The sequence below is a fragment of the Melanaphis sacchari genome, unplaced genomic scaffold (genome assembly GCF_002803265.2).
Source record: "Melanaphis sacchari strain LSU unplaced genomic scaffold, SCAv2.0 Contig20_pilon_pilon, whole genome shotgun sequence".
Lineage (NCBI taxonomy): Eukaryota > Metazoa > Arthropoda > Insecta > Hemiptera > Aphididae > Melanaphis > Melanaphis sacchari.
Window position 1 is genome coordinate 843,787 of NW_020271042.1, and position 144,179 is coordinate 987,965.

A 144,179-nucleotide genomic window follows, 5' to 3' on the forward strand; every position below is an offset into this window, starting at 1 on the left:
TATAATTGTGTTATACAAAGGTCATAGGTAATCAACCACAGAAGTATGTTAGACAGAGGAATATAAAATTGGATTAGGGTAGTAGTTTAATTAGCTGTTTTGAAATGGGAAGATTTTATATATTTTTGATTGTTTACAAATCACCTGATAATAAAAAAGTTATATTGTAACCTGCTAGTTAATAATAATTATTATAACTTTAATTTTTAAAATTATTTAATACAATTTTAGAATTGAATTGTCAATTATTTTTATTTTTGAGTTTATAATTACTTTTTGGAACAGTAAAAATGTTTCAATCTTTGACTTAAATATCCTTTCTAGTATCCAAATGAGATACTTTGGAAGGAGTAAGTGGTTAAAAATATTTTATCTTAAATGGTATTTTAATTTTAATTTTGAAATTTATTAATATTGGTATACTATTAATTATTTATTCTATTTTAGTTTTTAAATTGATTTTTCCCATTTATATTGATGCAATAATTTGGTACATGTGATACTTGGAAATAATTAAAAGCAGGATTTTGTACATGATATACGTATATCTTTTTTTATATAGCCTGGTGAAATTTCAAAATGGCCTGTTTGAAACTTCGCATACCCCAAAAAAACCTAAAATGACGCCCCTGTTTCAAGCAATTAAACCTATAAAATTAAAACCGTATTGAAGTTAAGACAGGTATAGTATTTATGTTTAGGTTTCTAGTTAATATTCATACTTGTATTTGCCTTTATTGCTAATATTTTATTTAATATGTTATATATAACGTTGCAAAATGTATAATATTTTATGGTTTGAATTTTTAAACCTCCCTCCCTAAATGTTTGACTGAAATTTGATTTATAAGAAAATATTTTTCAATGAAACTGAACACATCCGTATTTTATTATTTGGATCAAATTAAAAATCTTTAGCTGCATACAATTGCGTTTCTGTTATAAAAATTGCGATTTGTGACATACTAATGCGTCCCGGATTTTTTTTTTACTATATACTAATTGCGTCCCGATAATATTTAAAAACTAATAGGTTCAATTAATCACACAACAAATAGCTGTGGAGCTTTTCATTCAACATTTAACTGTATATTTTATTTTGCTCATTAAAATATTAATAATTTTATTGATATACTTAAAAACGTACTAAAATATACTTGTATAAAAATTCGCAATATCATTTTAATAAAGAAAATAAGACGTGAAATATGTTAAAAACAATAATTATTAAGAAAAGAAATTATTAAATACGACATGAACGAAATAACACGTTTTGTCCATTTTGATTTTGTCAAAACTGTATCGTTCAAATTTTTTCAGAGCCATAAATAATATTATAACATATATATATATATATATATATATAACTTGCACATTATAACTTATATTTTTATATTTAACGACGAAAACAATATTTTTGATGTACATAATTACGAAACGATAAAAAAAAACAATATTTTTAACCTACCTTAAACAATATAATATTTATTTAAAGTTGTTATTGAGTCTTCTTAAGTCTGTAATAAATGGGAAAGAAAATAATGTATTTATATGGACGCAATTAGTATAGTTGTTAAATATTATCGGAACGCAATTCGTTTGCACCGAAATCTTTAGGTACCTAAATGCTATTAATTATCTTACTAACTGCCAGTAACTGTCAGACACGTTTAAATTAATTATAAAAATAAACAATCGCCGTAAATTATAGTTATTATTATTATTTTAAAAACCAATAAATTCCTATAAAATATGGATATGAAATAAATTTGATTATATATGTTATTTATTCACGAAAAAAATATAATTTATAAAAAGTTGTATTAATTTACGTATTTTTTCAGTTACTATTACCTCTTTATTAGTATTGTGTATAATTTTTCATCCAGTAGCAATTTAAGTGTTTAACACTTTCATCTAAAAATAAATTGGCTTATTTTCTACAGTGGGAGACGTTAATACGTGTATTAATATATATTAATAACAAAAATAATAAACACATCCAACTTTCTGAAGATGACGACGCCAATTTCTTTTTATTTTTCTCGTAAATATATACTAGTATACTTATAGTAAAATTATACCGTGCACGGTCGCATGTTTTATTTACCCGAAAAATGTGGTTCAAACTTTTAGTTTCTTAAATCATATTTTTATTTAAAAAAAAATAACTAAAGTTATTATTTATTAATTTGTATAAATCAATCAAATAATCGTCTACAGATATACAAAGTACAATGAGTGCAAAAAATAGCGATAATGACCGTTATAAAAATGAATATTCGAGAATAAGAAAACTGACGAGTAGATATGACATACGGACTCAATCAGTACTACCTAACACTATTTATTATTTTAAATAACTTAAGTGAGAAGTAAGAATACTTACAACAAAATTTTATTTCAGAATGAATATGGTTTGTCTGAAGATCAAGTTGCAGGTAAATTTTTTTGTATATTTATTTATTCAATTAGTTACCTACTGTTGTATTATTTAACGTATAAAGCAACTTAATTACAATACAATACAATATATTAATATTATTTTATATACTACATTGTCTATATTATAGCCTAGCGTATTAATTCCTTCAATATCTTATTGTCTAAAATAATAAAGAAATGGCATTACTTATAAAATAAAATGTAACAAGTAGGTATCTACTTAACAATTGCGGAGGCAAGGATTATAATATAAATAAAAATAACTATCTAACAATTGGCTATTAAATTATTAATTTATAATAGTAATACAATTTGTTTATTCTCATTATGATTGTTGGTACATATAAAATAAATTATAAAAATGCATAAATAAAGATTTTATATTATTAATTTATATTAAAAAACTATAGTGTTTTTCGCAGTCTCTTTGATGAAAACTTGTTTTATTAAATCGAATCAACCGATAAGTTTAAGAATAGCATTCTCAATGTATAATAATGGCAATGAATATGTGTTTTGTCGACTAAATGTAAATTGCACGTAATTTTGTATTCTGCTATAGTCTATAATGACAGAGAATAACCACTAGATACGCAAGTTTTTTCATCCAATGATTCCAATGCAAATGGGATACCTACTGGAATATAGCCATATAAAACCTTTAATCTACATTACAATATAATCTTAATGTAATGAATAAATTAGGAAAAGTGTTTGTCAAAGATAAATTTAATACAATTAATAAACCGTTTATTATTGTTAAAATAAATGTTCAGGCGATTTTTGAATTGTGGTTAAAACATATTATATAAGACATGTGGTCATTGGCCTTTATTATAGGTAGGTACTAAATACCTATGTAATATGACTTATAAAATAATAATAATTTTATCTAAATTGTAATAACAGTCGACGCTAAAAATATATATCCATAATATTCGTATGTATAGAATACTAGAATAGGTATTCGCACGGTAGAATGAACATAATATTTTATTGTACGTATTGGCTAGTATAATATATACTATTACTTAGTGCTACGTATAATGATATAAAGTTTCCAAAGACTGACAATTGACGTAAGTACTTAGTGTATGCTGTATTGTTAGTGATAATTAATAAATTGCTACTTGTGCGCTACTCAACTTAATTTTTCCTTAGAATAATATTGTACACAACAAACTATAATTTTAGCTATACACAATCGTATTATTTCATCATTTATATTTCCTACGTCGATTTTTCAAATTTTTCGCAATTCCTTACAATTTGTAGATTCATATAATATTTTAGTTGTCATTCTGATTATAATACTTTTTCACTTATATACTTCCTATTAGATACTGATTAGAAGAAAAGGTTGGGAGATGCGGTGTACCTACCATATAAACGAAAATTACTTCACAGTAAAAACTCTCAAATCTCATTGCATTGTTAGATTTTAATAACTATTTTTTTTACTAAAATAAGAAGACTTTACACAGCTTGTGTTAAACATCGAATTTTATTTTCTATCAAATATATGTAAAAATAGCTTAAAATTATATATATATATATAAATATTTTTTTTTAATGGCATATTTAACTTTTAGATTAAAATATTGACAAACAGAATTTAATGCGAGTTGTAGAATATTTCCTTCTACCTATTGTTAAAATAAATAACTAAATTTAGCTAGTTCTCCAAAATAGGTCGATAGGATCATTATTCTCGTAAAATGTATTTTTGAGAACAAAATTACATTTTTAACTCCAAATGCCTAATATTAAATTTACATAAAACAATGTATTGTGTATACTGTATGGATAATGCAATAATATAGTCAGTATAGATAACATAAATAACTGACAGATATTACGAGCTAACTTCCAAACTATGTACCTAGAATAAGTTATATTTCAACAATTATTTTATTATGATCATAAAGATTGTGAATAAGGTTTGATAGATACAAAATATTTTAACATTAACAAAATAAAGTTATTACCTATATGATATAATTATTAATTATTATTAAATATTAGGTACATATTATTTATTATATTTGTTATTTATATTTTTTGAACTTTTAGCTTTGTACATAATTTTCACAAATATATATAATTAGTTAATGTGCCCAAGTTTGTAACTTTCAATGCTTTTTAGTTTATACCATACTTAAATAAAAAAATAATATTCATGAATTAGTTTTTTTGTTTAGAATTCAAAGAAGCATTTATGTTGTTTGATAAAGACCATGATGGACGGATCACTGAGGCAGAACTAGGAGTGGTTATGAGATCTCTGGGACAGAAGCCTACTGGTAGGTAAATCTTTATGATTTAAATTATAATATTTTAATAATTTTAAATTACTATAAAGACAATTTAGGAGCTTTTTAATACATTTCTAAACGTTTTGATCGAATTGGCGAGTAATAAGTACTTGTATTATCATAGAAATTAGAATATTGAAAAAATGTTAAATGCTCATAAATATCTTACAGAGAGCAAACACTTATCACTTATGGTGTATGGAAAATGTAAAATAAATATTTAATAGTGTTCTTCTTATGATCAGAACAAAAGAAAAAACAAAATAGTTTTATATTGTAAATTTATGTTATGTAAATATTACTGTTTCCCATGTTGATTTGTCAATTTTTTAACAATTTTAATAAGAGTAATAAGATTATAAGAATAATTCACCTTATACTTCCCTCTCTAAAAGTATCAACTAAATTAAATTTGCTACCTCAAACTCATTTTAAAGAAAACACGATACACAAAAAAAATTATTATAGCATTAATACATCTAGGTATCTCCTCAGAATCTAAAAGAATACTTAACAAATAACTATTGAATCTGAAATTTTTATAAACCTATGTTTAGAAACTGATTTGAGAGGTATGGTTAAAGAAGTAGATAAAGATGGCAATGGTAGTATTGAGTTTGATGAATTCCTACTAATGATGGCTAGAAAACTGAGAGCGGTAGATGGCGAAGAAGAAATGCACCAAGCATTTAGAGTATTTGACAAAAATGGTGATGGATTCATAACATTCGATGAACTCAAACGTGTTATGTGCAGTATTGGAGAACGACTCACTGATGAAGAAATTGAAGATATGATAAAAGAAGCTGATTTAAATGGTGATAAAAAAATTGATTATAAAGGTAAGGATAAATGTTAATATTTTTAATTGAATAAAAACAATAAAAATATTTTCTGTTTTAGAATTTATCACAATAATAAGTCCTAAGAAATAAAACAAATAACGGTAAGCAAAATAGATAGTTTTAATTCTTGTTTTATAAACTTAATACTATTAGAGTACAAGCATTTGATTTGATTAAAAATTTAACATTTATTTTATTAGATAAAAAACATGATATTATTTTAAACATCACTTTCTGAATTTTTTGAACAATGGATGTTTTACACCAGAATTTCTTCTGAATTCTGCATAAACTGCATCATCAGCACCAGACATAGAACTCATTTTACCAGACATTTTCTTATAGGACTTGGATGTACCCTCATACGGCATTCTTTCTTCATCAGCATCTGCGTCATTGGCTGCTAAGACTTTACTTAATAATAAACCTTGGTCTTCTCTACTAGAATAAAAAAGCTCTGGATCCTAAAGTAAAATAAACAATATAATTACAAAATGGTTGTATACCAATTTTTATTCAAGTATAAATTACCTCATCCATTCCAGCCAGTTTTGTAACCACTTTGTAACTGTATCCTTGATCGATAAGAAATCTTTGCCGTTTTCTTGAATAGCTCATTTCCATTGTGTCTTGTGACACTAAGGTATAGAAGAATGCATTATATTCTTCGGCAATTGCAGTTTTCTTAGCTCGTAAGATACGACCTAGACGTTGTGCTTCTTGACGTCGACTTCCACCATGGGAGGAAATTTGTATAAGAACATTAGCATCTGGTAAATCAAATGATGTATCTGCAACTTTACTGACAAATATGGTATTCACTTTTGGATTTAATTTAAAATTTTGTAATATTTGGATTCTTTCTGCCTTCACATATAAAAATAATATATACATATTAATTATGAAGAACTTTAAAATATTAATTATGATTTATTACCTGAGATGTTGGTCCGTAAATAAAAGGCTTACTTAATTTTAAGGCATATTCCTTAAGGGCAAATACATTATCAGAAAATACAATAGTTTTATCTCCTCGTTGTTCATGATAACGTATTAAAAATTGACAAGCACGAAATTTATTTGGATTCATCACAAAAAAAAGCTGTACAAAGGACACGTTAATAGTAACATTTATTATATTGTTTTGGAAACAAAATTGTATTACAATACCATTTTTTTACACGTTCTAGTAGCTAAATATTCACGATAAAATTCTGGAGCCATTGGACACCATACTTCTGAACACTGAACTTTGGCTATATAACCTTTTTGTTGCAATTCCAACCAGTTAGCTTCATAAAGTTTAGGACCAATTAAAAAGTTTAAATCGGCAATTTTATCATCTTCTCGTAATAATGTGGCTGTTAAGCCTAATTTGCAATGTGATTGAACTAGTGTCAATACACGCCGGAACATTTTAGCTGGTATAGTATGTACTTCTAAGAAATTGAAATAAACATAATACATATTAATTTCTGCTGAAAAAACTGTGATAGTTATGTTTCTTACCATCCAATACCATTATACCCCATTCCTGTTCTTGAATCCATTTCATTGTTTGTTCAGCTTCCCAAGATCTCTTTTGTGTGTGTGTTATCATTGAATAAGTTGTAATGAACACACCACAACCCATTAATTTGTCTTTAACATCAGATGTAAATCTGCACACCAAACTATCATCAGCTATGGAACAAATCATATAATTTTAAATATGTATTCCTTTAAATTTCCAAATGATAATACATACCTGTTGACCACATTTTAAACTGATATTTCCACTGTTCAACTGATACCGCTGAATTGCATAGGACTAATGCACGTTTACGTACAGTACAACAAGCTGTTACACCTACTAAACTTTTTCCAGCACCTAAAAACAACATTTAATATGTAAACATTATATTTAAAATATTTTAGCTCACTAAAAAAAGTACAAATTTTTAAAATTTAAAAAATCTTATACAAAGTTTATCCTAAAACTTGGTAGACTATTCAATTAGCACCACTTCAGTTCAATAATTTTCCTGGTAATTTACCATACCCAGTAGCTGACAATTAATACAAACAAAATTATCAAAAGTATTTATTAAATAAATATTGCTATTCAAGTATTATTTAAACTTAAGTCTATAGCAGTAAATTGACCATGTCGGATACCAATTGTTTTATTAATAATAGATTTAGTAAATACTGAAAAATATTGGTTTAGAACTATATTAAGTTATCAGATGACAACTTTAAGTTATATATTAAATTTTATTAGTAAATTATATGGTTTATATTTACCACATGGTAACACAATAATTCCTGATCTTGCACGACTATTACCAAACATTTTTCTCAAACTCTTTTCTTGATAAGGTCTTAATGTTGCTTGAGGTTTTAAATCTATACTACATATTTAAATTAAAAGTTATTACTTGTAAAATTAAATAGTTTAATATTAAATGAATCTTTATATTTACTTAATGTCTTTATTGATTTTGTCATTTTTAAAATCATATTCAACTAAAAGAGGTGTATCTATCTCGATACAACGCTTTTGTATAATTTCAATTTTTTCTTGTTGAACTTCAAATGATACAAGATTTTGTGTTTTTTCTTCTTCTTCTTCTTCAACTTTATCAATTTTTTCATATAAATCTGTTATATCTTTTGGAACTACATCGTTCAAATGATCTTCTTTATCTTTTGAAGAATCTCCAGGAAACTAGAAAAAAAGCAATATTTATTTTATTATGCAATAATGACTTCATTAATTATTTATAAATAACTGCAAAATAGTATTACATTTTATGTTATATTTTTTGATAAAAAATTAATAAGTATATTCTAATATATTAAAACTAATTTTTTTTTTTAGTAACTAAAAAGTAATTTGCTAACTCTAAAAGTATATTGTAAAAGAAAATAGAAATAAATAAAAATATATTACATGTGATTTTTCTACTTTTTGTTCTTCAGTGATTAATGCATCAGTATCCTCCAGCCTTTTAAGACGACAAGAACCAATAACAGGATCTTTAAGAAGCTTTTGTAAAATATCTGGATGTTGTGATTCAATGAAGTATCGATTATGTTTAAGTACAAGTTTAACTTTTCCATAAGAAAGTGTACACACAGTTATAAACTCTATTATACCATCAGGTATACTTGTTTTACTCAAACGTTTTAAGTATTCAATTATGTCATTAGTTTCTAATCCAACACTTACAGCTGCATATAATGAATAAGCAGTTAATTTATACTGAAATAAACAATAAAATAAATTTTATTTAAGTTATAAAATCTAACAAATTTTAAAAATACACAATAAACAAAAATATTTACTTCGTGTAAATGAGTTGGTCTACAAACTGGTTCAGCAATAGCAATCATAAAGTCATGAGCATGGCGATACACAGGAGAATATGATTCAAGAAATATATGTCCATCAGGAGCAACCCATAATGGTCGAGATGCGTGATCTATTTTAAGGTTCATCTGTGATCTATAGTCTTTAGCTCCAAACTCATCTTCAACACTGTTTATTGCAGTTTCGGCAGATTTTTTAGCGGCACTTGGTAAACCCTCTGAATTATAAATTAAAGAAAATATTATTTAAAAATGTAAATTCATTAGTGTAATTAAATTATTTAAAATACATTTAAACTAATTACCTTCTTCATTAACAGCTAATAGAACAGGATCATCCAATCCCATAGAATTTTCATCAAAATCATCCTTCTTTCGTTTTCTGCCTCTTTTCTCTAAAAAGAGAAATATTTATTAAATAATTTAGAAAAATTACCAATACATTATAAAATATATATTATATAGCTAAATAAATTTAATTTAAAATATAATCATTTATAAATAGTGTATACAATTACTAATTTTAAAAATACAAGTTTTGAATAAAAATAATAATACCCAATTCATTCACCTCTTTTTAAAATTGTATTATTATTTACTAACTATAGAAATGGATAAAAAAATTAATAGTGAATTATATATAGTTAATAATGATACTTTTTTTAGATAATTAAAATGTTAAAATTTTATGATCATTAAACATATATTTTAATAAGTTGTCTTATAATTCTTTAATATAAAAAAATATAATACTAATATTTTAATATTCATTAAAAGAATATAAACAATAATTATAAAAGTAAATAGTATATTATACTATTGATAGATTTGTTAAATATTTTAATTTCATTAGTAGCAGATTGGTCTAGCGAGTTAATGATATAATATTTTTAACCCCATAAAAAATAAAAATTAACAATTGTTTTGATTCAAGATGTACAATTCAACTTAAGTATTATATCTGTATAATTTGGGGATATCATATTGTATTGAAAGTACTAAAGTCTATAAATTATTCTTGAACTATAGTAAACAACTATAAAAATTACCTGGATGTTCTTTTTTCGTTTTGCCCATTTTTTAATTAATCTAATACAAACACGTGTGTAGTGGAAAATTAAGGAACATGTAGGTATAATGTATAATACAGATTATTGTAATTGTAAGTAGTTTACAATAACCGTCGACCACACAACAAAGTTTAACGTAGCCGGTAGGTAATGAAATAATAATTATGAACTATGTCACAACTCACAACATAAACAACCTTATCTTAGTTTATGATAAAAATATTACTATCAAATTATCAAATACAATCATGAACCATGAACATAGCTCAATCTTCATGGTATCACAGAACAATAATGGTATCAACCATATTACCACAGAACAATTAAAAAAATATTAAATATGTTATCAAAATATATTCTGTTATATTACTATCTTAATATGTTCTGCAAAACAATTATTCTTCAAAACTAGAAATTCGATATACTAAACTGGTTTAAAATGATCCAGGTTTATAATAAGTGTGTAAGCGGTTTTCAGAAATTCGATCGTTTAGATCGGTTTGTCTTCTGTCGCTTTATTTTACTATTGCATAGTTAACATGAATTGTTTACCGCGCTTTTCGTAAAAATAAATAATTATTAATTATTATAATAATGTTATCAAGTTAAATCGCACTTAATTTTAACGAGTATACAAATAAGTTTATCATTACTTTTCATTTGAGTTTTAAAAATTCTTCTAAGTTATAAAAAAAATTATGTCATTAAAAATTGATAGAAATAATCTTAGATTTAAGTTATTGAAAGATTTCATTATGAGTAAAAACCACATTATTAATTTCGTTTTTGTAGAAAAAGAGCCAAGAATGTCATATTCGCGAAAATAAGTGTTGATGTTATTGTTTAAATAACTTCATAACTAATCTACATATTATACAACTATACTGTATAACATGTTTGCTAATGATATTTTTTTTGTAATTACCTACTTATTATAGATGTATAATTATTTATTTTAATGATACATTTTTTGAAGGAGATATTGTAAAATATAACAAAGTTAATAGACAGGAAAGTCTTATTACAACAATAAAAATAAAACAACGCATATAGCATAAACAAGAAAATAACAATTTTAGCAAGGGTAAGGGTATGTAGCAGTTCGTCCACTGACACTTGTTCCAACCCAGCGGTAACAGAAACAGAATATCCAAATTATTTGAGTTTTGGCTGCCGGGTCGTACACTCGTATACTGGAGTACGCGTAAGCAGTGCTACCAATAATAGCTAACAATGTGGTACTTTTTATTAATGCAGATAATGAGAACAATTACAAAGTTAAAATTAAAATTGAAGGCGTTGTAAAATTATCGTCTTGTTGATACTTTAATTTACAGATGATTAATTTAAAATGATAATTCATTATTAAGGCTGTGAAATATATTTTATATATTTACAGATTAATTATAATTTTAGATTTGAGTGGAGCAGTGAAAATATTGTTTTTACAATGATGTGGTTTTTAATCTGCTATTACGTATATTATTACTATTTATCCATTTATTAACTTGCAGTGGTCTTCTTATAAAGATAGTTGTGTTTCAATAATTTTGTTTGAATATTTACTCGTTCAAAATTATTAAAATATTGTGTTCGATTTTTGGTTGCAAATGACTACCTACAGTTCAAAAATAACTGGTCCAGAAAAAAATTCATTTTTATAGATTTCCCAGTTGGAAAAAGTCAAATCAAATGTAAGAGAATTACATTTTGTAAACAAAAATAAATTTAATCCTGATAAGTCTTCAATGATTTATTCAAAACATTTTTCTAACAGAGATTTGAATGAATCTATATATGCCCGACACTAAAGTAGTAATTTAGATTAAAACTTTACATTTTTCCTAAAATTTTTAATTTTGAAAACAATTTATCTTTAACTACGAATTCTAAAGTTTTAAGTAGAAGTAAAAGAGTTTCAAGGTAAAGAAAAAAAGAAACCGTTATTTATTTTGATAGTTCTAATTATGTTAGTTGTTAATGAATATTTTAAAATGCCCGTGATGCATAACACACATTTGTCATATAATGTCATACGCAAAATTTTTTATCATAACCTGCGTCTCTTATAATTCTATATTTAGTACATTTTAATAATTTTCCAACAAATTTGATTTTAGATGCTTTAGGAGATTCGAGTTGCAGAAAAATTATTTTTGCCTAGATTTGGGATTTTTCTGTCGGATTTCAATTTTGATCAATATTTACCAGAGACTAGGTTTGATCCAGAAAGGGTTGGATTTGTGGAAATCTTATTTGAATTAGATATCCCACTTATATATTATTCATATATTATATAATATTATATACGATACACCAATATCCAATAATCTAACTACACATAATACTATTCCTATATACGCTGGACTTTTATGCTGATGTACCTATATTTATAAATTGTAGTGCGTTACGTGTTGTGTAAGTATTACAAGTATAACCTAAGTATTATCATACGAAATAATAAGTTCTCACGTGACAGCGAGTCGCCGAAAATTCTCGCATAAAAATAATTAGCATAATAGGAATATAAAAAAGTTAAGTATATCGATTCTCATTATTCTTTATATAACGTCTTGAATATGGTAAATCCACCATTATATAAAATTAAATAAAAAAAATAATTTTTATTTTAATTCAATTTACATACTTAATTAATTTTCTAAAATCTGTAAGCCAAATTTACACCTTATGAAAGAATTTGTGAATTCATGGGAAATCTGAATATATGTTGTAATTTATATAAAATATTTTTACTTTATAGTTATTATTATTTTATTTATTATTTTTTTTTATTTAGACAGGTACATAAAAAAATATAGTCGTCCGTTATAATAATTTTAAAGAAAACTTTAAGTAAATATATTTAAATATATAATATACTATGTAGAAAAAAAACTAATGTGTGAAAATAAATACGATGATTTATTAAATAAAAATAAATTTAATTTAAATGCAAACTTTCTTTACTTAATGATGCTTGAGAATTTATAGAAATATACTTGTCAAAGAAAACCTGAAGAATAATATTATTGATTGAATTTATATATTATTATATAATATTATGTTCATTGTATTTGCAGTTTAGTGTAGGCAATAAAAATATAATATATATATAAGTAATATTACCTGTACATTTTTAATAATTTTAAACTTAAGATCGACGGCGAGTAGTCGTGAGTACCTATTTACGTACAAAATTGTAAGTATTTAAGATTTTTATTAAGCTATTAACTATAATCTTTATACTAACTATAAATGTATAAACGACTAGATATATATATTAATAAATTTTAATGTATTATATATTTTAAAATTATAATTAACTCTGAGAACCTTTCCAAGTATGAATTCACGTATAGGATAGGTTATTTAAAATTAAGCATAAAGTCATTTGGGTGTAATCGACCGTATCTGGCAAGTATATATTTAATATAAGTGGCCACTGGTCACTAGGTGCAATAAAGAATGTATTTTTCAAAAATTAAGAAATTTAATTAATTTATATCTACCATCTACTTTATATTGTTACTGAATGACTTTCTTTACAATTCCATTAAAAATGTCAATATAACGGAAAAGAATTAAAACATATTATAAATATAGATACCTTTTTTATATTTATTTTTTTGATTTTATAATGTTGGTACCTAACTAAAATAAATTACCGTGATAATTCATAAACCGTGAAAAACGCCATAACCGTATAACATGTGTAACTAATTTTTCATATTATACTCTCAAGTTTTTTTACCCTGAAAAAATTTAATAATATTTCATGTAAATTAATTTTTATCAATTACAAACCTAAACTAAAATTTTAAGAGGGAAAGTAGATAATCGCTCTGTTGTACAATGGATATCGACTCTACCTAGTTATATTAAGAACTGAAAACTAAGTTACTATAGTGTATGTGTTAAATTTTAATTACTTTTTTTAACTATACTTATTCTTGACAATTTTTATTGGTAAATGAACAATTTTTAGTAATTTTGTATTATATTTTAAAGCTTTTTCACTCGGTGAAATTATTGGGTAGAACACGATTGTATGTGTTTGTCCTTTTTGGCAACACAATTGCATGCTTAAGTTTGTAGATGGGTTAACAAATACCTTTAAGTAAAGAAAATAAACACGATTGCGTATGAAATTGTATGCAACGTTGTCAAATTTATTAATTTTACCATAATACCTAATAAACATCTAGTAAAATATGACGTAGGTACACTTCTATAACAATCAATATAAAATAATAAAATATACCTAATAAGAGTAACTTATTAATAGTAAAATAATTAAATAAATAAATAAAATCGTCAGTAATTTATTAATAATATTATTAACAGCACTTAATATTTCGTACAAAATCGCGGTGTAGTTAAAAATTTGGTAAAATCGTACGCAATTGTGTTTTACCCAAATTATTTTTATTTATGGAGTAAAAACTAGAATACTTAGAAAATTATATCATCTTCAGGAAATAATAATTTAAACATTCGTTGAAAATTTCAAGTATCTATGGTAATTTAAGTTACATAAAAAATTGTTTAATTATATTTTTTTTATGGCAAGAATTAACTAATATTAGAAAAATGTATTAGCATAATTTTATTATTGTAAAATATCAAGGCTAACAGTCTCAACTGAGTATTGTTTTAGTTGAAAAACTTGGTAGTTCAATGCAAAGGTTGCTAATAAACTTTTGTTTTACATCAGTTATTCAGTTATTTGTATAATTACAAAAAAAAAAAAAAAAAAAAATGAAGATACATAGTCACAAATTTTCACATGTCATAATTAAATTTTCAATAGTGTTTTGGAATTATTCATAAATAATAATAAAAATAATAATTTATCATATAAAAATCAATTTAATTTCTTAACTAAAACATTTATTAGTGATAATTAACACAATTACATTATCTATTTTAGATATAATATATTTATTTTTTTTAATTAGAGAATATACAATCTATACCCAAAGGTATAATAAGAATATGTGCTACATTATATTAAAAAACATTAATAGGGTGAAAGAAGAAACCATCCAGTGATTGAATTTATTTTTGCTTAAATATATGTGTAAGTGTGTAACTATATATTTTTTTTAATTATTATTATTAATTTTTTTTTCGTTATTCATTAAGAAGATCTCTGCACTAGTTTCTTTTTAAACGCCGTTAGATATAATATAAAAATTATTAAATGTAGAGAATACATATAAAAATTAATATTATATTTCTTATATATAACGTTCTATCTTCAATAATAATTTTAAATCTTTATCTTATCATATATATGTGATAAAATATCAATCAAGTCATTGGAGTGAATTGAAACCAGGCCCTATTATTTTCAGTAAACAGGTGGTCCATACATACAATATAAAAAAATACTTTTTTTTGCTCATTTATTGTTTAAAAAAAATAAAGTATGTATTTTACTACAAAATTGAAGGCGTACGGTATACTGTGCTGTAGAATAATAGCACAGTGGCCCAGTCCGGGTCTGATCAGACTATAAGTTATTTTAAAATGTCAGGATCATTTTAGTACTTAGAATCGTGAAGGCATTCACGCGAATTCTAAAATGTTTATTACTTATGTATACAACATGTACATATAAGTATATGTAACGCAACTGTGGCAAATAAATAATATTGGTCGAATAAAGTAAAGCACGTCTCACGATTTTGTGTATAATTTTCATTACAATTCAGATGTAGATGTATATTATAGTACCTATATTTATATACAAGCTATTAATAATATTTTTCTTTTCGATTTAAGTATACGCTGTCAAAACTTAATGTTCAAATATATAGGTATACGGTTATAGGTCAGTGGTAATGGTTAATAGTTAAATACAATCGAATAAGTCGTATTGGGTTTTGAACGTTTTACAATATTATAATTTATATTATTATGCTTTATACATTTATGTTGATATCTATTGAGCAATAATAATTTGTTGACGTTCAACCAGTCTTATTTTTATAATAAATTTAATTGTTTAAATTAATTATGTTAAATATGTCTTTCGGACAAAATCTCCCAAAATTGAAGGATCAAGAAAAATTTGTCATTGTTAAATAATGTAAGCAAAATGGTGTATTTATATTTTTTTAACGGGAGAGCGAAACAAAACTTGAAATAGATTATTATTAAATAGTAACATTAATAATTCGTATAAAGTACGAGTATCTATTGATATTATTGATTATGGATATAGAACATTTTCAAAACTCACTAATATCCACGACTTTCGTGATCATTTAACTTGAAATATCGATTCTCTTTTCTTACTTACTATATAATTTAATGGGAATGAATCCATTACCAGGGGAAACCACTTATTTACGTATAAAATTGTATGTAATAACCAGATTGAACATTTAAGGATGTATGGCTTTTATATTAAGGAGTAAATACCTTAAAATCAAAAATAAATTATTCAGGGTTGGGTAGAGAAATGTATACGTAGTGGTGTAGACTGTACAAAGTGTGTTCAACGCCTTGCTTCTTAATCAATATACAAAAACAAAAAAATGTTTTTATGAAACATCCATATATATATATTATATACATAACTCTTTCCCTTAGAAGTATCTGTTTATTCCAATACTACTTTGTGTATATAGTTACATAAACTAAATTTAGAATATAGTACAAGTACCTAATAAATGGGTATACAAACTATAAATTCTAAATATATAAGTTGGCTCAAATGAGATGAAGTGAAATTAATGACAAAAACAAAATAAATGCATGTATAAAAATTGTTCAAGTTTTTTGTTTTTAGTTACATAAAATATAATAAATTGTAACTTTTTGGTTATTGGACTTTATTGATATTAATCTCTATATTAGTATACTCTCAATGATTCAGCGTCACTAACTTCATATATATGTATAATCATATATATCAATTATATTTTAGTTAAGTTATCCATATTAAAATGTTGATCAGTCATATTTTAATTATAATTGTTTATAGAGATAGCGGTGTGTACCAATGCGACTACATATTTTGTTCCCACGAGTAATGCGTTTTATACAGGTGTAGTATTTGTGAGTCTCGTCATCATCAGTACTCATGACTTCGATTAGACATTTTCGTTTTTTGAGCATTACACATACAATGAGTACGTCAATAAGGCAATAGGAAGGTAAAGCACTAAGACGTAAATCAAATTTCTTATGTACCTAATGTGTAATACTATATAGGTACCTGAGGATTGGCTGGGATGGCTAAATTGCGGTTCACGAGTCTCATGTGGCTCTCGTCATTGTCAGATACGGCTCGTGTCTTATTTATAAAATCAATTTTTTTTTATATTATTATTATGAATTTTAATTTTTTAGGTATATATTTATAAAAAAATATTAAATTTTATGAAATGTATCAATATACTTTTAGGCTCTTAGTATCATTGTATTTATCCATGTGGCTCGCGAACCTATTCATGGCCACCATTACTATGTACACTTTATTAATATATAATATATATATATATATATATATAATTTGTTATTCACAGCAAGTTCCTGGTAGAGATTAAAGAACATAATATACCTATAACCTATTAGCAAGAAATTTATGCTTTATGCCTCACGTTTATTATATTTAGTACACTTATTAGTTATTTCAGATATATAAGTATACGTATAATAACTAAATAACACATAATGTGTGCTGGTCTGTAAATCAGTAAAATCAAAGTAAAACCTTAGCAATAAAATTTAGTTGAGGTATTCACCAATCATCGCATTATGATTTTTATTACAAGTTATAATACTAACCACATAGGTAATATCTAACTTCTAACACATCGTTTAGGCATATTATGCGAGAAGTACAAAAGTACGACCCATGCTGGGAGGAAATCTTAAGTTATATCATACACATTCCAGTATTGATTGTGGCAAAACTATATTATTTAACTACTATTAGCGCAAGGTCGGATAACAGTCATGCATGGCGTACACGCTACAGTCGTGGTAATAATTGTAAGGGTTCTATATGTTTTCATTCAAACACCGGACATTTGTTACCTAATCATTGATCTATTGCGAATTAGACTGTAGATCAACAGAGATAGTAATCGCTAACCATATCCATGGATTAATTAAATTAACTATCAAGCTATATACTTTGTTACAAATACTGAGTTGTCCGAACAGTGTATCCATAAAAATAAAACGTTTTTACAACCTAACTATAGTACTACGGAATACGGATATAACATCGTAATCATGTAATATAGATGCATGTTATTTTACGAGAATACATGATATTGTTATATTACAGATTGTTTTTTTGCGTGTACCTATACATATTTTTGAGATTAAGTTTTACTTGACAGTTCGCAGTTATTGCACGGTTGATTTAAATTAAATAGGTGAAGTAATTTAAGTATACCTATTATTTTAAATGGCCCAAATTTGTTTCAAATTTAAACAAATAAATATTTATACTTAAAATGTATAATATATAAACATAACTATAAAAATATATAGGTATATTAGACAAGAAAATATGATAAAAACCTATAATTTGTGCACAATTTTCCAACATTTCAATTTCATTTAAATAATGAATCGATTTACTCCAATGTGTGATGATTGTCTTTGTAAATTAAAAAAAGGACCTAACTACGCACCACACCATAATTTTATTGTTTTTTTTTGACGATTTGAAATTTTTTCGACAAATAAATTCTCATATTTATGTATTTTGAAATGGATTTGAATGTTTTTTCAAAATGATGAAGAATTAATAAACTAAACTAACTTACTCTTACTTAAATTAAATATCTATAAATGTAAAGTTATAGGTATCATTCTCTAGATTTCAAGTTCCAAGTTTAACTTATAGTCTTATCATATAAATTAGTCTTCTTTGATACGTGTTAATGATATTATTAGTAATTTAGGCGTGCTATGTAATTAAACTCTTACATATAATAAACGTTTATTATAATATGCAGTTAAGAAATCTTCGACAATTTTAGGCTTTATTATTAGAAATTGTAAAGATTTCATTAATCCTACAGTTCTTAAAACATTATTTTATACTTCTTTAATCCGAATAAAATTAGAATATAACAATGTGGTTTGGTCGCCATACTTAATATATCAAATTCAATGTTTACATGATATTTAAAACCGTTTTCTACGATTAATGGCCTTCAAATGTAACTTAACTCAAGTGTAACATTTTTCTTATCAACCACTATTAAATATTTTTAAAATTTCCAGTTTGTCTGAATGAAGGAAAATATCAGGTATGAAATTTTTATTTTAGTTTGTCAATAGTTGTATCATTTACCCTGAAATTTTAAGTTATTTTAATGTAAAACTAAGTCTATCGCTATGTTTTAAGTTTTCATATTAATACAAATTGTGCTTTAGTTTCTTCTATAAATAGGATAATGTCAATAACTAATAAAATAAAAATTAATTAATTTAACTTTAATTCCATTGAATCATTTAATAATTATGTAAAAAGATTTTTTTTTTGTGTTTAAATATCTATATTATTGTATAGTTATTGATTATTGATGTTAATTGTTGAACTAAAAATGATAAATAATTGTAATTTGATTATAACATGATCTATTGAAATAAATAAATAAAATAAAATATTCATTTTCTATGTTGAAATCTTGAGGTCATCATTATCAACAAGTCAAAAACAAACGAAAAAAATAAAAACATCATCATAATATATGCCAAGTTTTGCGTAAAACAAGTGCCACCTCACCACATATTATAATGAACTCAACTCTGCATACTTTTATTACTATTTTAAAATAGATCGTGTTATTTGAATACGTGGCTTAATAATGGTTTATACTCTATACAGTCGTCTATAGATATTCCTCCCCACGTTCGAAACTTTGCACGTACTTCAATTCGCGATGGTTCCATTTACAACGGATTAGTTGTTCATAATATTATCACAGAATATTATTTCGGATTTTAAAAAATTTTCCACATGTAAATTGTATGATTACTTTTAAACCGTTATGGGGCGCGAAACACTACAACTATCATGTGACGGTCGTCGTTTGTCCGCACGGGCCTCCGTCGAAGACCGGTCACGAGCCAGTGGCGGCGGCGGCGACGGTGCCGGTTCCGAGGCCGAGCGGTTCGCACCGCGACTACGGTCTACGACCACGGTTCTGTCCGTCGTCAGTTGTGGTTTGCACGCCGTCGCGCGCAGTGTACGGATCGAAACTTCGTGATACGAACGCCATGTGATCGCGTACGGGCGATCGTGCAAACAATAAGGCCCCGCGTACACGTACGCTAAAGTGTCCGAAATAAATTAAAAAAAAAAAAAAATCGTCGTAATAGATCGCGTGGTACAAAATATTATAATATTCTTATCTTTTCGTCATTTCGGTAATAGTAAATTACAAACTCGCTCGTCTCGTGTACTGTTTTCAACAATTATATAATAATAATACTCTTTGCCGGACGCGGTGGTGCCGGCAGCAGCAGAAGTCAACGGATATCCCTCGAAAGTGCGACGAAATCGAAAATGTCCCGCGAGCCGGACGGGCGGCGGCGGTGGTGTCCCGGGCTAGCGGTGTCCGCGGTCTTGGCGACCGTCGTCTTGGCGCTCGCTGCGGACGGTCAAAATACAGGTAAGTCGTTGGTCAAAGTTAATAAGGGATGTCGCGAGCTCACCTCATCGCTAATATTCTCATCACTATTAAAGCTAACACCTTTATTAGATTAAACATGACGTATGATTGTATTGAGTGTACATTTATTAACGCAATAGTGATACGTTATTCTTGTTCAAATATTTATCACTGTATCATCGAGCTTTGGGTTCATACAATAACAATTATGTAAAAATATTTATCTGAACATTTTATCATGTCTACATAGTTACCTATTTTAAGTTGATTATTATTAACCTAATATAAGTAATCAGCGAATGTCTTAAGAAACGCCATAGAAATAATTTCATAGGTATATAGTAATTACTAATTATTAATTGATGAGTGATTATCATACAGATATTACAGAGGATATTACCAAAACTTTTTATTTGAAATAAAGAAAATTAAAACGGATTTTTTAACCATGACTTTTCAATAGTTTGTAAGTACTTTTTGTACTTACCAACAAAGCTTACTAATTTGAAATAGTTCCAAAAATTACTTATTTAAATTTTAAAATTTCAACCTTGTCTGATTTTTATAAACATCCCATGTGATTAAACTTTATTATGAATTTATTTTGGAACACAATTTCTGTACAGATTTAAACCTGAAAATGTGTATGCATAGATGCATAGTAAACATATTACACAGGTATTTAGGAAAAGAAAACATGTATAATCTTTACCTAAAATAAAATAAAATTCATTCAACATTGGTTTAAGGTTTTATTATTTTTTAATCACCATATTATGTATGATGAACTTGATTTTTTCTCAATGTTATGAATGATTTTAAAATTAAATACAACATAATATTATGTTTCAATAAAATTGTACTATATAATGTATTGTAATGTATAGTGTAAGTTGTAATTAAGACAGTCTTTAAAATTAACATGCAATATTTTATATATTGTGATAAAATAGTGTTATTAATAATATTGTACGTCATCTATCAGCATGATATAATAAGATTAAATCATTTTGCAAAACGCATTCTTCTATTACGATTATGTTGACCTTGAATACATATAAATAATAATCCTGCCCACATAATTCGATTTATTTTAAGTTATTATAGATTTAACTAGTTTAATCACAGAATTTAAGGTATATGGTATGGTATGTAAGGTAAACTATTGGCAGAGTAATAAATTATATTAAATATTTATTATATTAATAAAGTGTAAATAAATTGATTAAAACAAAATTACTTAAGACTTACCTTGTAAGCTCGTAATAATAATATGGCCGATAGTGTGAAAAACGATAATTGTTGAGTTTATTTTAAAAAATCTGTAAAATTTAAAATAAATTTTTATCATATTATAGCAAAAATAAAATTAATGGATTATAAATCTTGTCAAGCCTCACTACTCACTAGTTGTTCGCTGATATTGACATCAATGTTAATCCATTCGTGATTGATAACTGAATATTTAAAAAAAATGTCAATAATTGTTAGTAGGTTAACATCTGCATCAATTGCTTTCATTGAAATCATGATTTAAACAGGAAACCGATTTTCTGAATTGTTTACAATCCGTACTATTTTGGTCCAATTTCTCGAAATTTAAAACATTGTTACTATCGTAGTCTGTAGGTTATATATTTCATGAGCCCAAAACAATAGGTATTATACCACATCCTTTTTTTATATTTAAAAATTGGTTCCACTTGTTGCGTCAAGCTGTAGAGATTTTAATCTTTCGAGTTCAGTTATGGTTTAAAGATATAATATGTATGTCAATAATATATGGGAGTATACGTTAATTAGTATTATTGACGAGTAACATTAATCATTTTTTATAAGATATTAAGAGAAATTAAGATTTTTGTTCCAATGGTTTATATTGTATAATATATGTTTATTTATTCATAGGTATACTTAATATTATAAATGTTAAAAGTACTGAACATATTGTATAGATTTATTTATTTTGTGTTAAAGTATTAATTCTAGGTAATTTATAGATAATAAAGGTATCTATATAATTCAGCTTAAAATTTTATCGAACTAAATTAAAAAAAAAAATTATTATTGTCTGATTATATTTAAATAACTTATAAGAATAATAAATAAAAAATAAAAGATTATTATTAGATGAAATGGTCAAGTACGTGTGATTATGCAAATGGAATATTATAAATAGATAATGATGTGACAAATGGACGTCTAGTATTAACGTAATTGTGGACGACGACCTTCGTCCTTCATTATTATACAATTTATATAACTTATCGTATTAACAGGTATTTATTAATACAACTATCTATGTATAATAATTTTACGACTCTGTGTTAAACACAAGACTATATTATGACTAGGGATATTTTTGCTATAAGCTATATGTATAGTAAATACTACTTACTAATAATTACAATAATTGTATACAAATATGTAATTGTATCGAAAACTAACAATAATCAGTAGTTATTTTTTTGTACATATATTATATATATTTATAATTTATTTGCGATTATATCACTATTAATTGTACATGATATACTGCTTTCATTATATTAGTTTTTTACTTAAATAAATATCTATAAAAATATATAATATTGATTTTAAATTCCTCTTGTAAATAAGTTATTATGTAACTATATAGGTACTTTATGGCTTGATATCTTTATTATTTATTTATTTGAGCTCTTATATTTGATTTTAAATTTATCTACATAGTCCGGTAAATTCGTACTTTGTATTCCATGTGAACTTGTTTTATGTTTTTATGCATAAATAAGACAATGGAAAAAAAACCGTTTGACGACAAAACTGGTAAAAACTACTATAATATCGTATGTGTGATTCATTACAGCAAAATGAAACTTTCACATTCGCCAGACCGTTATAATAGTTTGTTGGATTGAATTTCATTTGTTTTGGAAAATGATTAAAAGTAAAATATACACTATATACGTATCTATTTAATAGTTGTTAGGGAATTATAATATATTAATATGTTATGACAAATATCTAAATTCGTATATTTGAAATTTTGAATAATCTTCAGTTTCTATAAATAATAATAGATTTTAGTCTTAAGTATGTAGTACGTATATCAGTATTAAGTTAGTATACTATGTAAGTGCATTAAAGTCTTTGGGAAATGAGTACAAATCTATTTTGTTATCTTTTTTGTGGTTTTGTCTATTTATTTTGCTGTATAAGTCACAACATTAACATTTGTCCAATCGAAGGGCAATTCAAACTATAGTATAATCATTTGTGATTTCTATAACTTCAAACAAAATAATTTTGCCAATAAATATAAGTATATAATATGAGAGGGATAAACCACAATGAAAATCTCATTTTCTATGACTATAGCTGCAGTCCGAAGGAAAAGTATTAGTACTGAAATTGTTAATGTACAATTGTTAAATGCGATATATTTACGAAAGTATTTTTTAATCGAATAGGCATGCGTAAAAGCGTATGGTATACAATGTGCATTTATATATATATCGATATAAATAATCTGAGGATTTCAAATTGTGTCCTGCGTGTGTCATTATTTGTATATAAGGTCAAGAAACCGTTCAATCTTCTGAAAATGTACAAAAGGATTTTTGACAACTATAATTTGAAATTCGGCTCGTTAAACAAGTTTTATACTAGTACCTATTATAAGAATACTCACTGCACATGGTATAGTCAATGCTCTACATGTACTGTTGGATTGTGATAAAGAGTTAAATGAAAGTGTACTATAATCGATTGAGTACTTTATTAATTTATAATAATTACATATCATATTATTTTTATAAAAAACAAATCTAATTTTTTTTTGTGTTTTTGGAATAGATAAATGAATTTGGATACTGTGTATATATGTATTACATACATTATTCAATTATTATACTTAAATTGAGTTAATAATTTTTTTGTCGAGTTTCAATTGATCTTTCTGTATTTCTGCTCGTCATTATTTATAATTCCTCCTGTAAATAATAAATTAACAATGCATCAGAAAAATAGTGTTCACGGATGTCTAGGAAAATTACACAATCGGAGAAATTTTGTAGTTGAAAATCGTGGTTATTGATTTAGTTTTATAATAATATACAATAGTGGTTCGCTTTAGTAGTAAATCTCTCAAAAAAAAAATTTCATATAAATAAATAATATAAATAGTGTCTTTATTTTTAAACAGAAAATAATAATATGCCATTAGAATTTTATTAATAGATTTTTAAAATAAATAACAATACAACAATTTATTTAGTGATATTGAATGTGTTCAGTATATTAAACAACAAAGTATAAGACCATTAAAAACGTTTGGTATATCTTGATGATTATATTTTATATACATTCGTAACTATGTATATTTGTGTATATTTTTTATATTGTACATAAGTGAAATATATAGTTACACAAATTCATTTAATAATGTATGTAAATTATTCACAATCAGTTTGTAATTTTTATAGATGATTAAAAATATAACATTTTTAATATTTAATTCCACAGTAAAATTAATGTTAAATATTACTATGTTTTTGCTGAACAATATTTTGTAATCAAGAAGGAAAAATACAAAATTTAATAATGTAACTATTATTTTTGGTGAGATGATGAGTTATACTTATCATATATACATAATTTACAATCGTTATACAAAATAAACCTTTTTTTATAACAACTAATAAATTATTATTTGGATAAAATAATATAAAATGTAGCATTGGCTATTGTACTTATGTCCTATCAAGCACGTATCCAGGATAAATTTCGGGGAGGGGAGGGGGTTTTAATATTTTTAATACATGAACTAAAAATACATAATTATATTATATACTTCAAAATATAATATAATAAAGTATACAAAGTATAAATAATTAAAAAAATTGGTTAGATACAATTTTAATTTATAAAACAAAGTCAACTTTACGTGGCATTATGAAAAATGTATTAATTATTTCTTCAATATTTGTTTGGATACTTCGGTGGACTGACAATAAAGCTAAACCTGTTAGACGATCTTCACTGCAGCTATTCCTCTAATAGGTTTTTTAATGAAAAAGAACGTTCTGTAGATGGAGTCGACACCGGGAGTGTTGCAAGTATGGACATTAAACACCAAATGTTTGGATAAAGGTCCTTTGACATGATGCCTACTGTATCGATTGCAGATTTAGGAAGTTCATTATCGGGTGCTGATTTTCATTTTTCAAAAAACACATACTTTACATAATGCTCTTTCTAAATGTTTTGAATAAACTAACTAAAAAAATCGTGTTAACCAAGACATTTGAAATTTTAATTTTCTTTTTGACACCATCGAAAAATTATAATTTGAAGAAGGAAGTGACGGATTTTTTTATAAAACGTACTTAAGTTTATCTTCAGTTATTCTAACATCTACATACCGTCAAATATCTCGAAATTCTGGTAAATCTAGAATACTTTCTATTAGTTATTACACTATTTTCAGTAGTAGACGCATGCGGAACTTATTCTGTTCTGAACAATTTTGGCGAACGTGGAACAATTAAATATGAATATCTATAAAGCGATTAAGTCTATCTTCCGACAAGATTGCGATAACATAATATACGTTTGTCATTTTCTAAAATAGATAACGTGTAATGAATAAAGGGAAATGTACAAATACTTAAAATAAACTGTAGTCGTACAATTATACATAATTTGTATATAAAGACGTGTGTAATTAGTTTTTGTTATATTATAAATATATACTTTAAAAATTTCGGGGGAGGGGGTGAACCTCTAAAACCCCCTCTGTATACGGGCCTGTATCTTATACAAAATTATTTAATTATTTCGGAAATAAATCAAATTATTTTAATTTATTTATTTTAATATAGTATACGCCATGCGTGTAATGTAAATATGTTTAATAGATAAAAATTCATTACATATTGATTCGGGTTAATGTTATATTAATAAATATTTCGCAAAATTAAAGCCTACGGACAAGAAGTGACAAGTGTCTTTCCATATAATTAACAATGGGTTGTATTATGCGACACGGAGAAAACAATACATAAGTTGTCAAATGTTTGACCGATAAAAAAGGAGACCGTATCGAGGACAATATAATATTATAACTATAGTCTAGGTACACCTAACACGTATGTAGGTAGGCCTTCAATTATCCTTAGATAATGTTAATAATATGTGTTTTTATATATATAATAAATATAACAATATAGATTTACATGTACCGGGGTCGTTGTCATGTGTTTTCTTGGCCTATATATCAACTATAACACCGTCGTTAATATTGTGATTAAACATTTAAAAAAAAAGTTGTATTATTGGGAATCGATTACTGTTAGAATACAACAATGAATTATAATAACATCGTTCAAATCACGTCAAGACTGTCGTTTCAAGAAATCAAATATTACAAATATACTAGAGTGGTCTCGATGTTTTTTTTCTAATCGAATTGAGAAACAACTGCAGTTAATCATCACTCATTAGTGCACAATGCTTGAATTAGGTACCTAATCATTAAAATGGTATGGCTTAATAATAACTAGTTATTTTAATTTATTCTTGTGTACATATTATATAAAGTATTAATGTTTTATATATTATATCATAGTTTGAAATATGTTCAACGTTTTTTTTTTTTGTTTTTTTACTATGATAATTCGTTTTGCAATAAAGTTTTGTAATTTTAAATTAATAATAATTATTAAGATAATAAAAAAATAGTGAATTAATATTACGATAGCTGTTTAGTACAACAAAATCATGTAGAATCAAAACTATAGAGGTACTAGGTAATTGTGAATGATGTATATTGTATGGTGCAGTTATATATAACTGAAATGCTACATTATGATATGGTGTTATCTTATCCAACAAAAATAAAGTGAAAGAAAAAAATATTACAAGCCAACTAACGTTTATAAAATTGAACGCGGTTATGAATTAGTAGACACATTTATGACTGAAAACTAAATGAACGATTAACATTTATACATAGTATGTATTATACTGTGGGTGAAAATCGAAAGAAACTAGAGTAAAGTAAAGTCAAATCAGAGAAAAGCTATCGCTTCACTTGTTATTATAAAAGAAAATGTACAGATATAATTTATAAAAGAAACATGGGGCTATGTATTGAGTATAAAATATGAATAAGTAAATATACTTAAACTCGTGAAATTCGAAATTATTATTTGCGAAGGTATAAAAAACTGAAAGCAAATATTACTCGACGTTACGTATAAGAAGTATAATATTGTGTTTGTGATGAATTCTATGAACTGTATACTTGTATAGGTAAATAAATAATAGGTATTTAGTAAAAAGTCCGTGTTTAAACGGTAATTAAGATATATACATTGACAAAATTGTTTTATTATGATAACAAAAAGTGAAAGATAAAATAATAATATTAAAATACTATATTTTTTGATAGAATCGTATGCTCCTTTTTATCATCTTAGTGTTATTTAAGCTACTAGAATTGTTTGTTTTGTACTATCACAATAGACAATACACTACCTATATGCTATTATATTATAAGTATTATATTAATTTATATTACGTTATTAAATTTTATGTTAGAGTCATACATCAAAATAATAATATCGTTTACTTGATTGTAATTAAAAATATATTTCTATAACGTTTTTAAAATGAGTAAAAATAAGTACGAAGTCGGTTTTTATAATTTTTTCCGTGTAAATATATATAATAACATAGATACACAATCGGAATACGATTAGGAAACGTTAAAATAAAAAATAAAACTGTTATGTTTAGGTACAAAAACGTTGTCAGGTTTCGAAAGTCATTGACTACTAACTAGTAATAATTGGCGTAAATCACGTCTTTCCTAGTGAAGTACGGAAATACTGAAATCGATTGTTTAAAAATCGTTTATACGTTTTTTATATATTCAAGCGTCTATTATCATTTAAATGCGGTTCGAGATGTTTTAGTGAGATGTTTGTTATTACGTTTAATATACACAACAATGAAGTATATAATACAAAAACCACAAACAGTTTTAAGAGGAGAAAAAATCAAGTTTCGCGCATCATAATAATATAGGACTTTACGTACAGTTAGAAAAATAAAACAAATTCGGAGTGCATTTTGTGCGCTATATTCGAGAAGAAGTTCACACGACCCTCGCGGCGTTGATTTTTGATCGATAGCCGTAGTGGTATTTTTTTATGACATATTTACTCTGCAATTATCATACATATGCAATGATATACCTAATGAATATTATAGAAAGCCATTAGCCACAAAAAACGTGATGTGTTACCTCTATTATCTTTATAATAACTATATATAGAAAACAGAAAAATTAAGACTAGCAATAGTTGTTAGCGCCGAAACTGCAACTACTTCTATGCCTCAATATAAGTATATATATTATAATTATACGACGATGATGAAGTAGAAGAAGCTTTTCAACGTTAATTGTGACGTGCTCACGATAGGACTACATTCCGCGCCGCACTCGAATCCGTATTATGATAACATTGAAACCGCAATTATTTTTTTTTCTGTATCTAGACGCAAACCTTAAACACGCACTACAGTACATAATATAACCATAAGAATAAACAGTGATGATGGGAATGGTTTTAAGTGTATAATATATTTTTTGTGTTTGTGTGCATTCTCTCGGCGTATTACGCATTGTCACGTGGAATGAGAAACAAAATTCATTTATAGTGAAAAAAAATAACAAATCAACGAAAACAGACTGCGTCGGCGAAGATTTTTTTCGCGCGTTTGTTTTCTGTAGTTATGTGGGTACGTAATTAAGACCACTTAAATATTATCATGTATTTCTCTTATATACAGGCCGAAACTATCATAACTGTTGCGAACACCATTAGTTGTTTATAAAAAATATTATGACTTTAAAATGGCAGTTGTGTATATTTGATTAAAATTTTCATAAAGGAATATTTTTTTGAATACAATTAATAAAACAAATAAATATTGAACTTTTTGGATATCAAAAGAACGTCTATAAATAATGAGGCGTTATTTCAATTTTTGAACTTTAATGTTTGATAATAAAGTAAATGGAGTATTCATCACTGTTAATGTAATCACTCTGTATATTATGCTAAGTACGCAAGTTTACATAGGTATATTTATTATAAAATTAGTATAGTTTTATAGAGTTACAGATAGACACGTTTTAAGTATAAAGTTTCACATTCATGTGATACACGGTGAAGCACCTGGACGGTTTTTATTTCTTTTCTATAAAATCATGTGCGATATGTAGTAGTAGATATTTTATATTATGTCCCGAGAAAGTTTTCACCATTTGACGGAGACGCATTTATATAATTACAATACATATACATATGTAGGATATATTATTGCTGGTATCTAAATATGAACCCAACTCGTGGCATACATTTATGTAGGCAGGTACATAAATGTACTTGTGCGGAGGTATAGGTACTTGATAGTTAGGTATATTTGCAGAAATGTCTCGTCATCGAAGATCTTATCGATTATGTTCTAGGAAATGCGTTCTATCGTATGCGAAGACTTTCTTTTTGCTTCATTGGTTGTACATATTTCACACTAAAATAATATATTTGCATGACTAGACTACATTTATAAAAATAGGGTTTTTTATTTAATCAAACGTCTATGAACTGAAATATTGCAAATATTATAATATTTTTAGGTTTAATAAAAAAAATGTATATTTTTTTATTTGACAATGTTATATACTATTGTGTGGTATGAATGACTATGCTGTGTGTGACATAAATACAGTGTACTGTATACAATTAGGTACTTTATGTACACCGTACAAGTGATAACTAAATAAAAATCATACATATGAGTACGCACATTCACGTATAATCGCAACACTTTAAACATAATTTAATGAATACACTAAAATAGACTAACTGTTATTTCGTGCAGTTGTATGCAACTATACTGGTATCTTATTACTTAATAGTAGTTAAGTACATATTTAAAAACATGATCTTACAATATGTGTTGGTATAAATTTACCATATCATGAATATGTTCATTTGGACGTCACACCAAATATGAAAAAAAAGGATAAATAAATTAACTTTCACATATAATTAGTCAACACTCAATAGTCATTATTGATAGTATAAGTGCAAATGTTTTATCGATATAATATATATAGTGAAAATTCGTAGTGTGGTTATGGAAGTTTATTTATATATTTTATAATTCTTATTCGATTAAATATAAGGTGCCCTGGATTGATTGCAGTTTCTTTATTAGAATTTTGTTATTAGGTAGTTTGAATTAGCTAATACATCGATTTACGGTTTTGGACACTAAAGTATACATAATGATGAGTACTTAGAGTTGATAGAAAAAAATTGGTGTAATATTAAACTTAAAAGGTCATAACACTCATAACTCATAAGAAATTATATACTCTTCTGTAGTGTAATATTTGCTGTGAATTCGTATCTAGTTATTGGATTTAAAAGATCATTTTATTGTACCTATTATTTCATGTGTGTTTTTAATTTGTAATTATTTGGAAATATTATGTGAATTGTATTAAAACTTTTTGTATTTCCCATTTTAAAAATTACCGATATTAAACATCTTTATAGATATGTGATCTCGTTACTAATTTATTAACATAAAATTTGGTAGATCTTGAAGTTTCCTTGTTTATGTCAACTACCGTGAAAATGTATTTGCTTTATGAGAAAAGAATAAATTGTACAACAGTGTGTAAGACTTGCAGTTTTAGCACGTACTTCAGACTTAGAATACAACACACGTTGTCATATTAGTCGAACGTTAATTAATGTTAGCGGTATTGTTTGAGAAGTCAATGTTAATGTGAAACTTGCAGAGGATTGATTTTCAAAAAGTGAAAGCCCTCAGTTTTTCTCGGCTTCGGTAATCATTTAATGGGGTTTTGGTTTCGTTGTACTTGTATGTATAGAAATCAATTTAAATTAAAAATATACGAGTATACATGCAATTTAGACTTTTATAGAAATATAAGTATACAAAATAATAATTAAAAATATAAAAATACATTTTGCATTGTGAACACTGTGATATTATTTTAGTATCAACTATCAAATAAATATATAAAAAACCTATATAGTTGTATTTTAATAATAACCAATGAATATGTCATGATACCTGAATAACAAAACACAGAAAACATAACATAGTAACTATACATGAACAATAAAACTTTGTTTAATATAATCGAGTACCTAAAATTAAACATATTATTGTTATTATTATTATTTTTATGTATTTTACAATTTATGGTCAATGACAATATTTATGTATACGATTATACAAGTATGAAGATAATGACTATTGCAAGATTGAATGAAACGCACACATATTTAGTCTAAAATACAATCCTGAACTAGTGGTAAATAATTATGATTTCGAGTAAAAAATGGATATTCGAATGTAAAATGATTAACGTGATGAGAATAAAATAGATGCCTTTAGGCTGAGGTCATTGTAATAAAATAAAAATCCAATTTGTGTTATTGAAATGAATATTAGCTCATCCCACTAGCTACGTTTTAGTAAACGAAATTAAAAAAACAAAAGTAATTATCGTTCAAGTACAAAATACATATGTCATAACGTCATATGGGCGAGTCGAAGAACACTCTGCCTATAACGATAAAGCGTGCATATGGCAATCTATTATAACTATTATGTTATGCTATACGATAACCACGCAAGAGAAAAAAAATACACGAAATTGGCCAACGCAGAAATGGAGTCCATGTGACTAGGTATTTTTTCTTCTCGACTGTAGCCGCGTCGTCCAAAATTGATCTTATAGTCATTTGTTCAAAATGTTTTTATGACGATAGTAACATAATGTCGCGTCCTTTATTCACGTCATCTTTACAAACTAATAATCGGTAATTTTATAAACACATTTCAAGTACTTCGACAACTATATTCATCAAAGTCCAGGTATAAATAATAATAAATTATAGTTTACATTTAAAGAAAGTAACTTTATATTTTGAACGACAATATTGTACCCCTAAAAAAATATTAAAGTCAAGCAATTAGTGATGACGCTTTTAAATTTTAAATAAAATATATTATTTAACACGTAAATAGATGAAAATTTGTTTCTGTTGAAAAGTGTATGTTGCTAATTCGTGCATGGTGGTGTAAAAAGAATGTTGAGGATCTACGGTACATCGATATTCAATGAATTGTAGTACTGTAACATTCCAGAAAATTTCTTAGTACAAGTTTTTCAGAAAATGTTTAAAGTGGAACCACTGTTATACAAGACATCTTACACAAAACAATAAATGTCACGCTGAGTAGCCACTGAAAAATGTGAAAATCTATACAACACACTACCAGTCATTATTACATTTTATAACAAAATAGATTTACTTTTTTTATTTTTTTTTTACTAATTCAAAATGTATAATCATCCTTGACATTTCACCAATTATTGACGACATTATTATACGTAGTATATTATAATTATAATATACTAGCTATACGCGCCTACTGCAGCAAACGTGTAATGATTTTTGATTATACATATGTTTACTATACTTGAGAATTTAAAAAAATTGTATGAATATACGTCTTCTTGATAGACTGTTAGCCTTAACACTATGTTATGTCGGTGTCTGATAGTGAATTGTATCTCACGTTGAAACAGAAAAACAAAATTTTAACACGTTATTTACACAGGACGTGTTAGTGTGCAAGAGATTGAATTTTTAAGTCATCCATAATCGATCATTTTTCCACCAATGATTTAAAACCAATTCATAATAATATTATAATATTGTGCGTATACAAAAGGTATCTATAAAAAAGTATTAACCGTTTCTACACAACACGAACGTTTTATAACTATTGTTTTATACTGCGTGTTCGATATTATACATTGTGTATACTTTCACCATTAAATTATTCATCAAAGATGTCGTCGGCTATTTCGTTATTTAGTAATTTAATGTAATTTTGTTATATTATGTATGAGATAGTTTGAAATTATTGTATGACCAAATATAATTAATTTATTAATTTGTCGATACACATGTTCTTTATCTGCAAGTATAGTCAGCTATACATGTACCTACATATATATATATATATATACTTGTACTCTATTGATATAACGATCAAAGAATCACACGTGTATTTTAAAATATAATATGTATTTAAATTTATTTTTACGATTGATTTTTCGTTAATCGCTCTAACAACGAATCGTTTAATTATTTCACATACGAGTATTATCTCGTACGTTTCATATTCGCGTAAAATACCCTCGTATATAAACATTAAAACATATCTTACGTGTCTAACATAATGTATAAAATAAAAATATACATATATATGTATAATGTATGTACAAACATAAACAATAGTTTTTTTATTATGTAACAAATAAGATATATTTGTATATATGTTGAAATTTCGTCCTAGAATAATGTAGAACAACAAAATTGTAGGGGCATATATATTTGTGGTCGTATACGACGATGGACTATTATTATACATTTATAAACATTTAAACTCAATCAAATAGTTAAAATTTAAATTGTACACTTAGTTAGGTTACCAATAATGATGCCTGTTCCTATATATTATATGATATAATAGGATATATATTATACGTAATGTATAGGTATTTATTATATTTAAATATTTAATGAGAATAATATTATTTTATCAAAAAATGTCATGAAGATGTAAAAGGATAATATTTATATCAGATTTATTAGGTATAGTCGACTCTTGATTATTTGAAGTTGACGAGACTGTTGAAAACCTTTGAATTACTGAGAATTCGAATTGTTGAGTAATTCAAAATAACGAGAGGGCAAAAAAAAAAAAATCAAATTATAGAGAGTTAAGAAAAAAAATTTTGTTTTTTATTATTGTACATATTCATTATTTCAGCAAATTAGGTGGTACATAATACTAGAGTTATTAGAGTTATCGATGACTTGATGAGTTAAATTATGATTAGAGACAATTAAGAAATACAATTTATAAAAAGATAAGGTTCTTACGATAATATTCTATAGCTATCGAAAATAATAAGCTAAATTTCTACACGATTATATAGTAAATTATAAACAAAAAGAGTATAAGAATACATTTGGTGAATATACTTCGAATTTCCGAGCGTTGAACGAATGTTACTTCGAGTTTTCAAATGTTAGTAGCCAGTTTTCCCAAAATTTAATTTCGAATTACTGAGTGTACTTAAATGCATTGTTTTTGTTTGAATTACCGCATGATTTTCAAGGGACCGAATATTTACTTCGAATTACCGAAGGTTTCGAATTATTGAAGGTTTGAATTATCGAGAGTCAACTGTATTTAAATTTACGGTTTTTAACTATGATTGTTATTTGTTTGCATTGTAGTATTTTCATTGAAATTCAAGTATCTATAACGTATTAAAATTATTATTTTATGCACAGATTTAGTGTTGAATTAATAGTTTTTTTTTAATCTCGGTGTAAATTATATAGAATAAAATATATGTGATATTTATATTCAATTCATATGTAAATACTAAGTGTTGAATTTTTTGCTTAGGTATGTTATTATGCATAGCTTTTAGTATTTTTGTAAAATTGCATTTGTAATAAAATTATGTCGATATAAATATATTTTGGAAATCATAAGTAATGAATCAAATAAAAATATATACAATATACATATTATACATATAACTATGATTAATATAATGTTTATTGTTTGAAATTTTTCGTAAAATTTTATGATATTATATTCAATTGTAAATGTAAATATTTAAAACCGTAAATCCAGATTGACTTGCCATGTTATTTTTATGGAGTTTAAATGGTTTCATGATATTTACATTGTAAGTGTAGAAATAACTCTCATACCTGGTACAACGATGTTTTTTATACTATTTGGTATGTAAGACACGTATTCGTAGTTAAGATTTTTAAGATATTGTTCAATAGTAAAATCTTAAAACTCTCGAAAGGTTTTTTAATAACCTCCTCCCCCATAAAAACAAACATATTTTATTCGTATATGTTGAAACTCAAAATTTAAAAATATTTACATGACCTTATTTTAACGATATAAGGACTATAAGATAAGGATGATGTAAGGATAGATATAATGACATACAGTGGCCATGACAATAACATTTTTGGTTTAAAACGATAATGAAATAATATAGTAAATGAACAGTTATAATTTTGTTTTACAACAAAGAGTACTAGGACTAAAAAAGTCACTTACAATTTTTAAAATAAAACACCAATTAAATATAACTGAAGAAACGCATATAGATTAGTGTACTTTTAGATCATTTTACGTTCCTTGAAGTATAAACATATTATAATAGTATGTAGGTCGAATTAATTGTTAAATATTTTTCGGTGCTAGTTTGGGGGAAGCGAAAAGATTGATTATCGTGTTTTAAAATTTTAATATTGTGTAAATTTGTTTTTTTAATTTATTTAAAGTAAGCTACTGTAGCATAAATAATTTAAATAATATTTTTCGCATAAAAGTCATAGATGCTTTAGATGCTTAAGTAAAAGTTTGTTATGATTCGTATAAGTGTGTACTTTTATCTATGACAAATTAATTTATAATTGTCTAGTACAAAATGAACTGATTATATTTTCGAGTTTATAAACTTCACGAATTTATAAATTTAGTCATGTTTAAAAATCCATAGGATTTTCAAATTGATTTTTGTATTATGTATAATTTATAATAACTAATATATATATATATATATATCATTCACTAATTAGTTAATATTGTGAGTGCTGTATAATTTGTAGCATTTTTTGTATGGATTTCGTACAAATTAATGGTTTTAGTAACGTTGTCCTCGGACGTGTAATATCTTCAAGTTGAAATGGTACCTACACTCAACAGAGTAGGTACTATACATTATATAGATTATAATTCTCGATAAATAAAACGATACACGACGATTAATTAAAAAAACGATTTTATAACGCGTGAATAGAAACTCTATGCGTTTGTAGCTTACTCGGTTTTTTGTTACTTTAGTCTTAGTGGATAATACCGCCCGATGATTATTTTTCCAGGACATATTTTTAGGCACTTAGCTCTACATGATTTCGTATTCCGTGCGAACATCTGACGTGTAACAACGCGCATTATATTATATATATATATTGTATACTTATACATACATAAAAAATACTCGATGTCCAGTTTTCGTTGTGTGTTCGTTTGTTGTTTGATCTTGTTCCAACTTGTGCGACACACATAACGGCGTTATAGTGGTTAGGTCATGCTGCCAGTAAGTAGGTATAATACTTAAATATCTGCGTGCGTGCGTGCGTGTACCTTACCGGAATACAAAACACGTTTCTGTCATGTCCGTTCGCAGCCTACCTATATTATCTGCACGTATAGGAAAGGTGCATTCGGAACTGATATACACACACACAAGTATACAGAGTGTCTCAATACGCATAACCGCGTTATTAACCCAGAGATATAAAGATTTTCGTTATTCTAGTGACTCAAAATTTTTAGTTGTGCCTCGTTTTAAAGCCTAATTTTTCTTAAAATGTGTAAAAGTCATTAATTTTTGGTAAATTTATATACATGCTCATAAAAATAAACGTATATACATAAAAATAGTAGATAGGTACAACAAAACATGAATAATAGACATACCTACGTATTATTATCAATAATAAAATGTTTACAGTTAACATATTATAGATGAGAATTTTAATTGTGATGTTTAAGTCCATATTTTATAAAAAGGGTGAATGAATGGTAGTTCATGGACAAATTTTATTTGGCTTACAGACAAGAAATTAAATGTTCATCAATTTTAATTAAATTTTTGAATTTTAACTTTGCTTTATTTAGATAGTCATGTATGTGTCATATGTGCCAAATTTGTATGGCTCTTAAAAACTTTTCGAGTTTATAAAATGGTCTTCAAAAAATATTAATTGGTGATTCTTGTAGTTTTATGTATAGCTAAGTAAAAACAGTCAAGTTGTAGACATAATAGTATTTTACTATAACTTTTGAGTATTCTGTAAACAACTTTAGGGTTATGTATGTATAAAATAATAGGAAAATAAAAAATTCTACATCACAGTTAAAATTGTAAAAATGAATAAATTCTTAACACTTTACTTGTTAAATTAAATTAGGTAAGATAAACTGAGCGGTCACCGTCAGCATAAAAATTGTAAGCATAATACGGGTGCGTTCTGCTGGATAACTTTCTAGCTGCGGTATCGGTGTATTCGACATGTGGGTAGTCGGTTGATAGATTATAATCATTATTATATACTACAATTTGATGCATGTTGGTCGATCTAAAATTTAATTCCATTTATCTTGACGTATAAAGACAAAAAATAAAAACCTCAAACCAATAACCACTCAACGTCACTTTCTACTCGTGTATACTTTAGACTTGAGAGGAACAATGATGGACGCCGAGCACGTGAGTTATTCCGTGGTTTTATTTTTGGTTCTTATAATATTCATATCCAGCAGCTAGACGCGTGTGGCTACGGCCGACTATTGTTGCGACACGAAATGAATTCAATTGTGGTTGCTCTACTATATTATAATAAAATAAAATATTGTTTATATTGTATATGTACAATATACATAGAGTGTTGTAGGTATATAATTGTATGTATATTGTATATAATATATACTTCATCTGTTCGTATGGGTCACTGAAGGAAACCAAGGTTATGGGATCGGAGCGTCTTGTAATATATTGTTGAAATAATTATTAAAACCCGTAATGTAACCATATTATTTTCCGGCGTTCTCTATACATGTAATATCACAGTAAAAAGATCGTCAAACCACGGATTAGTGATTTGTGACATGTTCTGATGTGGATTTTACATATCTGCGTGCTCGTTCAAGCCATTTACAAAAAAACCACTCATTATATTTTTTGACGATTTAGTGATTAGATTCAGTGAAGTAAGAACTCAATCAGCGATGTTTGCTATAGATTACTCGATTTGATCAGTTAAGCTACAATATAAGAATAATGCTATGAGTCGGGGATTATGAAGATAAAATTTAATTTGACGTAAAATTTACTCGATATTGATGAAAATTAAAAAATAAATGATCAGAATCTTTAACACACTTAGGCGGAACTAGAGATTGGTCCACTTTTCTTGATCAATTAAGATATGTATTTATAATTCGTAGGAAGCAAAGGTGAACAATTAGATTAATTAAGATTTTATTTATTTTTAGATTTAAAATAATAATATATTTCTTGATATTATTTATTATTTTTTTAAATTCATTTGTGTATTTGTATACACATTTGTAGATTTGTGTTAAGTACTTATCTATGATTTTTTATTTGAAAATAAATACATATGTCTGAGTATTTACAATTTAATAATTTTCTCTATTAAAAGTCAAAATTCAAATTTCTTTGATTCAACAGATTACTCACGTGTTGTTATATTTGTATAGAATTCTGTGTTTTCATAATTAAAAATTTATAAAATTTATAGAATTTAAAGAAAGAAATATACTTCTTTAAAGTGATATAATTGATACATTTTAATATTATACAAATTAAGAAAATATTTTAAAAAATATCAAATAATATTTATTAAGCTAAACAACGATCAGATGGTTCTATATTATTTTTAAATTTTCGATTACTTTATTGATGTAGATATTTTTTGCTATGTTATACCTCAATAAATGGAAGTATCAAATTGCCTAGACGCCCCTGTGCAGTCATAGTAGTACGAAGCTTAGTTTTAACATATAAGTTTACCCATAGTGCCTGTACTATTATAATCGAGAACCATTTAAGTTGAGCGAAAGTTATAACAAAATATAAATAAAACACCATAATATTATTTCGTTTTACGTTATATTTTCTAAAAATAAATAAAATGTTTAGAATTTTAGATACTTCTGATAATAATTTCAGCTAAATTATAATTGATGATTGTTTTAATAAAAAATAAATCATAGTATCTATTTATTTTGAACATTTTTACTTATTTTCAAATATATTTTTTTGTATAATATTTGATATTATTATATATTATTATTTATTAGATATTATTATGCTATTTAATATATTACTTATACTATAAACATTAGTATGGGGCGAAACTCGTTTAGGATATAAGGCCCAGTTGGCCCAGGCGGTAGTTCTAATTATGTTAACACATTATACTGTTAAAAATTGACTCCAAATCAGAAACAGAAAATGTACGTGCATAAGTGAGAGCAGCGGCGTGCGTGAAATAGTTATAAAAATAAAATATTAACGATATTAACAGACTACTGCGATCTTAAGTACACGCGTGCTTAATTATATAAGTTATGTATATTTAGGTCATATAGGCAATTATTTTTCTTATCATCTGTATAATATCATAGCTAGTAATAGTTTTTAGCGGTGTAACAACTTACAGTATAACATGGTTATTATAGTACATTGTTTTACTATTTTTTTTGTGTACCTATAATTTAAAAAATACAAATTAAATATTAGTAACATATTTATAATGGATAAATACTATTTTCGGGATGATTTATTAATATCGGTAAACGGTACCTATATTAACCTATATTATAAATTAATTTAAAAACACCGCAATGTAATTATTATTCTTCCTCAGTTCGTTCGTAATATTATTTCTAGTTTTCAAGCTCCGTAGTAATTTGATCAGTTCCACGGAAAAAAAACTGTGGTAAGTATAGGTATGTTAAAATAAATTATTGTTTTACGTCACAACGGTATATCATCTTATTGTTTTGTTTTCAGACATTTCGCAAAAGTTAAATGAATTACGTATACGGACAGGTATTATTTAATATTAAATATACCTGTCTATAATTTTTCATTCGAAATTGTAGAATTAAAATATTCTTTGTGCATACTATGGCCGACATTTTGTAAATCAAAATATAATTGAATGTTTTTAGCGCTGGATAATTATATCTTTTTGTATATTTTACGAACAAAATAAAATTCAGTGACGTTTGTTCTGTATATTTGTGTTTATATTGTATAAATATTAACTCATAAGTGAAAGGGTTGATTACAAAAAGTAACTTTACTAAATAAAAGCATAATATATGGTGCATTATTAGTTATTAGTTATTACTATCTGTTTAACCAGAATTTAATACAATCATAAAAGTATAGCGAAATTATTAATATTATACGAATATATTATACAAGACGGTGAATGTAATATTCGGTATACATACGAGCATAACATATATACGTACGTTCGGTGTCTATATTTTAAAAATTACTTTTTATTTTTTTGGTTTGCCATTAAGTAAACTCAAATAAATTTAAAATATATTTATAATTATGATTAATCGTGTTCGTTAGTTAATTAAAACAAATATTAAATACATTGATGGGGACAAATTTGGTGAAATAATACCACGTACATATAAACTATATGGATAATAATTGTTTTATGTTAAAAAAATCATCCTGTATTCAAAAACATAATTTTAAAAACAGTTCATAATGATATGCAAATGTAATTTCGTTATGCGTTTAAAAAAATTTATCGAATCAAACACGACTGGAATATGTGATAAAATAAATAAAACTTAATCTGTAGGTATCTAGTACCTACTTGTAATATAATCAAGATTGGATTTACGCCTAGGCTGGAAAATTTTTGGGGATGGCAAATTTTGTAAGAAATGGAAAAAAAAATCATATAAATATTTTATGCATTTATGTAACTGCGTAAATTAATATTATATAATATTTAAAAAATACAAGTAAATCCACGAATTTGAGAAAGATACTACATTTTTTTTTTCTTGGGGTTGGAGTGGCATATTTATTTAAGGGCCTAGGGTAGCACCTATTCTAAATTCGGCACTAAATATAATGTACACTCACAATAATTTAAACAGAGTAATTTATAAAGCATTCTTACCCCTCTTTTTACTAAAATAATGTAGATATTTAAAATCTGACTTTTGATTTTTAAGTATATTTTATGGAATTTTTCTTTGTAGGTACTAACTTTTATTTTTAAAACAATAATCCTCTGTTTTCTGCTATATAGACTAGGCGGATAATTTTTTTTTAATATTAAGATGTATTAGAATCAAAATTTGTAAAAATATCATAGACCATCATAATGAATTTGGAAGATACAAGGAATCAATTTGAAAATATTAATAATTTATATAAATCTATTAATTATAATAAATACTAGAACCAGTATTTTACAGTTTTGTAAAACCATTTTTCATAATTATTACACTTAAAATATTAACATTATAAAACTGAAAAACTACTCGTTTAAATTTTTAATGAGGTAATTTAAAATTTTCAAAAATGTATCCACTAAATAATGTACAGTAAAAAATGGGGAGGGAGATGTTTTTGCTTTAAAAACAGAAAGTATATAAAAAATTTCAAATAAGTGTAGTCTTAAAGTATATTTAAAAATTTTAATAGTTAGAATTTTAATAAATTCATAATTAAAAGAAAAATTGAGGGCGAGTATACTTAATGAGTCATTCTGTAGGTATATGATTTATTTATATCGATAAACGAGCGAGCACAATTCCCTTTTATTCGGCGTGTCGTTCGGTCGATCGTCCCACGCTTTTTGGGTCATAATCAGAATATCGCGTATAGCTATATGGTATTTATGTGTCATTGACCACAAATAAAATGAAATGTAATTACACCTATATTCGACACACGCAATCAGTCGTACACTTATTTCATACGTGTAGAAGACGTGTACTATATGGAGGTGTGCCGAGCGTGCTATATGAGCATTATGTAAAGAATACATTTCACTATTATACAGCTGGTATTATGTATTTGGGATGATTTTTTTTTAAACAAAACTCTCTTTATACCTCGTAAGTTTCTCATGTTTAAAAAAATTGTATTTTGAAGTGTCGACATGTTATGTACAAATCTTTTATTTTTTAGGTAAATTTTTTTTTATAAATTTAAGTTTTATCTAAACTTTGATTACTTATAAAAAGAACAGTAATATTTTAAGGTGGAAAATACCTGGTTAAAATTAAAATTGTGTATAACATATATTTCTTTAAAAATAGAAATTTTATTCATGGCTAATCATTAAAAAAAAAAAGTAAAAAGGCCTACAAAATTCAATATTAGAAGTAGTATTACAAATTATTATAAAAAGTACCTATTACAAATTATATTAATAATTTTTTTTTTACTTGACAATTTACTGAGATATGGATTTTTCAAGTGTTTGGTTTTGAAGTGAATCACTCTGTACAATATCGCCTACTTATTCGTCAAAACTTGTTACTTGTTCAAAATATAGCTATGCTATGCGAAGGTGTTATAAAAAAACATTCTCAACAATGAAACGAATTCCAAAATGTTATACTATTTTACCGATAAATTGAATTTTATACAATTTATTTACATAGATAGTAAGTGTCGTTTATTTTAAGTAAGAAATAAGTAATAATAATTGCATTTCTTCATTACATCATATCGTGCTAATTGCGTGACTTTATAACTGTATATTTTTCGATTTTTTTCTTCACGTATAAATTCTAGAACACCTACTCCATATTTGAAAACCCACTTACTATATACTTTTTTTCTTACATATTTGGCGTTACTGATTTTATGTAAATGCGTGAACGTTGTAGAATCTATAGTACATATACATATTATGTATGTATAAAATTGCAGACTCAAACTAGTCAAACTGTATACAGATGCGTACAATGAACTTGAAATCATAAAAATGTTACCTTGTAAACGTTTTGAAGTTTAAATCATAACCATAAATTTTAATATCATCGATTTAAAAATATTTAAGACTAAAATATTATTTAATCATTGCTTAGTTTTCATTATGTATAATATATCATTATTATATTGTACCTATACATTGTACAATGTGTACATTCATATTCTATATAGTATACGAGTATGTATAGAAAATAATTAGCGATTTTATCCTATTAACATTGTTACTCTATTGTGTTGCTCGTCCATTAAGTGCATTATTATGAATGGTAATAGTTTATTTCAAATAATACCTATGTATTAAATCATATTATTTTGTCAAAAAGTTTGAACGTCATGACATACGAGATTAATGAAGTCATCGACATTTATTATAAGAATAGACGCTTAGAATAAGGATACGTTGTGAATTTTATTAAGTCCAATACCTCTATATGAATAACAAAACTATGAAAATTTTAAGTAGGTATCTAATAGATTAATCAAAATGTCGTTTCAATTCTGTAATTGTCCATACATTATTATACACAACTTTTGTTTGTACATTTTTAGATATTTATTATTTTCATAAAATATTATTAAAAAATATAAGCTATATGTAGGTAAGGTTAGGTTTAGGTATATAGCTATACTTCTAAATTTAAATAAAAAAAAGTCTGTAATATTTTTTTTAATTTACAGGATTTTATACTATGTATACATATAATAAAAACAATAAGTAGCTGATAATAGATTTTAGTTTTTCTAATATTATTTGAATAACATTATATAGTTATTTTACTTTCCTCGTACTAGTTATATGAAAGCCTAACCAAAAGCTTTGAATTAGACGTGAATACGTGATACTTCATTTATACTTATATACGTATATAATAAAATAGTTATTTTTCAAAAAAAATTACCTGACTAATTTTAACGAAAATTTCAGAAATTATTTTTAATGATACTTGGGAGGTTTAAAAGTAATTAGAATTAAGTCTGATAGTGACACTGATTTTTTTTTCGTTGATTATTTCACATGTTATAACATATATAAGTACTATGAATTGATCATTTTTCTCTCATCGAAGTTGTGTTTTAAACATGGAAAGAACTGCATGTAGAAAAATATATAGATTTATGACCATTATAATTTATAAGCAGTTATTTTTACCCATAATTCTTCTAAAATCCTGAGGTACGGGTATATAATAATTGTTCTATCACATATAATATTATCTCCTGTTAACTATTATTATATTATATTCATCAATGAGTCGTATCTATCTGTATGTCTATTTTATCAAATTTATTTTATTATTCTATAGTTATATTGTCACTATAACCAAAAAATGTGTACACTGTTTGTCATATACAATTAAACCTAAAACCAAATTAGATCATAATAAATTTGGTAGGTAATAATCATATAAATGCGATGCTTATGACTTATGAGTAACTTATACAACGTAAGATCCGATTGATTTATCAATAATCATTATGTAATATTCTGATGACATTTCCTTCACGACTTCATTGATAGTCATGTAAATACGAGTACGTGTTACGATTTCACTGTTCATCGACGACCCAAATTCATAATTCAGATTAATGAAAAATTAATTAATTTTTCACCTGTTTGTCATTACTCTAATTAATCTCCCTGTTGCGTAATCAAAATATTACGGAGTTTAAGTATTACTTGTCGAACTACCGAAGCAGAACGTTTTCTTTTGTCTTTAGTATGCATATATATATTATAAATTTAGGTTCGCGATTCGGATAAAATTCCTTTCCACTCATATATTACGTTATAATATGTACAATGTACATGGTACATCTAGTAGTACTAATAGTAGACAGTAGTCAGATGGAAATAGTTATAATGTGTTATATATACGATATTATTATGTAAGTATACCAAAGAATATTATACTTTAAACTTTGAGTAGTATTAGTCTAATACAATTTGTAATTGTGATATAATGAACCAAAACGCATTAGCAACTGATGCTCTTATTTATCCCCTTTTTACTTCATTTACAGTTTTAATCGTCAAATAAATGTAATATGGTTTTTAATTATTATAACATTCACAACTCATAATTCTTGAGTGTGTTAGTTGTTCGGCTTTCTGGGAGATCAGTTGGAATAAAAAAATCGACGGTTTGTCATTAGTTTCAAAAATGTAACTTAGTCGAATTAACAAGATTTTATCCTTAATATTTTGAATTTTTTTTTTATCCAGAACAAGACTTGTAAAGTGATTGGTTACTTGCAAAATCTGGACTCTGTTCGTATTTTGGCCAGGCTGCAGCTTTATTATTTGTGGTAACCCAACGTAACATAACTTTTTTTATTTTTCGTAAATACTGTTCGGAGAGTGGCCACTTTTCGTATTACTGTCTCTCCAAGGAGCCTCGTTTATTAATAAAAGAACAAACAATGCACAAATTCCTTATACTAGTTTCTTAATTCTAACAGACTCGGGGATCAGGAAGGGTAACATTGTAACAATATGCACATCCTCTCGGATTAGGTATTCATTATTTACAGAATTCAATAGATAATTAATTATAAATAATAATTATAATAAGTGATTAATATTGAATTGTTCTTTATTGCTGCAGCCTCCGCTCCTAGTTTATTTTGGCATTCATTACGTGATCTATGAAACCGTGATCAAGTCCCACGACTTTTTACTGGATAAAATCTATCTGCAGATGCCATCTGCAGTCATCAGATCTTCTTCAAGCCTCGCATACAGGATTCTCCTCTTTGCAGTTCATGCACATCATTGAAAATGGTAGCTTCACATCGTTCTCTAAGTTGTCACGTATGATGCATGCTGGCATGTCGATGATGTTGAACCTATACAGGTAGAACCCAAAACATCTATTCCTTGTTAGAATACATAACCTAACCCAATTTAACTTAATCTAAGCATACAAGGCACATATTGTAAATGGTTTACACAATTTTAAAGGAATTCATAATTTTTAAAATATATTTCAATAATGTGCAAAAGGTACGTATTTCATTTCGTCGGTATTAGATCATATAATAATATCTAATAAATAATTTCTGTATACACGTATTAATATATATCATTACGCCATGGTTTCCAACCCAGACGTCGGTAACGGGTGGTTGCCAATAGAATGTATAGTTATAGGTTCAAACATATAATATATTATAAATAGTATATAATATAATATAACATATTATATTATAGGTACTACGTGCACGCTGCAGTGGTGCGTTAACGATATAAATATATTATGAATTCGATTTTTTTTTTTACTGCGTTTAGTTGGCGCGCGTGCGTGTATTACATTATAATGTGAACAGTGAAATGATGTTATAATGATAGTAATAACACTATAATGTTGTTACACTATACACGTTAAAGTCTGTGAAAATTCGCGGTCGGGCGATTGCGGGTGGAGTTTTGTGTACGGGCACGAACCGGCTGTTACACGATTTATCATATCATTATAGGTATGGATGAAATTATATATCCACAGACATGAACCTCCGTTTATTATTTTTTCATAATATGTTTAATATGTTGTACGTAATACGCGTACAGTTCAAGCATAATAGACACGTATGATATATAATATATGCGTATCGAGTTTTATTCTTGTTCGATCCGTCAATTCTTGACAATTGATACTATAGTATAGACAAGAAAAAATGAATGAATAACATAGGTAGGACGTGTATACTACGTACGTGATAAGACTACTATTCGAATTGTCAACCCATTTAAATAAAATCATAAAAATTTAAATAAAACTATGTTGACTGTATCTGAGTGCAACGAAAGTGAACGTATGTCAACCACCGATAACTAGTGTATACTACATATGTCAATGTCACACATTTTTCTACTCTTAGTCAAATTTTGCTAAAAGCTGTAAACTGCTAGCAGGCATATCACTAGATGCAGGTGAGCTATATTTAAAGTACAATAAAATATACCTATTCTAAAAATTTTGGAAATAAATACTTCTAGTTTCATTCATGTTTAATTGCACTTTAGATACAATGGTAATAAAATAACCATTTTTGAATTTATTATTCATCCTCCCACTATAGTTTCCAGAAACATCTTAGAATTACTTTTTAGTCACGTTCATGATACATATTATGAAATAGTTAAGCCTAGTGCAAACTCCTTCACCCTACCTCTCTTATGGGCGTCAAATACTGCGACGGTTACTCGAGTTGCACAAACTGAAATCGCCATCATGCGCAGTAATATCTCGATTCAAGTCTTTTTTTACAAGTCCAAAATCGAAGGTCTCTTATGTAAATATTATGTACTACAGTACCGCGTAATTTATAATCTTCTCTCCTTGGATCTTATACTAGCCTATACACTCGCTCAATGTAAATTTTGAATGTATTAAGACAATAAGCTATAAAATTATTATTTTTATCCGGAAAGACGAACGAAACGAAACGCTCTATCGCGTCATATACTTCCGGAAATAATTATAAGATGTGGGTGTATGAGGTTTACTCATTATCATAATTAAGGTACCAGTAGGGTCGTTTCAATTTCACGAATCCTTGGCGGAGATCGACAAAGAATCTGTGACTCGCTGATTTATTTATGCACGACGTGAAGAATAACAATAGTAATAATATAGGTCCTACTAATAGTAAAATAAAAATAATTTTAATAGTAGCTAGTGATACATTGTGTGTACTTGGTGATTTTTTTTTGATTTCTACGTGGAACAATATTAATAAATTCATATTTTACTATTTCAAAAAAATAATTTGTGGCGACATTTGTGACATGGTTTTTTACTTTGTTAATGGTAACAAAGTATTGCGTTAAAAACTTTGTAAAATCGGTGTTACCATTTAATTTATCTATGCTAATATTCATAAGCCGCATGGAAACAAAACAAAATTGAAGCATATAATGAGCGGCATTAAAAGAAAATTTCAAAAAATCCTAACATCATGAAAATTATAATGTTGCAAGTTTATGATATATTTTTGACTTCGTAGACTAAGTATTAAAAAACACAAAAAAAAAATTATTTTCTTATGTATTTGAAATTTGAATAACGACAATGAGTATTCTTAAAAAATTGTGTATCCAGTATAAATAATGATAGAATTTAAAATATTAGGTTATTTAGGTTGGTATCTATAACATATAAAATTTACTTTGTAAAACGAAATTATTGAAATCGGTCAGAATGATTCTCTAATCTTTATTAAATACACAATACATATCATTAGCTAAGATTTAGGCAAGTAAACACTAACGATTTATTATAATTGTAGTGTTCAATAACATCGTGTACACAAGATAAGTGGCGGTCGTAAGACTCTGGAAATATTATTTTGGCGTTTTTGTATATTTTAAAATACATACAACAATAAACCTACATAATATATTGTATAGTATGATAGCATTATTTCATTATAAATTATAATAATATTATACCCGTTGTACGAGTAACACGCGCGATGGCCGGCGATGACGACGACGCGATAATAATATTATGAAAGTCCACGAGGCGGTGTATATTACTGTTCGGGTGATGCGAATAATATTATAATACATATTATGAGCGTGTGTTATATACAGAGTGATCAATATTTAATTGTCGACCGTGCATATATTAAGGAGGTAGGTATATTTTGCTGTTGTTATTTTCTGTATTCTAAGCGGAATTATTACCATTCCTCTACTCTGTAAAATATAATGCGAGTTAACCAGTATACACAAGAACTTATATATACCACACGATTTACACACGTATTAAGTATATAACTAAACGATTTAGTTTATATGTTCAATTTGATATTAATTAGGTTTTAATAATTAGGAAATATTTATTAGTATGATAGTATAATATTAATATGCAAATTAAAAAAAAAAAAAAATGTTTAAATATTTTGCTTCAACCAGTATAATATTATAAATGACATTTGAAATGCATTTGCTCATCACTTTACGAAGAATTAAAAAAAAAAAAAAAAACCATATCAGTGGAACATGGAAAAAAAATGAATCAGAGTGATAAATACGACTGAAAACGATATCCGTAAACGAAAAGGCCTGAAGGAATTATTGTTTTCTGTTGGCAGAGGAGGGGAAATTAAAACCGCGAAATCACAAAAACCATCGAAAACAGCCGCTGACCAATGACGAAATGATCGCTCTGTATTAATTATTGTGCACGCGCGAAAGTGTGTATGTGTAGCGTATTTTATACACACGAACAATAGTGTGTGTAGAGACTTTATAAACGCACAGGTGAATGGTGAAAACACAACGTATAGTCCGCTGCCGTCCATGACGAGTCGTTCGCCTTGGGAGTTAAATCAACTTAAACGCAATCAGCTCGCACGTTTTTCGTATATTCGTATACCTCCTGTAGTATATTATTATTATCATTATTAGATATTATTGTTGTACAGATTGTTTTTTTTATCATTTATTATTTATTATTATATAAAACGTCGCTGTTTATTATTGTAACAGCTGTGTGGTATTTGGCGCTCGCCTTTTTTTTTTTATTTTCATTCGTTGACTTTCCCGGATATATGCCCCGAAGTATCGATCATAAACATATATATTTATAATATATACGTATTTAGAGTTATTATAGTTATTTATGTACAAAATTATAACGTATATGTTTGATATGTCTTGTCGATATTAGGTACTATGATTTTGTAGTCCTTGAGAATCTCGTAAGATTAAAAATTACTAAAAACTACAACATGAACGCGTAATTTGTACAGAAATAAATTAATAGAACCAAGAAAGGTTCTTTTGACCGTATATAATATTATAAAAACAAGTTAAAAGCATTAAAATTACGCAATTTAAATGTAAATGATGAATATTTTATTAATTGCTTGTATATTGCAGTGGTTTGTGTACTCCTCTAAAAACACACACACGTATATAATATATATATATATATATATATGTATGTATGTATATATTACGTATATATAAACTAGCTGTATGACCAGATTTTGCCCGGAAAAAAAATGAACAAACATAAAATACAGCATTATATCGAGGTATCTCAGCTTTGGTTTACCTCAGCTTATGAAAATTCGGTACTTCGTTTTGATTTAACCGAGATAGGTTAAAATCTGTCTGCGATGGATTAAATATAGCACTTGTTAAATTTTTGAACTGGATTCAAACTATAATAACAAACAAATTATTTTGTACGAAATGTATACGTAAAAACACTTCCCAAGTCTCATAGAATATGTGCTAAATTTGGTGCCAAATGGTCCAATAGTTTTAAAGCCTATAAGCCCCATATAAACGTACAATTATTTTTATATTGTATAAATAAATATATGTGCTAGCTGCTATACTTCATAGGTTATTATTTATGAGGTAGGTATTAAGTATCTGGTATTACAACCGATTATTATGACCAAATTTTGTACATAGTCACTAAAGATGAATCATTTATATGGGTAAGTTTGATTGGAAATATAGTTTTTATTGTCTTCAATTTCCGTTATTCGTATGGATAAGATACAATTGCTTCATTTTTTTATTTCAATTCATCAGTAGTTAAAAATCAGTTAACAAAGAAAATAAATATAACATAGTTTTAGTTAAAATTTAATATTTTTCGATCACTATAATAATAGTAAGTTTAATCGTTGAAAGGAGAATTTTTTTTATTTAAGTTTCGAACTAAAACTAGTAGTAGGTAGTGGATAATAACATATTTTATGTAATTATAAAGACGTGTATATAATAAACACTATGTACCATAAACATACCATTAAAAGGCAATAGAAATTATATTTAAAAAGTATTTGACTTAGATATCAATCTTAACTCTTGATATTGAATTAATAAGTTACTTGTTTGTTGTACTGTATATCTCTCCAAAAGTGATTTATTAGTTTACAAATTTCAGAACTAACTATATATATTTTTTTTTATATTAGAGTTTATTATTAATCTGCTATAAATATTTGTTGATAATCAAATTAGTTCACAAAAATTATATCTACATATTATATTTTCATACATTAACAAAAATAGCTTTTATGGAACATATCATTAAAAAACACTTCTAAATGAATTCATAGATACATTTAAATATATAATCACTAGATGTTTATTTTTTCTTAATTATTTGGAATTTCAATTTAAAGTCATAGTACACCATTTACGATAACATATAACATCGGTTAAAGCTGCTCATCGAGGTTTTTATAATTATATCGTAGAGTTTTTTGACATTTTGTTTTCTTAAAGGGATACGCCGTGCTCGCATATGTTAACCAAATCAAGTTATAAGTATCAATTTTAAAATTTATAATTTTAAATTATTATAAAACTTGTTTCAAAATTAAAATATCATAAAAAGTTACTTAGAGGCAGGTATAATATTCTTACTTTTAATTTTGATATAAGTTAATTCAACAAAATATTAAAAATTAAAAAAAAAAAATTATTTTTATGAATTTCCATGTTAATTGTTTGTATTTCTCTTTGTTTATCTTTTATTAGACCTTGATTTAAAATATTAAAATTATATTCCTCAATTTAAACGTGCATTTTTTTTTAAATTTTATACTAATTACAATATTTATTAATAAATTATTACTGTATTTTAAATTTAATTTTGTTGCTAGTACACGTTAAACCAGTACGTTATATGTTATAACTAAATTTATTTACGTTTGCTATTACGTCATCCAATCAATAGGATAAAAACACTTTTTCGTGTTAAAAATAATGATTTGCTAATTTTTCATTTATTTAAAAACTCGATTAGAACCGTCATAATTAGAATTGACAGTGATAAATGATTGTAATAATTATTTTATATTACTTATAAGGCTAAGGAACGAAATAACTTTCGTTAGTCTCTTATTATAGTCTTATAAATTCACTTGGATATTTTCAGTTTAAAATGTATGCTATAAATGTAAAAAAAAAATAGTTTGCAAACAATCAATTATGGTATCTAAATCTTATACATAGATACTCGAATGTATGTTTATGTTTTAGATCGTACAATTATTACCCATTTATACAAATAGTCAATGCAGCTTTACATACTAGGTATATAATATTATATATACTAATACAGGCATACAATGTGTATACATATTTTTAAAGGTAGTAAATACACATTATACAAACTAAAATTATCACGAGCATATAAATTAATACAATATAACCCATTCTGATCGATTTGTTTTTAATTTTATCTAAAATAAATATATTATTTAAAGGAAAACTGTTCAAGTGTATACACATATAGGTACTTATTATAATATAAAATTATAGTAATTATCATTATTCAAACATTTAACGATATTTAATATTTTAGATTTTCTATGGTTATGTTAAGGTAAACTCTCCCTTTAAATCTTATTCATGTATTATGATATCAGATATATCATCATAATGTAAGTACTTATAAATAAATAATTTTTAAATAAACGATTGTTTTAATAAGAAGATTGAGAATAAATATAAATGGTAAATAATGAAAGTCAATTTTAATTCTAAAGATGTAGTATATTTAAAAAAAAAAAAACATAAAAATATGTAAAGCTTTGGTCGGGTATTTGAGCATGTCACTTATAATATAGGCTCATATATTATTGGGGTACCTAATACAGCTACATACAGTAATAAACAAGTAGTTTTTATAGTAATAAATAATAATAATGATAATTATTATTATTATTATTGTTAAACGTTATTAAGTTAAAATATTCTTAAGTTTGTATATATAAAGTATGTGTTGGTGTTGAAAATAAATAATTATCGGCAATAAATAATTTTTAAAGTAACGTGAAAACTTGTTTCGCATTTATTGCATTTGCTCCTGTAATTAGTCTGTACAATATGCGTGTACAATAAATTAACATAAAGTACAGGATTTTGAAATTTTTTCAACTGCACCTTGCAAGGACGCAACGATAAAATTATATTATAAATAGCCGGCGTGTACAATTTAACCTAATATTGCAATCGTTACTACATTTTCTTGGCTCAGTAAAAATGTACATCATTGAATTTATTTATTTATAAAAAATTATGGACTGGCCGATTATCGGTTACAGTTACATAATATAATATCAATGAAAAATAAACTTAGTAAGAAATATTAATAAAAACAACAATAAAAAAATTTAGATATTATATATGTATAGTATTAAGAAGAGAAAGATAGTTCTGTATTGTAAATCCACATCATCATTACAATGGGTTGATTAACCGGTTAGCGATATTGCTTGTGGAATATTAGAATGAAAAAAAAAAAAAAAAATAAAAAAAATAAAGGATGAATAAAAAGAAGGTATTTGAAAATGAATACTTTGAAAAATATATGGTGACTTTATTTTAGTTGAAAGTATAATTTATTAAAAAAGAAAGAAGCTCTTCACTTTCAGCAAACGTGGAAAAACATTTCAGAAAAGCAAGAAGAGATAAAGAATGATCACATGGAAAATGATTAAAATTCACGTTGTACACAGTTTATAACATAACTATGGCCTATTATTTTATTAACCGTGTATGTGGATCTTATAATACAGATACATATTCGAAAACAGATCATATTAGGCCACAGCCTACAGTTTAAAGAGACTTTCGATGCACTAGGTACAGGCACGTCAAAAAAAAAAAAACATAGAATTTTTATTACCTTACTACAAGATACTTTTATAAATACGTATATTATTTGAACGGAATGTTAATTTTGTATCAAAAACTATGCCTAGGTCATTAACCGCGTTCCTACATTTTTGAAATGAGATCCACTAATACCATATGTGATCAATAATAATTTTGTTTAATATCATTATATTTATATCATAAGTTGCGCACACAAATATAAGTTTATAATGAATAAATGTCTTTACAGTTAACCTTGTCGACTGTCATTCATTATTTTTTCTGTTGTTTATATTTTATTTGAACGCATTATCTTGGTAGAAATATGTAAAACTGAGTTAAAGTTTGCAGGTGACCAATGTAACCTTTTATATTTTAAACATTTTATCAGTAATTATAATTGATAACTATTATTTATTCCATTGTAACGACGTGAAAATTATAGATGACACTTAAAAGATGTAAAGGTACCTTTATTGTATTAGCTAGGCATTTAATTAAAGGTTGAAAGGTTAAGTGATATCTAATGATCTGTAGCATTATTACAGAATGAAATGCAACAGTTTGTTTGAAATATAAATATATATTTATTCGAAATCGGATGAACATGACAATACAACCGTATACACATGTCTCGTACGGCGTTCTATTACAATAAGACAGGCGCGCAATAAAATTTGTAGTAAGTGCACAGATACCTAAATAATATTATTTTGCGTTTTCATCGATGCGGTCCACAGACGAGATCGTGTTTTATCACGCGTCTCTCGTCTTTGTTGCGCAACGATATTATAATATTATATAGGTACTCGGTCGTAAAACAACTGCAGCAGCAGCAACAACACCGCGCTCGGTTAGCTTCAATTTGTGTTTCACTTTCATTCGGATTTGTATATGTACATAATACTGCTATTATTGTTATATATATATCACACTACCACCTACCTGCATGTAGCTGTGTAAAACGTACGCATCGTAACTACTGTACTAAATAGTAAACTGTATCGTGGGCGTATCTACGATCATCGGCCGCAAGTATATCGTGAATCGTGATATTTGCAGTTTATACTTGTACAATAATCTATATTCATGATATATTATTATACGAGTGTATATACTGATGAAACCGGGCGTATCGTGTTGCTTGGTGTTTTACTTTTTTGTAAACGACAATACCCGCATATTCTTTAACAACATTCTCTGGAATTGTGTTTTAATAAATATTTCGTAATTGTATTTTATTTTATATTTTTTATTAGTAGGTCTAGCGTCATATATACACAGCGAGATAGCGGACACGCCTACACATTGAACATCGAACTTATTAAATGATTAAGAGAATGTCAAACGCCCGATTTTGATTATGGTAATCACTAATCATAATGCCATTTTTATAGTCTAACTAAAATTTAAAAGTTGTAATATATTTAAAAATAAATTTAAAACAACTTACAAGTGTCCCCCTCCCACTAGTAGGTATTGATTATTGCACAGTAATTATGAAATTATACGGGATAATAGTTATACGCTATAAAAAACCGTATTCACGAAATATTAAATTTTAAAATTACAATTTAGTCACTTATAGGGTGTTACCACTGGGTATCTTCCCTAATCTAATTATTCATATTATTCTTACTTGTCACCTATCAAACCTACTTATTATACTAAGAAAATGTATAGATTGTAGATTACTTCAAATAAATAAAAAAAAAAAAAAAAAATTACAATAAGTTCCTTTGTACTTGCGTAGATATTCTAAAAATGGAAACGACATAGTACAATAAAGTTGTCCACTGTTTACTATAAAAATGAAACATTTTTTTGAGATTATGAATATTTTATGTTAAAAGAATTGCACCGCACGTCTGCACCTAGTTTATTATTATAATTTTTTTCCACACGATTTATTTAGTTAATATTATATTTATTGTATTAAATAATACATATATTTTTATAGATTTATGCACGTGTACGATGTATTATTTATGACCCAAAGACGCCGCCACAATGAAATAGATTTATTTGTAATATTTATACGTCAAATCTGATTATTATGTCATACATGCATAGATTTAGAAAAATAATAATAATTATCGTTGCTATCCGTGCGTAAAGGCGTAAAGTACTTAAGTCGTAATAATGTATCGTGCGTTGGAATAATAATGTAATCGCTCGATATATGAATAAACCATGTTTAATAATACAAATAAATAAAAGTAGCCTCCAGTAGGTCTACATATTCGAATATACCTATGTAAAGTAATGGCACATTATATAATAATCATTATTAGGTACTAAGTATTAAATAGTAAATAAATATTGATAAATTGCTTAATATAAAGACCATCGAGTGTCTTCGCGCTTCGTTGTTGTAACCGTTTAGTTTACTTTAAAATATTTGTGGTGATTTTTTTTTTACATTGCAATAAAAGCTATCATCACAGATCCCTCGACAGTCAATACACAACCATGAATAATAATTAGGTCAAAAGATCACTGGATAATTTTCTTTTCAGTAAACGAGTTGTATCTATTATGTCTCGAGAAGTAAAATTTTATACAAGAAGATTTGAATGATTTTATTGTATAGAATAGTTCGTTTGTTAAATTATTTAGTTGCTCAATTGGTGATTGTTATTATGGAAGATTTGATTACAAATATACCAAGGAGCATTGGTTGTTGTCTTAAGAAATATTGAATAAAAAAGTTATATAATTTTTATATTTGAATTTTTGAATGCTCCCAAACATTTGATCCTACAAAAGGCCAAAAGAAGGATGAGTAATTACTAATTTATATAATAATATATTTTTATTTGCATTGATAGTTTGGATTTTAAAAGAGAACGTAATTGATTAAGTCTTTGATTTAAAAATTGTATTTTTATTTTAATGTGAGTAGCCCAGCTGTTTCATCTAAATAGATGCATTCTTAGGTATTTTATAGGTTTTACAGTCGCAGTATGTGTCTATTATTAATATAGACTAGAGTGCAATCACAAGAATATATAATGTAAAGATCATATGTGTCTTCATGAAAAGATTTCAACTCATTAATTTGGATTCATTATTTTAAAAATTCTAAGTTTATTAAATTTGTTTTCTTTAAAAAAAAATATAACATTTTTTATTAAATATATAAAATTCGTTTTGATTAAAAACGAGTGACATGTATGAGAGAGGCGAAAAAACAACACTGAGTCTTGAAAACGTTTTATTTGCATTTGCTATAAACATAAATATTCACATTTAAATATGAGTATAAGTTGCGGGTGTATATTTTTCATGTTTGTATTTTTTAAACGTTTAATACCGCTTTCATATTCACATAATTTACTACTTTCTATACCCACGTTATAATATACCTATGATAGTAAAGTCGATAAATTGAAAAATGTATTGGTTTTGTGAATGAATATTGTAATTCCGCAAGTAATATTAAGTGTTGTTTATACAATATGAAATCGGAATGTAGTGCAGATATGGATTATTATACAAATATATATTGAATATATGGGAAGATCTTTTTGAAATTTATCATTTATGTACACTATAACATTTTATCAGTTAATATCATATTTTTATCAATTAATTATGCCTATAATTTTTTGAAGTATTATAAAAATTTGTTTGTTAGCAACGCAATATTTTATACTATTATTATTTATTAAACTTTATATTGTGAGTATGTTAATTTATCTACTTAATTATATTATACGATAGAATTGCAAGAGAAATTTTATGTGCCGTATAAAATATATAATATACGTTGTTAACTTAAACAAATTAAATATTTCGTCTAAACAATTGTCCATTAAAAAAATCTGAAAAATACATGGTTGTTTTTTATTAAAAATAATACGTCGTGTAAAAAATAGTTTTTAAAACGCATCATTTACTGTTTAAATGGGTTTCTGGTGAATAGCCGATAATAGAGTATATGGACTACGGGCAATTATTATATTATAACGATCGAATTACGCATACAAACCGGATGGGTCACGAAAAGAGAAAACTGAACCACCATCGCGATATCGTATAATTTTTTTTTATATATACGTACACTATGTATCTTTATTCGGTTTTAAGACGCCGAGTCGACTTTACCAGCTGGCTTTTAGTTGTATGCATATAACGTTTAAGTTATATTTTCAGCCATTTTAATTGCAAAGAGAAAAAAACACGCCATTATGATAAATTATAATAATACGTATAATATACCATATATTCAGCTATTTTAAATTTCTGAACCCAGCTGTAATTTTTATACATGTGTCATACTATAGGTAAGTTCACTTTCGCATTTGTTGGCAATTTAATGTAATTTGTATGGTTATTATTACCCCTATTATATTTTTATATAGATAGTTTACACATTAAACACGTGTATAGTATTCTTAATTTTTTTTTTTTATTACTAATCATTACACACGTTACCTGATAATTTATAATTGAATTTTATAGCGAACGAGATCTACATAAGTATAATTTGAGGATTTATGTCATTATTACGTTATATTAATATTATTGTTGTGTATGAGGCACACAACATTTATTGTCAATATACAATATATTCTATGGCAGAAAGAGATAAGAGATAATAAAAATATGTGGTACTTCTGAGAGAAATCTTAAGAGATTTTATTTGCCAAGTACTTTAAATTATTTTAAAGTAACCTTTGAATAAGAAGAAAAATAAAGATCTAATGGTATACTCGTGTGTTATATACAAAAAACTAAGTATCTCAACGTATACTCATATACAAGAACAAACACTGGAATGGTTTATGTACGTTTACTTGGAGGGCTAAATACGATATACTAAAAAAAGTTATAATATAAACTAAATAAATAAAAAAATGATCACGGCTGGGTTATAGGTCATGAATAATAAGATGAGGACTAAGGAGATATAGTAGATAAAAATATCAGTATATACGGTAGATCTAAGAACGCAACGGTTGAATTAGCATTGGATATGGAAATGTTGGAGAGGATTGCTTATTGCAGCTGGGGTTCTGCAAAGACTACCGTTATGCTGAGAAGAAAATGGAAAATTGTTATATTAATATTGAGTTTGTAGCTAAAAATATAGATATAATATTATACGACTAATGATTTATTTTTGTAATCAAAACAACATAATGTGTCGTGACATAATTACACGCGTAGACTTTTTACGATTTGTCTCTAAGTCAATAGGTAATGTTCAATGTTAAACTCGTACTATAATATATGATTGCATACTATCATTATAATGTTAACATTGTTCTCAGTCGGCCACCGTGCGAATACGCTACGGTTTGATGCGCGAAAAACTTTGCATATAGTGTTGTACCAACTGCTTCGTATAATGTAATATTGTTATACCTAGTCGAAGAATGTGTATTGGTACGGTGAAATACTATAAAAAAGTCCTTGTTCTTTTTTAAATAAATTAATAATTATATAATTAATATACAATTAATGGTTTGTCGGTCTTACACAATTTTACTATTCACCATGGTTAAATAAAAATAACAATAAATTCTGCATAACTACGTTATCCAGTATCCTTATATTTGACAGTTGTGACTGGTGACAGTGGAATGATGTATAGTAGCTGCAAATGTATAATGATATATTAGACGCGTAGCCGCATAAGTACCTACTTGTCCTATATCTACTTACCTGTATGTAATTTTATTTTATCTCTTATTTACGTTAGTTATAACAAACACAATACAATGTAACGACCTGCAAGTATGCATTGGATACATAATTAGAGTTATTTGGTTTCTAAAAATTATTGACGATTTTAATGTCAAGAATATAACGAAATTTTGCACTTTTCTTGAGCAAAATGATAAAATATGGCATATGGTAATAGAGAAAATAATGAAAAAGTGAAGTTGCAGCTGCATAGTGAAATAACCGGTTTGGTTGTTTGGTTTTTAAATAATAATAATAAAAAAAAAATAGTACGTAGGAAGTGCGGTTACGCACCGCCAATTATGCTGTTGGTTATAGGTATATATTATGTGTAATATGTACACTGCAGCAGGACCCAGTCTGTATACCTTCAGCGATAATATGCCATTGTAAAAAATTTATAAATATTATACAGGTAAAAACAATAAACTTTAAAATTAAAATACTTAATTATATTCCATAGCTATTAACTCAAAAAATTTGCAATAAAAATTATCGTATTATTATGTTATAGCTTTATTATAACGTACATCTGCGCTGCTGTATAAAAAAATATTGTACTTGTCATTATCGTCGGTTAGTGACTTAGGTAGTACTCTTGAATTTAGGGGTAATTAAATATAATTTCATCATTCATTATTAATTGATGATTGCGTACCTATATTTAACATGTAAGTAGGTATATTATCGTTGAATATTGTTTCCTAAATATTATTACCATTAATGTAACAACATAGTTTTTTTATTCAGCAAATAATGAATAATAGCTCAATTTAAACATTTTAGATTATATAATTGTATAAAAAATCCTGATACAAATTATGGTTAAAAATCGATTTAACGAGAAATGGCGATAATGATCACAAAATCGCAATCTATAAACATTGCACTACATAATAAGTTATTACTAATAACTAATAAGTAATGATTTATCACAGTTTGGTTGGTAAATATAAGATATATGATCTAGTATTGAATGATATAACAGTAAACCATGTCTATATAATAACAAAAACAACAATAATAAATAATAATGTCGCTAACCGCATTTTTACATGGTAATCATATACCTATAACTTTTTATTCCATTGTAGATTCACAATAACCCAACTGTATGCTATATAGTACTGACTAGTCTACGATACATAAAAAGACAAGACATTAAAACGATCTTTGTATTTTAATAGTATTCGATACTGAAAATTTGTCGTGCGAAAAACTAGTTGCCGGGCGTTAAAGTCATTCTGATCGGTAAATCTCAACACAGCAGCTGCGTCACTACGGTATAATAAGTAGGTTTATTGTTATTTGTATAACGTATGAAATACAATATATAAATATATATTTACTTAATCATTAAATGTAGGGAAGTTTTTTTTTTATACAAATTATTACTTAACAATTAATGCACATAAACATTGATATATCATTCACTGATATAATACACTGCAGGGTATTTCTTATTATACAATTTGACAACTTTTTATAACGATTTAAGTGAAGGTAAATCTTCCTAATACCCAAATACACTTCTTACTATATTATATTATATTACGTTGAACCGTTATTAATTCATTACATTTTATTAGACCTTCGAATCGATTGTTAACACTGTGTACCGTACACCTACTATGTGTATAGTTCGTAAATTTAAAACTCATTTTATTTAAAACTGAAGTACTTAATAATATAATATAGTAACGAGGTCACGATCGTCTGTCCAAGGCGTCGCACAGGTCCTGTTTCTAATATTTGCTTTCTCGGTTTTTCTTCTTCTCTCGGCGAAATTCTGTATTGTCCGGTTTGTGGCGGTTTTGTAGACAGTAATATATGACGTTTAACGACCTATAATGTATTGCTGCAGACGAACAAAACGACATTTACTGCTATTAAACAAAATAATAAGTATATATATGGTTCGATTTTAAGCACGAACGTTGAATATTATATATTTACGTTTATGGAGATAATAATAATATATAATATATGTTACTGCGGTATATAAGCGAGAGTATCTACCGTCATTATGAGTTTATGTGTACCTATATATAAAATGGATTTAGAACGATTTAGTGTAGTAAAACCTTCTATTTTAGGGGAAAGACAAAGCCTGTGCTAAGAGACCTTGCGCTAACCGTTGTATTCGAATGCGGGTTATAATAAAATACGAATTATCATTGAATATATAAACGATGTCGTGATGCATAATGACATTGAAACGAAAACAATATGACATTCAAATTTAAGGGGAAAATGAATACGTTTATCGAACCAACACACACATATATATTATATATAGCATAAATAATAATACTATAAAATAGTGCATTGAGTGGTGCATTATAGGATTTTTCTAATGGCGATACATGACAGGCCTTTTGTACTTCTAGCTACTGCAGTTACGTATGGAAATATATTATGAGAATAAAACATTGAATTTAATCAACCGAAATAATAAGCTAATTTTTCATAAGGATAAAACCAATTATTAGAATTTTTAGTTGAAGTTAACGATATATACTATAATTCTATTATTTATTATAATATTTCTATAATACCCACTATATCGATTAGATAATATATTTGTGTAATTATTTAACAATATTTTATAATTTAAATTCATATTATAAATGGGTGGTGGGCTTTTTGAAAAGAATCATATCGTGGTGATTGGTGGATGCAATATAAACGTGGAATACAAATTTAGATACAATAACGGGTCGAGTCAATATATCGATGTGTGTGTAAATTATGTATGGGGCATGCTCGTCAACTTTTTTAGTGCATTATTATATACATTATAAATAGGTCACAGACTATGTATAATAAGGTTGTTAAAACTTAAAACAAACACTAAAATAATTTGTTTTAATTATTACAAGAAAAAAACACCGTTAAAATTTCAATGCCACCTATACCTAGTTATTGCTTGTTCACAATACGAGAAGTTGTGGATTTTTTAAATACGGGCATGCATGAAAAATAGTGTAAGTACCTATATTAGTACTGGTACACATATCCATAGTAGTATTATATGCATAAAGCAAGATTGCGAGAACAATAGAAGTGATGTATTACATATTATTATGTTTATAAGTATAAAGTAACAATTAAAAATCTGTAGCAGTTCACATGAGGAACTATTGAGAAATACGTTTCTACAGTATAAAAACACGTATTTGTTTATAATTATACAAAAAATATGATAAAATATGTGATGTATTATTTATTTTATATATTCATCCAATGAAAAAATTGGGTATTTACAGAGTCGCGTATTACAGTGGTATTATTAGTAATTATCATTAACTTCGCAAAAAAAAATAAATATACTATTGAAAATGATATCATACATATAGCGAAGGTCAACTAATAATATTTTATTAAAATCGAAAAATAAAATAAATTAAGAGTAATATTTAATAACTTTCGTTACTTGTTAGTTGTTAGTACATAATATTTTATTTTAAATAATTTCATAATTTTCTCAAAAATAATTCAAAATGAGTAAATGTGTAAAAAAAAAAACTTAAAATATGCAGAATTAAGTAGTATATATTATATATTAATAATATAATATATGAATTTATTGGAAAATAAACGCTCAAATATGCAAAAATAGGTATGTACTAAAAAAATTCAAGTATAAAATCTAAATATCTCAAAGTTAATTTATATGGAATAAGATTTTTATTTATTATTTTCTAAACGAATAAATAAATATATTAAGTCCCGAGTCTTGGATTAATAGTTAATTAATAATTATAATTAAAAAATAACTAAACAGGTAACAATCAGTCGTTTATCATTATCCAATGAATGCGAAGAAAGTAATTTTGCTAACATTATACAAAACCCGCTCAACGGCATTTCGATAGAACATTTTGTTCGATATTGTATAGGTATTACGAAATGTATCAAATAGATATCTCCGGTGTTGCATGTTTTGACCATGTGTACAGACTTTCGTAGACCGTTTCTCGTTCAGTGACTCCATCGCGCGCCTGCGCATAATCGGAACTCGCGGAATAGACTTGAGGGAAAGCAGTTCTCGCAAAGAACATTACAAAGCTACTTTTCCCATGTGTGTGTATAAATAATCTTAAGTAGATATTCGGGGTATCCCAGACAAAGTTAGAGAAACTACAGTAGGGGTTTGGATTGATGAGCTGCAAAATTTTACGTGGTCGAATGTGGGAATATAATAATTATTATATACACCTACTACTGCAATATTATAAATTGTTATAATTTTTATTTTGTCATTTACGTAAAGAGCATTTAGTTGCAATTTGAATATTATATGTTATAAATTATAATACTTGATTTTAATCGAAGATTTTCAAAAATATTCGATTTCGTTATGCGGTGACAAGTGCAGTGGAATTCTGAGAAAAAAAATTCTGCATTAGTTATATACGTTATTATGCGTAATGCATGCGCATTTTCGATACACCATACATATAGAGATTACAAAACAGCCATATAAGTATATAAGACAGTCTAATCATCTATAGGTATATAATATATTTTATGTAGATTATCATTTAACAGGACGTTTTTATGGTAGACGTTCAATAAGTCTTACCAAGTTTTGGATTTATAATTGGGTTGTTTAACATTTTCAAATTGCATAAAGGTATCAAACTCACGCTTAATTAATTTATTCGCTTGATAATTATATAAATATAACAAGTAATGTAGTATATTGGTATTAGTAATTAATAATTAGTATACATATATAAATGTACGACCATAATTTATCATCTATTTTTGTTGACAATTATTAAGCAATTGTTGTACCAATGTACCAATATACAATTATATATAGCCATATAGCTATGATTGGCGTATTGTATAGGTAATAACACAATGTTCAAACTAAGCGGTTTTAGACGTTGTATTTATCGCCGTAGGTGATCGTTCAGGGATATTATAGGATTATATTATTAAATTAAATACTTTTGTGTAACGCCAAATAATAAGACTCAACAGACAGTAAAATGCACGCATGAAAATTATAAAGTGCTCATACGCGTAATTTAACGGTCGCAACAACTACAAAATAGATAGGTTACCTATACACTTATACATTATCTATTTCATAATAGTTAATATTATTGAGTTCCTATATTATGTATTTAGTATTCTATGTAGTCTAGTTGTGAATAGAAAATATTATTTATCGAAAATTCAACACGATCTATGAAAAGATAAGAACATATATATTGAATATATTCATATTTTCATTGGAGTTCCGTTTTTATATGAATTTGTATTTATTTTAAATAGCATACTATTATAATCACTCGGCTATAATACTATAAAGAAGAATATTTTCTAAAAATTGTCATATGTGAAGATGGGCTTATATTGTCTTTATATTCATATAAAAGTTCTCTGTTAAAATTTTCTAGAAAAAAAAAATCAACCGAAAAAGTGTATTGTCAGTGTGGATTGTAGGTTTATATAATATTACGTATATTAATATAATATATGTATATACTACGATGTGTTCTTTTCTTGATCGTCTTCTTTTGCAGAATATAATCGATAGATCTCACACGTGGTGAGTCTATTATATATATATAAGTGAAAAAAAAATATTTAATTAAAAATACAATTTACTTATAAATAGTAGCGTTTATTTAATAAATAAATAACTTTGAAACTATTTATGACATCGATGACCGTTCTGAATAATTTATATTATCGTTATTAATTATTATTATTATTATATACTATAGGTGCCTATTTCATGTATAGGTACAATTGACAGAAGCGTCTGTTTCGCGTGCACTTGATTTTACATGTATATTTTGTAGATGAACGTCAGTTCGACAATATCTTCTATGGTTATCTACTCAAGTATTAATAACTATTAATAACTGTGACACACTGGTATCTACCTAAAACAGGCTCATGCTTAAGAAGAGAGTGGTTGGAGAGATGTTAAACCCCCATTACATTATGTTTGCATCTTGGTCATTAAAAGCTATTGATTTTATCAAATTGAAAGAAAGTTTACTTCTTTAAGACTCCTGGAGTATAATGTTTAATCAAAACATTAAAATTAATAAACACTTTTCATATATTAAAAAAATTTACCTGAGTATAGTACTTTTTTCATGATATTTTTTATTTTTTTCATAATCCGCTCTACGAAGAAATCATATGTACGGTTTTGACCTACAATGTAATATATTAATAATTTTTGTAAAAAATTGTATTACCATTGTTTAAACTTTGTCTGTGTAAATTTTTAATGTATTTAATACCTGTACCTTATAAATTGGATTTACTTCCGTAATTCAATTATTATTATTAAATTATAATATGTTGTATCTTGTATGCGCACGTTTATACAAGTGGAAGCTATAGATGCTAAAGTAAGATATTTTGATACGAATTCCCGAACACTAATCGTGAACTGAGAGTTAACTAACGTGAGTGATCGAATTCATAAATATGCATAATATCAGTTAATCATACACTCATACATGGTGCCAATTTGCGTTTTAGTGTTTGTCTTCATGTAAAAAGTATATAATAAATTCGACTTAAACACACACAATTAAAGTAAAGTATATGTTATAATGTAATAAGTTTATCTATAATATTATTTATTATATTATATTTATTTAAATAATTAATAATAACCGTGAAAGTCCAACGAAACTTATCAAATCTATATATCATAATTCATAATGTATTTTTCGTCGAAATCATTCAACTTTTTTTACATAACTTTTATATTATTCGATTATAAAATCGTAACTATTTTAAATTTTCCCTAAGGGTCAATCCTTTATTATAAATTTTTTTTTAAGCATTTCTTATCCTTAAATATTAAGAAATTAAGACGGTATACCTACGTTACATTATATTTAAAAATTTTAAATCGTCAGAGCGCGTGCCAAAACAATGACGTATATGCAGCCGAATATAGGTAGGTTTATCTTTATAAATATTATTATATATTACAGGTTTTATAATTATAATATTTGTGTACATATTATACGTATTTCTTACGCCCGCGCGACGACAACCATAGAATATAAACGTGTTATAAACATTTATAGTTATATACATATTCATCATGAAATTTGGTACACGCGTAGGTAGTTCGTATACTCAATAGAGGCGGTCAATATTAACAATAATAATAAAATGTCGAACGTCGGTTAGCTTATGTTTCATCCGATTAAATCCGATTAAAAAAAAGGACGAAAATTTTCACTTTTCAAGTGCTTTCATATATTATTATTGTCATTATATTCATAACTATATAAATACATAAAAAACATTAGAAACCCATTATTTGCAATGCTCGATGTTGGTTTCGGTTGACAATGATAGACATATTTGTTATAATTTATAATGTATCAAAATAACAATACATAATATTTTCGTATTATGTCGGTCGTTTTTATACCAAAGAGATTAATTGTTGCTCTAATAACTGAATTATTATTCATTTTTACTTTCGTACGCTTAAATATTTATAAATACTGCGCGTACGCATAAATATTCATTTTCCGTGGCTATAAAAAATACGTATTATCTCAGTAAATATACTTAATTTTTCACATGGTTTAAATTATACTTTTTAGTTATAATAAGTATTAAGTATATACCTAATTACTAAGTTATTACACTCACTGTGTAATTTGTTAACAATTTTTTTTGACTGATAACGTGATTTGTAATAGCAATAATTAATAAAATATTATAAGGTTTAAAATTCATAGTTTAAAAAAATATTTTGCCAGATGCGTTAACTTATCCATTTAGCATAACCCTTATAAATATCAAAAATTGAATAAGTAATTTATTATTCATCAAATAAAAATTGCATTTACAATTTAGATGGATACCTTCTACCAGTCTATTTTACCATTTTATCATAAATAAAAACTAATATCTATTTAATGTTTGATATTTATTCGTAGACATTTTTATGGAAATATTTTACTTTAGTTGTAGATTATAAAATTAACAAACTAGGTAGTTGCCATTAAATCAGTAACTTAAAAATCGTCCTTATAAACAATAAGATTTTTTTCCAAATAATTTAAATTAGTTAACGAAAGATTTGTTTATGAGTGTTAACCGTTAAAATAATTCATCTAATATATTTATAGTATCATAAAAATTAATTTTCTTATAATCTACTGCGAGGAAATTGTGCGATTAATACGTTTTACGCACCGTACCTATTAGATAAACAAAAAAAAAAAAAAATCTATACAGCCTCATAAATAAAACCTATAAAATAGGTACATGAATCCATTTCATGATGTCACGGTAATTTGTCGCTGCAAAAATGTCCTGAATACAAAAATATCGCGATGTTAAAAATATAAAAATACAATATTAATATATTTTAATTTATAATATACCTATGTATAGTATAATTTTGTTTTATTTTATTTTACTTTACAAAGTACACAGTTATACTTAATAAATAAAGTAGGAAATGAAAAATAATAATTATTAAAAGTATTGTAATAAATATAATAATAAATTATATTTTTATATTAATTGATATTGGAAATTCTACGAAATTCTACGCAGGTAGTCGTTAATTTATCGATTTTTATAATCATCTCATATAGTTGTAAATCAAATTTCAGAAACTTAGTATTTTTTCTTTATCGGAGATTTGATGTCAGCAATAGGTGTACTGTTCAACTTTTAGTAGGTTTAAGCTTTATTCCTTTTTCGGTGAATTGATAAAAATCCAGATAGAAGGATGACGAGATCTTAACATTGAACTAAATGTCAACTATTAATATGTACACTGAACTTTACTTTCGTAGGTTTATAGTATTTTATTATTACCAGCTATGGTACTTTAATCTAATTTAATCTTAATAACTAAAACCGAGTTGCAAACCACATCGGTGACACGACGACATATTATTACCTGTGACATTTTTGTTTTGACGATATTTTTATCGTGACATTTTTACCGCGAAATTTTAACGCGACACCAAAACACATAGAAAGTACCAAATTATTTTTTAATGGCCGATTTTAAAAATCGATCGTAACTAGTAAAATGTTATCGATGATCATAGTTTTTGATCAAAATATAATTCATGATTACAAATAAGAAATTATAGGTAACGTTACAAATTCTGTATACATCGTGCGTTGAAACTCATTCGTGCGACAATATTAAAATCACCACCAAAAAATAAAATAAATAGATACTTATTATAATATATATACTTTACACTAACAACTACAATTATACAATTATATTATTATGTATAAAAGTACCATGACAGACTCCGCGACAGTGTGTATTATAATCATAAAGACATGACAACGTGCGTACAACATTATCAAATAATATGAAGTAGTATAGGTACTTGCCTACTATAATGGTGCAGCGTGCGGTTAATTGTCGTATATATATACAAAACGTGCTTGAAATTAAAACGCTTTAGCTGCCGCGAGTTCTATTCTGCTAAAAAAAATTAAATCGTTCTATTCAAAATTATTAAACGCAACAATATAGTCTATTATCATGCAGCATAATATCATGTCGTATTGTTTATGTGACGTACAATAGGTATATAAAAAGATACCCGGTGGCGACACTGCGTGAATCAGAGCACTGACAAGTGACTTCCACGCACAGTGAGATTTATGAGTAACGAAAATCAGATTAATATTACATATTTTAATGCAAACATGTCAGATCCTTTGAGATGACTTATACTTCTTAAAGATATTATATAATCACTTAACTTCTTGCTATGTGTGTTGTATGCGCTTATAGAACACTATACTCATTAATTATAAACACACTAATTTAATCGTTAAACTATTCTCGCATAAAAATAACGGCTAAAACTAATCTAGACACGTGACCTCAAATTATTGGAAAATGCCAAAATATCGATCTGTTATATATTTCTTTTCAAAATATTATTTAAAAGAAAATAACCTAAGCCCCGTCATGTATATTTCATAGTATCATTCGCAGTAAACAAATTCTCTAAGAGATTCAACTCTCACGTGCCTGACCCGTTTTTATTATACAAGTAATTTATGAACAAGATTACAATATAAAATACTGCTGAATAGGCTTATGAGGACACGAGAATTTTCCTTATAAGTCCTAATTATGGGTGTCTGGTGGCTCTAAAGTCCAATCACCTAACAAGGAACTAAGTTTTTTTTTATGAATTTTATAAAACATAATTTGATTAAATAGGCGTTTACAATTTATAAAAAAGACTTGACCTGCAACATTGATTATTCGGCAAATGAGAATTTATTTTCTAAATTTTTTAAAAATTGTTTTCCACATACTTAAATAAATAATTTATATGATCAAAAATTTGTTGCCGAGAAATATTTAATATTTGTGTCAAAAGTAGAAATAATAATTTGTGTGGTTCTCCAATGATTCTTCGTATTTGTGAAATTTTAATGAGTGGTCGTTTAAACATTTTTATTACACCAAAAATTACCCGTCCACCCTTATAAAAGTTCAAAAGAATATGTAAAAATATGATTATTGAACTAAAAGAATTATAAATAATTGTATATTAAGTGGTTAGGTAGGTATACCTATATAGTTATTTTTTGAAATTCGAGTGTCTTAGCGAGTTAAAAATCCGCTATTTTGGTATACATTTACATGAATATTATACTGTCACGATCGTGTATTAAAATACGTGAGTAACCGTAGTATACAGGTGTGTAAATATAGGTACACGACACAAGTACCCTAATGATGAAAAAGTTTACCGTTAAGATCGTGCAGGAATATTGAATTTATCCAAGTACTGTAAGTATCTACATGTACGCTATATTCCAACCATCGCTATTGAATATCGACACATTGCGAAATTCGATCACCTACATATTATACATAAATATTATTTTGCCACGTCAGTTTTAATAAAATATAATAAAATATCACGATGCACTTGCGAGGTTTCAATAATTTCGTATAATGTTTACTTTTTTGCAGCTACTTGTATACCCGATAATATTACATTAAATTAATATCGTAACATCTACTGATCAGAAAATGTGGGTTGCAACGCGATACGTATGAATACAATAATATTTTAATATGCGAAAACCGTACTCAAATATTATACAGTGGAGTTATAAAATTATACTAATTTCTCACGCACAGTATACATACGGTATATTATATATAAATGATATTATGATTAGCGCGTGTATAAAATACTAGTTTAGATGTAAAATATTAGCATTAGGTACATGTGTTATATATAATGCACAATACACATTCGCTCGTCAATCCGCGGTGTTTTTATACATTATAAATTATAATATTATATTATGCATAATGTTCTCTTGCGGCAAGAAATTTTTTTTCCGTAGACAAAATTTCAAAAAAAAAAAAAAAAACCACATTCGGGATTAAACCGCACATGTATAAAAATGTAATAATTACTGCGACGGTCATAGCCACGAGAAAGTAGAATTAAGTAGATTAAGTGTACCAAATATCTGCTGCAGCTATCTATTTCCTATTTATAACATACCTACATTCAAATATTATAATACATATTTTATATTAAGTATATCATGTCATATTACCCGTATATAATATTTTTACGAGCGTATAACAATATGAAAATTAATAAAGTTTTTTTTTCTAATTTTTTTTTCATTTTTTGTTTGTTTAGAAAATGTGTGCGGTCATCCTCCAGTGCCTGTCAACGCTAAACTCGTCCGGGACGGAGATAAGGCCACGTTCGTTTGTGACGATGGTTATAGACTCTTCGGGTAAATATTACGCTTATTATATTATTGACATATATTTTTTTAGTAACGCTACATAACGCAAATTGTATGTCAAATCGCAAGGTGATTTTTTTTTTTTAAATAAAAAAGTTTATGTTTTTAATTATACAATTTTCAAGTAAAAATATACGACAACACTTAATAATTTTTTACAACTACTTGAATTTCATATTCATTAACTGTTAATATTTTTTTGGATATTTTAAAATATAAAATAATAGTAGATAAGCAAGAAAATAAGCAGTAATTTTTATTTTTAATTAAAACTGTCAAGTGGGTTAAAAAACGCAGTTTATTATTTATTATAGTCTAAAAGTTAAATAAAAAATCGTAATTTCTCAATAAATAAGTTTTGTAAACTTCAATATTCAACAGGCAGAATGTCATAATGATAATACCTACAGTGTTTTACGCTATTAATTTTTAGATAGTATGAATTAATCACTCAAAACTTGAGACTTTAAAGCCTAAAATTATAGCAGGTCACATGCCACATACACAAATATAGAATTATGTTTTGAAGTTTTAATTTCCAATCATTTTACAGGTCCGATTCGATAACTTGTTCCTCAAATGGCGCCTGGACCGGAGACCTGCCGTTTTGTGGTAAGTCAAGTTTGAGTATAATAATAATAATATCTATTACATCTGCCATTTGGACATATCAGTTTGAAGTCATTGTTGTTATTCAAAATTAAAATTCATATCAATACATACAGGTTGATTAGGTTATTAATTATTATACTATATGTTTATATCTTTAAGTGAAATAATTGTGACTTGATTCAACGTAGTAAGAAAAAAGCTAAGTTTTTTTAATGTAGTAATAAAGCTACAATAATATAATATATGTACAGGCGATCAAAATGTCACAATGTCGTACTGTGTCTAAAAATTAGATGGGAATATTTCTTCACGAGTCACTTCAGGAATTACACAAAACATTTAATTATAATTAAATTGTTAATTCACTTTGACTAGTTTATGGAATTCAAACAAATATATGATAAATTAGTACAGTATATACTATATAATTTTAATTATATATATATGAGATGAGTGATATTTTACTATTACAAATTATTTTAGAAATTACTTACCGATTTCAATAAAAATTATACCTAAGACTCAGTGTTATAAGTTTTATTTTTAAACTCTTATGGGTTTTAGGTTATTGCTATAGGGTGTCTCACATATAAATTCCGTTTCATCTTACGAAAATTGTGTAATTCTTTTTTGTTTATACTTATATATAGGATTGCTGTTATTTTTGGAAATTAAATTAAATTAAATTAATTGTATTCGCTATAATTAAATGAACAAAAAAAACAATATCCCGCGTCGTATATGCTTGTTGCTTATAAACTCAAAAATTTTTTAATTAATTTTACAAAAAGTTTCAGGAATTTTTCTTGTAGATATTGAGAAAGTTTAAAAATATATATAGTTTGATCAACGTTTTACAAATATATCAAATGCTTTATACAATACATTAAACCCACTCCTGGATTTACCTTCGTTGAATTATTTCATAAAGCCCGAATTTTAATTTAACTCAGTTTTTCGTGACCTAAGTGGTAAGGTTATACAGCTACTATAATATATTTATATTTAATACGATTACTTTAATAATATTTCAGCTTGTGGCATATAGTGTCTGTTGGGAATAGAGCATTATATTTTACTGTGTAACTAATTGGATTCGATAATTTTCGTTTGGAAGACTATTTTTCCGTCCGTTTATCAATAATCGAATTTTCAAAGACTACTACTAATAAGGGTACAATTTAGAGTTGATAGGCCAATTATTTTTTTTTTATATCTCATCGACCTGTTATACAATTTTCAAACATGCCGATGACCGGTACATTAAAGTTAATTTATAACCTAACCATTATATGTATAATATAATTTGTATAATAGTAATGCATGACAAAAGTAAAAGCCATTTCTAACTTTTAAATTTTCTTAAATCATTAAAATATTAAGTATACACCATTAAAAATCTTACCTAACCCATATACATAAAAAATACACATATATGTATATTGTATATATACTAAAATGAAAAAGAAAATTATCTGCTTACTTTGCACTCCTATCAAAAAACAAATAAACCGTTATTTTATAACATTAAAATTTTTAACTATTCCCTACCTAATAATATGAGTTGCTGGTGTTTGTGGGAAAGTCGTAAGTCCTAAAATGTAGATATAATATGTGCATTACCCATATAGGTACATAATTTCTTTATAATACGTCTATAGCGTATTACCTACTTTATCCGTCGGTTATAAAAATAAATTATATCTCAAAGACGATTATTCTCGATTATCTGTGATATATTTTTTTCCGCATGCATCATAAAAAACGCGAACACACCGTTTCTGAGACGTTGCTTGTTTTTATATATATGCTTGTATAATATAATACCCTACCTATACTGATCAACTCGATGTTTATATATAAAGCGTATTAATTAACGTTATTCGTTTTCTTCTTCCTGTTACGTATATAGTCACCCGTGTGTACCGCAAGTGGTATAAAACTCAACCGGGAAATGTTTTTTTTTTCTAAAAAAGTTTTGTTTTTTTTTTTACATACAATCTCAAAGAACAATATAATATGTATCACACATTCACACTCAGATATGTGTGTTCTCTCGATTACGAAACTATTATGTTATGTACGTACGCAATAGGCATGTATTATTATCATACATCATATTAATTCGCCAAATATTGTAATACGCGCATACTATTATTATTATTATTATTATGTAGTAGGCACAACTCATTTTGTGCCAACTGCTAATTATACGTTCACATTAAAGTTTATTAACGTACCTAACATTCTATGTATTTATAACACATTTTTGCATTATAGATGTCCGTTTATTAAATCCGATTTACGATTTTTTCTACATGTGACTATAATACTAATATTAAGATTATGTTAAACATTCATAATATACGTGAAATTAAAACAGAATAAAGCAAATATTTGTATTATACTCGTAGGTTATACTAAAACATTTAAAAATTTTATCCCATAAAAAATTAATTGTCCATTACGTAACGAATACATTTTAAGAATAATTTCATTCCTGTATCAATTGGATACTCATTGTAAGTATTTTTCAATTACAATAGTCTGCAGCGCTTATTGATCTCAGTTTGGAACCAGAGAATTTGAGTATATTCACTGAATTAGTCAATAAAACTATAAGCTGCCGTTCAAGAATAAAAAGATAAATATACATGTATTGTTATAAAAACACTTAATTTTTTTTTATATTCTAACTAATAATAAATATTCATTATCATTTATTTCAAATATATACGTATGTATTCTCGTAAAAAACATGAAAATTGATAAATAATAACGATAAAAATAAGATATTTCTTTTCTTCGAAAATGTTTCGTAAATAATGATTAATGACTTTAATTAATTTAAATATATATATATATATATTTATATTTTTTTAAATATTTAATACTTTTTAACGTGATAAAACAAGGGAATATAGTATTTATTCTCAAAATATATGCGATTTAATTAGAAAAACGTATTAACTATTATTGTGAAAACATGCTCTTAAAAATAGACATCGATTCAATGACTTCATAAACCAGTATAGTGAGTCTAATAGATGATTTTTTTCTTGTGTAAAAACCTATTAATATGTGTGAATTGAGACTTATTTGAGTCTAACAGGCGATTGATTCATTCACTTCGTGAGTCCAATAATTAGCTACTGCTGTATTATCTAAGCATATAGTTGTTTAAATAAGAAATTTTATCTACCTATTTACTGGTGAAACACTAAGTTTGTTTTTATGATAGAAATTTTAAATATTTTCTAACCAATACAGGTTTCTTTTTGCATTTGATGTAGGTATTCTACCATACTAATCGACTTTAAAATTAAGAACTACTTAAGTGGGTACTTTTACTGAACAATTTTTAAAATAGCTGTAAAATGAAAAAAAATTTAATTCTATAATTTTAGTTTTTAATGGATATTGAGACGGAATTATGTATACAAATAAATAATAATTATTGTATATTTTTTACATAATATGAAAATAATTTATATGATTCAGTTAAAGTTTTGGACATCAATAGGTAGTATGATTTCACACATTACTTAGTAATTAAATACTAATAATATGTAATGAAGACGTATCGATTTAAATGTAATTCAAAACTGACTATGCTCCGTAGTGTGTTAGATGACCCTGTTTCGTGCTGCACCAGAATTCCTGTCAATGAATTTTACAGTTTCATCGTCATACAAAACATTAATCCTGATGCTTGTAAAAATTATTATTATTATTCATTAGTCATTACACAATATAATTCAATTTACACCTAATTTAGAGGGACTAAAAATAACCAAAAAACATTCTAAAATGTAATCCCAGAAAAAAAATGTATATTGCAAAGTTAAATGTTTATTTATTTTTTCTCCTCGTGATCAATGTACAGTGACTTATCAGGTTTCTACAAAAATAGGTAATTATTATTTAACTACCTAAATAACAACCAACAGGCAACAATAATATCTAAACTACACCATATTCATTTTTTTTTTTTTTTTTTTACTATGAATAAATGTACCGAACAGTTAAATATTATTTGTTTAATAGTCTATACTCTTAGTGCACAGATAAAACAAACGTTTTAATTTATAATAACAATTACATCTCGTGAGAAGTATAAATTATTACGTTTTAATTGTAAAGCCCCCAGTAAACAATAGTTATAATTGTAAATTGTTTACATAATCACGATATAATATCGACTGTACAGTTACATACTTAACTAGGTCGATATTTTGTTTCTTTGTATTTCGTAACCGTTTGTAGACGCTGAAGAGTTCTAACTGACGAATGAAATTTATGAAATGTTCGACCATCGTCAAGTTATGTATAATAATATGCAGTGTTTTCTTAACGTTTTGCCTTTTAAGTAAAAATAAAATTTTTAATTTACCGAAGTTAAATGCGACCTTTAAAATACAATGTACGTACTCTCAATTATTCGTGAATGGATTATCCGTAATTTTCCGTGAAGTCAACATAAAAAAAAACTTTGATCACAAGTTAAAAAGTGTTTTATTTATTTATTTAAATTTTAAACGGGCCAGGTCCAATTACATTAGAAATATAACGATCGTTAATTTACAAATAAAAGGAAAAATTAATTAAAAAAACAAATATAACAATTATAATACTAATAGCCATGTGTTACAAAGTGTGGAATCACAATATATTTTGAATAAGTTAAAGTTTATTGATATAAACAAATCTATTTTTCGTTCATTTATGGTTTTCATAATTCTGTCGTGGGGAGGGGGGGTGTTGCTTGCATAATTAGTTAATTCTGTGTTTAAATAAAATGTTTTTTTTAAACCTGGTATTACGAGTAGGAGTGTGGACAGAGAAACAGCTTAAGAAAACAGGGACAATCAAAATTACCTGCGAAGAGCTTATACACAAAATATATATCTAAACGTAAACGGCGTTGTTTAAGAGTTTTGAGGGATAGAAACGTTAAAAGTGGGGTATATGCGGAATGAGGTTCTCTGTATATGGAACATTTAAAAAAAAAGAAACGTAAGAATTTTTGTTGGATTTTTCAATTTTATATTAATGAACAGGCGTATAAGGACTAAGGAGGCCAAATTACCGAGCTATATTTACAAAAAGAACGTACAAGATAGCAATATATGGACTTTAAAGTCAGTACAAATTCGACGGATAAAACCCAAGATTTAATTTTATTTGTTAAAAATTGCTGTTAATATGACAGTCAAATTTTAGTTTAAGATTGAAAAATATACCGAGGTCTTTAGAAGGCCCCACAGAACGATGGAGTGATTCACCATTTATATTATACTCAAATGTCGAGGCTACTCTAGCTCTGGAAAAATTCATTATCTGACATTTACTAATATTAAGAGTAAAATTATTCTTTAAGCACCATTCATAGAGAATATTTAAATCAGACTGTAGTAAATTGGCTTTAACTTGATTGTTAACTATACGGAATTATTTGAGGTCATTAACAAACATTAATTTAGCGCAATTTTGGAGCTGAATGTCATAAATAAATATAAAAAATAATATTAGTGCTAAATAGGAATCTTGAGGAACCCTCGATGTGACACGTATTGGAATAAACCAAATGTCTAAGTAAGCTACAATTTGCATACGATTTTCAATAAAAGAAATAATCCAAGATAAAAGAGTAGGTACCACAAATACCATTCTTTTTAATTTTATAAATAATATTTGATGATTAGTTTTATCAAAAGCATTAGCGAAGTCAGTAAATATGACGACATTTACGCTTGAGGCTTGAGCTCCGGGAAAGGGCATCAGATACAAAATGTTAAAAGTTAATTAGATTTGTAATTGTATTTTTATTTCTTCGAAAATCATGTTGATCATTTATGATAAAATTATTTAAACCCGATAAAACTTTATTCGCAACTATCGATTCAAATATTTTAAGTATATGACAAAGCAAAGTTATTGGTCGGTAAGTTGAAATATTGGATCTATTAGAGGAAGACTTAGGAATTGACCGAATAAAGCTAGATTTCCAAGTATTAGGAAAAAAACCGATAAAAAGTGATAAGTACGAAAGCAGCTAAGTGACTCAAATACCTCAGTGAAGTCAATGAAAGTAGAGTGGAGTGAAGAAGAAGAATTTTGGGCGGAGTTTGAGGTTTAAAATTGACATAGACATAATCGTAATTTTCATAAACACTAGAGAAGTAATTAGCAAAAGCATTGACAATATCATTTTTTTCAATTTTATTAATATAATTTTGGTAATTTTTTTCCGAAAGAAATTTACATTTCGCTCGTAGATTTGATAAAATATTATAATTATTCACCAAACCAGAATTTTTATACAATTTATTTTTTTTTTAAATTGATTCTTTTAAATTTTTACTATACCACAAAGAGTAAGTAGACTGACGTTTAATTATTTTAGGTACAAATATATCGACAGCTTCATTTATACCAAGACCATTAGTTTATTCCAATTTATCGATGTTAAGCTAAACGTTATATCTGTATAGTTACAATTAAAAAAAAATATTCATGCATAAATTGTACTCAATCGGCTCAATTATGGATATTGGAAAAGTAATAAGTAGGCCCGGATGATATTTATCATATGGAATAAGAAGATCCATAGATTAAGATAACTTTGATTAATCAAAAAAAACAACTTGTAAACTAATATTTTTGAATGTAAATAATTTAAAATATTTTCGTAGTATTATATGAATGTTTAAATAAAAATAAAACATGTTCTAATTTAATTTTTCTTAAATGATATTCAAAATTACAAGATTTAATTTTTTAATAATACACCTTTATATACCTACGTAATTACTGAATTTTGTGGATTATCCACAGATGCCAAGCCACCCTATTCTGCATATAATCGAGAATACATTATGTCTGTATAAATTAATGGCTATTTCAAAATTATTGAAAACCATGAAAACAGTGACAATTCAAATGTTTTTTACCAATATTAAATTATAGTAATATAATAAAGACTTGATCGATTTTTAATGTAACATAATAATTTAAAAATGAATCTTATTAAAAAAATCGTTGATATTTATACATAGTCCAACATGTAATTATCATTTATTAATTATTATGTATATTAAAATAACACGTCTGTTTTGGATTACACAGGAACAAACGTAGCTGTGCACAAACCAACTAATCAGTCGACGACGGCTAGGGGTGGAAATTCTGGAAACGCCAACGACGGTGACCCGACGACGGTACACGACGGCCGAAGGTGTACGGAAACGCTCAAAGAACCGTCGCCGTGGTGGTCGGTAGACCTGTTGCAACCATATCCAGTTCGAGCGGTGTCCATCACGACCAGGGGATGTTGTGGTAACTATATATAATTTTTATCATGTACGAGATGAAGTAAAAAAAAATTTTGGGAAATTATTAACCCCATTTAAGGTTTTAAGTGTATTTTTAAAATTTTAACTGCAAGTAACAATAAGAGCTGCGCAATTGGCATTTACAATTATTATATTTTTTTATTAAATTTACAAATACTTACTTCATACCTACGTATATTATTAATATTATAAAGCTGTAAGCAATTACATTATTTTTAGTTTATTAGGTAGGGAACATAGTTTCTTTAACACAGTTTCAATCATGTACCTACTAAATAAATACAATTTTGATTTATTAAGTCATTTTTTATTACTCTTTTTGATATTTAAAATAATTTATGTGAATTGAAACTTTTCATATGCATTTAATGAATTACTTTTATTTATTTTTTGTTTTTCTAAATATTTTACACTCAATATATTTTTTAATTATTCTAACAGTACATTCTATACTTAATTCATAGAGAATTTTTGAGATTTAAAGTGTATTTTATTATGTTGCATTTATTGAGATATTAAGTTTTGATTAGATGTATTAAGATTAATAAACTAAAATAATATTACTTATCGTTTATAAAATGTTTGTAGAACTTTCGTAAATGTTATTTTATAAATTAATACACTAGATCAAAACATAGTATAATAGATACAGGATTTCTATCAATAAACATTTTAAGTTCATTTAAACAGATAACTGTAATGATCGGATAATAAAGATTGAATTATTTCATGAAATGATCAGCTCCTATAATATATTATATTTGGGCGTTATTTTCGATACTTACCAGTTAGGTACCAAACTTTTGTACCTCTAAGTTTGAAATAAACCATTTTCTGTATAATCCAACGAATAATTTATACTTTTAGTAAATAATTCATCGGACAAGATTACTTAACAAACAAAAAAACAGTGTGATTTCATGTAAACTTTTATTTAAATTACAAAAAAATGGCGTATAATATAATATCATTATTGCTTTTTATATGTTTCAATCAAAATATAAACAACAGCTCGTGGACGAGCGAATCTAATAAAAAAATAACCGCCCGAATTCATTTCACATCTATACTATCTATCCCGTACACGGGCTGTAACTATAATATATTTTTATTAATTTTTTTTACCTATAAATACGGCAAACATTTTATCTTCTAGGTTAGCCACGTATCGTAATAAAAAAATAATAATAACATTACAACAGTGTAATAACGACAATAAGACGCTGTTTTTCGTGAATATTTATATTTGATATAATATGTTTGTAACGGGACATCGTGTATACATAATGATAATTTCAGGGTTAGTAAATTAGTAAACAACAACGTAAGATTTTATACATTATTTTAATTTGTACGTAACGAATAATAAAAATACGATTATCCAAAAACAGTCACTCTAAAATAGTGCTTAAACTGCTACCGTTATCGCCTCCGAACACAGCGAATAACTGTGGTCGGCGGTGAAACTACTTACGACAAACAACCAATTGTTGTCAGTCTAAAAAAACTTACATTATTATTATTATTACTATTATTATTTATCGTTTATAATACCGATGCACAGTCGTCGTCACACATAAATAAAATATCTTTACAATAGCGACAGTCTATATTTTTTTTGTATCTAATAAATTTATTATTGAATAAAAAAAATAATCAAATTTCAATATTACACGAAAACGCGCAGGGTAGAATTTGTGATGGTTAGGCAGTATGGTGGTGGCGTCTCTATACGATATATTATTATACACTGCATACGCGCATTACAACATAATAACATTATTATATTATCATCGTAACGACGAAATGACATATTAATAATCGACAAAAAAAAAAAAAAAACACTATTCGACGTCAGACACGTCCAGCTCGCTAATGACCGGGCCACCAAAAGACGATGGTGTCGGTTGTTGTGGCTGTTGCTGCGACGGTTGCCGGCGCATCAGGTTCTTGCCCAATTCTGGCAGCTTCTTGATGAGCATTTCGAACACAGGGTCGGGCAACGTGCGCTGCAGAACGTTGAGCAGCTCGGTGGGCTGGCCACACACCACTACCGCGTTGGCCAAGTGCTCGACACCTCGGACCGCGTCACCTTGTTCCAAGTACGACTCACCCATCTGCACCTCCTGCAGGAAGAAACGCTGCACAGCCTGCTGGTCCGTGAAGTCCGGGAACGCCGACTTAGCGGCCCGCGCTGCGAGCTCGTGTTCCTTGGCCAGCAGCCGTTTCTTGCGTAGGTTCGACTTGAAGTTAGGGTCGCTGCGGCGCTTTCGGTCGAAGTAAATGCAGTAGCCAACGAAGCACAGGCCCGCGATGCCGGCCGCTGCGGCGCTGATGGCGGTCTTCGAGACTTCGGTCTGCGAACACATAGTGAAAATAATTTAAAACACACGCAAATTCATTATTATTATAATCGTATACTATTGTTAGTGTCGTTTACAATACACGTATTATATTTGTGTTATTTTCGTTCAATTGCAAAATTCGATTGACACGATAAACAAAAATTGTTAGCCGATTTCGATCTATACACATGTTAAAAACCCAAGGACCCGAGTACGAGTTTCGACGACGCGTATTTAAGACCTAATTGTGGTTTAAATCCGAAACAACGTAGATACGATCTTTTGACCGCGCGCGCCGGAAGGTTGTAGTCGTTACCTACGTAGTGTACATAGTTGTTAGACGAATGCGACGTGTGACGTTATCAAAAGAATAATAAATAACATTTAATAACAATAAAAATAAATAAATCTGTGTAGGAGACTGCTGTGTATATAATTATTGGGACGTTGAAATGGTACCTCATATTTTTATACAGAAACTAGTTTCGAGTGATGATGATAATGAACCTGACACCGTCGTGCTGCTGCTGTATCGCCCACGACCTTTTTTTTATACAACTCACACGGTTAAATGTTTTTGTTCGCTCTTCTAACTTGCAGAATATAACTAGCGAAGGACATATTTGCCCTTCACTAGACTGCAGTGTAGTAGAGGAACATGACTATGTGGATCATTTGCACGCCACACCCAATTTAATTATTTTTTTCATATGCACTTTGTACACTACATCATAATAATATAATAATTATATAATGGGAAAAAATACACACAGTGGACTAACCTAATACATTGAACCTTGATACTAACAATAATTCTTGAAAAAAATATATAAGTAATGTATAGTTTCTTTTAAACCAATAAAGTTGAGTACTTACTCGTATTTTTATTTTTTCTTCAGCCTCGAAATTCATAATTATTCACCTCTTCCCTAACTCAGTCCATAACCAACGACATTTTTACTTAAAAACGGATAATCGACAGCGATTAAAAATTTAGTATAATATATAGCATTTATCTGTTATCGGATATATTGATAAATTATAATCATTATATTTATTTAAAAATTTGACTAAGAAATGTATATACTGTCTATACAGGTCATCAGCCTTTGCAGGACATAGAGATCAGGGTTGGGAATAGTAGTGCGGAATTGCAGAGGAACCCACTTTGTTCTTGGTTTCCAGGAACGATCGGTAAGTTTTTCTGAACTCTACAACTAACAAAACTTACTTACCCAACTGTTACGACGGTCGATCTAATTATACAACTTTTGCAGAGGAAGGCACAACGAAAATCCTCAGTTGTGCGCGACAGATCATCGGACAGTATGTATTTCTGCAATTAGTGGGCGTTGAAGGATCGCTGTCTTTGTGTGAAGTCGAAGTCTATTCTACCGAAGGTTAGTTTAAGGATATATTAACTTAATGAAGGGTAAATTGAAAATATAACTTATGAACACTACCTCATGCTATACCAGATTTTTTTTAAGAAAAATTGTATTTTATTGTGGCGTTGAACCTGTTAATAGAATTTTCTATCGATCGCTGCGCGCCGGGTAGTTCGTCAGCGCAAACAGACGTGGCCGTTTTTGACAATAAGTGTTATGAGTTTAACGTAAATCGGGGTGCGTCTTTCGCTGAGGCCAGACAAAAATGTCAGGCGACTGGCGGTGATATCGTGTATGGATTTCGGGGATCAGCGTCCACGTTTCTAGCCGCAGAACTCGAGCGACGGAAATCCCGACTCAAGACCCAGTTAATCTGGATTGGAGCGCAAAAAGAACCGGGTCTTACGTCAAGAACGTGGAAATGGGTCAACGGTAAGAATATGCATGTTATATATTATAATATGAATTTTATTGTGATCACGGCGGAGAATGGAACGTATATATACCAATAATATTATACTTTATCGATTTACTTCTTGCAGGTGACGTGATAACGAAACCCACGTGGGGAAAAGATCAACCAAATAACTATAATGGTGAACAGAATTGCGTAGTGCTCGACGGAGGCCGTGAATGGCTATGGAATGACGTGGGATGCAATTTGGATTATTTACATTGGATTTGTCAATATAGTGAGTGTGTCCATACAACGCGTAACTTAATCCAATCCGTAAAAAGATCTATCATACTGACAGTTTTTAAAAATTAATTTCACGCATTTTTACTTGCAGCACCGACAACCTGTGGGAGTCCCGACATCAAGGTAAACAGTACAATCATGAGTCCGTATACGTTTAAGGTATCGTCGGTGATTGAGTACGTCTGTCCGGAAGGACACTCCACGCAGGGTTCGGCTAAGAGGACGTGCGGCTCTAACGGGTTCTGGACCGGGTCAGCGCCATCATGTAAATGTAAGTATGGTAGAGACACATTGTCTAAAATATCTAAAATTTCTGATGGAAATATAACCATTCTATATCAAAATTTAACAACGGTATACATATGTATAGACGTCGATTGTGGACCATTGAACGGTATAGAGAACGGCACTATAACACTGGAAGACAACGGAAAGACAACATTCAAGTCCACCGCTAGATATACTTGCAACCAAAATTACAGTCTATCAAATGGTGATGCCAAAAGGACATGTACTGAAGACGGAAAATGGAGCGGGCGCACTCCACAATGTCTATGTATGTATAAATAATTATATATGATGGGCGACGTTGCAAGATTGGGCGTTAGTAGCAAGTTATAATTAGAATGATTTTGATTTATTTATTTAAAGTAATTTTTTTTATCAATTAACTAAACTTTATTTTTAAATCGAATTCAATTATTAAGATATTTTGTATAATATCGTCTGAGTTTTTAGAATATGGTTGGTACCTATTATATAAATTTTTATAAAAGATAAAATAATCTTAAGCTATTTAAATAAATGTACACAATCTTAGTTGACTATATTTTGTCTAATATTTCAATTATTTACTACAGTCGACTGGTGCGGAGAACCACCCGAAGTGCAAGGAGCCACTGTCACCGTTACGGGTCGTAAAGCTGGATCTATTGCCGTCTATTCTTGCCATCAGGGATTCGTAGCCGTTGGCGGACAGCAGGTCAGTGTAGTGTCTTATGTGTAATATTTCATACCGTTTTTTACTGAGATTTTACGATGTATTTATTTATTTATGCAGGAGTTGAAATGCGGACTAGGAGGTGAATGGTCCGGCAAACCGTTAGTGTGTCGATTTGTGGACTGTGGACCACCGCAAATCATAGAAAACGGACAAGCTTCGCTAATAAATGGTACCACAACGCACGGTAGTATTGTAGAGTACACGTGCGAACAAGACTACTGGCTCCAGCCCCACACCAGCCGCCGACAAATTTGTACCAAAGAAGCAAAATGGTCCGCTGACCCACCCACATGTCAACGTGAGTAAAAATATTATATAATACCTTGATTGCCAAGTCATTTTGGTTATAAAAATTAATAATTAAAAAAAAAATCGTTTGCGATCTTTCTGGTTCGATAGTGATCACATGTCAAGAGCCAGAAGTGCCTACCGGAGGTTACGTAGTTGGTTACGATTTCAATATTCATTCAAGCATCGAATACCATTGCGACCCCGGTCATAAATTGATCGGCACAACCACATTGCAGTGTAATAACAACGGCGAATGGAGTACAACACCGCCGGAATGTCAATGTGAGTTAAAACTTTATTCATATATATGTCATATGCGCGAAATCTTGCCCTAATAATATTAACAACAGCGAGTTTCGTTTAATGCAATTAGTGATTATGGTGGTACATGTCAAGGTTTGAGTGGTTTGATTTTATTAATCGATGGTTACCAATAAATGATGAATTTTATTAACCGATAGTCATTGCATTAATATGGATTAAGAATACTAAGCGTATTATCCGTGACACACATTTAAACACTTAAATATGTTTTAATAATTATAATAAAATATCTGTATTATTTTTGTACACAGATATTGACTGTGGTAAACTCACACCACCAATTTATGGTACATTACACTATTCTAACGACTCCACACATCTCGACAGTGAGGTAAAATATAGTTGCAGCAACAACTATAGATTGACCGGAACAGCGATAAGACGTTGTCTTGAAAATCAAGCGTGGAGTGGGACTGCACCCAAATGCGAAGGTAACACAGACCCACTACAATAATTATTTTGTCGAAGAAGTTGAGGGGAAACACTAAACATGGATATAGCAGTTAAAACAACGATGAGTTTAGTTTAAAATTTACTTTTTTGTTTTTTAAGAAATAAGATGTCCGGAACCAATTTTACCAGAACACAGTGTACTATCGGTAACGGGTAACGATCGTTTATACGGACGAACTTTAATAAGGACTTCGTCTGATGCTGTATCTACATCTACGTACAAGATTGGTGCTCTAGTCAAATACCGCTGTGAACGAGGATACAAAGTCGTCGGTGAACCGATAAGCAATTGTGACGACACTGGTTCGTGGACAGGTGTAATACCGCAATGCGTTTGTAAGTTTTAAATATTATTATTAACACTAATAATTTATAAATAATAATAGATTTATAAAGGTATTAAGTAAAGATTTTAAATTCAATTTTTTTTTTAGACGTTGACTGTGGAACTCCCGAGAGTATCGACAACGGAAAATTCAATTTAGTGTCCAACGTTACGTATTACGGTTCAGCGGTGTTGTATGAGTGCGATGATCACTTTCAACTCGATGGACACGGCAGAAGACTATGTCTTGAAAACGGTACGTGGAGTTCGGAAACGCCTAAATGTCAAGGTAAGATATAAATTATAATATAAATCAAATCTGGGACGCCAAATTAAACTTATACATTTCGATCGCATTTGAAGAAATAAATTGTGACGAGCTCAAGAGCGAAAATAGTCTAACGGTCAGGGTAGCGTCGAGAACTGTGGGTGGGATAGCGGAATACACGTGTCCAAGAGGATATTTCACAATAGATAACACTACGAGACACTGTTTGCCAAAAGGATCGTGGAGCGGGAGACCACCAACGTGTCAAAGTAAATAATAATTATAAAAACGATTTATTTCTTGATAATAACTATATTATTTTTGAAATTCAGTGGTTGACTGTAAGCATCCAGGTCCAATTGAAAATGGTAGAGTAATAATAATGAATGATACCACGACATACAACAGCGCTGCAGAATACCACTGTATACCTCATTTCCAAAGAATAGGTCCTTACATGAGAAAATGTTTGGACGATGCTCAGTGGTCAGGAGAACAACCATATTGCCAACGTAAGTTAACACTAACTTATGCTCGCATAACATAAAGTAATAATATAATTTTTCCTTTGTAGCGATAAGTGCAGCTATAAGTGACACCAGAACCTTAGGTCTAGCTGTTACTGTTGGAGGCGGCATTGTTTTATTCCTAGTCATACTCCTTGCGTTAATTTATTTAAGACTGTGAGTGTTTTAAAATTAACAAGTTAAATATATCATTTAAAACCATTGTGTATTATTGTTTTTATTAGAAAACGGCCGACTCCAGTAAAAAATACAGAAAATGTCGAAGGAGCAGTAAGAAAAGAAGAACAGAATACAGCAGTCATGTCATACGCTTCATTAAATGACGTACAGAATCATATTTATGATTCAGTAACAGACTACACGTATGATGAACCAAATAGTTACTATGAACCATCACCGGTGTCTAAAGCAAAATCAGACCATTCTGGGGCCACTGTAACAATTAATGGTGTAGCTATTCGATAATGTTCCAAATCAATTGTAATATTTTTTATTATTGTAAATATAAATTCATATTTAATGTACAAAGTTAGTAATACTATTAAAACAGCAAAATATGTGTAATACATTAAAAAAAAATGGAGAATATAAGAACTCGGGTCGTTTTTGTACCTATGTATAAGTTGATCAAATATAATATGAATAAACTTAAATTATATTGTTTATAAAAATATGTAATTATTATTTAATTTGTAAAAAAAAGTGAGCTGTGAGTTGTTTAAATAAGTTATATAATATAAGTAAATGAAGTATTTTTTGTAGTCTTGTGATAAATTTTTGTATGGTTTAAATTTCAATTATAACTACATGTACATCATCATTATGGTTAATGGAATAAAATAAAACTTAAATATTTATCAGAAGTGTATTATAATGAATAGTAGGTAGGTATTTACCTACCAAGTTGAGTATTTTAATGTACAATAAAGAAAATAATTTGAATGAGGTTGTTATTCTTATGTAATTGCATTAAATTATTAAAATTGATATATATAAAAATTAAAATTAAAACAATAGTTAACTTTTTTTTTTTTATCCTAAGTGTTTAAAGATATCAATAATGAAACACAATTACTTAACATTAAATTTAATGAATTTATAGAAATGTTAAATGCATCATTAAATCTGTTAATGATAAAAATAAAAATAGAACATAGAACTGTAAATAGTAAATATTCAAGAATAAATTAAGTCCAGAATATATAAATTATTAGTACAGAAATGTTAAAAAAAAAAAAAATTGAAAGACCGCCATTTTTTAAAAACTTTCATAATCTTATCAACATTTAGGAGCAAGAAGAGAAATTGTTAGTTAAGTGCACTTAATACATGTATAAAAAAGATGACAGAGTTCAAAAACTATAGAGGATTGTTCAATACATTGTACAATTATATTTTTTTTTGTGAAAACTTTTTTTTTAACAATGCTTTACTTATTTACTGCAATAAAATTGAACCATAATATGTACTATGTGTTGGTTAAAGGAAATTAGTAAGTTATTACTTGGTACTTATTTCAAAAAACAAAACACGTGAAAAGTGTACGTGAATTTAACAGATAAAATAACATGATAACATCATAAATAATATTATTTTTACAGTTAATAAATCTATATTAATTTTCTTCTTTCTATAATTATATAATAAGTAAAAAAAATTAATTGGTATAAGTACTTATTTAAAGTTGAAATACCAATTTATGAATAAAATAACAATTTTTTTAAATATTTAAACATTAAAATTTTGAAAAAAATATTCTGCTTTCGGTAATGAATACAAAAATGTTTCAAAAAAAAAAAAGGTCGATTATGAATCCATATTTAGAATATTTAGTTGTTGACTAGTATTATATTAGGCTCAAGGACTCACAATAGTTTATTTTCTTTATTGTTTAAACAGACTACTCTTTATCAAATTAAAAAATTATAAATGTGATTTCAACACATTTGCTTTTGCTTCTTAATGCAAGTTTTTTATATAAAACAAATTCAAACTTCAAGGATTTTGAGTGTTTAACATGAAATATTAGTCAAGTAATTAGTTTAATTGAAACTTTCTTATCACTTTGATACTAAATTAATTTATAAAATTAAAAAAATCTATTTCATTCAGAAGAATTATTGGTATTTATATTTTAACTAATTTAAATTTAGGAAAAATTACTTATCTATTTTAATTATGGTAGTAAGAAATCCAACATTTAACAATTAAGAGATATTCAGATGGCAGTTACAATGTAAATGTACTAGTGAATAAGTTAAATAAATAAGTATAAAGTACTCATACTCATAATGTACAATATTTTATATTTCTTGAGAAGACATTACATAATATCACATTCACTTTTAGCACCACTTATTCATTTCACTAAATGAATTTGTAATGTTAACTTGTATGACATTATCGTATAAAATAAGTAAATAAATTAATAACAACATTAATTGAAATGATAAATTATAAAATAAAAATATTGTATAATAGGAATATAAATTGAAAATGTCAATATAATATTTTTAATTAATACTCAATTAAGTGATTAAGAATTTATTTAATTTTATGGACATAAATTATAAATATTATATACCTAATGTGTTATAAGAGATATCCATTTGGTAATTTGATTAGTAAAATATATTAATACAGAGATATATTATTTTAACTTTTGGTAAGAAAGATTTGAAAAGAATAAAGCACCAATTAGATGATTTGAAAAAATGCAAGATTATAATTTGTTAGAGCTATAAGTGTAAATTTTTGCAAAAAAATAAGAGGTGTGAGAGACTAAAGTATTTTTTACTTGAGTTCTAGACTGATGAGTCCATACCATTAAAAATTGACCACATTTTCATCTATTTTTAGAATTTTAACATTTTTAGTGATCAATAACAATCTAGCTAGTGCATCCCAAAACATAAGTATAATTATTATAAACTATATTATTTAATACGTAATATTATTAGGTATTAGTTTTATTTTAACTGATTTTTGACGTAGGTAGAAGGATTAAATAAGAAATTGCAGACTTCTTATATTAGGTACCTTTAGTCGAGAAATATAAAATGTTGTTTTAGATAAGACAAGTATTCTATTGAAATACAAAATGAATGTGGATAGTTTAATAAAAATGAAAAAAATCACAAGACTTACAAGTTTATAATTGTAGTATAATAAGCAACAAAACTATTCTTTATCAAAATATGTTTAAAACATTTGATAACACTTATATTAACTATTATGTAGGTATAAAAATACTCAAAAATACTTATTAAATGAGAATTAAGCTAAACAATGTTATATTTTGGTATTGAATTTAAACACGTATTGTTTTTTAAAAACAAAATAATAAGAGATATTGTTATTTTGTTTTGATACCACAAATAGAAAGATAGGCAGTATTTAATGTATTTTTTAATAAGCAATGGGTACCTCTATGGTTTTTATATAAAATTATTAACTTAATTGACTATACCTACTTTATTAGTGTTAAATGAGACTTTAACAATAAATTATAATATCTCAATAACTACCTATTTGAAAACAAATCAACATTAACAAAATAAATAAATAAATAAATAACTATGCTAATTTGACTATATATTTTATCATATACTCATTAAAAAATAGGAGTAAAATAATAGATAGATAGGTAAATTAATTTTTTTTTTTTTTAATTTTTAATTTTATGAAAATTTCTATGTTTATTAAATTGTTTTTAATTAAAATCTATTCATAATAACTTATTTGAAGGTAAAATGTAGTCTTGTATACAACATTAGGAGTATTGGTGTACCTAGGTTAAGAATATTAGTATTACTAATTCTAGGGGAAGAGTTAGACAACAGCAGCTTTTGATTGTGGGAGTCGGGAGGGTCAAGGTCAATGTTACACTACACTACACTATTTGGACTCCACGACGAAAAAAAAATCAATAATACCGGGCTCCAGAAATGTCTCGGTTACGAAACGAGGGACGGTGTGGAGGACAGTGGTGGTGGTACAAGTGGACCCGGCGGCGTTGGAGCCGTACGCGGTATTAAGTATCGAAACATGACCATATAAAGTATCATTTATGACCCGTTACGAACTTTCACTACACCGTTTCCATATAAGGTAAAATACACGTTAATCGTGTGTACCGGCAGGAACGCCGCACGAGATTTTTTGTATGATTTTATCCACGTGAGTTGATTTCCCCGCCCAAGCAGCATTAAGTATTCATTTTTAGATAGACCGATAGACGGATTATAGAATTTTACTTACCGTTATCATGGCGAACCTCCCTGAGTGATCGTCTACGTCCAAATCCAAACACGCACCAAATTATCGTCTGTAGGTAATTCTCGTGGTCGTGTGTCGTTCACTTGATAGTGCACCGCTACTGGCATATGAAAGACACAGCAAAGTAGCCAAACACCGATCAATTCATCGCACGTGTGGTGCCTTATTTGGACTAACAATGAGCAAATTAAACGAAATTTACGAAATAAATATGATATGACAAAGGTCTATGGATTACATAGAATAATAATATAATAAATAGTAAATAGCAAATGCTAGAGAGGCCGAGTAATGAGAATATCAGCGAAACGACGGAAATCGAAAAAAAAAAAAATAATGAATTCACTATTCAGTGCGTCCACATTAGGAGTGAAACCGACCAGTGGTGTAGTCGGCCTCGGTCGGCCTTAATCGGTCTCCTCCGCATGCGATAACGTTATGTCCTCTTATCGCATCGTCACCGAAGTGTGTGTAAAAAACAATAATATCATTTATGACGAGAAACCGACCACTACCCGCTTGTCTATACCGTGACTCATCGTCGTCGCCGTGTCCATTCCCTTGTACCACAGCCGTCGCACCACCGACTCATTCGCATTCCGTACGTCTAACGACTTGAACCTTGCTAAGACGTGTCCCTTGCCGACCAACCGCCCGACGAAAAACCATTTTTTCCTTCAATCCGTTTCTTTTTAGACTTCAAAATTGTAAGTATGCCGCGCGACAACACTTCTAAGCTATGTGTAATAACTACCTACGCGTGATAGTTGAACCATTTTTTATTTTTTATTATTGGCCTATATAACTGTTTTATTATAATTTTACAATATCGTTTAATTGTTCATTGTTTCGAATGGTTTCGAGTCTTCTGTCAGTTTTAAGAGACTAAGACTACATGTCGTAGTGTCGTATGTGACAACTCAAACTATTTAAACGCGTTTCGTCCTTGAAATTTCCATTTATTCTAACATACTTACCTACTTCCTAATACTTATCTGAACTATAATAATTATAGAAATTGTTAAATATCTTTAAGATGATAATAATTTAATGTTGTAATGGATTAAACTTTTTAACAAATAACCATTTTGACATTTCTTTCATGTTTATTGTTTAACTACATTCTGTTTTACTGATTATTAGTTGTAGGCATCGTCAAAATATTTATTTTTTTTTATTACAGTGTTGATGTTTTAAACGTTTTAAAAAATTTCTAAAGAAACAAGAATTTAATAATATGTATGCTCATTGCTCAAGTTTTAATTATTTATCATATTATTAGTAAAAAACAATACGTTTTAAACATTCTTTTGTTATATTATTATTTATTTTTATTTAATAATAATTTTTTTTGGCTCTATTGAAATGATTGAAATAAGAATTAATAACTAGTTAGATATTTTTGATCAATAATAAATACTTATAAATTGTTAAAAATATTCTATTTCTTTTTTTTTAGCAAATTGTTCATAAATATAGGTATGTAGAAATAAATATATTTTTTATGCAATTTAATTTATATCCTTGAGTTTCTAATCTAGTGCAAACAAAGTGGGAACCCAATAAAGTATGACTATTGGGTATCTAAATCCTTTTATAGTAAAGTTTTTATATCATGTAATGATCGTTAAAAAAGTCAAAATGAATTGTTGCTATTTAGTGATGACTGATGACCATAAACTGCATAAGCAGAATTTATACATAAAAAATAAAATAAATTTCTTACATATTTTCTAATAGTTTTATATAATAGTACCCATGAATCATTCATATTTTTTATCTGGAATACCTATTTATGACTCATTTGATTAGTAAGTCAATGTATTTGAGTAAAATTGTGGAAATAATGAAATGTTAACTTACTAAACAAGTATAAATAATTAAGAATGGTGGAACTTTAAATTATAATATCGTGTAAAATTAAATTATTTTTTATACTGGAACAAGTGATGAATTCAGTAACTTCAGTTAACATAATTTTCTTGAGTTTATATTAATTTTAAGATTTATCATTTTTGTAGAGCGAATCAAGCATGTCACGGAAAACGGCAGTGAGGAGGGCAACCACAAAGAAACGAGCGCAGCGCGCTACGTCAAATGTGTTTGCCATGTTTGGGCAAGCACAAATACAAGAGTTTAAGGAAGCATTTAATTTGATAGATCAAAATCGTGACGGATTCATCGATAAAGAAGATTTGCATGATATGCTAGCTTCTTTAGGTATATTAATTATTCTTATTTTAAATATTAAGCAAAATTAAAAACAAATTATGAATATTGATAATTGTTTAGGCAAAGATCCGACTGATGATTATTTAGAAGGTATGATGAATGATGCTCCTGGCCCAATTAATTTCACTATGTTTCTAACATTATTTGGAGAAAGACTTCAAGGTACAGATCCTGAAGATGTAATAAAAAACGCCTTTGGTTGTTTTGACGAAAATAACGAAGGCGTAATCAATGAAGAACGTCTGAGAGAACTTTTAGTTACTATGGGAGATAGATTTACTGATGAAGATGTATGTATTATTTATTTATTATACATTTAAACATGCATGAAATATTATTAAAAAGTTACTCCTGACTTTTTGATCATTAAGTAATAAAATCTAATAATTAAGAACTAGTGATATACCTAAAGAATTATTGATTAACAGTGGTCTTTTACTTCTTTCTCTTATCATTATCTGCTTAGTGTTTTGTTATTCATTAATATTGCATATAGTTTTCTGCATCTGCAGTCGATTGCTTAGTTTTTTATTTGTAATATGAAATTGTGTGATAATTAATTGATTATTTAGATGAATGACAACAACTTCTAAATGAATTGAACCATTTAAATGGTTTAAAATCAGAAAATTTATTTACGTAATATCTAGCTTAATTTTGGTTTTTATTTATACTGAGGATTTCATTTATCTTATTTTCCCTAATCTATTAGATTTTAATATTATACTCAATAAATGTTAACTGTTGATCAATAACTTTAAAATCATTTTCTATAGAAATTTAGGTTTTATCTCATTTTGAAATGGTACAATGTAGTCAATTTGTTATGCAGACTTGAAAATTACGTATGAACCTGACTCTAAAGTTTTAGCACTAAAAAAGAACAAAATAGGTGTAAAATTAATAAAAATTAGTAAATATACAAAATAAAATTGTCAGAATATTATTATTTTTTTTTAATTATTTATATGTGTTATAACTTAAAATAAAACAATGGTAGTAGAGATTTAGGAACTAGATATTTGCTCCACCTCTTAAATGTAAATACAATGTGTCATCATTTTAAAAACAACCTAGTTATTGAAATTAAATGAAATAAATTGTCCAGTTTCTTTTGAAATAACAACCTATACCTTTTATTTTAAAATTAAAAAACATGTTTTTATTAGCATATTTGTTTACTTTAATAAAGTTTATTGTATTTTTTTTTTTTTTTTTTTTTTTTTTTATCGTATAAAAATATGCCCTTATTTACTCAAAACTTTAAATCAGCAAAATAGCTCTAGAAACTGTAAATATACTTAATTAATAGAATTAAATTTTTAAACAACATTGAAAAGGTGTGAAAAAGTTATGTATTTTACTTATATGAGATAGATCAGTGCATTTAGGCTATATTTATCATTAAAAGGGTGTAATTAATTTTGTATTATGAATAACAGATTAATAATTTTTTTCTTTTTTTTAGGTTGATGAAATGTATCGTGAAGCTCCAATCTCCAAAGGGATGTTCAACTATATAGAATTTACACGTATTTTGAAACACGGCGCAAAAGAAAAAGATGAAGTTTAATTTTGTCTTTTATATAAAGTAAAATACTTCATCATAAACATTTACTCAATATAACATTAAAATTAATATATTTATATAATATATCAGAAATTGTATTATTAAATAATAATTCAAACTTAATAATGGGTGAAATAATTATTAAGTTTATATATGTAATCTTTTTAGTTTTATATTTTATTAATTCATAAACATCCATAAATATTACATTTATATTATACAATTCTTTTTTTTTTTTTTTTTGTTACTCGTTCTTACAAAATTTTTTAATATTATCTTTTTTATGGTTATTTAGAAATACCTGTTTTTTATGTTTACATTTTTACCTATACTGTCCTTAGTAATTTATCTTTTAATCATGATAAAAATTAAAATTCACTATTGGTATATTTTTTTCCTAATTATTATATTTTCTTATTTATTCCATACTTAATATTTCTAAGACTTAAATTTTGTGTAAACTCTAATACTTGTTTAAAAAAATATTAAAATAATTTTTACATAGATTATTTAATTTGTTATCTGTGAACGTATAACAAAAACATAAATAATTTAAATTTAGAGACAACTTCTTATTTATGTTGGAAAGTGTTAAATATAGATACTAAATAACTGTATTCCCAATATACAAAAATTATAAAAGAATATTAGGTATTTTGTCGTTTACTATACTATTTGTTATTGTTATGAATAATTTATAAATTTAAGTATTTATCAAATAACCAACACTAATTTATTAATGTGCTAAATATTACAGGTGTGAAATAGGTTGTTGTATATTGTCCAATATTAGTAGAACATGTAGGGAAATGCAAACATTGTCTTGCTTTAAACGTAAGGTTTAAATTTTGATAAGCTAAACATTACCAAAGTTTATTATTACTTAAAAAGATTGTTTTAGTATTTCCTGTTGAATTATTGAGAACCCTATAAATATTGTTTAGATAAAAAAAGCAAATTTAAAGTGTAATAGTTTTTTAACGCAAGAAATGCTTATAACTGGGCAAGTGAATTTTTGAAAAAGTAACAAGTATTTTATATTTTATGATAAAAACACTAATAATAGTTATGAAATTAAAACAAAAATTCAATGCAACATCAAAAAAAAATAATTTATATTTAATATATTACCTACCTACCTATTCTAATTTATTGGTAAATTATGAAAATATATTTGTTAAGGTATATAGGTTTAAAAATTAAAATATGTAAGTAGTATTATTTTCTTAAATATTTCAAAGTACTATGCTAAAGAAAATAAATGTTCGTATGTTTTCTAAAAAAACTCCTGTAAACTTAATATTAAATAAATCAACCATATTTTTACGCTTATAAAATTGAAAGAGATTCGTTTTCCCTTGTACATCAATACATAAAATCTACCTTCTAGATTTAAGTATTTTATGGTTAGTTGACTTACTCATAACCTAAAATATTGATTAAAATTGTTTTATAATTATAAAATAGATTGTCTATTCTGTAACTAATTGGTTGTTGTCTCTTTTTGTTCTACTGACTAGACATGGGTACCTATAACTACTTTATTGTCGCCATGTTGAAAAATAAACAAGCTTATATGGATTATGAATATAACTTATGATTTTAATAAAATGTATTAATTCGTAAAATAATTTATCAAGTTCTATATTGAACAAGCTATATGTTATAGGTATAGCAATAATTAAAAAGGTGAACAAGTAGATACCGTTTTGTTATACATTATATGTCAAAGGGGGTCACTAATGGATGTATTCAATTTAAATTCAATGATGTATACAATTTATACATATAGGTATAGGTATTATATTATTTTTTTAAACTTTTGAGTCGGTAAGTATATCCTTACTGAAAAAAAAAATGAATAGATAGAATGTTATTACGTATAGTAAAAAATTCACAATATATGTGAACATTTTAAATCCATACAAATAATAATGTTTTAAAATTATAATAAAATAAGGTATCTGGTACCTACTTGTTTGTTATCGCCCCACTAACCCGCTACCAGATGATCTTACATCAGCAGCAAGGTGAGATCCGTGTTGGTCAGCAATGTTTAATCTGAAATCTAATATTTTAGCATTCATAATCGATATCTCGGTTTTTCTATATCTTATATTATGTAGTTTAACCTAATATGTTTTATATTGAAGGAAAAAGGGTTAATATCTCATGTCAATATTTAAAATAGTACTTTACTATGATATTGTATTAGTAGGTATGTTTTTAGCTTATCACTTTATTCTATGTAATTATAATTTAAGTTCATATTTATCTTACAAACAGTAGTCAGTATTAATATACTTTAAAATATTACTAAACATTATTTTTAATGAATTATTTCCACAATATTTAATACTGGTATTTGATTTTCAGTTCCTACAAAAAATTGTATGATATTTACAATTTAAGAATCTTTAAAAAATTATATCATAGTGTAACGGAAAAAGTACCTAGTACCTACTTACCCAAAATTATTATAATAGGTATCGTTACCTATTCGTCTTTTAAATTCTTAATATCGTTCAAATTTGAACTTTAAATGTCAAAAAAATAAAAATTGTGAATTTATACATTTATTGCTTTAAATTTTTTAATTTTAATATAAACTACTTATGAGGAATTTTGTATTAAATTTGTAAAATTTTTGGCCAATCTTAATTTTTTTATCGAAATTTATAGAAAAAAATTAAAAAAAGGTAGGTAGGTAGGTACCCAAGAAAATGAATACAACTGTTATACGTACATTACATGTTCATTGGGTCACTATTATGAGTGTGTTAAATTTGAATTTAGTAATGGTATATTATTAATTATTATGTATCAAAAATTAATTCAATGCAAATATTATAAATATCCAATGTTATGAAAAATTTGATCTTCAAAACTTATAATTAAAAGAAATTTTTTATGAATTTTTAATTATCGATTTTCAATAATCAGATTGGTTTTTGGTAGAAAATCAGACATACCTACTTGTTTCTTTAAGTAATTAAAAAATTCTTTTCATATCTAGATTTTGAAAAATTTAAGATAAGATTCCTCATGTATAGTTCACATTGAAACCATAAAGTCTAAAAAATATACGAGAAAATTTTTTTGTGTAGATACCTATATTAGGTGCAAATTATTAGGACTGAATGACTTATTTGAACGATAAATAATGATGTTAATTATTTTGTTATGGTTTAAAAACTGTTATGTTTATTAAATTATGAGTTTTATTATACGCAATGATATTTTTGATTAATTATTTTAGATTTTATCTACTTTTACTGTTAATCTATTTTTAAAATTGTATGATACTTTAGAGTTATATAAGTTAATATAATCTGGTATAAATATATATTATTATGATAATTAAACACTATAATAATATAATAAATGCAATATTTTTGGAAAAGATTATATCGACCTACTCTAATATGAAAAGTAAAATAAATTACTTTAAGAGCTATAGGTAACTTATAAATATTAAAAATAATTTTCATGAAAAATACTTAATGGCATAGGCTGACAGACCATTTTCGCTTAGAATTGATTTTTGGTATATAATAATGATGGTATCATTAATAATTGATTCAAATTTAACACACTCATAATAGTGATCCAATACTTGATTCCTAAGTCCTAATGTACAGCAGAACGGGTATCCAATTACTTACTTTTTTTTACACAGTTATTTTGAAAACCATTGAGTATTTTAACCTCTATAAAGTACAAACTTCATCTAATTCGTTATCAGAAACCACTCTTAAAGTTGAAAATCAAAAAAATTTTTTTAGGTCTAATCAGAATCTAAAATATATTTTATAATAATAAACCAAAGTGAATTTATCACAAGCAGTGATTAAAAGTTTTATCATTGAACTATGATTAATATTACCCCATTTAATATTTACCCATTTTTTTTTTCATATAGTTATATAATATTTCTAATTTTTTTTTAATTGCCTATATGGTTATATGCCTGGGTTTTTGTTTTATGTTTTATGTTTTAATTATTTCAATGTTATTGTTTTTGAGTCTTATATATATAAACAGTAACTTGAAGGAAAAAACCCCGTTTATCATTTGTAATAATATGTGTTTAAAGAAGTTCACGATACTCTCACGCATTCACGTGTGTACCTTTTTACTTAAAAGTTTTGTTTTAAAAAATACAGTTTAATAATAATGTTTTTTATAATTATTACATTATTATAAATATTATATTACAGTGATATTATAATATTATTCCCATTGTATAATTTATAAGGTTGTATATTTGTATGAAATTTAATGTAAAAATTTGTTTCTTAACTATTTAGAAAATGTTAATATATTAATATTTGGGGACATTATTTTAAGTATCTATAGTTATTTATTTTTAAAGTACCTACAACAAAATCGAGTTCGTCAAAAATTGGTACCTATCATGTAAATAATTTCGTCTTTCCTTAATTATTTTTTCCTAAATTTTATAGAAGTACAGAAAATTTTTACTTTTATCTAATCAAAATCAATTCAATTTGTTACTATAAACTACCCTAAAGGTAAGATTAAAGCATATTTACTACTTAAAAATTTGATGAAACATAAAAAAACACACTCCAATATTTCATTATTGTATATCTAATCAATAACTAAAAAGTACATTTATTGCTTAGCTTAGAATTTAAAAATATTGTGTTTTGAAAGTTCTGCTCTCGATAGAGCAAATATACCATGCTGCTGAAGCAAATTCAAACACATAAAAAAATGTAATTCGATGTTTAGATTTCATGGATACTATTGTGAATATGCGTGTAACCCATGTAGTTAGTATCTACCCAACTTCCATATATTATTTTTAAACCTTATAATACTATCATCATTCGTTATCGAAAGCGAATCGAATTATATCGTTGATAATATATCACATATTTTATTATATTTATATATTATTGTACTTGATCAATAAGAAATTGTATGAATAAGTAATGCGAGTATGTGTTAGCAAGTTTTCTTGTAGACCTGATTAAATTATGGTTTTTTTTTTATATATACGTACCTTTGTATATACTTATAATAAAGTTTAATTTCATTTTTACTTAGTAAATACTTATATATTTATAGTAGCTATGTTTTATATACCTAAATAAAAAAATTAATATACCTATTATGTGTTAAAATTAGCGCTTAAACAATACTATAATATGTACTAAATTTATAGAAAATACGTGAACAGACTAGATTATAAATAGTTTGCAGTAGTCCAGATGTTTGATAGTGAAAATTAAATTTGCAATTTAAGATAGGGAATAAGGATTATTAAGAATTATCTTCATATTCAAATTATTGGCCGCAAACAATGAATAATTAGGATTAAGTTCTAAAAAATTCTATTTATCTAAGTGATTAAAATTAGGTACATATTTTGTATAAAATATATAAAAATTCAATTACATCCTATAATATAAATTTAGGTAAAAGTTTTATGATAATTAATGATGTAAAATTAATAATAAGTACCTAACTGTTAAATCTGTTTTTTGAGATTTCTATTATAGTTGGTACCTACTTGTTGTATTTTAAAGTAGACATTCCAATATCCCATCGTATACTGTAAATTAATATCAACCCGTCCTAGTATATTTAACTTGTTTAATTAATATTATAATATTATAGTTAATAATAAATATCTAATAAACTGTATACTCAAAACAAAAATAAAAATCGATTTTTAATTTTTATTTATGAATATGACCATTAAATATAAATAGACACAAAATTAAAATGAATCACTACACTTGTTTATACCGTTTATTTGAAATTAATTAGAAGCAATGATTTTTAATCTTTGATTTTAATCATACAGCTAATTAAAACTGTAGAATTGTAGAATAAAACTTTTTTAGTAGGAGTCAATATCATAATACCACCACTCTAGGCATAGATATTCAACTTGGTACATTTTTTTTATCTTTTCATGAGATAGTCATGAATCATATATATTCTACCATTACTGCAGTTTAAGTGTTTACTTTGCAGTATGACCAGAAATCAGAATCGTGTTTTAGTAATAGTATAAATGCAGCAGCGCAAATAGAAAAACTTCTTAGGGGCTTCAGATCACATTTTTTTTTATTATTGATAGGATATAAAAATAACAAAACCCCGTCAAAGGAAAATAATGTATATTAGTTTGTAAGTCTCATGTATATTTTGAGAAGACTTGTTAAAATTGAAAAAATATTAATTTTTTTATATTAATAATATTATATTTTTATAAAAACGTTTTTTAATTATACTAATTTAATATTTCATAGTAAAATATTTTATGGATATTTTTTTTTTGTATTCATTAGGGTTGATTAATCTGCAACACATCGGCCGCGCCGTGTTTAAGTCCTTATATATCTATACGTATAGCTATATTAGACAGTGGATCATTTTTTTTTTTTTTTGTAGGTATATATCACATTAATATCTACTAATTAACTGTAGTATAGGTAGTTATTTTTAAACAATAAAGGTCGTAAATCGAGTAGTGTTATTACTCCACATAGATAATATTATATAATCTCAATATGTTTGCTTTCAATTTATTGATGATAATTAGTATAAATATTTCATTGTTTCAAATATAGCCTTGTATTTGTTTGACTGTATAGGTACGTTTTAAAATAATTATTTATCATAATTATTAAAACAATAAAAATAATTTTAAAAATAATTATTACTTTAACTTAAATCATATTTGTTGACTTACTACTTTATAATACCATATAATACCTGTAGTTTATATATACGTACCTATATATTGTATTATATGTATGTAGACTTGTTCAATACCTGTCGACGATAATATTTGCTTTTACATTTTACGAATTAACGAGATTGGGTAATAAAATTAATAATAGTTAGTGTTTATTCAACAGTCATACTATCAGAAAGTGTATTTTAACCGATTTAAATAATCGATTCTCATAGTGTATAAGCCGTGTGAAAAATGTCACGGTCACTAATTCATATTCTTAAAGGTAAAGCTTTATTCCTTGTAGAATTTGCATAAATTTAGTTAAAACTATTATTATTTTATTGTTGTACATATTTAATATATATATATATATATATATAATTAAAAATGTTAATGTTTCGTAATATTTATGTTTATATGAAACAATATATAATGTCTAAGAGTAAACTCAAGATATTAAAAACGATTATTATTATTCATATTATAAAAGAAATGTTAATTGGGAATACGACTGCAATTTTTATGTGGAACATAAAAACTGAAAAATAATTATGGTAGAATGCACAATGCTTGGCAAGTCACTGGAATTTAACTAGAAAAAAATTAAATAGGTATATGTACCGCAGAATATATTAATACAAATATTATACCTACGCATTAATGAAAATCGACATAATATAATAAAAATGTATTTTATATATGTGCAAATGCTGTTTAGTGTATTCCATATATATATATATATATAATTGTTTACAGTCATCGTGTATGATGTATGATTTCACTCAAGTTAATTTCTCTCGAAATTGGGCTGTTGTAAATTTATTTATGTTACTAAGAAGGAGTAAATGCAGTGATTTCCCGTTGCCTTCTGCAACATAATAGCTGGTCGATACTGACAAGTTTTAACCGGTAACGGTGCTTGTCGCTTGACAACTTTGTCATCTTATGGCATTCGGTAACATCGTTTCCCATATAAATTTATAAATCAGAGAAATTCAATACCTAATAATATTAATGTGCTTACAATACTTATGATTACATTGAGTCACTTGATGGGTTGGTCTTAACTATTTCATGTTTATTCGCATCATAATGTAAAGCCAATGCAGTTGGAAACTAATTTTAATTTATACGAATAACTTAAGTATACATAATAGTTATATAATATATATTTTGTAATGTGTCACATACTTACGTACTAATATGTGTGTATTATGTTATAACCTCCAAATACCAATGTATTGATTAGGATTATTATAATATTTTGCACCAATCAATAGTTAATAACAAAAAATAGTTTTTTTATTTAACGTAGTAATTATGCCCCACCTATACTACTAAAAGTTAAAATTATGATAATTTTTTTCCGAAAGTTTAATTTTCACATCCGCGTTCACGCAGTACAAAATGAAAAGCGGTAATTTGTGTTGCAATTTCGCGTTTTGCATTTCAAGACATATAATTGATTAACTTGTACAGTTATATTGTATTAATTGTCTCTACACGACACTAATTATTATTAGCGAATATATGTAATCTACGCTACCTATATGGTGTTGGTGTACAATGTACATTGTACATACGCTTAAACGTGGTTTATAAGCAGCAATTACTAAATAATCATTAATTTGTAATTTTTTATTCTTATACTAAAACTTGTGTTATGTAAAGAGTAAAATATATTATAATAGAAACGTACCTATGAGACATTGTTACTTTGTAGATTCTACATACCGTATACGCAGACCGCTACTACAGGAATCGGCAGCGGCAAACAATATTGTTTTGGTTAGGTTTTTTACTTTTCATAAAATGTCCTTGGTCAATATCTATACTTACCACTGCATCATCGAAATCAAGAACCATAAGCAATAAAAGACAATAACAAAGCGCTCGCCATATATACTTACAACGGCTGCTGTCAGCAGCTGTCATCTGTTGACTTAATGATCTGTAAGTGTTAACAGTTTTATTCCAATACAAACTTTTATTTTATTTGAAGAAATCCAATGTCTCCTCTGCTGCAATCATTACATAGAAATTATAATTATACAGTTAGCTTAAACTCTTTATGCACACATAATAAATAATTATTACATATTATAGGTACAAGTAGCTAGTTATCAGAATATACTTGTAGTCAAATGGGGAATTACACGCAAATTTCACTTTGTTTTTAACGTTACTCGACATTATACTTACACGCATGACACATTTTAAGGTGGTACATATCGCGTTTGTGCATAAACTCGTAATAATATGATGTTTAATATTATATAAAATTTAATATTCATGGTAAATGGTCATATTATAATTCACAGATGTCATATTAGAATAATGAAGTTGTCGTAAATTTTGGTGCACTCGCCTGAAAAAACGTATACTTAATGTTCAGCTGGATTATGTTTGTTTGTTGTATTAGCTAAGTCCTAAATAATTTTTAGTTGCTACAATATCCTAGAATATAATATAGCTCTTATATAATATATTATAAATCAAAATTTAGCCGAAAGTTAAGGAATACCATATATTTTCTCTTTCCAGTTTCCACATAAACTATCATTATAATATTAAATATTATATACCTACCACGTATCATAGAATAATATCTACCTAATACCTATCATCACACTCTCGATAACAATAACGAAAATGACATAATGACGAGTTAAACCACTTCAACGACAATAATAAATAGCAATATAATGCATACTCTAATGTCAAATGTTCGAGGTGTTTTTAAGGCACATTCATTTCCTCGATCGATTTTTTTTTTTTTATTTAAATATAATTTGATTTTAGCTAAGTATTATCATATTAATAGCTTTAATTATAAATGATATCATATATATATAAGTCTATCTATTTTTAATGAAAAATCAATTAAAATACAATTTAATAGTATAGAAAGGTTAATATTATATTAAAATGACAAGAATCATAGATTTGGGAAAGCACCTGAAAGTTTAATTAGTTTAATAATCGAGTTATTATAATTTATGATCTATATATAACTAGGTAATAAAACGAATTGAGGAAACTTATAAGTTATATTAAAATAAAATATATATAATACCTATACATACCTACCTCCCGTGTACCTGTGTACCGGTAAAAGGACGACAAACGCGTGTTTCCGTAGCGTTGGTGATTGAGGTGCTGTAGGTGGAGGTGGTCATCTATAATAATATAATATCATGTACTGGAATAATAGACTTTCACCGTAGAAATGAGACGGTCATGTGCGATGCAGTCTTCGGACTCTGAATGTACCTACATAATATAATGTATCGTATGTGCGGCTGGTTTTCTCTCCGATGACGACGACCGACGATTAAAATAATTTTATTATTATATATTTACGTTTTCCATTTCGATGTGTTCAACGAGCGGTAATCGACTTGTATCGCGCTCGACACAACAATGGGGACCTGCCCGCGAGACAATGACAATACGCGTACCTACATATAATGGGCGAATATGACGTGTGGGACCGTCTTCCCGATTCGCATAACATAGTACTTGTATACAAAAAATATAAATATTTTTATACTTAACTATATATTACTTATCTAATAATATATGAGTGACACAGGAAAATATTTTGAGGGATTAGGTTAAAAAAAAACCATTATAATCTTATAGTTGTAAATCATAATACTATGATAGTATTTCCATGGTATTATATACATTTTGTTTTTCTGAATACCTTGGCAGACTCCGAAATCTAGTTCTGAGCTGCTCATTAGCGCTGTGAGTTTTCGTATTTTGGCGAGTGTAAGTTTATAATATTTATATACGATGGATTGACTGATGTCTGGATTTTGTTCACCAGACACGTGTTATATATTATGCAGTGTAGGTGAGAAATGAGACTAGGCGAGATGTATATTATATTGTAAGTCTTGGTCTCCTGGACGGAGGTTGTCATTAGACAGTTTTGATAAAAATTTGTGAATAAAAGAAAATACATAGTTAATGCCGCATAGTTGTGATTTGTGAAATTTTGATTAGAGGTTGGTTTAGGATACACAGTAAGGTGAAATAATATGATAGAACTTGACCATGAGTAAAAAATGTGTTTCGGGCAATATTAGCTGTACATTATTATTTGATTCATTTTGAATTAGTTGAAGAGATATTTTAACTTATTGATTAAATATAACTAATATTTAATAAATTGTTAGACTATTTTTATTTTTACTTTTATTTAGATGATCGGAGATCGATCTATGATGTATTATTTCCAATTATATAATAAGTCGTAATTTTTGATAAGCAATATAAAATACGTTTTAATGCATTTCATTTTTTTTTTTTTTACTGTGATTTTGAGTTTTTTGAAACATCTAAATTCTAAATCGTATTTTTAATAATAATAATATCACATATATAGTTCTCCAGTTAAGTAAGTACAAAGTACCTACCTACTTTAATATTCAAGAGATTTTTTTCTTATGATTTATTCGAATGATTATTTTTAGATAGTTTATTGTACTGCGAGCATATTAATAATGCATAAATATGCTAAGATAATGTGCATACACAAAATAGATCCAATTAAATAGTGAAATTAAAAAAATAAAGTATGGCTAAAAAATTTCCAGTGATTTTAATTATATTTAGACTTTATCTGATGGTGAATGGAGTATGATGATATTACTAAAAAAATGTTTCGTATTAATATTATTTTAATAGTTTTTAATCGTTACTCGTAAATGAGGAAATCATATCCCACGGCTATCCTTCCGGTAATCCCTTGAAATAATCACTGACCGCGCACATATATATATATATATATATATAATATTATGCGGTCACAGATTGTGATTCGTGGTGGCGACACCAATACAATATAATAATTAATAATAATTTTTCATTATAATTTGTATACAGACAACGCATATCGAATTAAGACTGCTGGCGACTATAAAGTCATACGACTAAATATTGTTTTGATTTTCATTCGTCGCCGCGGAAGAATGAAGTATACGCACCATTGTTAATTGTTGTCAATCCGCATTGCTGGAAGCATTAATGTTATGTAAATAAGTTATTATATTTTGTTTGCGGTTAGTCTATTCGAACACAAACGGAATATGCACGAACAATAATAATGTAATAATTTATAATATTATGCGTGTATCGAGTATATTCACACACTTTTATTATTTTTATTATTTTATTCGATTTATTAGACTAAACATGCAATATCGAGGTATAATATATTATTTTATATAGAAATATAGGTAAAAGAACCTATTTAAAGAGGTGGGGAAAAAAATCTCTTGAAATTACCAGAAACTACTCGTTTAATATCTCATTAATGATCGTTTTTGATAAACGACAGTGTGTTTATAATTTATAATAATATATATATAATGAAATTAATTACCCAAAATATGTACTGTAAATTACAACTGTAAAAACGGACCGAAAATTCACAAGATTTGTGAATAGTTATAATTATAATTAGCATGTAATCAGAAAAGTGTGTAACATAATATAACGTATTAACGTGTGATATTTTGTATGATTTAAATTCTATTTATCTCTAGAGTCTCGACCGTTATTCTATTTCAGTTTCACCGAACGGAAACCTGATTTCCAAAGGTTTAGGTTCCATTCTGGTTTTTACACTGATTAAATTAAGTATAGAAAATATCGATAACTATAATACAAGTATAATCAATTTTTGTCGTTGTATGATTATATTAATTGATTTTACATGTACTTATGGAAAATAACAATCGCATTGTTGTCAATTTTCGAAACGCATAAATGATTTATTTTTACCGCCCTAAAATTGTTCATTACAAGTGTATAAGTTATGTGCAGTGCTCTAATTTTACAAATAATTAACAAGAATTCGCAAGTTTACTCCCAAAATCTGCAAATCAAAACTTCCACCACTACAATTTTTTAAAGTTTTTAACCCCAGCCCTTGTCCGGTTTCATTTAGATTAATTATGGTGGTGAAAAGTAAGCACAAAATAATTTTAAATCAAATAACTAAAAATTAATTGAATTATTCTTAATTATTGTTGATAAACAACTATCCTACAGTTGAAATTTAAAATAATTTGCAAAAATATGCAAAACTTATTTAAAAAAAGTACAATGGCTAACTTAACGGTAGTTTTACATTTTATTATTTAAAAGCCTACAAATATATATGATATATACGTAGTACCTACACACATATACAGTGATTTCTATACTTAAATTAAATATCTTCTGCAGTACTGCTATCAACCACAAACTAAATCGTGTTTTGCAGTTAATCCATTTAATATATTTATATTATTATTTAATTTATAACCGTTCAAAACCTTGCCGCTATAGCTTAGTATTCGTTGCAGTTCTATAGTTATATCGTGCGAATGTTGCAAGTTTTGGTAATATATGTGTATCATTAGAATAGATATCTAACGTTTCAGTACTATAATTGGACGGTATGGTTCATCTTATGATTTATAATATTGCAAATTTTCTTAACGCAGAGCGTATACAAAAAAAAAAAAACATTTTTCAATTCAAGACTTAAATAAAATGGTCAGAAATGACGTGGTGATTTTCAAACCTTGGTTAATTCTAATTTTAGTTTCGTGGGATTACACGTGAGAAATTGAATCACGCATTACGATATTTTATGCAGCTAATTTATGACCACGGCAAAATTCCTAATACATTTTACCGCGAATCCTTGACACAGTACAATATAATATCCTGCGTTGTATATGCAATAATATACACGCAGTGACTTTACATTGGTGCATATATTCAAAGAAATGCCATTGATGGTCGGTCATCACGTCCAAGTCCGTCGACACCACCGTAACCAGAGCCAAAATAAAAATAACGCAATTATAATATATTTTCTTCGGTTATTGATTTAATTATTATTTTTAATTTGTCCATCAGTCAATGTTACCTATACTTGTGGATTTCACAAGCATTTAAGTGACAATATTGTAATTAATATTATACATTTTAAGTATTGTTATGCATGTATATATAACGTCCTTATAATGAGAGGACGTTACATCAAGGTTTGTTGTTCATATTACACATTAAAGTTCCTCCGTAGACCCGTAGTTTGTCTAACCTAAATTTAACGTGAACGCATTAAATACACGATAGTGAATATTTTATCTTTTAAAACTAAAGCACTTTTGATTTAATTTAAAGTAATTATATTTTGGAACATCTCAGCCTACATTATAGCGTAATTATTGAGACTTAATCTTTTAGTAGAGTGAAAGTGCTAGTTTAATGATAATATGCCCATTGATTATATAGAAAAGGTCCTGTCAATCATAAAACAATAAATAAATTCCACTTGTTAACATATTTTAAATAAAAATTGATGAAGACATGCTTGGTTAAAATATGTTTAATTTATCATATAGTAAGTATATTAAATATATTTTATTTTATTTTTAATTAGTTTTTACGATTTGTACAAAACAAATCAATATTTTAGATTTCTATATTTTTAGAAAATTAAATTATAACATAACTTACAAAATTTTGGAATACAATATTATAAAACATCCTGAAGTTGTACTTGGAAAATATTGTCGTTCTCGAATGAAATGGTGTGCTGTTATTTATACGCTTCATTTTTTATAAAACTAAATAATTTGGACACTAAATAAATATGGATAGTAATTACGCAATGCAATAAAATAATAATTATATATATATATTACTATACTAAAGACAGTTTTTTTAACTGTAAAATATTTTTACCAATACTTCTTTTTAGAGTAACAAAAATGATAACCTACCCCAGTAAACATTATATTTTCATTAATCTATTTTTTAATAAATGTTACATTGAAGAAAAATATACTTTCCAATTGTACTTCCATAATTCATAGCGTTTATATTGTCAACTATAGTCTCTAATAAATTTTAAATTGTATCCACAGTTGCAATAGATCCATATGGATCTTTGTAACGTTTAGCGCCGTCGCAGTCTTACTATCTACACAAGTATAAAAGATAGATATGATTAATAATGATAAAATTATTGTTATTTGTTTATTTCGATACGGTATAGGTACCTAATTATGAAATAATCAAGATGGAATACCCTACTCGCCGAGCGCAGTACAATATATTATGACGTGTTTCTGTCGCGGTGTGAGCGCGATCCGATCTTGGATAATTGGGGAAAGGCTCACGGATAGCGTATACAATCCTATAATAATATAAATTTATATAAATATGTGTGCGTGTACGGGTGTGTATTATGTGTAAGTATGTAGATAAGAATATAATATATAAGTGCACACTGAATAGTATGTATTTATTCTGCGCATGTTTGTTTTGGAAAAGTTCGTATAGATAGTATTATTTATAATACAATATTTTTTCTCGTGTAGCGTCACCGTACCGGAACAATTTAATGTCTCGGTCGGCAGGTGCAGCTACAGTAACAATAAATACATTTTTATATAAAGATGATATTATTAAAAGATAACCATCATGATACATGATCTATGTATAGGTTTATCTGGTGCGGAAATATTCAACACGAAATGACCAAAATTGCGTGTTGGTGACCAAAGAATCTATTTTGTTTATAGATTTCGAAGTAATGACACAACGACTAAGAATACAGTAAGTATTTAACTCTGTTAAAAGATTGATTTCTGTCACTTCTAACCTCAGAAACCCATTAAATAATTTATATAATTTTAACATATATGGAAATTTGATTTTATTATTTTTATTATTACATTTTTACTTGATAAGTAGATGTTTATGTAAACATTTTTATAACAATAAATGATAATACCTTTGACCTCTTATTAAATTAAGTAATAATATATGCACAACGCATATGGACCAGGAAAAAATAATAATCGTATAATATGAAGCATGTTTAAATTTAGTATAATTTAATATAAATTATACTATTAAAGCATTGCTACAGATTTAATATATACCTATGGTCGTAGATATCGAGAGATATTTTAGTTTAAATAAAAATCATAATATATGCCTAAGTTATTGTGCATAATAAATAAAATATAGAGAATCTTAAACTGTGTTTTTTTAAATATTCTCAGAAATGAATCATGTACGTACAGCTTAGGTTTATTAAGTTTTGATTTATGTGTGGCGTAATTAATTGTCGTATTAACTTGAAAATTTTTACTGCCGAAAATTGACACCAATATTGGATTAAAAACGTGCAGACTTGAGCTTTCGTATGGATGATTTATCGTGGCTATTGGTATTTATAAGTTATTATAATCGTAATTTTTTTTCTGAAAATAAACTTTAAAATTAATGATTTTTTAATTAGATATAATTGGAATTAAATTCTAAAAAAAAACAAAAATTAAAATGTACTTGTTCTGTTGACATTGTAGTGTCAATATATTATTATCAATGTATATTTAAAATGATATTTTTATATGTGGTTTTACAATCATTACAATCATACCATACCATAAGGGTTGACAATTTGTAAAAGAATTTAAAATTTTATTTAAACAGTTGTAGCGAATTATATAATAACGCAATCATTGACAAAAAATTATCTGCACTTTTCGATGTTTAAAAAATACAATATTTGGTGTGAGTTAGCACGTGTTTCCCGTTTAAACCATTTTTCTTGTATTTATTTATCTAGAAAGATTTTTAAAATTTATTATATATGATTTAAGTAATATATAAATGTAGTGGTAAAGAAACTAAAAAAAAGGCATAAAACATATTTTAGTAACAAATCAATATTTTTGTTTCCTGTTTGAACCGGTTGTTATAATGTTATGAAAAAGTTGATTTTTGTTTTTACTTTTTAGCCGATTGTGAATATAGAACTTTCACTCGTGGACAATATTGTTTATAGCTTGAAAGCATAAACAATAAACCTACATAAAATTATAAAAACATCACTAATGATTCAAAAACATTTATGATATTTCTCACTAAATATAAAATATTATTTATCCTACATTATAGATTATTGTTACGTTTAAAATGTATTAAATGTAAATAATAATTGATTATAGTTTTAAGAATTTATTAAACAAAAATAATACACCATAGAAAATTTAAAAACACGAAAAAAACATTCTTAGTGATATGATAGCAGATTTCTTAAATCGATAAGTGTAACTAGTCTAAGTTGTATTAATATGTATCTAGTTGAAGATAATGACTGTGAAATTTTCCGCTTACCTATTTAAAACACATTAGTAAATACCTACTAAGAATACATATAAAACAAAAATATACATAATACTTTCTGTAATACACAGCATTCGATGTTAAATCATTATAATAATATTAAAATTTACCTATTGTATCGTTTCAGGTGACTAAATTTATTTATTGTTATTTGGTATTTTTTAGATAATTTATTATCGATTTACCTGAAATAAATTTAATCTCATGAGTGTAGTCGACATGACGACATGTAATGATTGTTTTTTTTTTTTGGTGAATGTATACTTTTTACTTTTATAGTTTATACGATGTTTAAAAATATTTGCATGTTTAGTCGATATGGTGATTTTGTGGTGATGCAAAGATTACATAGTATTATATTATACTATAAATATAAAATATTATTTACTCGTCTCACCGCAGTCGAATAATCGTTTTCGATTCGTGACCTACGGTGGAAACAAAATCTCACAGATTTTGGCACTATTTTAAATAATTTGAACTTCCAGCTAATATAACATATTATATAAGTTCAAAAGAACTGTCGAAATGTACAACATAAATATATTATGTTACATGTGTATTGTATAAGTGTATATTATTATGAAATTAAACGACCTCATCAGGATACAGCACGCAAATACACTGCAGTACTACACTACTGCACTGTCTATACTATAAATATATATATATATTTATACGCATACAATATACTGAAAATTTGCAAGTACAAATAAGAGCATCACTAAAATTGCGTAAAATCTGCAAACCCCGTATGCTTAAGAATTTGATATAGAAGTGCGAACTACGCATAAACAATTATATGCATTATAAAATAGAATAATATATATCTTGAATAATTTATCACTTATTGTACAGGACATTGATGCTCTATTCACATCACACGCGATATTGTATATTATAATGAACGCGAGAAGTGCAATCGCTCCTGGTTAGGTTTTTGGGGCTGATATTCAATTAAAAAAATTAACCATTCTATAATATTCAGTTAAAAGTACGTTATGCCGAACTTGTAATCTATATTCCATAGTCACAATGTATGGTATCTTTAAGCTTTTGATGTACCTATAAATTTTAAACATTTAAAATGAAAACTTTTAATAAATTTACAAAAAAAAAAAAAAAAAACTGAGTTTGAATAGATGCTGTCAATGGAGCGAATCCATATTCGTGATTAATAACCATTTATTAAAACTTTTTTTTTTATTTATTTAAATTAATTGTTTCAATACACTTAGTATTATTACAAATGGTTAAAACTTAATCCAGTGTAAATATTATAAAATAATCTATTTATTTATTATTAGATAATTTATGCTGAATTTTTATTTGATATTATTGAGATATAAACCTAATAAAGCAGTTATAATTATACATAGGTCTAATAGGTATAACAGTACATACGTTTTTATGTAAATGGAAGCGGGACTGGGTGGCAAAGGGTTGCTGGGTTGCTGGGTATACAAGGAGATGCACGATACAGCATCATCTAACACAAGGGGATGAGAATGTTCATAGACATGTAAAAAAAAAATCGTCTACATGTAAGCTGTTCATGAGAGTATATATGTATGTGGCATATAGGATATATTTAGGACGTCGCGATTATATCGGATGTAGTATGAGCTAATCGCAGCAGACATATATGTTCCGACGATTTTCGGCATTCTCAAACGAATTATAGTATCGTAAGTTAAAACTTCGTTAAATTTAAAAATTCGTCAATATTTTGTATATCAACGTACGATATATTGAATAAAACATCGTTTCGATTTTTATCGTTAAATATGCGTCAAATTCGTTTCAAGATCTCGCATACAGTTTGTAATCTGTACATATTATCATCAATGGATGGATATTCGATATTTTAACAGTTGATTGCGACTACATAGCTATACATCAAATATTTATATGTATGTATGGATGATATGACTCACACACTTGTAGTATTATATATATTGGAAATAATCGGCTTTGTGTCGGCGAGGACTTGTTGCTGTTGCTTCTGCAGCAGTAAACCGAGTGGTCGACCGGCGCCACGGGCTAAGAATAAGGAGTGAAAACGATACAACAACCTATCAGCTAGGACTGCTTTCGTATGACCCCGCGGGGATAAATAAGACGCATTCACTCTTAGTAAATGTATGTATATATTATATTATATACCGCCAGTTCGCCACTGACTACGACTACCACCACTATACCTCCACCTCTGCCGCCACTTCCGAACCTTCGAATAGACTCGTCCGTCCGGCCGGACCACTTTCTCGAACCCGCCCTTCAAACGAAAATGAAATAATAATAATAAACATTAACGTGTAGTTAGCGCGCGTAGTTTATACGAATCAGTTTCACTTTTATATCACATACCACACCGAACTTTTGTGTACACGATGCTCATCAGTCATCAGGCATGTAGGTACTTACCTCAGGCTATCATATTATAATAAACATCGCGCAAGCAATATACTTTTAAAAAATATGGTCAAAATGTATTTGAATTTGATAAATGCATTAAAATTATATTTTTTAATGGCATATTAATTTAAATATCGATACAATATCAATATTTTTGTCCCCACAGCTTACAGTAGATACTATAAATCTATTATGCCTGGCATAACTTTATAGATGCATCGGTAATACTATAACGTAGATTTTCGTTAACTGTACGAGTATAAAGTATCTTTTTTGATATGTATCTTTAACTACAAGTAATAACTTTAAAAATTTAGAAATAATTCTTGTATACTTAATAATTCAATAAACTTAAATTTTTATTTTTAATAAACCTTTAGTATAGTCCAAGTCCAAACTTTAATATTTTTTTTAATGTTTATTATAAATATTTTTAGATATAATATAGCATGTACGAGTATACACTATTAAAAAAAAAGAAACATTTTGTTACATTTTGCAGCTTTACGCATAGATTCATTATGATTTATATATTCATGTTCATAGCAATGATAGTTAAATTTATATTTTGAAAAGTAGGATATAGAAAAATAGTCTGTTTAAAATAATCTCATATTACATATAATTACATACATTTTACATACCTAAATCTGTAGTGGTTTATGATCCATTATTTTTCTTTTTATATAAATATTAACCTAGGAAAAAAAATTATTAATTAATTAATTTATTTATTTATATAAAATTACAGCAAAAATGTTCATGTTGACAGTTTTGTTTACACATCAGTAAGGATATACGTTATACTTTAAGCCGTTAAATGCAGCATATGGGTAGAAAAATAACGACAAAAATATTTAACTTTTTTAAAGTTAATTGATCTTCTTAGGAGGATATCAGCACAATATTTGTTTAAATATTTGTTTAAACAAAATTTGTTTTGTCTAAAATTATAGAAGATAATATTTTGAAAGTTTAACACATTGAAAGTTTTTTTTATATTAAAAAAAGAAAATTTTAAATTTAAATGAATATTATATTATTTTAAGACAATATATTTTAAATCATTTAATTCTTATATCTTTAAAAATATTATTCTCTTTAATTTTTATAATGGATGATTTACTCTAAAATTACTCAAAAACATTAAAAAAAAATACTTTGTATGAATATATTTTGTGTATGTTGTGTGTGGACCAGAAAGAGAAAACAAACAATATTCTGACTTGATGTTATTTCATAATAGATGACAAATAATAATGACTCATTATCTGGGCTATAATGCGTAGTTAAATCTGTAAACGATGATAAAAATAAACTTCAACTTTTATTCAAAAATGTATACTAAAATTATATTAAAATATCTAAAACTTAAGGAACATACATTTTTTCAGAAATAAACGTTATGGAATTTCACTTTGAAACTTTCTCATTAAACTATATACATCTAACGAAAATTGTTTAAAAATTATTCGTATAAGTGTGGTTTTTATAATTTAAATTACTTAAAGAAATAAAAATAAAAACATTTTTTTTTCTCCTCCTAAAGTTTTTATTAACATATTTTAAGTAAAACTGCTAAGATAAAATGTAATAATAGTAAGTACCTATAATATAATACACGATTGTATGTTCTTGCAGGTGATGAGAGTATGATATAGTATAATACATATTTCATATAACGTATGTTTTATCAGCCACCTTTAATCACGATAATTTGTCAATAACGCGGCTTCCCGCTGTCAATCAATTATTTAACGATTATTATGTTTAAAAATATTTACGCCTGCAGTATATATATATTTAATGTATCACTCCATTTTAGGAAGTAGAAAAGTTGAAAAATCACAGTTGTTAGAAATAAGATTTACGTTTAAAAAAGTATACCTATGTTGTGTTAAAACTTTAAAAGTATTTAAGTAATTTTAGTTGCAATCAAATTGAACTATATAGTGTTATATCTTTAGTTATTGCATAATACTCGTATAGCAGTGTGTTTCGTAAATGTTTGAACTGTCTGGTGAAAACGCTTTTATTAATTCTTCTCGAAATTGACTAAGGGAATGACCGCTTAAACGGATCACCCCGTACATTATATTATATATAATATTATATTTTATTATATATACGTTTAATACAATAATAATATATCATATTATAATATGAAAAGGGAGCGCCGAAAAAAAAAAAAACATTAGAATAATAATGTACAATCTTTTAGGTTCATCCCATTGTTTTCGTATGTTTTGGTATTCGAACATCATCGTCATCGCTCACGTTTATTATTATGCGCTATATGTCGACCCGACGACAGCTAAGACGAGAATTTATCTTATTATATGCATATATCTAGTATATATTATTATATTGTTATAAAATATATATATATATATCGTAAGCACATCATCGAGAGTTTCATAGCGCGTTTGTTTTCGCTATTTTTTATAGTAAATACACCGCGTAGTTACGTTTCATATATTTTTCTTTTTGAATAGGTTTTTTGAAATCGTATTGGTGTCCCACGGACTGTCACGTATATTTTAAATTTTGTTTTCGATGTATAGAAGGTAGTTCTCCGTAGTCTATGTTTTAGAAGATACAAATAATTTTAAATTTTCATAATTAATATTGTAACTAATAAATGTGAAATAGTATGTGTTATTATTTCCTATTAAATATTGCCGATAAAATAATTTTATTATTAGATATATTAGATGTTTTTTTTTTTTTTTTTTTTTTAAACTTAAGTGATTTTCGAATGAAGTTAAATAGAATTTAATCATAACATCATATAACCTATATCGAATGTGTTATATATACCTATATAGTTAATAAGTATTGCAATTTTTTACGAGAATCGAGTACACAAACACTTACACACGTTAGTTTATTTGTTTCAACCAAACAATTGTCATTATTCACAAATAGTTTATATAATATTGTATTTTTTATTTATACCGATACATACAATGCGTTTGGTGTTAATTATCATGTTACGTTGTATATTGTTTGTTACACTCGACGTCACACGTATTCATAAACTGTATAGGTGTGAATGTGTGATTGTTTTACTCTATTGAGACAACATTTGTATTGATCTCCCGGATCTTTTTGATAAAGTCTTTCGCGTTTGATCATTATTTGAATTGTACGCTTAGAACAAAATGATTGGTCAACAATTGTGTGTCCATGACGTACAAAACCTTAAACTTGTAAATACATGTGCAATAATATATTATTTATTCAATTTCATACATACCTCTATTATACTTACATCATATTAATGTCGTGTGTAATTATTTAATGTATATTGTATACACATAGATTGCCGGAATTTGCGACGTGATTAAAAATTAAACAAGTCTCATGAAAAAATCGACAAACGTGGTTATTATTGATTTGAAGGAAAAAATTTTGCACAATTCGATTTTCTAAATTGAACAAAAGAATTAAATGATACATTATTGGTACTGTATACGTACGTGCGCAACTGTTTCTTAATCTATGATTAAAATCTAAAAAAGGAAATACCGTGAAGCCTATAACACCAATATTATTATTCAGTCTATTGTATATGGCTTTAGAGTACGCTAGGAGTAAGTAAATACGTGGTACGACGCTATGGCCAGTGGCATATATTTACGAACGAGTAATTCAATTGGAATATGTATCTACTCTACTTCGCAAATTTTCTTTTGATTTTACTAGCTCCAAAGTTACTCCCTGGTTTATCGCTAATAAAAAATGATAATTTAAACGTTTGGTAAAAAATTCAAGTATCTACGATAGGTAATTCGTTTTAATTACACACACACAAAAAAAAAAAAAAACAAAATCTATTTTGTCAAAAATTCAAAAATTGGATTTGCTTAAAAATACCAATTTTTCTTAGCATTTTTATTTATTTTTTATATTTCCTGACTATAAATATAATTACTTCCCAAAGTACCAACTAGATTCAATTTACTATCAGAAACCATCTCCATTTTTTAAAATTGAAGCATTTTTATTGCTCCAAAAGATGACAATGGACAAAAAAAAAAAACACACTACATCATTGTAAAATCAATACATTTATTGCTCTGTTCAATATCTAAAGTGTATAGTTGGTCATTATAATATTATTATTATTTGAATCTATTCGAGTTTGTAGCACAATAGTCAATAACACATAATCATCGAGTTTTATTTGAATTTTTTTTTTTATTAATCGCTCCCATTTTGAAAAGATTTTTGATACGTCACAGCAGATAACGTGATGTATTTATACAATTATATTTTAATATGGAAAATTGTGTTGTACAAAGCGTGGAGCTAGTCCAACTGTATTACTGTAACGAAAAGTAAACAAAACATTAAAAAGCATAACAATAATATTGTATAACAGGTATAATCTATATAGGTACGCTCTGTCCTTAAACAAATTTTGATTTTTGTTCGCCTTGCAAATTATGTATTACGCGTTTTATGATATATATATTTTTTTTCATTTTAGTTATTGAAAGTACCTATATCACCGATTCAAAATTAGGTCGTGATTCACATCACAAGTAGAATATTTTTATTTTTTTGTATTATAATATTAAAGTCAGTTATCGTTGTAAAAACGACGTGAAAATGAAATTTGTTGGAGGTAACGAGTTCTAAGAAAAAAATCTAAAACCATCAACTTGAACGTTTCATCATTACGACTTACGAGCAGCTATGTATAATGTATGTTTATGTATATGTTGTTGAGTTATATTATCATTATTGTCGTTGTCGACTGCATTGCGCGCGTGTTTAAGACGACGACATAACTAAAGCAGATGGGCAATGACGGGGAACTAAATACAGGGTTATTATTATTGCAATTCGTTATTATAGAATGACAAAAAAAAAAATTCGTTTTCAGTGTTGTTAGCTAACTCACTCGGTCGTGGTTTACGAACGTTGTTTTGTCATTCGCTCGCGCCCGTTCGTATTTAGAATATGCGGTACTATTATACTTTAACTCATTAATGAATTGTAAACGGGTAATTTGCGACTTACTACGAGTAGATATAGATATAACGCTTACACATTATATGTAGTTTAAGTACCGTAAAAATTAAATAATTCTACGGAGTGCACCAATAGTGTTCCCGCTTTTATAAGTAGAGCGCACCATTCACCGGAAAGTTTTACATTATTCATACACTATATTATTATATACGAATATAAATATAGCTCACGGAATTAAGAAGATATTGAGTGTCTTCATAATTTATTTTTTCATAATTTTGAGAGCTACAAACATTAAAATACCTATTATACATGTAGGTATTAGTTGATATAGCTTGATGGTCTTCAGCTTATTACTAATAAGTTAAGATTTACGTTTTTATGTTTTTTATAATGTTCACAGTTGATAGTTGAAAAATTTATATAAACATGAAAGTATTTTAAAAATCAAACGAATACATATTATGATACTCGAATTTATATAAATATTCAGATATAGATAAAATTATAAATCAATTATTATAAAGTTTTATTTTTATATGCGATTTTTCGAGTAGAATCTACTATGCACAATTTATGAAAATGACAAGTTATTTAATAAAAAACGAAATTCGTGTAAAAACAATGAGTATAACGTAGATACAAATTGCGTACCTCGCGTTTTTTAAAATGGTATACAAATTTAATTTTCGCTCAACAGCTCAACACCAGCATAGGTATTTCAATTTAATATTTATATTGTTATTTATAAGTTCCTAAGTAGGCATGTGTACATTATCATTTTTTTTGAGTATATTGTGAAAGGTTAAAACTCAAAACTAAAACGCATTAAAACTGCACGTTTGAGAAATTCTCTGTTGCAAGAAAATTTAAATATTACGTAATGCTTATTAATTATTGGTATTGAACATAACTTATGGTAGATAGACACTAGACAGATAAATTGATATATTAGAGTAATATTTAGTACTTTATTTATACACTTGAACAATATCTTAAGTTAAATTTAATTTTTAAATATCTTAAGTTTTGACATGTATTATCATATTTATTATTAATCATTTGATATTTAATTTTATCTATTTCAATTCGTTTTAATGTTACATAGATTTTAGTAGTTTGTCCGAATAAAAAATTAAATGATATTCTTATAGATATTTCATATCTCAATCATAGAAATTTAAATTGTTATGTCTACATAATCCAAATACCCTATGCTGGTACATATAAGATGAACACAACGGACACCTTGTACTTAAAAGTACAAGAAGCGTGCCATTCGATGCTTGACTTATTAATTCGACGCGCTCGCTCGTTTTACGTTTTAAAAACAATTTGATAATCATGATCGCCGCAGCCAAACTCACGGTTTCTACGTATTTGTTCATGTTTTTGGGATACGAATACGAATACGATGGATATATTATCATGTTTGTATCTGGCTAGATAATTAAGGCGATATTTTAGTGTAAATTAGAATGTATTTTGTAGATAGTATTACACTTTATAGAATTTAGAAAAAAAAAACTGTAATGTTATGGATAATAATTTTTCGAACTACGTTCTAATAATATCGTCATGTTCTCATTACCAATATTTTTTATATAAGATATTCGGCTATGAAATAAGCGAAATCGTAAATTAAGCGTTCGATGTAAAGATAGATTTATCCCTAAAGATTTATTCAAACTTTTTAAGGCTATAAATAACTGTACTGTTAAATTATATTTTTATGATTTATTCTATTTAATATTATTTATTCATCGCGGGTGTTTTAAAAAAAATCATGTTTTTTAATAATCGATTCTTTTTTTAACAAAATATTGGTATTTAAATTAATTTAAATATTATTGTTAGACACAGTTCAAGATTTCAAAAAAATATTTTATGGGAAGACTGAGGCACAATAAAAAAAATCAAAAAAAATCGTGATATGAAATAAATCAATTGTATACTAGAAAATACTTACATATGAATCGTATACTAATACGATTTTTTTATTTAGTCTTATATGGTCTGCCATTGCGTTGTTTGAAGTTTGTTTATGAAATTTATACGTATGTTCACGCATCTCAATCTACGAGTTTTATAATAATATATAAATTATGCGCTCGCACACGTGGACGGACTTGACCCGACTATATTTTTATAACCAAAGCGGCGCAAGGTTAACAATCAATATTAATAATATTATTATACAAAATGTATTACCATTTCGACTCGCGTACCCTTTCCAACGCGTAGAGTAGATCGCAAATTGAAATACACAATATTATAATATTCGCCATTCGTAACCTAATTTTATAATAGTGATTGACGCCGTTTATGCACGTGATGAGACATTCAATTAATGTTAATGTTTATAATTTGACGATGACCACGAAAACCTAACCCGAGTGCGGTCACGTTTTCAATCGTCTATAATATTATAATTTATAATGTATATTACGTGGCGTATGTATTATAGGAGAGATAAATTGTCGTCGTATAGGTAGTAATAATCGTATGGAAATCGTTTATTGGTTGCAGCTCGTTAGATTTTCTGGTGAGATTGTAGGAAGATAATCAGGGCCAAGAAAGACTCTACGAATAATAATTTTTGAATTTTATTAAAATAATTAAAATTGTAAATTTTTGTTTGAATATCCAATTTTGTAAGAATTTGAACTTTGAACGTCTGTGTATAATATACATTGTATTTTCGAGTTTTTAGGTTGGTATTAAAAATAGCTTATAGACTTATACGATATCTTGTATAATATTTGATAGCTCTTTTTTTGAGCATGGCAATATTGCAGTTATTAATGTTTATGAAAAATAAGTCAAAAATTTAAATTGTCTAAAAATATTCAACTATTTATCTAAAAATATACCATTTTCATAAAATGCAAGTATAAATATTTTATGGAAATTTCAAGTTTATCTACGGTTATTTATTTTTGAATTGCAAAAAAATAATAAAATTAACTTCACCAATTTAATTTTTGCCAGATTATTAAACTGTACCTATACCAAATTTTAGATTTTTAACGAAGTGTTAAATGTATTTATTTTAAAATTATGTATCGGTAGTTTTTTTGTGTGTATAATGCGATAAGTTACACTATACTATAGTATGATATAGTATGGGCAACTTAAAGTTACTATAGGGCATAGGGCTAATGTTTAGAAATTTAAAATATAGCGGGCCAGAACATAGAAAGCAAAAAAAAAAGGTCATTCAAAATATACATTTTGAATAGTATTTATTTTGTTTATAATGAAATAGGACATAGGTTAAAATTGTATTCCTATACCTAATGCAAATTGAAAATGTAGCGCGGGCCAGATAAAAAAGGCTCGCGGGCCGCCAGTTGCCCACCCCTGCACTATATAATCAAAATATTCTTCGATGATCAACTCTAGGGGTGATTTTAGATAGTAAATAGAATCTAGTTTGTACTTTGGAGCGGTCAAAATAAATAATCTAATTTTTAATAGAAACAGTTTTCATTTAAAAAAGTAAATAAAACATTTCACATATTTTAAAGTATTAAAAACACCTTAAAAAAATAATAAAAATTCCATTTCAAATAAAGAAATGTATTTAAAAATAATAACATAACCTACAATTTATCTATTAAAATTAACTAAAAATGAAAATTAGGTTGAAATGACATGTGCAAAATAAAAATTATTATTTAATTTTAGGGAGTCTCTCCCCTTAGGTTTTTTTTCATAAAAAAAAAAAAAAAAAAAAAAACATAAGATATCGATTTCAATAAAGTCTAGTATAATTTATTCTTAATAAAATAATAGTGTACGTATATAAGTATGATAGTTACAAGCGGATTTTAAAAAGAAACCATATTGTTTTTGACTACGAAATAAATCAAAAACCAAACACTTCTATTGTATCAGGACACAAGTAAAAAAAAAATGATAAATCATTGCTCTTGGAATGTACTTAATAGTCAATACCTATATATATATATATATATATATAAGTACACGTAGCAAACGTAATGGCTAAATGGCATATGTTGGCGTATGTACCTATACATGCCATCGAGTGATATAAGAATAAACAACAATAATAATTTATGTTGAATGAGACTACAAGCCACGTGACAAATGGATTAATTCACGTGTGTACATTAGATATTATACTCGCGTTGGAAACAGCAATCGACATAGATTTATAACACAAATACGCGTAATGATCTACGTTAATATATAATATATACAACTATACAAGAACGCAATATTATTGCAAGGATAAATGTAAAATACACAGGCATGCTGATACTCTATATATATATATATATATATATATATATATAATATGATTTAAAATATCATCTAACACACGTTCGGTTACTAAAAACAGTAAAAACTCACACAAACTATGATATAAACAGGATGCATCCTGAGGATTTGTCAGTTTAAACAAAATTGTCAAATCTTATAGATTATGTACTCTATGTATTTCTCCAATACGTTTGTGAGTGGTTCGTAAGACCGTAAAGATACCAATGTATTATAATATTAGTCATTATGTATATTTACAATTTCATATACTGACGTAATATATAGTGCAGTTAACTGGTAATATATATATTATATACAGGTAAATTATTATTATGTTACTAGTAATATCCGATACTTGGCTAATATTAATCACTCAATTGGCTAATAACAATTCTTGACTTCAATCACCATTCAGTATTCACCAATAATTAACGTTTAACAACACGTTATTCATACTTACATAAATAATATAATTTTTAATTTTAAAATATGTAGGGATTAATATAAAACTATATAATGTAATAAAAAATACCTATGTAGAGTATGAGATTTGATATCTTTGGCTTGATATTCACACAGTGGCTGCAGATAACTATGAACTTTTTATATATTATGTAAGTTAATATTTTTTTCATAATATAACTAATAAAAGCTATGTATAAATCGCAGTTATAAATAATAAACCATATTGTTTATTTATGATAATAGGTGGAGTAAAAGTTTACTATTATTGAAGTAATATTATAGGTTCTATTATAGATTACAATTATATATTCTGATCATTCTACGCTATTGCCTATTATTAACAAAAAAATCCATACATATAAATGTGTATGTATAGTTAGGTACTAGGAAGATACTAGATATATATTTTATACATAGCAAAATAAAATTATAGATATCTTTATAAAAAATGTTGATTTTAGTTAAATTAACGTTTGTAATTAATTATTAATTATTATGATTCTACGGGTGCAGCAAGAACAAAATATACTAATAAATAATAATAGCTAGGTAAGTATATATAAATATATTTATACCACGCTTATAATAATCATAACGACCAAGATCATATAGTACATAACGCGCAGGTGCATGTTCTTGTTCTATTGTCTGTTAATGATTGTAACGAGGGTGTAATAGTTAGTTCGGAGTTCCGAAAGTGAATTTATGAATGTATTTATGTCAGATACATAAATAATATAATATGTTATTGCGTAATATTATAGTATGTTTATTCGTGTTTATGACTGGAGTATAATTTAATATATTGTAATGAATTGATAATATTGGCGTATGCTATGTTCGGCGAATATCTTTAGGTGAATATTGGAAAGTTAGTCTTCAGGGGCTTCATCTTTTTAAATACGTACTAAGATTTTCAGAATTTTTCACATTTCTATAATTAATTTATTTATTTATATATAAATGGATTGAACCCAATCCAAGAAATGTTAAAACTAATTACATAAAGCTTGAACTAAAGTAAATTACAATACAAATTACAAGTAGTAAAAATAACAACGAAATAATTTTAATAATTATAGTAATAACTAATATTTAACAATAATAATAAATCAATGATTAGTGCTCATTGGTCACCTTCATCATTCTCTACAAAAGATTATTTTTTAAATATAACATGTTGGTCAAATGGGAATGGAAATTGTGAGTGATGAAAATTAATAGAATATAAGGAATTTCCGATTTGATTCGTTAAAGACTTAAGCTAATACCTATCTCAGATAACTGTACTGTAATCCAGAATAGAACGAATAAAGCAATATCGAGATTTAATAGAATTTTGAATTATATTTAAATTTCATAGTATGCATATTTGCATTACAAATATTATTCCATAGCATTATTTTACTATATATATTATATGAAATAATTTATAGTTTTTTTAAATTGTATTTCAATTGGATAATATTTTGGTCTATTGTTAAAGTTAGTAATATTTTCACTTTTGGCCAACCAATCTCATATAGCCTTAAATTAAATCCCTCGTAGAACTTAATGAAAATTAAAAAATTAAGTAAATTCCTGATTTTTTTGTTTTTATAGATGTATTATTATTAACTGTAATTGCACAAAAATAATATATTTACTTATAAAGAGTGTAAAAATACTCATGAGTTATTTGTACCGTAGTGCATAGAGAAAATTTTAGTATTAAAATTTTTATTTCTCTATTAAAATGTTAAATTTAAATCAATTTTATTATTAATGTATATTTTAGGAACTTGTAAGCATTGTATAGTGATTTTCAATAATAAATAAATGTATTTAAAATTAGTTGAAAAAAGTTGAAAAAATCATTTTTTGGAACGCAATAAAATCCATTCGTTAAGTTGAGGTGAATTACATAATTTTTTTTTAATCATTCGTTGAAAACTTAAGTTAAGGTATTTTTTTATTACTCTTCTATGTTTTGCTACAATATCCAATAAATCCTAAATCCAACTAATAACAATATGTCTACTATAGTGAATAATTTTATGTATCGTACGTATACAGACAGAAAAAATACTCATAATATTATATCATATACCAAATTGAATGATCAATACAATACTACAATTTATTGTAGTCAGTAATAAAGTAATAGCTGAAAGTTAAAAATTAGAGAATTAATATTTTTCTTACCTATTATTATACAGAAGTATTGAACACTCGTTTAGCTCCAATCGGTTTGATACAATACCGTATCGTATAAATATATTGTGTTATTTTTTAAATTCTTAAGTGATGAATTGTTGCATTGATAAGGCGATATTGAATCAAAAATTATATCTCCTTACCTAAAAATATAATCAATATTTTCTCTAAAACTAAATTTTCATAGGTTTATTAATAATTATATTATTCATGTGTCTAATAAAAATAAAAAATAAAATTTATCAGTTAAAACAGTGTTAAATAATATTGTATTTTATTTTAGGATACCTTAAACAGTCATGGCTATATGGAATGCATACTTACACATAACAGAATCATAAACACGCAAAACGTTAAATAATATTGAAATTTTTTTTCTCTAATATTTAATTTTTAATTTGCTACCAAAACGCGTTAAACGAGAAGATCATATATTATTATTATAAACCCACTGCGATGTTTTCTATTTGTAAATGTCAAATAGTAGTTTGTTTATCCGCAAGAAGTCGATATGGAAAGTATATTCACGAACTGAGGTGGTTGCGAGGAAAGTGTATGTACCGTTAGAAATTTGAATGTACCTACACATTAATTAATTGATCAATACATGTTAAATAACAAATTCACGTTTATAACAGACTAAAATAAAATAATTAGAATGTAAAAACAGTTTTTTTTTAGTGAGTATTAAAACATGATCTAGTTATTGATAAAATTATCGCATACCTACTGTAGTTCTGATAATATCGTATTCCTTTACGATTTATAACTATATAAAATCTATTAATGAACACGTAAAATATTAGATTTATAAATTTATCATGGGTGTGCTATATGTAAAAAATCTATAAATACAACAGTACCCTCGTTAACATAAATCATAATATATAACATATTATAATTTCAAATTTGTAAGTTTTATATTGACGTAATTTTTAATAAATATATCCAAACATGAGTAAATACATTGTGATATTATTGATTTAATTTTATCGTTTTTTCCCATACAATTCCAAGTAGATAGTAGGTACGTAATTTACAACTTTAAATCAAAGAGGCATGTATATTCGTACAACAGGAACAATTATTATTATGTTCTTGGAAACACTGTACAAGAAATCAAAGCTAATTTTCGAGTCATATATATATATAATTGTTTACTCCCTTAAGTAGGTTTTTACTACACGTATAATAATTCAATACATTATATTTTCTTACGATGTCAACTGCGTAATAAGAATCTTTGGTTAAATTTCTTGATTGTTTCTATATTTCATTGTAAATACTCGCAATAGCAATGATATAAAATGTAGTTAATTAATTTATAATTTCTCTAGAACATAATATATAAAATATATGAATGTAAAAGTTGTTTTATAATTTATTGAGCATAGAACATTGATTTTGAACCACTTTCGTAGAGAATTTTCTGTTTATTGACTTAAAAATTATTAATATATCAATAAATCTAAAATGTTTAAATAAATATATACAATTTGGTAACATATTTTTTCTTAATAATGTCAAAAAACAAGTTTCAATGCACATGTTATATATACAGATGATAATTTTGAATAATTAATTATAAATAATATTAATATTATAAATGTTGTATATTTATGTTAATTGATTATATATATGTATATATATATATATACAGTAGAACCTCGATTATCCGGGGTAATGATGGGGAGAGGGTCACACAGATAAATGAAAATCACGGTTAATCGAGACTTTTTATAATAATAACATTTTTTATTTAATTATAATTAGAAATTTATAGGTATAATTTTATAATAATGAAATTTTAAAAATTTTGATTTAATTATAATTAGAAGTACATAGGTACAATTTTAAAATAATGAAATTTTAAAAATTTTGATTCAATTGTAATTAGAAATATACATAAGAAGACGTATACACATATATAAATGTATATACATTTTCGGAAGTGTGGGCACGGTTAATTGCAAACACGAATAATCGAGGTTCTACTGTATATATATTGTAAGTAATTTTGATACATCTAGTTCCAAATTATTATTTTTTTCAAACTTATATGGAAATGTGGAAAATATTTAAATATCAAATGTACGCCATCCCTATTTCTTATATCGTAAAAAATTGTATATTTTACGGATAATGTAATGTGAATCATTTTTTCTAAACATGAACATATAATTAATCTTTAACATTAGTTTAAATCTTATAATGTATTTTTCAGCCAATATGAACCAAATATTAAATTGATTACTATATCAGTTCAATATGAAATATTACAATGATTCATGATTGTAGCTTTTAAATTTTGAAATAATAACATGTTTTTAACGTACCGATCCATCGACAATGTGGCCTTCTAAAAAATTGAAACGATGACTATAGTCTGTAAATATTATTATGTTAGGTTAGCTTATCCCCCACCTGAAAAGTAGCAAAGTATATCCGGCTCATAGTTGATTATATAAATATGAATTATTATAAAAATAATAATGCATCCATTAGTAATATCTTAGCAGTCGTCTACCTATTCTTCGATTCATCACTCCCTCTTTGTCCTGAATACGTCATAAAAATTAGTAACGAAATCGATGGCGATGACGTGGTCACATAATATTAATTTTAATTTTATTGACCTTAATCTTATTATAATGTAATCGTTTTGTTTTTTTTAATTTTTATAAGTCAATTTTTAGTTTAATATTGATACTATAGCTTTTTTCATAGCTATCAAAACATTTATTCTAGAAGTTACTTGAAGTTTCTTTAATTTTTTTTTTTTTATTAAGTTTAAAATAAATATTTTCAAATATTTATCAGATACCTAAATAAATGTTCAGTCAAATTATGTTCAGTTAATAAATCATTTACCCTTTTTTTATACTATATATGTATATAATTAAATTTCAGTCGATTATGTACAATAATGTCTTATACAAGTTTTCCTGGTTGGTCTTAACGAGGGTTAAACCTGTTTTCTCCCCTAATATTATATTTTCAAAAAGTCAGTGAACGGTGTTGTACGTATACAAAATATTTTTTCAGAGATCCAACATCATATTTAAATGTATTATAACGTCGTATCGATTACGATTTTTCATTGCGTGGAGTTAAATTTTCAAGACATTATTTTTTTATTACAAAACTTCACAGATCTCGAATTACTTTCTTCGAGAGTTAATAACTGTTTTAATTATTCGTATGTGGTATAAATATAAAATAAGGTACACGGATTTGATAAAAAAATATGGAAATAAAATGTATACACAATTTATTAAAACCATCATTCAAGAACTAATAAAATGTAGGTTATTCTGGTATTATTTTGCTATAGAAATCGGAAAATGTAAAAATATCCACAATTTATAATATCATACAAAAATCCCGATACTTAATTGTGTTTGTGATGCACTGTATGAAGCGTATAATTACTTAAATAGTTGCACAGTTGCAACCAATTATATTATAATAATAAACGGTAATTTGAATATTATTATATTGATTTATTATACTTACATTAATCAGTATTACATTATATCACGTCACTATAGCTGTAGCGTGGCATGGCGCGAGTATCTACATACTTCGAAAAAAATCGATGTCTTCAAATTATTAGTTTTCATAATATGCAACAGTTTACAAGGTCGGATTGTTACTAACACTTAGGATGTCTGATAGACTCTATTATTATATTATATATTACTTAAATATATTTATTGATTACCTACATACTTTTCCTCTCGTAATATTTTAATTTCGTATACGCGTATAATAATAACACACGACGTACCTATTAATGGTTCATCGTACTATCTTTGGTTTTTATAATATTTTAATAATAAATGTTGTTAGCTTTTATCGTAAAATTGTTGGTTTTTGTCAGAATGTAATGGGCGTTGCGTGTATAGAAATAAAACCACATACGAAAAGTACATATATAGCTATATATAGAATGATCAAATGATGTATATTTGGTATGTAGCTATGAACAACACTTATTATTTAAACAGTTGAGACAAAACATGAGTTTTAACTTCCCTGCACCCACTCGTAGTCAAAATGATTTAAAACGTACTTAATCAAGGAGAGGCATATATTTTATTTTATTGTAGGCGATACACTGATTTTTTCATAAAACACTTATCCACATGGCCATTCTAGATTTTCATCACTGAAAGTCTGAAAACCATCTGAAAATGGTTTAGAACAATACATTGTGTCATTCATTACGCACATATATTAAGTTTTTACTTAAAGAAAGTTGGTCATTTCAGTATGAGTTGTAGTGATAGTTAATATTAACATTAGGTATAATATCTTCTTATTTTAGAGAAATTGACGTGTGAGTAGAAAAAAGAATTGAAAAATGAACATACGAGTATAAATGTTACAAATAAATTTGCTGCAATTTGAAGTTTGAAGATAATTACAAAAGATGTTTGCAAAGACCAAAGACCATCGAAACTTATTTTAATTACCCGAAAAAGTATCTATAATCGTTGTTAGTAAGACATCATAATATATTAATATCATAATACAAATAAAATGATATGTTCCTTAAAATCGATCACAATAAATAAAAAACTATGAATTACGATGACGTTATGAATAATAATATATATTTGTTGTTACGCGCATTGACCGAAAAAAACAAATTTGACTGATGCAAAAAAAGTGAAATTTCAATAAAAATGTATTTAAAATAAATATCGATATGAACGTGAAATACTATACCTAGTGATTTTATATTATATTATAATGTTATAAAGGCGTAACCGACTAATCCGCCGATCAAAATACGACGTATTATAGATCCATCATGTAATACAATATAATACACTTGCCCACGATAATTAAACGACCCACGCAAGTATCGTGTATTTTCGAAGGCGGGACAGTCGCGAACGTTGCGCCCGTCGCGACATCATGATAATATAATATTTTTGTTACCACCATCTTCGTCGTATGGCTGAATTAAGTGTGCTATGTGTATTGATTTTTATTCGTAATAACATTATTGTATTTAATCGATGCTATGTAATATTAGTGTTTTCGTCACACCGCACGATAGCGTATGCGACATAACTTTGCGGGGGACGTGCGTATATAAAGGGGGGAATGGATAGAGTGACAGAGAATGAAAAATATTCAGACCGTCGTCACTGAAGCGCTTGCCAAAAATGCTATCGTGAATGACAATGCGTATACTATGACAATAATAAATCGTAATAAATTTAAAATGATAACGACGGTGGTATGACGTAATTACATAATTAAGTAGAGAGGACGCTAGACACAGCACAGATTTTATTTAAGCGAACAGTTTGAAACACGTATTCGGAATTAGACAATAGGAAATACCAAGTACAGTTGACTTTTATGAGTCCAATTTTGATTTAAACAATTTTTAATCAACATAATTATACATACTTTGACGTATTTGAGTTTTTAAACTAATATTTTGTGTTTTAATGCAATAAATAATTTATTGATTGAAATTGATGGATACATTTCATATTAATTTAATAATTTTTTTTCTTTAGGTTTCAAATCAGAATAAATTGCTATTTAAATTCAAATATTTGAGAAAATGTGTTCTAAATACGAGAGAACTTTTAATATAACACGCTATAATTGCTCTACAGAAATGTCATGAGGCACTTTTAAAATACCTATATACCGTAATTATAGTTTATAAATAGATGCGTGTATATTATAATACATGTATGTTATTTATTTGGTATACATTTATAACTTTTTAATCTGTCGTATTGATATTTATAGCATATTGAAACGTTTGTAACTCTTAAGGCGTACATCAACATAAATCCGGCCATCCAGATTTTACCTACTGTACAACAACAACAACAACAACAACATTATATTTAAATCGTCTTGGCCGAGAATTCCTTCGATGGCAGTGACGGGAACGTTGTCGAGTAGAAAAAAAAATGTATTAAAATAGTGTTTTTATGAAGAAAAAAAAAGGGCTGGTTTTTTTCCATACCTTAGCAGGTGGAAAACGTGTCGGTTGTTTACTGCCGCCGCCGTCGCGACCTTGGTGCCACCAATGCCAACGACACGCGCGCTCACACCCGAAGCAGCCGCCGCCACGTCTCTTCACTTTTCCTTTCGGCGGCCGACCACCGAGCGAACCTCTCACCACCCCACCGGTGGCCGTTCTTCCCGCCACTCTACCGACGAGAGACGCGACCACCGACGCCACTGCCGCCGAGTACTTCCAAAACGCGTTCTCCGGTGTCCCGCGACGGTCATTCCGCGCGCAATCGTCTCAATACGCTCGCGTACTTCCGCCGTTCGAGTTGTTCGTCCGTCGGTTACCCGTCAGAAATAGATTTCGAAAAACAACGTCGTTACTATCGGTTTTAGCACTCGCCCGTGTACACATACGCCGGACGACCATCGACGCCCTCTCCGAGTGCATTCCGTGAGTATTAATAATTGTAATAATTATCGGATTATATTTTAACTATGTTGTATTATGCGAGAATATTATTAATTAATTGACTTTATAATGCGGCGCCATCGAAACGTATCGCTTTATTTATGTACAACGCAGTGCAGTAAGTCCTTAAGCGCGGATTTCACGTACATCTATAATATTGGACTCGATAATCGATTATCGTCAAATTGTACGCTTAAAATCATGAATACTAATATAAAGTGTAATTTATTTATAGTCTGTATAATTGTACAAATAATATTGTGTTTGCTCTTGTAGTCTTGTATCATGAAACTGAAAAAAAAATTTAGCAAATAAATTAAATTTTTTTTTTAAATTTTCTAAGTAAATTTATACGTATTAAAAATTATTGTTTTTTTTTTTCAAATTATCATCGCAACAATATAAAGTTTTGAAAACAATTACACTGTAAATCATACTTTAGCGATGTTTAAACTTTAAGAAAAACATTCATAATTTAATTAATTATACTATTTCAATACTTTATATTTATACCTTAAAATCCTCAAAAAAATATTCTCTTTTACAGAATATGAGACTGAAAAAATTTAATTTTGTTATACATAATTTAACACATTATAGAAATAACAATAGTTAAAAGCATAATTTCATTTAATAACATTTACTTATAAATGTCTATTTTTATGTAATCAAATATTATTTGACTCTATATAATATATTATAGTAATGCACATGTATTTAAAAATGTGTATACTCACAGGTCAAACTTTTTTTGAAAGTCGAAATGCTTCGGGAAATACATTCTTTATGACTTTTTGTAGGAGTGGTGCGACAAATCCATGAATATGTCCCAGTGATAGAATATATTTCTAAATTTTTAATGTCCATATGAACATGTTTTAAGTTGGTCACTCGTACAAGAAATGACATTTTTGTTATTTTCTCATTGTACGTTTTTATGTATAGGTATATGTTATAGCAGGCTGGTTCAGTAGTTGTATATAATAATTGAAACGCTTACAGACCGGATTAAATATTAGTCTATATAATGCATCCCACTACCTGTTAACAATTGTAGTGATCCCCGACGACTTATTTTCTCTGCTACAACCAAGATTCTGCTATTATAAAGTGAGAAAAAAGGATATTCGTGTATTATATATAGTGTATTCATTGTAGTATAATAAATATATAATTCTACGTGTCTACATAATATTTTATGGTTTCGACAATCAGCTATTACAACCCTCAAAACTAAATATATATTTATATATATATAGAAAGAACAGGTATATTTTCTACAACACGTGAGATGTTTAGGATGAACAAATTATATACCTATATTATATACGCTATGTTAAATTATACTATGTTTGTACATCTTGTATATCATACCTACCTATATAGCCTATAGGTACCCTGTCTCAAATGAAATATTTTATTTTATTATTTCGACTATTAAGCAACTTATATATATTATTCTTATATTATGAATGCACGGGTATTCGATTTTGTATTTTTAAGCGTTTAAAATATTTGAAAATGTTTATATAATTGTATTAGGTTTATAAAATTATATTCAAAATGTATTTAAAAATAAAATTTAAAGTGGCTCTAAACGTATAAAACTATTAATATAAACTTAAATATTACTTATAGATTTGTAAGTATAACCTTATTATATACATTATAATATTTTTTCTATTTATAAAATTATTGTATTAAGTTCCATGCACATGCAAACATTTTTCAAGACACATTTCTTACACGATTTCTTTTATTGTGTAATATGCTTTGCATCTTTCATAATTTCAAATAGTTTATGAGTACTTAACGTTTAATTTTGTTCAACCTCAAATTTTTTGTTACGTGAATTGACAGATATGTTTTACTATATTTAATTTTTTATACGATCCGGTGGTTTTGTCACTGTTATTTTTATCACACTTATACCTTGACCCGGGTACAGCCTCTAATCCTAAAAACGTGCGAAATCGTTGTTCATTGTAGTTTTGTTTAATACTTAAGTATGAAGGAGCTTATAGTTTATAATATAAGCATTAGAAAAATTCACATGACCTTTCGCATAACGTACTAACGAATATAAAATATCTTTATACATATGAAAACTCATAACAATGAACTAATTCGAAAACAACTGCAGCTAAATCATTTTTGAGAACGAAGCAGGCGTTAAAATCTCTCGTCGAGATTGAACAAATAACAATATATTATTATTACTCTCTATGTGCACATTATTTAAAAATAATATATTACGGTCTCCGACTCACAACAAAATATTCAAAGAATGTGATTACGTATAATTATCGTCTTTGACGTTAAAAGCTATGGTTATGAATTATGATATAACAATAATCAGTGGACATAATATATGTATATAATTAACGTGTGAAATAATAAGTATGTTCACGATTATGCGATATATCATGTCGCTGTTATGGTCATTGTTGCAATGTGTGTGTTCCTCTTATTCCTTTTCCGTTTTTGACGTTTTGGTTACACAGCGGGACAGGATTACATTTTTTTCTTTACATAACCATATCCATATGTACCTACGTTTTTTACATTGTGTTTTAATATCGCGTAGGTAGGTACACGTAGTTTTTGTAATGAAATCATAAGCTGTAGGTATACCTTATTGTGTATATAAACACAGCACGCTGGACGGGATAGTCGGATAGGACCGAGACGAATGACGTTTAAAAGGAAACCAAAATTCGCGATGTCTTTGCATGTTGCGCAAGTCGTATACGATCATTCGGTCGGCAGATGATGTATTTTCTTTATCATTTCATAATCGGTGTGCCCAACGACGGATATGAAATCATAATTCCAATTTTTTATTAACGCTTTGATGCGTATTTTAATCGAAAATTTTCATTTGTCAATAACATTATTGCTTTCACGCAGTTCGTAAGTTCCGGCGCCATCGTGTTATATTATAGGTCCCATTGATTATTATTATTTACAATAGAATTTTTCTAAATCGATCGTGTCTTGCGCGCCTGTCGAATAAAATAACTTTAAATCGTTTTTGATTAATTTTGTCGTTTCGAATATTTCAATTATTATACACAACAAAATATTAAATAACTAGAATTATATATTAGCATAATATACAATAGTATATATAGTATATTTAATGTTCATATAATATAGTTATACTTATTTTAGAATTTTAAATGATTATAATATGTAATATTATTATGTCGAAAATATATGAATTGGCGATTTATAAAAATGATTAAGAATAATAAAGTTACTTCGAACTAAATTTGGCACACTATTTTGTATATATAATACTATTATTCTTATTATATCTATATTTATATTACCTATAATTTATTGTATAATGTATCGACTTCAGCTTGATTAAACAAATTTTCGCAATTTTATAAATCAATCAATATAGTGTGAGATACAAATATCTATAGTATTTTTAAACATAATATATATTTTTGTTACATTTTACTCGATTTCGACACGTGTAGACTTTTACTACTTCTAAAAAGAAATATTTATATCAACTACGACTCTTGTTATAAAATATATTGTTATGCATATATAAACATTATATATTTATAGTTATTTATTCATTAACGATTTATTTAAAATAATAAATATTATGATTTTTGTAAATATTTTGAACGACAATATTTACATTTGATCACCTACAGACTGCAGTGATATATACTTGAACAAATTTATGAACTACTCCAGTATAATAATTGTGTAATAGTTATATACGGCATATTATTATTGTTTAAGCCATAATCATAAAAGTTGATTTTGTATTTAACTATTTAACTATTTACAAAACGTGAAACATGCACATGCATGTTATAATAATATAATGATAAATGAAAAAATAAATAAATATTAGTTTTACTTTATATCTTCCGAAAATTCAAGTATTAAACATGTATTAAAATTTCTAAAATTTTACACATACAAAATCGACTGTAAAGTGTTAATAATATGTCTAAAGGTCAAATTATTTATTATACATTATACTATAATTTACTATATATATGAAATATGAATCGTAATTAAATTAAATAAGTTATTATATTATTACCTTTGTACTCAAAATTAATTTGTTCCATTAGATTTATATCATACTTTTTTTTTTTCATGGCGTTCAACAAAAAAAAAAAAAGTGGATTTATAGTTTATTATATATTAATGTGTATTATATAGGTAATTGCAGAGTTGCGAACTCGTACATGGTACATTTTTTCCCTGATAATTCGTTGTGGACCATTAATTCATTTCGATGTTTGTACACTTACTAAAGATACATTGTTTGTACTGCATTCATATCGATGAAAATTTAATTTATAAATAAAAAAAATCATATAGTCTTTGTCAGTATACAAGCACGCGTCACTAATTGTCATAGATTTCGGATATTAGGGTTCGGATATGTAATATTTTTTGTTATCATTATCAAATAGATTTTTAGGCTTAGATGGATTACTTATATGTATAGGCATGGTTTTATAATTTATTTTTTCAATAATAAAAAATTAATTCTATTGGAAATTGTTCGATTTTAGTACGCGTTTATATGAATAAATAGTAGGTACAACATTTTCTTCGGTTTGTGATTTTATACAAAAACTTTTACTTAATCATCATACAGCTCATTGATTTTCAACGTGATATTTGATAACATTTTAAGTTGTTACTACTTCATCTCATACACATATTGCTACGAATAATAGTGGTGGTGTTCTTGAGTAAATTATTTATTTATTGATGAATTCACTAAAAACTCGAAAAACCAATTAGGTCGTTTCATATATGTGTATGAGCAAGCATTACAATGAATTAGCTGAGAGTCATGTCCATTTCATAGAGCACACCCATCTACTCAATATTGAATGAGTTTCGATGGCCATCAAAACAAACTTGAATAAAAAATTAATAACTTAACATTTTTGTCATGTCTCAGCCGCTGAATAATCATTATCGCCTTTAGTCTTCGTGACACTAATTCCTGATGTGCGATAATATATTCAAAAAAACAATCAAACCTACGCATTCCGTAACATATTTTATTACACGAATTATTATCATCAAATAATTCATTATTGTTCTCATCAGACGAACGTAAAATGCTGCTGCAGGTTCAACGCACTTATAGCTTTCACTATATTATATTATTATAGGTAAATCGGTACGTCGAAGGCACTATAAATACATATTATACTATATACTTATAAACCGCAATAACAACCCTCTGTAGTATAAGCTATCAGTTTTTGAGCTTCGCCGTTCATATACTAGCTATTACACCAAAATCACATTTGCCGCGAAATAATACATACGATGATGATCAGTAGATACGTATCTACAAATTTGGATTCTAGTATAAAATTACACTATGACGATATGGCTATCATTATATATACGTTGTTTATATCCAAAAACCGCGGCAATAACCGAACACCTAATTGAAAATAAATACATTACCGTCGTCTGTCAACGTGAAAATGGAAAACTTTCGCTTTGACTCGAAGGTCGGCGAGATTTCTAGAGGACGGCTAGTCATTGCGTTGGGATAGATATAGTTGCTGCTGCTGCAGTAGCAATAATAATGAAAGCGGGTGTGCGCGAGCGCGCGTCTATTCTATTTGGACGGAAATGATTATTATTTTTTTTTCGTGTATATACAGATATACTTGTAAGACGTTTACGAGATATGTCAAAAATTGATAAAGTGATAAACGAGGATTTGCTGAAAAAAAAATAAAAGTAATATTTCTATTCATCGGTTTTGTCATGATCATGTAGACGAGAAATTTCTTTGGTGAAAAAAAAATATATTGTAGAAATATCTATCAATAATATCATCTGTCATTGGAACATATCGAGAAAACATTTTATTATTATTTTGTTTTCAATTAAGAATTAACATTCGAAATACTGTCTAATTGCTTATTTTATATCCATAATAAACGAAACAATAGTTTTTCTGTAGACTGCGGTGTAGAAATGTTTTAAATATAATAGATTGTATTTATTTATGTTAAAACGATATTAGTTGTGAACAACAACAATAACTTACTCAAATTTGTTCCATAAATATGTTTAAAATGCCTGTAACTAAAACAAATAATGTGTTATATTTTCGGAAAGTTTTCAAACAAAATGACTCATAATTTAATGGTAATATTACTATTGCTAATATCGCAGCTTATAATGCAATAATCCGCGGTTATGTATAGCATATGAATTAACTAATTATTTGGAACGTAAATAATTATTTAATTTGTTCGAGTCAACGAGTTAGTATAAGGTATATTGGTCTCCCGGAAATTGTTTTAAAGAAAAAAATCTATCTGTTCCTGAATAAATACGTGGATTTATGTACACTGTATACAGGCTGTGTTTTCGTTAAGTCATTTGAGCGGAGGCGAAATCACAACAGTGTACCCGCGACGAAGTGGCTGCAGCAGGCTGTACCTTTTATTTTATTTTCTATATTATAATTTCTCGTGAATAGTAGGTATGTTATATAATATAATATTATACAGATTATGTGTCACTAAATTATGAGTGTGATTTGTCACTCGATAGATGTACAAGGACGCCGCCGTTCGAATGAGAATATTCTGTTGGGATAAATTAGTTTATCACGTCTGTGATATAACCATATTATATTCATTGCGTTTTGACTTATGCATTAAATCATTTTCTTAAATTTTAAATGTATTCAAAGCTTACATTGAAGCGCACGGTAAAATTTCTGTTTTTAATATTCAATGAAATGAGTAGTAAGTATACATTATGCTATTGTTTAGTAGGTACCTACATTATTGTAATGTTTTTATACCATCTAGTGAAAACCGAAACGAATAAAATCAAAGATTTTGTAAACGTTTTTAAATATTGAAAAAAAAAAAACATATTTAAAACGTTATACTTATACATGAACATAAACATCGTATTGTACCAGCTATCCATACGTTGAATAAATAAAGAACATACTTATTGTATTGTGTATTTAAGTTTTATATTCAAGTATATTATTTACAAAAATCGTAAGACGATATGTTTGTTATTTTTAATGTTAATAGTTTTCCTGAATATTTAGTTTCGATTTCTTTTGTGGTTAACGATGCGTATATTATAAAAGAAAACTTTCATCATGCGACAAATAAAATATATTATAAATTGTCTATTGAATTCAAACCATCGAAATTTGGCTTTAAAGCCAGAAAGTTTAAAACGCGTTGAACACGTGGAAATCGAGACCACTACCTACCTATTGCACGACAGATACACTTCTTTCCACGCCTTCACATTGTGCCCGTGTTCCAGAGAACAAACCGTTCTTGTTCGAGTACCTACTTGAAAGATTTCACTGTTACGTCTCGTTAAATATGTAATTTAATCATCGAGTACAAATATTTATACTACGTATAACCTAACATACACACTTTATAATTTATATTATAATTTTATCGTTCAAACATTCCGAATCAAATGATAATCGAAATAAATATAATATTATGATATTAAAACGTAAATTCTTTCACGATTCAAAACAATTTAACGGCTTGTAATTATTCGTCAACGCGATTGTTTCGAAATCGTTTAAAGAATATTATAATAACTATTAAAAATTAACGTATCTACCGATGTTTAAACAACATTCTTGTTTAACGTTCACTAATAATGGACACACTAATTATTACCTTGTACCTTACACCCGACCAGCCGATTTTCTCCCATTATAATTAATTACATTAAAACATATTTCATGAAAAGAAACTATCGATAAACAATCGTTTCAAGTCTAATATAAACGATGATGATGATTATTATTAATAATCTTCGTCAAAAGTCGATGTCACAACTTTAATGCAGAGTTGTGTGCGCGTCAAAGCCACAAAAGAGCGATCGAATTTCCAAAAAAGAAATTATATGATAGAGCTGTTACTGTTTCGGTTTTACCCAGCGCAGATCAAAATCCGGGAACTACCATTGATTGCGCAATATACCTACGCCTCTACCTACGCGCGTTTGGCGCGGTCGCATTACTATCTATATTATTATTATTACTATTATTATTCGAATTCCGTTCTACAAACCGCTTTCGTTTTCGTTCGCATTCTCCTCTGTATCACCGTGAATATCGTCGTTGGACCGGTCGATCGTAAACGAATCCTAATCGATTTTTTTTCGCCTGCAAAACTCGATGTTGTTATAATAGTTGGTTGGACAGGAAGCAGCTGAGGCCGATCACGTATCGCGTGTGCATTCTACTACCGTTATAATATTATTGTTGCATGGCATATATTATTTTAATTAAAATATCGTCTCGTCCCTCGTCACCAGTGTAACTACAACAAGTTCACTTTCTACATACCTACGACACACACCAGCTGTAAAAATATTATAATATTGTAATGCTGATTTCGCCTGGCAGACGTGCGCGGTCAAGTGCGTGGCTGTCGCCGAAATAGGAAAACTGGAAACCGTCTGAGGGGAATATACGGTTTGTTGACTTTGAAAACGTAAAAGAACTGCATATAATAACAATTAAAGACGACGCATAATTACCTACCTGTATACTATCTATCGTCTTTACGACTTGAGCGCACATGTAGAGCGGCATAATTCAGGTACGCGCGATGCATGGTTTTGCCAAAGACTACATAATGTTTTCGTTTTTATTTCTCTTTTCGTTTTAAGGTTTTAACGTCTCCAATCATTTCGAGTATTCGTAACAATTATAAAATAAACGCTCGTTAAATGCAAAACGTTTGAATAATCATTAAAAGAAGAAAAAATAATTAAATAAGAACCATTTTGATATAATATATTATTATTATAATATTATAGTAGGTAGGTTGGTTGAGGTAGATGAGTTTTTATGTTCACTTCGTCTTTGAAAATGTGCTGTATAATTGTTATTGTCATTGTATATATTTTTAAATTTAATACTTAAACTAAGCAATAAACGATCGTTGTCTATGGCATTTCGTTTCTCTCTTTCTCTATCTTTTTATATAATATATATGTATTGGATACTGTAGTAATAGATTTATTTTTTATCGAATAACTTCCACCAGGGTCAGATTTCGGGGGTCAATGGAGCTCAGGCCTAGGGACTCCACAAGATTCAATTAATAAGAGGCTCCCATAAAATAAATATTTTAAGCAGTAAATTTCTTCGTGTTTTTTTTTTTAATTTTCCTAAGTATTTGTTAAAAATACATTTTATTTGTCTATAAGTTTCACAAGTCTTAAGTGAGTAAACGAATAATAAGATTGAGATTGGTAATTTTCTACTATTTTTGTTTGACTATAAATAAAATTATTTATCAGTGTCGGGTGATGCCTTTTAATCTTAATAGTTATTTTTATTTAAAAGCTTATATTATTCTGTGCGTGGTGTAATAATTATTCAACAATATAAGTCAACTAAAAAATTTTTATTTGTGATGACCCAGCCCTCTCCCCACAGGCCAGACTTTCGCGGTCACCGTAAATGTGTCTATACTGACGAGTTATTGAATTTGTCCATTAAGCTAAGTAGTAATTTCTAATGAATAATGATTAATACAAGAATGATCGGTTGATAAAAACAAAATGATTATAAAAAAGCGGTTGAGCGGAAAAATTGTACCTTATCGAGATTTTCAAACTGTAATAAATAACTACCAGTTTGAACGTAAATGTTTGCATTTTATTGTTCTTTGACTACATTCTACGGCCATTCATCGTTATTTTATTTCATAAACATTATAAGTAAATAATTATATAATTCAAGTAGAAAAACAAATAACGAGAAAAACTCGTACACAGAGGTCAGACATAAACATTATTGTGCATACCTTTAATGTCAAAAGAATGTATTGGTGAGATCCAATGTTAAAAACTCGTATTTCTGACATTTTTTACTTCGGAACTGGCATACTTCATTCAATAAATTAAAAGCATAACACTAATGTTATTATTAGTCAACAGGCAACAGCCCTTATCGATCATCGCGAGTCAATAAATAATATATTAAACTGTTGTAAAAAAATAATGTTCAAAATCATGCAAAATGTATGTAATTTACGCATATTATCTATAAAACATATGTATGAAATATTTCTTGATAATAACTATTTTTATTAATTTATTCTAAATCTCTGTTGGTATCTAATAAATTAATACTGCTATTGTAGGTTACCATTGCTCGGGTATGTAGGTATAAGTACCGGATAGTGACCATCGTCGGTTAGATACCTTGTAATTAAATGTTAACTATAGGTATACGTGTTCAAAATTCATTTGTCTTACATTATACATAATAATTAATAACCGACAGACTAACACTTGTTTTCTTGTTTTGTAATCATAACGAATTATTATAAACGCCATACAAGTATACCTATTGTACAGTTGAGTATGTTCATTATCATACACCAAAATAGAAAATAAGAATAAGATAAAAATAAATCATTTTCCATTCGTAGAGTATAAAATATGTAGTATATGAGTATAAATAATGGATACTAAAAAAAAGGCAATTTTTAATTTAATTTGTGTTATTATTTTCCTGAAAATTTGTTACTTACTTAGTTACTAGAATTTATTTATACTTTATTTTTTACTTTAATTAAACTCAACTAATTAATTTTATTGAATAGCTTAATTTTTACTAATTATAAAAATTAGTTAACTTTCCCAGCTTTGATAATAACCAACTGACTGACATTTATTTTATCATTAAAACGGATTGGAAACATTATACAACTATACAAGTGCAATATATCTATTGTGTATTTCAATGTTTTTATAGATAATTAAAAATGAACAACCGTTTATATTAATATAATGAATACGACCTAAATAAAATAAAAAATTTAAGATTTTCGTTGCATTTCCTCAATTGTTTGCATGACAATCGTATACTACAGTTATAACTGATTTTTACAATAGAACTATAATAAGTACATCCTCCGTGAAATTAATTATTACACTACTTATATATAGCAAGCAGGTACGCTATTTTATTGTACGCATGATTAAACGTACAGATTTATGTTATAAAGTGAGATATATTTTTTTTTTTTACTTTTCACCGAATAAAAAAATTAATCAATTTTTCAACTATGTTATGTCATAAATA

At 26.8% G+C, this 144,179-nt stretch overlaps 6 protein-coding genes across 8 annotated transcripts in view; 4 read left to right on the forward strand and 2 right to left on the reverse strand.

Moving 5' to 3' along the window:
• Nucleotides 1-2,046: 2,046 nt before the first annotated feature.
• LOC112593525 (calmodulin-A-like) lies at nucleotides 2,047-8,661 on the forward strand. Of its 2 annotated transcripts, none has more exons than XM_025337941.1 (6): nucleotides 2,047-2,330; nucleotides 2,408-2,441; nucleotides 4,647-4,748; nucleotides 5,318-5,602; nucleotides 5,664-5,706; nucleotides 8,570-8,661. In XM_025337941.1, the coding sequence occupies exons 1-5, from the start codon at nucleotides 2,238-2,240 to the stop codon at nucleotides 5,693-5,695; spliced, it is 546 nt and encodes a 181-aa protein (XP_025193726.1). In that variant the 5' UTR covers nucleotides 2,047-2,237; the 3' UTR covers nucleotides 5,696-5,706; nucleotides 8,570-8,661. The 2 variants fall into 2 exon arrangements, with proteins under 2 accessions (XP_025193726.1, XP_025193728.1); XM_025337943.1 differs by lacking the exon at nucleotides 8,570-8,661 and adding an exon at nucleotides 5,806-5,898.
• LOC112593522 (general transcription and DNA repair factor IIH helicase subunit XPB) lies at nucleotides 5,806-10,216 on the reverse strand. The gene is made up of 12 exons (XM_025337938.1): nucleotides 10,009-10,216; nucleotides 9,265-9,354; nucleotides 8,936-9,177; nucleotides 8,541-8,852; nucleotides 8,071-8,315; nucleotides 7,892-7,998; nucleotides 7,353-7,475; nucleotides 7,115-7,288; nucleotides 6,776-7,044; nucleotides 6,543-6,707; nucleotides 6,137-6,472; nucleotides 5,806-6,069 (listed from the first exon to the last, which is right to left on the reverse strand). Exons 1-12 carry the CDS (start codon nucleotides 10,034-10,036, stop codon nucleotides 5,833-5,835), a joined length of 2,328 nt encoding a protein of 775 aa, XP_025193723.1. The 5' UTR covers nucleotides 10,037-10,216; the 3' UTR covers nucleotides 5,806-5,832.
• Nucleotides 10,217-20,215: 9,999 nt separating this feature from the next.
• LOC112593526 (sushi, von Willebrand factor type A, EGF and pentraxin domain-containing protein 1) lies at nucleotides 20,216-87,842 on the forward strand. Its single transcript, XM_025337944.1, has 20 exons — nucleotides 20,216-20,681; nucleotides 71,509-71,608; nucleotides 72,174-72,232; nucleotides 79,361-79,570; nucleotides 83,031-83,126; nucleotides 83,210-83,332; nucleotides 83,462-83,752; nucleotides 83,863-84,012; nucleotides 84,112-84,291; nucleotides 84,391-84,576; nucleotides 84,881-85,002; nucleotides 85,081-85,321; nucleotides 85,423-85,596; nucleotides 85,890-86,069; nucleotides 86,191-86,427; nucleotides 86,526-86,705; nucleotides 86,780-86,953; nucleotides 87,017-87,196; nucleotides 87,259-87,367; nucleotides 87,436-87,842. The coding sequence occupies exons 1-20, from the start codon at nucleotides 20,576-20,578 to the stop codon at nucleotides 87,674-87,676; spliced, it is 3,339 nt and encodes a 1,112-aa protein (XP_025193729.1). The 5' UTR covers nucleotides 20,216-20,575; the 3' UTR covers nucleotides 87,677-87,842.
• LOC112593528 (mitochondrial import receptor subunit TOM20 homolog) lies at nucleotides 80,913-91,821 on the reverse strand. Its single transcript, XM_025337946.1, has 2 exons — nucleotides 91,472-91,821; nucleotides 80,913-81,944 (listed from the first exon to the last, which is right to left on the reverse strand). The coding sequence occupies exons 1-2, from the start codon at nucleotides 91,478-91,480 to the stop codon at nucleotides 81,432-81,434; spliced, it is 522 nt and encodes a 173-aa protein (XP_025193731.1). The 5' UTR covers nucleotides 91,481-91,821; the 3' UTR covers nucleotides 80,913-81,431.
• A 166-nt stretch (nucleotides 91,822-91,987) lies between these two features.
• Nucleotides 91,988-95,377, forward strand: LOC112593527 (myosin regulatory light chain sqh). Its single transcript, XM_025337945.1, has 4 exons — nucleotides 91,988-92,196; nucleotides 93,511-93,709; nucleotides 93,782-94,011; nucleotides 95,190-95,377. Exons 2-4 carry the CDS (start codon nucleotides 93,523-93,525, stop codon nucleotides 95,292-95,294), a joined length of 522 nt encoding a protein of 173 aa, XP_025193730.1. The 5' UTR covers nucleotides 91,988-92,196; nucleotides 93,511-93,522; the 3' UTR covers nucleotides 95,295-95,377.
• Nucleotides 95,378-132,801: 37,424 nt separating this feature from the next.
• Nucleotides 132,802-144,179, forward strand: part of LOC112593814 (titin-like) — a 17,399-nt gene continuing 6,021 nt past the window's right edge. For both annotated transcript variants that reach the window (XM_025338375.1, XM_025338374.1), the window contains exon 1: nucleotides 132,802-133,024. The gene's annotated coding sequence lies outside the window, so the exon portion shown is untranslated. The remainder of the gene's footprint in view (nucleotides 133,025-144,179) is intronic.

Coding starts and splice junctions, on each gene's coding strand:
- LOC112593525 (XM_025337941.1), top strand. CDS start 2,238: ATGAGTGCAAAAAATAGCGATAATGACCGTTATAAAAATGAATATTCG. Junction 4,749..5,317: donor TCTGGGACAGAAGCCTACTG/GTAGGTAAATCT, acceptor ACCTATGTTTAG/AAACTGATTTGAGAGGTATG. Junction 5,603..5,663: donor TAAAAAAATTGATTATAAAG/GTAAGGATAAAT, acceptor TTTCTGTTTTAG/AATTTATCACAATAATAAGT.
- LOC112593522 (XM_025337938.1), bottom strand. CDS start 10,036: ATGGGCAAAACGAAAAAAGAACATCCAG. Junction 7,476..7,891: donor AATTATTGTGTTACCATGTG/GTAAATATAAAC, acceptor TGTTGTTTTTAG/GTGCTGGAAAAAGTTTAGTA. Junction 7,289..7,352: donor GTTTAAAATGTGGTCAACAG/GTATGTATTATC, acceptor TTTGTTCCATAG/CTGATGATAGTTTGGTGTGC.
- LOC112593526 (XM_025337944.1), top strand. CDS start 20,576: ATGTCCCGCGAGCCGGACGGGCGGCGGCGGTGGTGTCCCGGGCTAGCG. Junction 86,070..86,190: donor GACTGCACCCAAATGCGAAG/GTAACACAGACC, acceptor TTGTTTTTTAAG/AAATAAGATGTCCGGAACCA. Junction 86,428..86,525: donor TGTAATACCGCAATGCGTTT/GTAAGTTTTAAA, acceptor TTTTTTTTTTAG/ACGTTGACTGTGGAACTCCC.
- LOC112593527 (XM_025337945.1), top strand. CDS start 93,523: ATGTCACGGAAAACGGCAGTGAGGAGGGCAACCACAAAGAAACGAGCG. Junction 93,710..93,781: donor TGATATGCTAGCTTCTTTAG/GTATATTAATTA, acceptor ATAATTGTTTAG/GCAAAGATCCGACTGATGAT. Junction 94,012..95,189: donor ATAGATTTACTGATGAAGAT/GTATGTATTATT, acceptor TCTTTTTTTTAG/GTTGATGAAATGTATCGTGA.